We start from the raw sequence: 121,896 nt of genomic DNA on the forward strand, positions 1-121,896 counted from the left end.
AATGAAATTAGAACACTCCCTAACACCATACACAAAAATAAACTCAAAATGGATTAAAGACCTAAATGTAAGTGCAGACACTATTAAACTCCTAGAGGAAAACATAGGCAGAACACTCTATGACATAAATCACAGCAAGATCCTTTATTACCTACCTCCTAGAGAAATGGAAATAAAAACAAAAATAAACAAATGGGACCTAATGAAACTTAAAAGCTTTTGCACAGCAAAGGAAAACATAAACAAGATGAAAAGACAACCCTCAGAATGGGAGAAAATATTTACAAACGAAACAACTGACAAAGGATTAATCTCCAAAATATACAACAGCTCATGCACCTCAATATCAAAAAAACAAACAACCCAATCCAAAATAGGCAGAAGACCTAAATAGACATTTCTCCAAAGAAGATATATAGATAGCCAACAAACACATGAAAGGATGCTCAACATCACTAATCATTAGAGAAATGCAAATCAAAACTACAATGAGGTATCACCTCACACCGGTCAGAATGTCCATCATCAAAAAAATCTACAAACAATAAATGCTGGAGAGGGTGTGGAGAAAAGGGAACCCTCTTGCACTGTTGGTGGGAATGTAAATTGATACAGCTACTATGGAGAACAGTATGGAGGTTCCTTAACAAACTAAAAATAGAACTACCGTATAACCCAGCAACCCCACTACTGGGCATATACCCTGAAAAAACCATAATTCAAACACAGTCATGTACCACAGTGTTCATTGCAGCACTATTTACAATAGCCAGGACACGAAAGCAACCTAAGTGTCCATTGACATATGAATGGATAAAGAAGATGTGGCACATTTATACAATGGAATATTACTCTGCCATAAAAAAAACGAAATTGAATTATTTGTAGTGAGGTGGATGGACTTAGAGTCTGTCATACAGAGTGAAGTAAGTCAGAAAGAGAAAAACAAATACCGTATGCTAACACATATATATGGAATCTAAAAAGAAAAAAAATGGTTCTGCTGAACCTAGGGGCAGGATGGGAATAAAGACACAGACGTAGAGAATGGACTTAAGGACACAGGGAGGGGGAAGGGGAAGCTCGGATGAAGTGAGAGAGTAACACTGACATATATACACTACCAAATGTAAAATAGATAGCTAGTGGGAAGCAGCTGCAAAGCACAGGGAGATCAGCTCAGTGCTGTGACCACCTAGAGGGGTGGGATAAGGAGGGTGGGAGGGGGACACAAGAGGGAGGGGACATTACGGGGCTATACATATGCATATAGCCGATTCACTTTGTTATACAGCAGAAACTAACACAACATTGTAAAGCAATTATACTCCAATAAAGATGTTAAAGGAAAAAAGAAAAAAAAAGTCAAAGAGGAAAGAGCTTGCTGGAAACTTTCTCCAAAGGAAAATCTTTCAAGAACCACTCTCAGCTGCAGGAAGGGAACGGTCCCACACCAATTTGATCAGCATAATAAATGGGGGCTTTGAGCAGTGCGGATCAACAAAAGAGTATCTGGTGTGACTGAAGGAAGGAAATCTCTGGTTAAATATCTAAAACTGCAAATGGGTAGGAACTGATTAAACGTAACATCAATCTCATGAAATCAGTCCTAAATGAATCTAAAATTCACACATCACAGGTTTCTAAAGTCAATTTAGCGCTTACAAATCTGGTCGACAAATAACTTTCCGATGCCCTGCACCAGGTGCTACAAGCAAGGGGAGAAGTAAAACTGGACCTGAGTTCTCAATTTCTCATCCAGTTGAGAAGGCCAAACTAACAGAATGAAAGGGGCATAATTAAATGCCAAATTGTGCAATACTGATCTTAAGTTGAATATAAATTCAGAAATGAGAGAAATCAGTGTTGGTTGGGGTGGAAGAGTTCCTGGGAGGCAGAGTAGCAAAAGACCCCCAATGAACGAAGACATATTCTTCTACAGGCCTGCCTGCAATTGTCACCATCACTGCTGTGCCTTTGCATTGTGGTTATTATTTTAAAACAGTGTAGGATAGTGGTTAGATACACACTGGCTTTGGAACCCGCCTGCCTGGGTTTCAAACCTGGCTCAATCACTTATTAGCTGTGTGATCTGGAGCAAATTAGCCTTTCTGTGCCTCAGTTTTCTCATTTATAAAATGTAGTTACTAACAGATCCCACCTTATAGAACCGTTCGGAACATTAAATTAGTTAACGTATGTAATTCACTCAATGAGTTTATAATTTGGTGTGCATCAGAATCACCTGGGGAGTTATGTAAACTATGGGGTCTGTAGAAGTTAAAGAAACTAAGCTCCCTAGTGCAGCTAATTACATTTGGGGAGATGGTGGTAGGATATAGTGTAGAGACTTTTTTCTTTTTTTTTTTTTTGCGGTAACGCGGGCCTCTCACTGTTGTGGCCTCTCCCATTGTGGACCACAGGCTCCGGACGCGCAGGCTCAGCTGCCATGGCTCACAGGCCCAGCCGCTCTGCTGAATGTGGGATCTTCCCAGACCAGGGCACGAACCCGCGTCCCCTGCATCGGCAGGCGGACTCCCAACCACTGCACCACCAGGGAAGCCCCAAGACTTTTTTCTTTGAGTGTCTTATTTCCAAGCCACTTGGTCAGCAGACCATTTCACCTTTGTTCTAGGGTGTTTCTCCTCAACCTCCGTGCACAATTTTGCTTTAGAATATTTTTGGTGTGTTAGTTTCAATTTGGAGTATATCTGATTTTTTAAAAAATTCATTTATTCTTGACTTGTTCCCTTTTGTTGAAACTTTGGAGTATAGCTTGGTTATATTTTCATCTTTCAACATTTTCAGTGTGTTATCTTTTTTTAATGTAATGAAGTTATAATCAACAAAATGATAAAGCAATGAGAACACAGAGAATGAATTAAAACAGTAAAAATAATTTTAAAAATCAACTTACTGATGTTTAGAGGAAGCATGCTGTTAAAGAATTAAACCTAAAACTATGGAGAATAATGGTACTACCCAAAGTCAGTATGTATTAAGTTGGGCCTTTTTCTAGTGCAACAGCAAAAGCTCTCTGAAACCAGCTTAAGTACAAAGGTGATTTATTGGCTCATGTACCTGGTAATTAAGTCCAGGGGTAAATCTGGCTTCAAGCACAACTGGATACGGAAACACCAATAAAGTCATAAGCCTTCTCTCCAGACCTTGGCTCTGCTTCTCTGTGTTGTTCTCATTCTCTCCTACTACATACAGGTGTCTTGGTGGGGCAGGGAGAATGCCACCAGCAATTACTGATTCACGTTTTCATGGCTGATAATTCTACAATAAGGTGTCTTTCCTACCAGCTGCAGTTAAAAATTCAATGAATTATGCCATGTGCTTTATTTTGGGTCCCTATTACTCTAGCCAAAAGGATGGGATTCTCTCATAGCCTGGCTCATGTGCTGATCCCCTGACCACTAGAGGGGTGTAATATTGGAAATTAGAAGAAGTATGAATGTAGGGGAAACATTGGGGAACAATGACAAAAAAATGCTGACAGTCTCCTTCTAACATGCAGCGATAAACACGTATCTTTCTTGCCATATATAATTCAAAAAAGTGCTTTAATCTAATATAATTCAACTGTCCCACACTCAACGAAAACACGCCACTCACTTTCCAGTGGGAGACAACCTCAAGACACACATTGGTTCTACATCCTGCTTGCTGTGCCACATTTGCAGGTGATTTGCATTCCTCCCAGTCAGGCCTGGAAAGCAAGATGGGCAGCCAAGAACAATAGCCATATCAATGTCTTTGCAACTTAATGCAATGAAAAATCCATATATTCTTTACTAAGCACAAGTAAAGTCTATTAGTTTCCCTCTCCAGCTTAAACTGAAATTATCAGAAGGTAAATTGCATAAAAGTATCCAACTTGTAAAAGAAATTACTTTCCAACCCTTGGAGAGACACAAGCTAAAACAAAATTTCGTATTACCTATTGCTCTTAGAAAATTAAATATATTTTCTAGTTCCTTAAAAACAACAACAGGGCTTCCCTGGTGGCACAGTGGTTGAGAATCTGCCTGCCAATGCAGGGGACATGGGTTCGAGCCCTGGTCTGGGAAGATCCCACATGCAGCGGAGCGACTAAGCCCGTGCGCCACAGCTACTGAGCCTGCGCATCTGGAGCTTGTGCTCCGCAACATGAGAGGCCGCGATAGTGAGAGGCCCGCGCACCGCGATGAAGAGTGGCCCCCGCTTGCCACAACTAGAGAAAGCCCTCACACAGAAACGAAGACGCAACACAGCAAAAGTAAATAAATTAATTAAAAAAAACAAAAAAACAACAACAACAACAACAACAAAAACTTCAGTTAAACAGGAAATTTAAGAGACCCATGTCACATTTTAGGAATTAACAATGACTGTTAATAAAGACTTCCTAAAGTTTATGTTCAGCTATTACAAGGATGATAACTGTTTTCTGTCTTGAAGGGATTCAGTTGTATAGTACATTGAAATGCCAATTACGTTTGACTACTATTCTATATTGATTTATCCGGACACTATCCGCCCTGTGGGAAACACATAAACTTTCAGCCTTCACACATGGCAACACTGGGAAAATATCAGCAATAACCCCTTGTTGCCAATGCTGGTTACTTTCTTACAGTAAATGACCCTGCACCTGTCTTCCTGGTTTGTGCACTTATGAAAGAATTATTGTTTGATGGAAGTGTTGCTGAAGGGTGTAACAATGACAAATTGGACCTCCACTTATAATGAGAATCTCGGGGCTGTCTGCAAATAAAGGTCTGAGCAGAATATTTTTTGAATAATTGGGAATTACATACATGTATAAATTTGGATATGAAAAATGTAGTCACAGATGGAAGAAGCCCTTGATTCATCAGACAAGTTGCCTTAAGAAAAAATACAATCATAACTAAACATTAAATCTGCTGCTTAAAATATGTTAAGGCTTTTAAGCAAACGAGGCTTTTAAACTCAAGGCAATCACTTGGTTCTTTGCTCACAGTAGTTTGGATGTATTTGTGTGAAAATTGGAGGAGACTCCAAAAAGGCCAACAAACAATTATGAATGATCAGCTCTAGTTTTTGATTCTTTGCGATTCCTCATAAATTATATGAGGCCAAGAAAAGGTTAATTTGACCTAAGTGAGATTAATGTCCACCGCCTTGTAAATTTCCCATTCAGGGCGTTGAGTACCATACTTTCAGCTAAGAATTTTGAAGTTAAATCTTTTTCTTTTTTTAAACTTTGGTCTTAAATGAAAATCTTTGTCTTAGATTGTATTAGCTACAATCTCAGATATTTCATGTTTTATGTAAAATGACTTAGCAATAACAGCAACTTTTAATGTGTGAGCAACTATTTACTGGAGAAGTCAATCAACCATGTTGTTCCCATGAACATGTCTCCAGTTGGAAGAGGTACAGTCTGATACATTTATCTGCCTGTTTCTGTTTACCCTGCACTTATATTGACATGACTGAGTACAGTGTTTTTCAAACTCCAAGTCATGCTGTATTAATGAATAGTGAAATCAAAATACAACCAGCATTTAAGATCTTTTTCTTTATGAACACTTAAAACCATATATAAAGTAGAGAGAATAGTAAAATGAACTCCTATACACCCACCCAGATTTTAAAAATAGCAAGATATTCACACTTGCTTCTTATGTCCTTTTGTTCTAACTTTTATTCCTTGGGGATGTTTCTTCAAGAAAATTCCACACAGCATGTTAATTTACTTCTACATATGCCAGCACGTATCTCTAAGAATATACAAGTATTTTCTTACACAGCAACAGAGCCCATTATTACACTAAAAAAGCAATAATTCTTGTATTGTGCATTATACCTGTGTCTAAAAAAGTCTTCTTATAGCTGGTTTGTTTGAATTAGGATCAATCAGCATTTTAAAAAATGAAATAGAAAATAGATAAGTAAATATCTAATGGCATCACATGTAGCAAGGCTCATTACTGTTTTTTTTTTTTTTTTTTTTTGCGTTACGCGGGCCTCTCACTGCTGTGGCCTCTCCCGTCGCGGAGCACAGGCTCCGGACGCGCAGGCTCAGCGGCCATGGCTCACGGGCCCAGCCGCTCCGCGGCATGTGGGATCTTCCCGGACCGGGGCACGAACCCGCAACCCCTGCATCGGCAGGCGGACTCTCAAGCACTGCGCCACCAGGGAAGCCCTCATTACTGTTTTATAAAATTTTTTGGTATGTGTGTATTTGTGTCACTTATAAAACGTATTTTCTTACCATTGGTCATAGCCACGGAAGCATGAACACCACTGGTTTAGAGATCCTCTCCTTTACTCGATAGGCTCTGGGCAAACTTCTGTGTCCAAAAACACTTTCTGCAGTTTAAGAAGGGATGTATATACAGAAAGGAGAGCTCTGTATCTTTACTTTTACTGTTCCCTCTGACTAGAAGTCCTCTCGCCATGATGTCTACTACTTAACATCTTCCCCAGCCTACGAGGGCTGAAATATCATTCCCACTATGAAACCTTCTTCTGTTCTCCTGCCTGGCTATCATTTGGCTTGTCTCTTCTTCATTCTACTCATCACAGTGCCTAATGTGATGGTTATCTATATACAATATGTGTTTTATCCTCTCCGATAAATTAAGCTCATCAAATGTAGTATGAATAATTTCTTTGCCCTGAGATGTAACTTGCCCCGTGCTTTGCTTACACTAAGCATTTAACAACTGGAAAACTAAGTTAGGAATTTGGGACACTGGCCATAGATTATTAGGCAGTAAAGATGTTGGGGTCAAAAACTGGACCCCAGGGAGAGACTGGAGAAGAACCCAAATTCATGAGGTTTAGACTTGATTATGAAAAGCAACAACAATATTGATAGTAGTAACATTATTTTTCACAGTTTCCTATGCGCCTGTAAGTACGTCACTAATATTCCCAAATAATCCTGGGAGGAAAGGGTAGATATCACCAGTTTTACACATTAAAAAAAAAAAAAGCAGTTAAGTACTTCTGCAAAGTCTGGCTTCTAAACTGTTAAAATTCTGTTCAGAGGCTATTCTATTTACTGGGATGGGGACCCCTAATTTTCTAACCAACAGTTGAACGCATTTCATAGTTCAGAATAACTTGAGGGAGAAACCAAGGATGCTCAACCTGGGCTTCTCTTCCACTTTGTCACATCTTCTGGAGACTAAAGAAATCTGAGGACAACTTGGTCAAGTCTGAACTGAAAAACAGGCAAAACCACTCTTTCTCTCTTACACACACAGCACATACCTTGCATGTGTTAACAGCTAGTCATCCTTCAGAGCTCAACTTAAAGATCCCTTCCCTGGAAACGTTTTTTGATTCCCAGGTGAGGCATACTCGCTCAAGGAAACATGTCTCTTTCCTTCAGAACCCCTGTTTCAGTGTTTAATTCCTTTAGTGTGATTATTTGATTAATATCTGCCTTGTCCCTTAGAATGTAACTTCCATAACAGTAAGGACCATGCCTGCTTTTGCCCATCATATTTTTTTTTACACTTAACTTGCTGCCTGGCAGAACTTAGGGGTTTAATAGTGAATACATTTATGATTGAATAAATGAATGCCTAGACAAATTTCATCAGTATTGCCTCATACTTCAAGAGGAAGCCTGGTACAAGAACAGAGAGAATCTTGGTTGGAGATTAAGGGTTTCAGAGCTAGAAGCAAGTAGAAAAGAATATGCATTCATTCTCACTACTGCCTCTACCAGCCTCATTGATTCTGCAACCACATGGCTTGTCCTCCCTTCTGTGACATTGGTTGGACTGTCTGGATTCTTACCTAAAGTCAATCCCTTCACTTTTGTACTGGATCCCATCCCGTCTTGCATATTCAATGTACTCTTTCTCCGTCTTATGCTGCATTATCAATTTTTCACCCCTTACTGCAGCACTGTCCAGTAGAATTTTCTACGATGATGAAAATGTTCTCTGTGCTGTCCAATACGGTAGCTACTAGCTATATGTGGTTGAATGTGGTTAATTACTAAGGAACTGAATTTTTAAATTTATTTAAATTTAAATCTCCACTTCCCCTTCCTTCATGTACTCTTAAACTTGCTTCGCTCAATCATTTAGCTCAGCATGTCACCAAAATGGCTCTTCTAAGCATCACCAGGGACCCCTGGGTTGAGAAATCCTATGGTCAATGTTGAGTGCTCATTTTACCAGAACAGCAGCATTTTACGTGGTTGATAATTCCCATGGTTGAAAGATTTCTCTCTGTTATTTGTGAACTCACTACTCTCTCTTGGTTCTCCCCCTACCTCTCTGGCTATTCTTTCTCAGTTTCTTGTGCTGGATTTTCATCTTCGCATCCTCTAAATACTGAAGTGTCATAAATCTCAGTCCTTCGACCTCAACTTTTGTCTATCCGTATTTTCCTCCTAGGTGCTTTCGTCCATTTCTCATCCATTTCTATGGCTTCAAATAATAGATACAGACAATAAACTCCCAAGTGTATCTTTAGCTCTGAACTCCAGACTTGTATATCATACAGCCAACCCCCTACTCAAACTTGACATTTGGATGTCTAACAGGCACTTCAAGTTTAATATTCCAGATTACTTTTGATTTCACCTTTTAAATCTGCTTTTCCCTCAGTCTTTCTCTTCTTAATCAGTGCCATCTCTATCTTTCTGATTGCTCAGGTCAAAAATTTTGGAGTCATTTTTGACTTACATCCCATAGCCAATCCATCAGTAAATCCTCTTGGTTCTATTTAAATAGAGTGAGGATCTGCCCCTTTTTCATTCTCTCACCTGCCACCCCCCTTGTCCAAGCCACTACCATCTATACTCTGGATTATTGCAAAAGCCTCCTCACTGGTCTCCCTACTTTTATTTATCCTATTCCCTTAAAATCACCTTTTCAAACAGCAGCCAGTGTAATCCTTTAAAAATGCAAATGGATTCATATCACAACATACTAAACTTTCCAGTGGTTTCCCATCTCATTCTGAATAAAAATCAAAGCCCTTACTACAACACTCTGCATGATGAGGCCCAACGCCCACGGTCTCCGCCACCCCATTTGCTCTTTCTTCTCATCCACACAGTCCTCATTGTTCTCCGAGGGGGTTAAGCATACCATCCTCAATTCTTTTCCCCTTATTTATTTTACATCACAGTTCTTATCTGTCTTCCCAAACTAAACTTTGGAGCCAATCGAATCAAAATCCAGACTTGGTCTCTTTTGTTCTCTGCTGTATCCGCATCTCAAATAGTGCCTGGCACTATTTGAGAACACTATTTATGTGTTCAATAAATCAGTGTTGAATAAGTGAATAAATAAATTATATCCTAGTGCCTAGTAGAATAACCCAGAGTAAATCATTTAACCTTTTTTTGGATCTCATTTTTCTCATCTCTCAAAGGAGAAATGAGCTGGATAACCTCCAAACACGTTTATTCAGTAATTATTGAACGCAACCTACCGTGTGCTTGGCACTGGGTAGGTGCTTCCGCTACAGGAAAAGGTCGCACGGTTCCTGCTTTCAAGGAGCTCCTTGTCGGGCTTCCGGAAAAAACTTCTTTCACCTGGGAATGCTTAGAATACAGCTAGGTGAAGAGGGCGCTGGAGAGTTGTCTGTACTTGAAGCCTGTTCTCGGCTTCCCACATAACTCCGATTGCCCCAACAGACACTGAACCGGCAAAACTTTGCTGAGAAAGCTGCTCTGAATTGTTTGAAAATACATACATAACTTGACTATCAATTAGTGTTTTTACAAACTGAGATGGCATATTACAGTACTGTTTTAAAAGTTATGTTTATGAATCGAAACCTTTGGGTAACTTGGGAACTTGGAACCCAAATTTACATATATAATATGCAAAAAATCTTTTAAGTTGATTTACATGCACAGGGTACCCTTCCAGGTCGTAAGGCTGGGGCCCTCCTATTTTATCCCCAGACTTGGCTCAGGACTTTTTTTTTTTCAGGACTCTTAAGCATACTGTTATCTTGCTGGTGCATTTACTGAAGGAATGGGTCGGGTGGGAGTTGGGGAATATAATGCGTTCACCGCCAGCTTTAAAACTATACGACCTTCATTATAATCCATCCATTTCATAAAGCAAGGCACTGCTCATGGACTTAAAAGTTGTACCTCCGTATACCTTTACACTGTCCCCTGGCCCCAAGCACACAAATCACATCACATTTAACCTTGGAGGCCCCTAGCACAGTGCAAAGGTCCTTAACGTTCTTCCTATCCCACACTTCTGACTATAGTACGTTCCTCTTAGTAGGCGCGGCATCTTCGGCTTGGAGCGGGAACCGCGTAACGTTGGCTACAGCTCCCGCACTCTGCAGAGAAAAGTCTCACACTCCGGGTTCTTCACAGTCGGCTCTTCTCGAGAGTTCCCGGGTGTTCTCGCTAGTTGGCCCCCCGCAAGCCCTTGCGCGAACCTGGGAGGAATCGACCTCTTCCGACTCTACCAACTGAAAATTGAAGGGGTGGAGAGACTGAACATGCTGACGTGAAGGAAAGAGAACGGAAAGGGACGCTCCGTGGAATGATATACCAAGCTACCTTGTAATGCACATATCTCGTGGGGATCATATGTCCTGGGAGAAACAGGTTTTTCAATCTTCCAAGTTATAACAACACGTGCCTCCCCCTACGTCTGGCGCGCCCGGCCTTTGGTCTCTCCCGCGCCGGAAGACCCCGCGGTCACGTGCTCCCCCATCCTTGCCCAGCGTGCAGCCTACGGTGGGGACGGCGGAGCCATGGCGGCCCTGCTGAGACCGGCCCGCTGGTTCCTCCGCGCCGGGGCGGCCGCGCACCTCCCGCTCTCCCTGCGCCTTCTAGCGGGCGGCCCGAGCCGGCCGCACGCCGCCTTCTGTCCGCACGCCGCTCGCGCCGGGCGCGTCGCCGGGTGAGTGTCCGGCCGCTTTCTCAGCCCGCCTGCAGCGCGGCAGTTCCTCGGGGTCGTGGACGTGGGCGAGGGCCGGGTCCCACTTGTGCTCTTTCCACACCCTCCTCGCTGCTCCAGGGCCAGGCGTCCCCGGGCCTCGTATCACGCTCCTCACCGGGGGGTTTAGGGTGACAGGGTTGGTCGCCTTCAGAAGGTTACGGCCGCGGGCGTGGCTTGCTTCCGTCATGGATCCTGCCATCGCCGCCTCGGACTCGGTCATCCTGCCCTCGGGTTACGGACGTCTTAAGAAGCTGAGAGGGGCTTTGAAGGCTGCTGCTGGGGGTCAGGTGTTACTTTTCTATGATTGACCGGCTCGGGTGTTGTCCCACGTGCAAGCGTTATTGGTGCTTAGTAACCAACTACGATTTAGGTTTCGAGAGCTTTCTTTTTGGAGGGAGGATGGGTTGGGAATTGTGGGTGAGCTAGGGGTAGTTTAGAGGTGGAAGTTTAATTATCATCAGTGTGGGCTTTTGCCTCCGTTTTCTTCAGTGGAGTTTACCTCAGTATTTACGAAGATGTGCAGCGGGTTGGGAGTCGGGACAGTAGACTCTGTAAATGTCAGTGAATGGATCAGTGGACACATTCTAGGCACTCTGTGGGAACTGGGGGTGCAAAGGCAGATTAAGTTCTCAGTGGGTGTCAAATGTGTGAATAAATGCTCTCATGGATTGAAGTTTATCAGGGGGTAAGTTTGGTATAGACTTTGCCAAGGAGAGGATAAGGAAGCTTGATGAAGGTGTTAATTTGAGTAGTATTTTTTTTTTTTACATCTTTATTGGAGTATAATTGCTCTACAATGGTGTGTCAGTTTCTGCTTTGTAACAAAGTGAATTAGCCATACACACACACATGTTCCCATATCTCTTCCCTCTTGCGTCTCCCTCCCTCCCACCCTCCCTATCCCACCCCTCTAGGTGGTCACAAAGCACCAAGCTGATCTCCCTATGCTATGCGGCTGCTTCCCACTAGCTATCTATTTTACGTTTGAGTAGTATTCTGATCGCCTGAGAAGGGTAGATGGGCACTGAGGTTTTAGAGTTGAAGAAAAACTGATTTTGAAAGACGAGTGTTTATAAATAGAGGTACTTTGGGAGACAGCGTAAGGACTAAGAGCTGAGGATCTGGAATAGGTCAGGGCTGGACTGCGGGCTTCTCTATTTGCATTATGCCACTCGACAAGTTACGTAACGTTGACAGGCCTCAGTTTCTTTAGTTATAAGGTGGGAGTAGTAATAGTGTTGGTGACGTTGCATGAGGTTATCTATATAAATCTCTTAACATAGGGCCTGGTTCCTCGTAAATGCTGTATTAGTTACTAGAATAGTAACAGTAATAGCTGTGATTGCGTGGATTTTTTGTGGTCCTTGGAAACCTACTTTATGTGTAGAATTACATGGAGGAAATGTTTTATGACTTCTTAGCAACTTAGTTATACATCTTTGGAATGTAGTCTGCTTATGACTTGGAGCCTACCTGAATTTTCTCATTAGGCCTGAACAGTTAACCTTTAGAAGTTGTGCCTCTGCTTTCACAGATCTACACTTCTTGGCTTTCAGAGAGGTTCTTTTGAGAAAGTTGTGCCAATTATTTATATTTTTCTAGTCCTTAACATCCCTGTGAGGCCAGGGGAGGGTCGATGTTACATTTCATCTTCGCTGTTGCGTTTGAGGAAAACAGTAAGGGGAACACAGTCTAGTAGAGAGGGTGTTGGTCTGCTCATCAGACCTGGGTTCCATTTACTTGCTGCATAACCTTACCTAACCTTTTTGATCCTCAGTTCATTGTCTGTGAAGTAGAGGTAACAAGGCCTTTCCCTCTTCTTTTAAAGCTCATTTCTTGTCATTCAGGACTCACCTTAAATGCTATCTCTTCAGGGAGGCCTAACCTCAACACTCAGTGCAAACCCTATTTTAGTTGTATCACGGCATGTCTCACTTGTCTGATATTATTTACCTGCCCGCTGCTTGTTTCCTTAGAACTTAATTTTGTTCACTATTGTGTGCTCAGCTCATAGCAGGCAGTAAAGAAGTGTTTGTTTTCTTGTTCTCCTGGACTCTGAACATTTTCTATACAGTTTCCTACCCACAGCCTGTAAGCATGCTCACATCTTTCCCACCTGAAAAACAAAACCTTTCCTGAAACTGGACTTAACTCCACATGCTCCCCAGTCTCTTCTTCCTGTCTGTACTCCTGTCTCCTTCATTTCTTCACTTCGAATTCGCTCTTTGACCCACTGCAGTCACACCACTGGGAATAGCCATCGTTGTTTTATTTATTAACTTTTTATTATGTATTTTTAAATTTTAGAACTTATGTGCCTTCAGGAACAATTGCAAAATATTTGGGGGGAAAGCAATAAACTAAAAATCACTCTTAATTGTATCACCCACAGAGAGCCATTGAGATGTGTGTGTGTGTGTGTATATATATATATATATATATATATACACACACACAGAGAGAGAGAGAGAGAGGGTGCTTTTAAAATTAGGCATGTGTGAGATGTAAGTTTATTTCATTTAATTTTTTTAAGGGACTTCTTAATAACCAGATCCACTCTTGGTTTTTTTTTTTTTTTTTTTTTTTTTTTTTTTTTTTTGCGGTACGCGGGCCTCTCACTGCTGTGGCCTCTCCCGTTGCAGAGCACAGGCTCCGGACGCACAGGCTCAGCGGCCATGCCTCACGGGCCGCTCCGCAGCATGTGGGATCTTCCCGGACCGGGGCACGAACGTGTGTCCCCTGCATTGGCAGGCGGACTCTCAACCACTGCGCCACCAGGGAAGCCCCTTGGTTTTTTTTATATAAATTTTTTTTATTTTTGGCTGCGTTGGATCATTGTTGTTGTGCGCAGGCTTTCTCTGGTTGCGGCGAGTGGGGGCTACTCTTCGTCACAGTGTGCGGGCTTCTCATTGCAGTGGCTTCTCGTTGCGGAGCACAGGCTCTAGGTGCGCGGGCTTCAGTAGTTGTGGCACGCGGACTCAGTAGCTGTGGCTCGTGAGCTCTAGAGGGCAGGCTCAATAGTTGTGGCACACGGGCTTAGTTGCTCCGCGGCATGTGGGATCTTCCCGGACCAGGGCTCCAACCTGTGCCCCCTGCATTGGCAGGCAGATTCTTAATCACTGCGCCACCAGGGAAGCCCCCAGATCCATTCTTAAGGCCTTGACCTCTGGCATTACTGTCTCCCATTTCCCCCTTAATGAAACCCTTTTATTGGCATTGAAGATGACACCACTCTTTCTTGATTTTATTCTCTTTAGAATTTTTCTCATTTTGTTGCATCCTTTTTCCTCTGTTCATCTCTTAAATGCTGATATCTTTGGGGGGTGGCGGTGGTTGTCCTTAGTCCTTTTGTTTTCTCATTTTTTTTCATTCCCTTTGGGCGACCTCTTCCATTTTTAGGGCATCAGCTGATACCTGCCTATCTGATGATGGCAATATTTTCCCTCCTGGAGGTGCCTGCCTGCTACTAGGCACCTCCACTGGTTGACCTATAGGTACTTCAAACCCAAACATCTCAAACTGGATTCATCACTTTGCTGTACACCAGAAACTAACACAACATTGTAAGTCAACTATACTTCAATTTTATTTTATTTTTTTGTGGTACGCGGGCCTCTCACTGTTGTGGCCTCTCCCGTTGCGGAGCACAGGCTCCGGATGCGCGGGCTTAGTGGCCATGGCTCATGGGCCCAGCCACTCCGCCGCATGTGGGATCTTCCCGGACCGGGGCACGAACCCGTGTCCCCTGCATCGGCAGGCGGACTTTCAACCACTGCGCCACCAGGGAAGCCCTATACTTCAATTTTAAAAATTAAAAAAAAAAAAAGAAAATATCAAACTGGATTCATCTTTCCTCCCAAATCTGTTCCTTGTGCGTCCCCTGTTTTAGTGAATGTTGCTATTTCTGTCAGCTTTATAGAGATTTTTCATTCATATTTCTTTGACACTTCCCTGTTCCCATCCTCCCTCCTATGTATTGATTGCACAAATGATTAAGTTCTGTTAGATCTACTTCATCTGGAATGATTTCCCTCTTCTTCCAACCCCCACTTTATTCTGTAGTTTCCCTGGTAATTTGATCTTGTCATTTTCCTACTTAAGAATTAGATACTGTGGTGGCTTCCATTTGTTCCAGGATAAGGTGCTTCATGATCTGGAGATGCCTCTGGAGCCTCACTTCTTGTGAGTTCATTCCCATGGTGTCCTCTGTGCTAGCCATCTCAAACTCTACTTCAGAGTCCTCCACAGCACGGCTTCTGAAACTGTAATGAGCATAAGAATTCCCTGGGGATCCTCTGAAAATGTGGATTCTGACTTTGTAGGTATAGGTAGGGGACTGAGATTCCGCATTTTTAACAAGCCCTCAGATAATAAAGGTGCTGCTGGTCTGTGAACCAGCAAGGCTTTGATGGAGCACGTTGCACATCTCTTTACCTTTGACTGTGATGTTCATTGTTGGGTTGTGTCTCCTCTTCTCTGTTTAATCTCTGTTGCTGGCTTCTCCCTTTGACCACTCCCTTCTTGTGCTTTCTCTCAGATCCGGAATCACTAAAGCACCCATTAACACTATTGCATGTGTACCCACCAGCACTCCAGACCTGGTTGAAGGTTCCTTGAGGGCAGGGACTTTGTCTTACTCTTTTTGCTTCCCCTGGTGTCTGACTTTGTGGCACATAGTAGATGTCAAATATTTGTTGAGTAAATCAATGAAAATCTTAGACATTGAGGAAGGAATATTTGTGGGATGCAACGGAGTTTGAAGGGGTACTTAACCCATTCATGTAGTGCAGTGGATCTCCACAAATTCACCCTGATCTTGATTTCCAGGAATGTCTGAGAAGGACAGATGAGTATTATTGAGTGAAATTATTAGAATTTATTAATACTTAGGTGCTTCAGAGGAAAGGTAAACTTTGAGCTAAATCAGTTTGGAAGCGGATCTAGATTGATGATTATCTTAAAGGTGAAGAGCACATATTGCCCTATGACAGAATGATGTGACTTCTAAAATTGAAAGGAGAGAAAACTTTCCTTGTTTACCTTTCATTAAAAAAACGTTCTCAGCACATCTTAAAAGTCTGTCTGGGTCCTTTGGAGTTGCGATTCAGCCTCTGCTCCCTGTGGGTTTAAGTTTATCAATTACAGAGGACTATGATAGGCACGTGTACAACATGTTATGTATGTGCTATCCATAGAAAGGAATATAATACTGTGGCATTTCAGAGAGAAGAAGGAAAGAAACATTTGTTTTGTGGTAGGGGATTGTTCAAGTTTAAGAGGCCATGTGGTAATGAGTAGTCAGAATGCTCCAGGGGAAGAAAGAGGAGGAAGAAACTTGGAGGCCATACTTTTATCCTGTGTGTCTATGTGGGGTGGGATGTAGTGGAAGTTGATACTGCAAAAGCCAATCAATTTCTTTTTTTAAAAAAATAATTTATTTTTGGCTGCGTTGGGTCTTTGTTGCTGCACGCGGGCTTTCTCTAGTTGTGGCGAGCAGTGGCTACTCTTGGTTGCAGGTGCGCGGGCTTCTCATTGCGGTGGCTTCTCATTGCGGTGGCTTCTCTTGTTGTGGAGCACAGGCTGTAGGCACGCGGGCTTCAGGAATTGTGGCACACAGGCTTAGTTGCTCTACGGCATGTGGGATCCTCCTGGACCAGGGCTTGACCCCGTGTCCCCTGCATTGGTAGGCGGATTCTTAACCACTACACCACCAGGGAAGTCACCAATCAATTTCTTAAAACTACCAGCGTTGATTAGAAAGTTGGTCAGAAGCCGTTGGAGGCTTTTGAGAAGTACAGGTCTTGACAAAGTTTACAAAGACCCTAGGAGAAATAGGGACTGGGGATAGATAGACCAGTGAGGAACAACATTGATACATACTGCAGATTAGGCTTAATAGGGCCACAACTAGGTGGTGCAGAACTGAAGAAAAGATACTTCCTTTTCTGAAGGAAAGAGAACAGGAGCTTGGCGAGAATGTTAGAATTAGGAAGAATTGATTTGGAGGTTAGGATAAATAATAGTACCTTTGAGGTAGATCTTTACCATTGTCAGACTGTGTTTGTATGAATTTATCACACACGTTTCATCTTCTGTGGGTTGATATTACAAGTTAGGAAACTGAGGTTTAGAAGGGTGAAGTAATTTATCCATGATCTCCAGTTGGGATTCAACTGCAGATGCTGTGATTCTCAGTTCCCAAGTGCTTTGAATATGTTGTGTTTTAGGTGCTAAAGGGATTACTTATGGACATAAAAACATTTTTTAAAAAAGGCAATACATAATACAGTATAAATTGAGGAATTAGAGACTATCACAAGTAAGTAAGCACATGATAAGATCTCAGAATGTAAACTCTGGAGGGCATCTCTAGAATAATCTAGTCTATCCCACTCTTGCTTTATATTGATAGATTCTACAGAGTATCTTGCTCCACATTACATCTAAGGTCCCAGCCTGGGTAACTGACTCTTGTTACTTCCTGTCATAGCTGAGACAAAGGAGACATCCCTTTGGACTGGAGGAGCCTGAGATGGAGGGGACATCTGGATAGGTGGAAAGGAATGGCATTGGTGTTTCAAGTCAGAAGACTGTTACCAACTGTAGAAGGGTTGCAAGTGACTTTTTTACTCTGAAGTTCTGTGACTTACCATAGAGCATAAAGCAGTGTTTGGGGGACAGCTTAGCTGGGCAAGAGTTTTTGGAGAGCTGAGGTCTTGGAAAATTCAGGGAGAATTTTTCAGGGAGAAAGTTCATTGTGACAGCTTTACAAAAGATTTTTTTAAAAGATCAAACAGCATATATTTATTGAGTACCTTCTATAATAAGAACTATTTATTGAGCACTCTTTTGTTAGGAATCTTATTTTTTTATGTGATCTTTACAAGGTAGGTACGTTTTCTCACTTGAGGGAACTAATGCTTAAACCAAATACCTTTCCCAGAGTCACATACCTGTTAAACAGCATAGCTTGGATTTCAGTAGGCCTTTTAAAATAAGTCTTGTACTTTCTGCTAATACATTTTAAAAAGAAGAAATAATTTAGTTAATATTTATTATGCTTAATTTGCTGGGTCCTTTATGTATACTTTTCTCAGTGTTGCCCAGACCTTGGGCATTTGTGTACTGCCTTCACATTTTTTGCCAAATCTAGTACTACCTAAACTATTATTTATGTTTAGCATTTTTCTTTTCATTGGGTTTAGGTTTAAACTGACATTTTATAACTTAATTTTGTTTTAAGCAAGAATTCTAGGAAGATAAAGAGCTAGATGCAATAGTTACTTTAAACTATTTATTGAAGTAAATAAAACTACAGAAATAGAAAGTCTTTGTCTACATGCTATCTAAAACCATTTTCCTGGCAGAAGTGCAATATTTTGGGAAACACTGCATTATCTCAGTCTTTGTGATATTCCTGTGAGGTGAGTACTATTATCTCTGAGATTTTACAGGCTTAGAGAGAGTTGTAACTTGGCCAAAGTTACATATCTTAGAAATGGCAGAGCCTGAAATCAGGACAGTCTGTTTTTTTTTCCCTTGCAATGAGAATGTCTTGAATGGCCTAAATTTTGCATAATGGCTAACTGTTTATCCTTTTTTTTTTTTCATATAATTAGAGACTTTTGGCTTATAATTAGTGATAGTTCCCAGGAAACATGGCAACAGATATAAAAAGAATATGTTAGACATTTCTTATTGGAATCTAGGTTTCTATTGAGTCTGGTGTTAGCAAATTTGGAATACTAGACTTCTCAGTACAAGCTCTTCTGTTCTTAAGCTTCTTTCTTTTCTCCTTATAATATAGACTTTACAGTTAGGGGCCATGTTGGAAATTCTTAATTTTTTTTAACATAAAATATTCCTGTTAAATTTGACTCTAAACAAGAATTTTAAGGACCAAAATTAGGAGTAATTGCCAAAATTTCCCCTCCTTATCCCAATAACCATTTTACATTTTTACATTCAAGCCCACACTCTGAAAGCTGGTGTGTTTCCACTATGCCATGGAGCCTTCTGTTTTTGTCTCTAAGATTGTGCTCATCAAGTGTTACGAAAATGATACATAATACGTTAAGATGTATACAGAGGATTAATTAAGACTCTGTAGGGCTCTTTTACATGAATTTTTCTCTATTACATGGAAGTGAGAATTAACAAATTGTACTGGCAAGACTTGTTGCCTGGAATTTGCAGTTAAATCAGGTGGGAGCCTTGGTGATTCTCATCTCCGCGCCCACCCTCTAAGCTTCAGTCTCTCACTTGGACTGCTGCAACAGCTTCCTAAATGGTATCTCTATTAAATTCTTGCTGCTTTCTAATTTTTGGTCCACCCTGCAGCTAGACTGATCTTTTCTAAACAGAAATAGATCATACCACAACCCCTGCTTACAAAACCTTCAGTAGGGTTATATAACAGTTTTGTACTTGGAATGAAATCTGTATCTAGAATAAAATCCAGACTCCTTACCTTCACAATCCTCCATGATCTAGCCCAGCCTTCCTCTCCAATGTCATACCATCTGTTGCTCACGCACTTGGTGTACTGACTGTTCCACTTGGCCTAGAATACTCATCCTCTGATATCTGTATGGCTGCTGCTTTTAATCCTTAGTTAAAAATTTTGAGTGTCATCATCTTTGTACATTTAATCCAAAGTAGAACCCTACTGTTGTTTCATTGGAGTCCTAGAATTTAACACAACTCGGGTTTTGTTTTTTAACTAATTGATTATCAGGTTTACTTACTAGATAAGTAGAAAGGCTGATCCTAGCACAGTGCTTTATACATAGAAGGTGCTTAATAAATCTTCTTTGAATCAATAAATGAAAGAATTTAGGTGTTGTGATAAAAGTAAAAGAAAACAGTTATAGGATCCTAAAGACGCAGTGGCATGAGACGGTTTTGGGGGAGATTGATCTGGCAGTTGTATGAAGAAAAGCTGAAGCCTGAGAAACTAATATGAGTTTTGTTGGAAAAATCCATGTGTTCTGGATTGAACAAGGAACTCGGAAATAAAGAGGTATCTGAGGGCTCAACAGATGTGCTGTGAAGGATGAGAGGGATTGAGCAATTATCCTAAGATTTTGAGCTTGAGGGAACAATGTAAAGATGGTGTAGTCAGTAGCAGTGAAGAAATTTGAAAGGAATACCAACCACTTTTAGGAGGAGTCATTGTTTTTTGAATTTTTAACATGTTAAAACTTAATTGGAATCAGTACATACATAAAATGTATAAAATAATTATATACTGCAACCAAGTTGGGTTTATTCCAGGTGTGCAAGCCTGGTTCAAGGTTTGAATAGTCAGTTGATGTAATCAACCATATCAACAGACTAAATAAAGAAAACTCAAGTAGAATAGTTAAAATAAGGGATTGGTGAGAACATAAGAGAAATTTGGATACCTATTGCCTACAGAATAGTTCAGCAAAATATGCTGCTGTGAGAGCAGCATTGTGAAAATCAGTCTTGTATTTTATAAGCATGTCATAAAATCCAAATCCTGTCGTTATCAGCCATTGTAGACTTTCCCTTATCTCGTCTCACATTCCCTGCCTAGGTTTAATTTTTACCACTTTCCAGTGTAAACTGCCTGTTGCAGCCAGATAAGTTTCCTTGATGCCCTTCCGCCATGTTGAGCTCATTTCAGAATGAAATTACCCATGTACAGGTACAGGTCCTGTCATTTAACTAGCTTTTACTGTGACTTTGGGCAAGTTATTTCACTTTTCTTATCTGTAAAGTCAAGATTATAGTCCTAATTTTCTATTACCTTGCATGTCTTAAATGCATAATAAACATTAGCTACTGACTATACCTGTTCTATTGCTGTATCTTTAAACTCTGATAGCTCTAAAGTGATGCCAAATTGGCTCATAATAGCAGTGAAAAAGGAAGAAGAGAATAGGGAAGGGAGAGTTTTAAAAATGTATGTGATTAGTTTGGTGTATATTCAGAGTTTAAAAGGAATGAATAACAGTTCAATAAAAAGTTGACTTGAAAGAAATAAACACTGAGACTATCCAAAACATACAAAGAACTCTTAAAACTCAATGAGAAAACTTAATGACCTAGTTGAGAAATTAGCAGATCTGAACAGTTCACCAAAGAAATACTGAAGGCAAGTAAGCATATGAAAAGATGCTCATATCATATGTCATTAGGGAATTGCAAACAGTTAGATATACTACATGCATGTTAGAATGGCTAAAACACCTATGGCATCTGTGGTGAGATGTGGAGCAATAGGAACTCTCATTTATTGCTAGTGGGAATGCAAAATGGTACAGTCATTTTGGAAGATAGTTTGACGGTTTCTTACAAAGATAAATAAACATAAGCTTACCATATGATCCAGCAGTCACACTCCTAGATATTTACCCAAATGAGTTGAAGATTTCTGTCCACACAAAAACCTGCACATACATGTTTACAGTAGCTTTATTCATAATTGCCCAAAATTGGAAGCAACTAGTATGTCCTTCAGTAGGTGAACTGATAAGCAAATTGTGGTACATCCATACAGTGGAATGTTATTCAGCACTAAAAAGAAATGAACTATCAAGCCATGAAAAGACACAGGGGAACCTTAAATGTGTATTGCTAGGTGAAAGAAGCCAATCTGAAAAAGATTACATCCTGTATGATTCAACTATATGACATTCTGGAAAAGGCGAAACAAGACAAGTAAAAAGTGGTTGCTAGGGGTTCAGGAGGAGGGGGAAGGGATGAGTAGGTGGAACACAGGGCATTTTGAGGGCAGTGAAATACTCTGTGGTTCTGTAATGCATGTCATGTATTTGTCAAAGCCCATAGATATGTACACACAGAGCGTGAACATTTTTGCATACTATAGACCTTAGCTAATAAAAATGTATCAATATTGGTCATCATTTGTAACAAATGTACCACACTAATACAGAATGTTAATAGAGGAAATTAGGTGGAGGGGGAAGAGGGTCTAATACATGGGAACTCCGTACTTTCTGGACAGTTTTTCTGTAAACTTAAAAATGCCTTGAAAAAGTAAGGCATTGATTTTTAAAAGTGACAGGCTTAATAGGGGAGCCTATTAGGGAACCCATGGAAGCCTGTTTATAATAATCTAATAATAATCTAGTCCTTGTACCTTTTTGAAATATGGACGCTCAACTATAAAATCATTATTTTTTTCACTCAAGAGTCAAAAAACACTAGCACCCATTATAAAAAACAACAAAACCTGAGAAAAATAACTTTTTAAATGCCAGATTTTGCCAGAGAAAATTCATGGGTAACCTGGAAGTTGGTTGTGAGTGCTGGAGTCTCAGGAGGGAACCTGAGAAATTTAACTCAAAAATGTAAAGGAGCCATTTATGACACTTGGGTGAAATGATAAAATAATTTTCCCTTATGTGTTTACATCATTGGTCATCAGGTTTTGGAGGCAGTGCATTCCAGCTTGTTCAGGCCTGATGGTTAGGTTCCTGCCTTGCATGGACCCACCTTAACCCCTGCACTTGTTCTTTCCTTTCCTTTCTATCACAACATACCTATCGTTCTAGGCTGTGAACACACCCTTTTTCCTTCAGGGTGTGTTCAAGTGAATTTAAAAATAAATTCTGTGTCAAATAAGAAATGTAGAAAGTGCTGCCATGTGAGGAAGCACTGGAGAATCTTTTTTTTTTTTTTTGTGGTACGTGGGCCTCTCACTGTTGTGGCCTCTCCCATTGCGGAGCACTGGCTCCGGACGCGCAGGCTCAGCGGCCACGGCTCACGGGCCCAGCCGATCCGCGGCATGTGGGATCTTCCCGGACCGGGGCACAAACCCGTGTCCCCTGCATCGACAGGTGGACTCTCAACCACTGCGCCACCAGGGAAGCCCTGGAGAATCCTTTTGAAGAGTGAAGAATCCTTTGATTTAAATATGTAACTCTTCCCCTCCCCAGTTTATTTTATAGTAGATTCATATTTTGACTTAACTAATTAAAGCCAAACACACGTGAAGGAGACTTAGCAGCATTAAAGATTTATTTTGTGAGAAAAATTAACTTTAGAATGTTCAGTATGCAGTGCTGGTTTATTAATGTCTGTTTTCTGCCTGGATTTTATTTGTGTTTGTTTGATCTTACATTTTATTTTATTTTTTAATATTTATTTATTTATTTTGGTTGCACAGGGTCTTGGTTGTGGCATGTGGACTCTTAGTTGCGGCATGCATGCGGGATCTAGTTCCCTGACCAGGGATCGAACTCGGGCCCCCTGCATTGGGAGCGCAGAGTTTTACCCACTGGACTACCAGGGAGGTCCCTGATCTTACATTTTGAAACTGCATTTTAAACAGAGGTTTTATTTTTATGCCCCTTCACAGTTTATCAGATTTGGGTTGTGTAAAAAACATTGACAAATACACTTCACTACAATTTTGAAATCTCTTATGTTATTTAGCTTTCATTGTTGAACAATATTATTGCACACTCTCCTGAACCTGACACATTGTTCTAGGTGATTTAAAATAATATTTTGTGTTTGCCTGACTAACAAGGGCATAGGTTAGTAACAGCCAGACAAACAGCCAGAGAAAACTTTTTTGAAAATAAGGGATAAGTATATGTAGGCATGTATCTTCTGTGGTTTATAGGTAAAAATCTAGCATTTAATTAATTCAGTTCATTTAACTAACTTTAATCAATTAGCCATCTACAAGTGCTGATCATTAGGCTTCTTAACTAAACAAGATAAGACATTGTCTTGTTTAGTTACTATTTTGACTTTTTCCATTGTTTTCCAGTCTACTGATTTACATAGGTGGAATCATTTATGGCCAGAGTGGTTGTGATTTGTCCCAGGTCACAGTGGTAGAATTTCTAGTCGAATATCAGTTACTGCCTCTGTGTTTTACATAACCTTGTTGTGAAACTACTGGTGTAGCTTTCTTTAATGTAACATCAGGTACTTAATCATTCAGTTTTGTGACTGGTTTTCCAGGTTAATAACATAGGATAGGAAGTCAACAATTTTATTTTTAAACTCACTAGTATGTAAATATTGATTTTGGTAATTTTGGTAAAAAATGTGCACATGCTAGAAAAATGTGATTGTCATCCTAAACGCATTCTCAAATTAGTAAGTAGAGTGTTTTTACATTATAGTTAGTTACTATATACTTAGTATTATTTAGTTATACTTACTGGCTACTTCTGAAAAGTCTAAGATATTTGGGGTAAAGATGTAAATCTCTGAGAATTAGATAATTTTGTGTGAGATTTGAATGCACAGAAAGAGTTTAAATTCAATTCAAAGATTTATGACAGGGTTTCCTTCACACATAAGGATTATTTCTAAGTTTGATGTTTGTAAATCAGGTAGAGCCTATTTCTACAGCGTAGAATACCTCTGATTTCACGTTTTGGAGCATTTGGTCTGCATGCTAGACCTGTTTTATTAAAATGTTGAATGGTTTAAAGGTTGTTTGCTTTTTGTAAACACACATGTACTAGTCTGACCTTAATTTTTTTTCCTTTTGACTTTCCCCAAATTAATGATGTTTAACAGCAGAAATCTAGTTTTATATTTGTTGGTTGCAGTTGTTAAAATGATTAGAAAAGTATACAGTTAGCATTTTGACATATGAATTGAGAGTTGAAACATCAGTATAAAATGTTTCAGATTTATTTAGAAAGATGGGAAATTCTTTCATTGTTAATGATCCTTTAAAATGTATAATTTTAACTTGGAAATTGGTCTTCTTAATAATTCATAAGCAACACCTGGAAAGCATTTGAAGAATGCTTTAGAATTCTTCAGAATTTTAGATATATTTTAGATCTCTTGTCTCATTTGTAGAGGTGAGAAGAGCTTTGTAGCATAATCTTCATTTTCCTTCACTGACTTGGTTTTGGTTAAGGGAGATTTAAAAACACTTAAAACATACTGTATTATTGTCTTAGTTTGAGTTGATTCCATGTGAAAAGTTATCCAGACATTGTCAAACAGTTATTCAAGAGGTTAATTTGCATGCAATTTATGTGCATGTGACTTCATTTAAAGCAAAGGTCTAAACTTTCTTCCCTACCAATTTATACTTCTCTGTGCATTTTTGTATTGTGCTATGAATTTAGGTATTTAGTAACTAATAAGAAAGCTTTGTATAAATTTTACTCAAAAAGATGACCTATGTGGTTAGTAGTTGACATAGTTTATTTCTAATTGTCTTTCATTTTGTAGAGAGCTACTGAGCCAAGCCAGGCTGTATGCCATTGCTGCTGAAAAAAAGAATTATCTTCAAGAGGAGGCCACTTCTTCTCATAGAAGGAATACCAGTCAGTTTGATTGGGCTCTAATGAGGCTAGATAATTCTGTTCGAAGAACTGGCCGCATCCCTAAGACTCTTCTACAAAAAGTCTTTGATAACACCTGCCACTCAGGTATTTCAAGATTTTCTGTTCAAAAAGTTGAACTTAAGTACTGGTTTGGTGGTAAGCTCATTATAGAGCACATTACTTGATACTTCAAATTTTGTTATTTCTATTCATGATTTTATGTTATGATTGTGATCTGTTTTTCCAACTCATCAGAGCAAAGTTTTGAGTAAAACATTTTGTTTTGCATGTTTATTTCAAAATCAGCAAATAAAAATGGTCTTTTCCCACAGTTTATGAAGGAATCACTTTGAGTGGTAAATTTTCTTGGAAGATATTAGTTTTTCTTATCTTCTATTGTATAGTGTCTGCTTTCCCTAAGATAATCACATATGACAAATTCCCAGAAAGACTGATAATCACTATTTCCCTTTCATTTTCACTTAGCTATTAAAATTTATTTGAGTCACTTATGCAACTTTGATAATCTGATAGAAACTTGCCCTCAACACCCCCCCAAAAAAAACCCTAACCACACATGCTCACACAAAAGCCCACGTGCAAGCCACACACATAATTTTGTATATAGTTTGAGAGCATTCACCAGCTTCCCAAAGCCCATCCATGATTTCAGTCACATTAAGCTGTAGAATCTAATGATGAGGGATACTAAAGAAGTATCAGTAATAATTTGCATTTAAAGACAGTTTTTATGATTTTCTCTCTTTGATTTATTGAGTTGTATGGCTATCACCGCAGTCAATTTTAGAACATTTTTATCACCCCCAAAAGAAACCTCCATACTCCTCAACATCAGTCCCTAGACCTCCATCCCTTCCAGCCCTAGGCAACCACTAGTGTACTTCCTTGTAGATTTGCTTATCCTGGATACTTTGTATAAATGGAATCATGAAATAAGTGGTTTGTTTTTGTTTTAAAGTCAGTTTTCAGAGACATGTGGATAAAGGGAGAAGGAAGTTAATATTTTGTAGAGGATTATAAATCTAAGTTGGATATTCTTGGGTTTTAATTGTACTGCTTTGTACTATTTTCATAAGATACTGAGAAGTTTAGCCTTTCTATTGCAGTGAACACTAGGTTCTTCGTAGTCTTGCAGATTGTATAGATTTATAATCTTAGCTTCCCTAAGAAAACAGATCAGTTTTAAAAACTTGTAGTAAAAAAAAAAAAAAAAAAAACTTGTAGTAACATTGTAAGTGATACTTGTTGATTGGGATAGGATTTTTCTGATGTATGAGTACTCTTTTAATATTATCTTTAGTGAGGCAGGAGATTTTAAAATATTTACAGATTTCAACTTAAGTTTTGATATTTATCTGCATGGTATTGATACTATGTTAAATATTATACGTTAACCTGTTTTCATAGGTAGCCGAGGTGGTAATCAAGCCTTGCTTCTGCTGCGCAGCTGTGGTTCTCTCTTGCCTGAACTAAAGCTCTCAGAGAGAACAGAATTTGCTCATAGGATATGGGACAAACTTCAGAAATTGGGTATGATTGTATGAATATATGATGTGTATAAAGGGTGTAGATACTTTTTCTTTTAGTAAAAAAGAATTTCTTTTCATAAATGCTGTAGTTCAGTTTTATGGAAGGGTTTTACTTGATTCATATTTTTTTGTGATATGACTTATTTGGTGAGTTATAGTGACATCTAGGGGCATTAAGAATAAAATAATTTTTCATAACAAGTATTACTTTTAGGGTAAGTTAAAAAGAACGAAGTAGAAAGACATTTAGTCTGTCAAAGTTATAAGTGCACATACTATTTGACCAAGCATTTCTATTTGTTAGAATTTATTAACATATCAAGCATTTCAGTGTTTTAATATGTTTATACTTAAAAAAATTCCTTTTGATGTACAGTTGATTTACAATATTATATTAACTTGAGGTGTACAACATAGTCTGTTAGAGTTTAGATAGATATACTCACACGTGCAAAAGGATATTCTTCATTGTAGCTTGTTTGCAAAAGTAAAAATTGGAACCAACTCTAATGTCCCTCACTAGAGGTTTGGTTAAATAAATTATGGAGTGTCTGTAAAATGGAATACGGTGCAACCATTAAAAGAATGGAGTTCTTCATATACTAATGTGGGGTTTTCTCCAAAATATAATTAAAAATTAAGATGCAGAACAGAGTGTATAATTTGATACCATTCTGAAGGAAAATGTTTATATGTGTATGTGCATATGATATTAAAATATTTCTGGAAGGATGATAAACACTAGATACAATTTTTACTCTATACTTTTAAAAAAAATTATAGTTGATTATCCTATACCCTTTTATACTTTTTCATTTTGGGGCTATGAATAGTACCTATTCAAAAAGTAAAATAGTTTAAAAGATCATTTGATAAAATTCAGTGTTCATTCCTGATTTAAGAAAATCTTAAAGCAAACTAGAAATATCTATATGTCAGTAAGTCACATAATTTAAAAACACATGTTGAACTGGGAGAAATATTTGTGAGAATGGTTATATTCTAAAATAGAAAAGAGCCCTTACATAGTAGTCATAACATTAATACCTCAATAGAAAGATAGACACGCATTACTTTCTATTATAATTGTTCACAAACATGTCTTCTCTCTATACTGTATATCCTTTGTGAGAGTAGAATTCATAACATCTTTGTTTTTCTCTTTGCCAGTAGAATAATGCTTTGAACTTATTACACTTGTTAACTAGTTGTTGAATTAATATTGTTAGAAACCTGGTAGATTGCTACCGTGACTCTTGTTCACAGACTTTTTTTAAGCTGTAAGAGATTTTTTAGCTTAGGCAATATGTCCAAAGTTACAGAATGAGCTGTGACAGATCCGAGACTGGAACTGCGTTTTCCAGACTAAAGGGGATTCTTTAGTCCCCTTTAGTCTGGAAATGATAGGCTCTCATTTCAATGTTGCCATATGCTAAATTTTTTTTTTTTTTTTTGTGATACGCGGGCCTCTCACTGTTGTGGCCTCTCCTGTTGCGGAGCACAGGCTCCGGACGCGCAGGCTCAGCGGCCATGGTTCACAGGCCTGGCCGCTCTGTGGCATGTGGGATTTTCCCGGACCAGGGCATGAACCCGTGTCCCCTGCATCGGCAGGCGGACTCTCAACCACTGTGCCACCAGGGAAACCCTAAATTTTTAAAAATAGAATTACTTCTGGTGTACTTCTTGGCCACATCATGATAATATATGTCTCCTTAAGTTTTTTTATTCAGGTTATTTATCTTTTCTGGAGTGTTCTTTTGTTTCTTACTCTTTAAGTCAATCCATTTTTCAAGCTATAATTTAAATCCCTGCTTTCTAGAGTTTTACCTCCAATCCCAATTAGTGTCTCATCAGTTTCCTGCATTAGAATTGTGAATTTGTCTTTTTTTTTTTCTTTGGCTGCATTGGGTCTTCGTTGCTGCATGCGGGCTTTCTCTAGTTGCAGTGAGTGGCAGCTACTCTGTGTTGTGGTGTGTGGACTTCTCATTGTGGGTTTTCTTGTTGCGGAGCACGGGCTCTAGGCATGTGGGTTACAGTAGTTGTGGCACGCGGTCTCAGCAGTTGTGGCACACGAGCTTAGTTGCTCCACGGCATGTGGGATCTTCCTGGACCAGGGATCGAACCTGTGTCCCCTGTACTGGCAAGTGGACTCTTAACCACTGCGCCACCAGGGAAGTCCCTGAATTTGTCTTTTTAATAGATATTCTTCTCTTGGAGGCTGATGATCTTATCTTATTCATATTTAGATCTTTGTCATGAACCTTCCAGTGTTTTGCACATGTTGGGTACTAAGGTAGTAATAGTTGAAATTGTAGAAAATGTTCAAGCAAATTTAACTTGACTTCAAAAAAATTCAAATTCTACTTCATTAAATAGTAAATCTATTAGTATTAACATGGTTCGAATGCAAAAGGTTCAATAAAGTGTATAGTGAAAGGCTTTGACCTATGTTCCCCAGACACCCAGTTCCACTCTTGGGGCCAGTCAGTCAAATCTAACTTAAAAAAAACTCTCTAAGAAAATAATCACATTTTGGAAAAAGATAGATGTAAATTTTTTAGAAAACTATTTCTTACAAAGGCTGTTAATCTATTTGGGATTGCAAAAAACCTTGATCACTAGAACTCTGGTTTAGAGACAAAGGTAGGGAGGGATAAAAACTACTCTGAACAAAAAAGTGCAAACATGTTTTTAAGTATTGGTATTAAGGACAGGTCCACATTTAATATATTTATATAATCTTAATGAAGGGAACTGTATAATGACATCTTAAAGTTTTCAGATGACACCGTATTTTTCTTGAACAGTAAAATGTCAAGCTAATTAACATAACTACACATAAAAAGCCCTGTGAGATGACAGAAAAGTGGCAGGTGACTTTTACTGTGGGCAAGCACAAGGTAATACATGGAAGAGCGAATAATTATCCAAAATACACCAATGGATGAGCACTAATCTAGCAAGAAACCTGGCTTTTATCTAAAATAGTAATATTTTAGGATATTCTTTCAGGTTTGAACAAAATTAAGTATAAGATAAATGTAAGTGGATGACAATTTACAAAATTATTACATAACGAGATTGAACAAGAACATAATATTAAAACATTAAAAGTAATGGACAGCAGAGCCAGAGTCATGAGATAGTATTAGAGGTATAAGGGTATATGGTAAGATACATAAGGAAATGCTATTATATAGCTTTTGATTATTAAAGTAAGATATTTTAGGATTATGTCCCTAAACTTTGAGTTTTTAATTTAAATTTTAAAGATTTTAATTCACTCTATGAAAGATATACTATGTATTTTTTAAAAATTATTCTTCAAGAAATGACCCATGAAATTAACTAGACATAATAGTAAATATGGGGATAAAATTTTTACTGAAGTTCACAGAAACGTTTTTGTCATCTGTAGAACAATGTCAATGTGGCAGAAATAAAGAAATAAAACCCACTTGAGTTATGTTAACATTGATCTTGACTAAAATCTGTATGAAAATCCAGAGTAGATGTTACTTATCTGGATTTTCAGCAGTTTCCTCAGCTTTTCCAGCACACTAGAGTAAATACCTTTATAAAATTATAGACTATAACTTCCTCAGCCTTAGAGCTGTAGCCAGCCATTGTTAGAGTTCAGCTTGAGTTGATGGTTTTTTGAAAGTTCTCAGACACTACATGGTAACCCTGTTGCATAATTATATTACAGATGTGGACTTGCATATGGTTTCCTATAAGGCCCTGTATAAAGTATTACAATGGTTAAGAGATTGGGCTCTCAAGGCAGACTACCTACATTCAAATTTATGGTCACATACTAGCCTTGTGGCCTTGGGTAAATGGAAGAGTCAGTTTTCCTAATCTGTAAGATGGGGATGATAACAGTACCTTCCTGAAAGCTGTTGTGAAGAATAATTCAACCTCTGTATGCAGAGCACTTAGTACAGTGCCTGAAACATAGTAAATACACTACATGTCTAAGGTTAAAAACAAGTTTTCATTTAATAGAACTGCACTCTACTGCTTTGAATGTCAAACTGACACCACAGGCCTGTGTAGCCACAGGCAGTTGAATAAAGATATAAAATTTAATTCCTGACAATTTAGTAAAACATGTTAGCACTGTATTGATATGGTAACCCTGATGTCATGTTGTGCGTTGGTATAGTAAGGCTGAGTGGTAACCTTAATTGATATGGCCTTAGGCAAGATAAACATAGAAAGAGGGCTTCCCTGGTGGCGCAGTGGTTGAGAGTCCGCCTGCCGATGCGGGGCACACGGGTTCATGCCCTGGTCCGGGGGGATCCCACATGCCATGGAGTGGCTGGGCCCGTGAGCCATGGCCGCTGAGCCTGCGTGTCCGGAGCCTGTGCTCCACAACGGGAGAGGCCACAGCAGTGAGAGGCCCGCGTACCGCAAAACAAAAACAAAAACAAAAAAACATAGAAAACAAAAGGCATTGGAATACAGGTAATTAACAATAGCAGACTAGAAATGGTGTTCAGCAACTAGAAATGGAGTGGAAATGGAGCCTTCAAACACTGAGTAGCCTGGTTAGTAAATAAGCAAAATTGTTAGCACAGTCCTACCTGTATATAACAACTGCAGTCACAATTCATCCATCTCAGGGTATCTGTAATGTGGCAAGGACTGCTTTATAAGGAAAAATCTTTCAGCCACTTTAAATGTAGGGGTCTTACTATTATAAAACTCTTAGAGGAAAACATAGGCAGAACACTCTATGACATAAATCACAGCAAGATCCTTTTTGACCCACCTCCTAGAGAAATGGAAATAAAAACAAAAATAAACAAATGGGACCTAATGAAACTTAAAAGCTTTTTGCACAGCAAAGGAAACCATAAACAAGATGAAAAGACAACCCTCAGAATGGGAGAAAATATTTGCAAATGAAGCAACTGACAAAGGATTAATCTCCAAAATTTATAAGCAGCTCATGCAGCTCAATATCAAAAAAATAACCCAATCCAAAAATGGGCAGAAGACCTAAATAGACATTTCTCCAAAGAAGATATACAAATTGCCAACAAACTCATGAAAAGATGCTCAACATCACTAATCATTAGAGAAATGCAAATCAAAACTACATTGAGGTATCACCCCACACCAGAATGGCCATCATCAAAAAATCTACAAACAATAAATGCTGGAGAGGGTGTGGAGAAAAGGGAACCCTCTTGCACTGTTGGTGGGAATGTAAACTGATACAGCCACTATGGAGAACAGTATGGAGGTTCCTTAAACAACTAAAAATAGAACTACCATGTGACCCAGCAATCCCACTACTGAGCATACACCCTGAGAAAACCATAATTCAAAAAGAGTCATGTACCACAGTGTTCATTGCAGCTCTATTTACAATAGCCAGGACATGGAAGCAACCTAAGTGTCCATTGACAGATGAATGGATAAAGATGTGGCACATATGTACAATGGAATATTACTCAGCCATAAAAAGAAATGAAATTGAGTTATTTGTAGTGAGGTGGATGGACCTAGAGACTGTCATACACAGTGAAGTAAGTCAGAAAGAGAAAAAGAAATACCATATGCTAACACATATATATGGAATCTAAAAAAATAAAAAATGGTTCTGAAGAACCTAGGGGCAGGACGGGAATAAAGACACAGATGTAGAGAATGGACTTGACACGGGGAGGGGGAAGGGTAAGCTGGGAAGAAGTGAGACAGTGGCATGGACATATATATACTACCAAATGTAAAATAGCTAGTGGGAAGCAGCCGCATAGCACAGTGAGATGAGCTTGGTGCTTTGTGACCACCTAGAGGGGTGGGATAGGGAGGGTGGGAGGGAGACTCAAGAGGGTGGCGATATGGGGATATATGTATATGTATAGCTGATTCACTTTGTTATAAAGCAGAAACTAACACAGCATTGTAAAGCAATTATACTCCAATAAATATGTTAAAAAAAATACAGGGGGTCTTGTCAGCATTTTCTAACAGGAAGGGAATACTATGCTTCATAAGTAAGAGAACTTTTAATCCTTGAATAGGCAGTTACTTGTAACTGTCCATTAATTCAGTAATTACTCTCTTGTATGCTTAGTTTCCTCTGTTCTGGCAGAATTTCTATATAGGTGGGTCTAAATATGGGGTATAATGCTGAAGTGATCATTTTACCCTCCTTGTTTGTTACGTTTAAGTGCACATATTTCAGTTGTGTTAAAGGGTATGACTTTAAGTGATCTTCTAAAAATTTCATTTAAATTTCATTTGTAGGTACTGTGTATGATGTAAGTCACTATAATGCTTTGCTTAAAGTCTACCTTCAAAATGAGTATAAATTTTCACCAACTGACTTCTTGGAAAAAATGGAGAAAGCAAACATTCAACCAAATCGAGTAAGTAGTTGCTATTATAAATGTTTATTGGTCATATCCACTTTTATTTTTACCCAGAAAAAAAAATTTTTTAGGCAGTATTAACTGGTCCATTTCATTGACAGGTGACATACCAAAGGTTGATTGCTGCTTATTGTAATATGGGAGATATTGAAGGTGCCAGGTATGTAGTTCTATAAATGTATGTTTAAGCCAACAAATTTGTAAGTCTTGTAAACCTAGAATATTTTCATTCTTTTTTTTCTAAGTTTCTACTTAGTAAGAAAATTATTTCAGAAGTATTTTAACCTAGCAAATTTGGTCATATGACTTAGATAAAATATAAAATTTTGTAAAAGGGGAAATGTAATTGAAAATTGCTGTTTTAATTAAAAATTTCATTTACTGGAGCAGAAGTTTAAAATTGTTGAGGTACAAAGCTGGCTTTACTTTTTTTTTAATTGCTGTTTCCAAAAGTAAATGTTCTTAACCATTTATACTGTATTCATTTATAAAACTGATAATATTCTCTTTTTTCAGTGATTTGTATAAAATTAGTTATGACATTTCTCTGCTCATGTAAAATTTATTAATACTTTTGGATGGAGGGTTTAGGAAATAAGGAATAAATTGAAATGTACAATCTCATTTTTAATGAAATGAATCACTAAACTTTATGCTTTTTAAAGGTTAATTAGTACAGAAGAAACAATCAGATTTTTAAAACTTACCTACTGTTTTTAACAAGAGTACTTCAAGACTATTGATAGAACTTCAGGGAGTGGAATTTTGTGTGCACATGTTGTAAAAGGTGTTTTTCATGTGTATTTCTAAGAAGTATTTTTATTTCTCTTTTGTTGCAGCAAGATTCTTGGATTTATGAAAACTAAGGATCTTCCAGTCACAGAGGCAGTATTCAGTGCTCTTGTTACAGGGCATGCAAGAGCTGGGTAATGTTCCACCTAAGGTTTTATTCTCAAGTGAGATTTAAATTACAGAAAATTATTGTGGAAAATTCTTAAACTATGTTTATCTACCTCTCAAAAAAAATCTTGAGTGTGTGTGGTAGAACATGCACATCTTAAAATAAATTATTCTTAAATTTATCTGTTTCATCAAACTTTTATTTGAAGATTTCAGTTTTAAAAATTGGACTTGATCCAAAGTAACTGACTTTGTAAAGTTTATTAACTACTCTGCTAGTGACCTGGAAAATATTTTTATTTTTGAAGAATAATTTACTAAATGTTATTCTTTCCTAAAAAGGTAAATTTAAGTGACAACATACCAAGTGAAAGAGGGCACGTTATTTAATGTCTATGTAATTATTATTTAATTTGGTTTCTCTTTTGGAAAAGTCACCTATAAAAATTTGAGATGTTTATGATCTTTATTATTTCAGAAATCTGTTACCAGTTTAATATGTATTTATTCTTTTCTGATGTTATGATTCTAAATGGTACTTGAGAATTTTAGTAAGCGTAAGTAATACATTCTAGATTAAATGATATGACATTTGGCAGTATTATGGTAATCTATTTTATTTTCTTTGAATTAACTTACAGAGATATGGAGAATGCAGAAAATATTCTCACAGTGATGAAAGAGGCTGGAATTGAGCCTGGTCCAGACACATACCTAGCACTGTTGAATGCATATGCTGAGAAGGGTGACATTGACCATGTTAAACAGGTGTGACTTATATAAATAAACATACTTTAAAATAATTTGTATAAACTGTGCTACATTTTGCAGGATGCAGAAAAGTGTAGTTTATATGTTTTTAAAGATATCTCTTGTAGACAGTCTTGAAGGAGAATTCTTACTGTAGTTCAGTACTTTGGTGTTGATGTAACAGTTATTGTTGGAATAGAATGTTTCTCTGTTTCATAAAAGAAGTCTTAAACCTTTAGATGGTATGTGTTTCTAATTTTTTTAAATCTTGGTATTTTATTTAGCTCTAATAAAAAAAAAAACTTGTGTCTAACTTGTTCTTCTAATTTCTGGAACTGTCTATAGACCCTGGAGAAAGTGGAGAAGTCTGATCTTTACCTTATGGATCGTGATATATTGCAAATTATCTTTAGCTTCAGTAAAGCTGGGTATCCTCAATATGTCTCAGAAATTTTGGAAAAAATTACATATGAAAGAAGATATATTCCAGGTAGTTTTACAATTTTTATATTCATGATTTTTCTAAAAATAAGAATTACTATTTTTACATGATGGAAAGGGCATTCTTTAACAGTAGGGTATTGTGGTAGATGAACATAGGATTCTTTTAAAGTCAGCTTAATAAACTGAAAAACTTGAGTGAATGAATACGTGGGAATGTTTTGATTTGGAAGTATTTCACTATTATTTAGGCAGATAAATCCTTTTGGTATTTGTAGTTCATAAGTTTGTCTTTCATATTGGTAGCAGTGTAGAAATATTGTTCAAATCAGTAACAAAAGATGTCTTTGTTTTCTTTCCAGATACAATGAACCTCATTTTGCTTTTAGTCACAGAAAAATTGGAAGATACAGCATTGCAGATTTTATTAGCATGTCCTATATCAAGGGAAGACAGTCTGAGTGACTTTGGCAGTTTCTTTTTACGACACTGTGTGACTATGAATACGGTATTTACATAGTCCATTTTTTCTTTGTAGACAATGTAATTGGCAGTGAAACAATATTCTTTAAAATAAGAGAACATATTATGAGATTAGACCAACTATAAATATTAAGAGAACTTTGTTTTTGTGTTGGAAGATTATTGGATAGAAAGAGGGTGAGAAGTTCAAATTTTTTATCTCAAAAGTGGTAGAATATTTCAGAAGGTCAAATGGTAGGATATTTGCAGATTCAGCTGATGTGGTGCCTTTCTTTTCTAGCCTGCAGAGAAGCTTAAAGACTACTGTAAGAAGTTAAAGGAAGCCCAGATGCACACATCTCCTTTCCAGTTCACACTCCACTGTGCTTTACTAGCCAAAAATATGGGTACTATATTCTCGTAATTAAAACCCACATAAGTAAGTTTTGCTGGGGTAGCTTTGTAATATAATATTTTATGGTGTCTCTTTCAGATTTGGCAAAAGCTCTAATGAAGGCTCTGAAGGAAGAAGGTTTTCCTATCAGAACTCATTATTTCTGGCCATTACTGGTTGGACATCAGAAGGAGAAAAATGTTCAAGGTTAGGTTTTACCTTTTACAGATTTAATAGTGGTTTAGATATCCAGTATAACAGTTTCTACACACATCTGATTATTTGGGAAAACATGCTTATTAGATCTTATGAGAAAATAGAATTAAGTCGTAGTAAAGTATTAGGTAAACGTTTAAAAAACAAACATAATGGATTTCTTTCATCTTAATTTCTTTTTTTTTTTTTTTTTTTTTTTTGCGGTACGTGGGCCTCTCACTGTGTGGCCTCTCCTGTTGCGGAGCACCGGCTCCGGACGCGCAGGCTCAGTGGCCATAGCTCACAGGCCCAGCCGCTCCGTGGCATGAGGGATCTTCCTGGACCAGGGCACGAACCCGTGTCCCCTGCGTCGGCAGGTGGACTCCCAACCACTGCGCCACCAGGGAAGCCCTTAATTTCATTTCTTAATTCATCTCTGATCTTGATATTCAGAGTTGTGATTGTGGTTTTAAATAATTCATTGTTTTTAAGTTTTTCAAAAAACTCTTTAGTTCTTGATTTTACATACATACAGTGTTTGAAATTAGTTTAGCCTTATTAAAGATAAAATATATACAATCAGACCATTTTCTTTGTGGACCAGTCTTATTTCTTCTTAACTGAGCTGAGTTAAAATAATAGGAAAGGCAGGAAAACTTTTATTGCAAAATGAATGCTCATGACCTGACAGCCAACTGATTGAAGGACAGAAATGTTCAATCTTTCAGGTTCTTAAGTACGTTTAAGCATTTAGCATACTTTTACCTGTACACATGGGATGTCTATAGGATATGAATAAGAATTGAACAAATATTAAATTTTAGAGTACAGTATCTAATTCTTTGGTTTGCATTATTGGTAATTCAGAAAGAGTAGTCTCATAAAAAGATGCTTTTAACAGAAGTACTTCCCCCTTGGGGAAACAAAAAATGGTCTTTTTCATTTTATCTCGCCGTATAATGTGCTTTAGAATGAGATGCAGAGTTGTTAGTATGACATTGGGTGACAAACAAAATGCACAAACAACAAAAAAAAGTGCTTTTAGCAGACTTTCATATTGCAATTTTATTTAAATATATAGCTGTCTTCTGGTTTAAAGGAAATAGTGAAACAAGTATTCCCTAATTGTTTCTGGCTGTAAAAGTCTCTAAATCCTTTTTAGAAAAATTTTTGTGAAAACAATATGCTGGTTGATTAACTCTTTGCATATCCTCCAGTTCTGAAAACTCTAAGAGTTAACCTTTAACCCTAGTATTTTTGAACCACAGAAAGTTTGCATCATTCCATGAAAATCTTTGGCCATGTTAGTATTGTCCACAATTCACAGATATGAAAAGACTTTTGGTACTCCTGTTGAAATGTTTGTTTATTCATCAGGTAAATTTCATTTTCTCAGCCTATCATGGTATCTAGACTTGAATTGGTTACTACATTTTTACTACTTAGTAAACGTGAAATAATTCAGGTAATTCTTTCCATAGTTGTAGCTCAAACTAGTAGAAAAGTGGACTTTATCTTGAAGCCATTTTTTTCTTAGAATCGTAGAATCAAAGGTGCCTTGTTGAAAGCTCACATTATATTAATGAAGGAACTGAGAGCCCAGAGAGATTCAGTGGCTGATCTTAGGTTCCACATCTAGTTGTCAGAAGTGCTGGGATTAGAACTAGGATTTCTGTCCTCCTGTTGTAAATACTTATTTTTAATACCATAACACCTCCATATTAGACACTTGTAAATATGCCGTACTTGTTTTATAAAAATTCTTAGCTCTTGGTTAAAAATTAGGTATCGATTTTGGCATTAAGGACATATTTAAAAAGTGGTACCAAGTTTTTTAATCAGTGAAGGTTTTAACTGGAAAAACAGGAAAGCTGGAAAGTTAACTTGAGAGTACAAGAGACTGTCAGCTGTTTTACAGTTTTTAAAAAGTACTTTCTCCTTTGCAGGAAGTCCTGAAATAGAGTAAAGTATGTATTCTACAGTCTTTTCTTCATGTAACAGGGAAATGGCTGTATATATTCTATATAGTTTCTTTAGTGTAAGATAAGAAAGTAAGATTCTTTTTAGTGCAGTCAATTTGTTTTTTGTCTGGGGAAAGTCATTATAAACTGGTAGAAATAAATAATTAACAGAAGAAAATAATGACTACAGAGATGGAGGATGTAGAGGAGTGTTTCATAAGGAATAAATAAAACCCTTCAGGAAATCAAAGAAAGGTATGTAGAGGTCAGATCAGACTGAACCAAGTGTTCAACAATAGGATGATCAAACTTTTATTGAATTCTAGAATTTTCCTGGCTGCAAATTTGGCCAGCCCTTAAAAAAGATTCTTATAATGACTTCCTCATGGCTTATCTTGCTAGTATTTTTCTCTGTTGTGCAAATGGAAAAGTCCTCTCTTAGAATTTTAGCAAATTGGCGCAAGTGAGAGGAAATAATGCAGAGTGATTGAGGGATTATCTACATCCCTTGGTATATTTAGGAAACATGAAAATAAGAATATAAAACAGGTAAAATATAAAAGGAAGGGCTGGTATGAAAACCTAAATGCCAGTTGAGTGAATGGTTGAGTAGATGATACTTTTTAAAAAGTAAGAAATTGCCTCCTCGTAAAGTGAGCGCTCTGGGTAGAGTCTAAAATTATGTGGAGTAAAGAGTCCTAGTTGGTGGAATTTGTTCAGGAAAACCATATATCTTTCCCAATAGTTTGAACTACTTTAATTCTTATAAAACTTTTTGAATGGAGACTTTCCTTTAGATTCATAAACTTTCTTGTGCCTACATTTGAAATATTTTTACTAGATTGTTTAAATTTTCTAAGTTCACAGAGGTTTGGGATCCTCATTTATCTAAGTTAACATATGATTATTTTAATCTTTTATTTTAAAAACAAATATGAATTGTATTTTTGAGGAGGATATTTGTAGGTATGTCAGATCAATCACCTTTCTTTCTCCTTATTGAGAAGTGTTTCCCCCTTCCTGTCCAACTATAGTTACTGAAGGGAATATCCTTGTGTGCTTCCTCAGAGTGCTTGAGGGAGTGATTGATCTTGGCTGAGCAATGGTGTGAACCCAGGTTTTCTTAAACCTGCTTTAGTTTCAGTTGGAAAGATACATGAGTTACAAATGCTACCAACCGAGGTCATCTAAACGAGCAGAATGCACTCCTCTCCCTGAAAAACATTATTGGAAAAATGAATTAAGAGAATAAAATATATTTGAGGCATAGATGATGAGGGGAAGTGTTTGTATAGGAATAGGAATCTTCTATCTGTAGTCAATTTGTTGGCCTGTTTTCAAACATTAGAAAATGAAATAGAGTTACCTTATGCTAAATTTTAGAAATTATTAGAGTATTTTAAGACAGCTAAAAAAATTAAATCACTGTTACTATTAACATTTGTTTAGTATTTTTAGGGTTTCACACTTTTTTTTTTTTTAGTTTTAATGACCATCCTGAGAAGTAAATAGGCAGCTGTATTATCATTCCTGTATGCAAAATGACTTGATCCCACATCCTTCTGATTGGAGGGAAAAGTGTAGGTTTTTGCAGTTTTGTAGTGTTACAAGCACCTGCCAGCAATTAGGAGACAAGGTTTCTTTTTCAAGACACGTCTCTGATCTTGAAGAAATCGCTTACTTTAACATTTTTGTTAAAATACAGATTATTGGACTTCTAAAGGCATTTCCAGCTTTATTTAAATAGAGAAGTGTACACCCCCCTTCTCCCTGCCCACCCAGTAGGCTGAAATGAAAGTCTTGTTAGTATGAACCTGATATATTGATCTAAACTGAGATGTAATACTGCGGTTCTTTTTGTTCAGTATGTTCTGTTTTTTTTCTGTTGTCCTCCATCTTCCTGTAGGCCTAGACCACAGAATTTCTTCCATACCTGTGGGTAATATTTACAATTTTTGTTACTTTGCTTCTATCCATTCAATAGGCATGAACTCTTATAGGTCAGAAAATTGTTCTATTTATTGAGTGCCTTGACTCGTATTGCCTTGCTTAATCCATGGATGGTGGGTAGAAGGATCAAGCCAAAAGGTACATGTTAAAGTGTCTAGAAGGCACGGTTCTGGCATATTGCCATTTCTAGTATGTAAGCTAAGAAAATGGCTCAGAAAAGTGGAGTTACTTGCTCAGATTTACACTGCCATTAAGTGGAAGAACCAGGGTTGAAAGGTAGGTCTCTTTAAATTGCAAAACCTGTTTTTGTTTTGTCACTTCTCTGTAGTGTCTTATCAGACAGTGCAGTCATTACTGGCCAGAAGGGACATTGAGGACATTAGCACAAGACTATTACAAGTAATTGAAAAGCAGCTAAAAAGAAAAGAAAAGCAGCTATGTCCTCCTGTCAGGTGCTTAGTAATCTTTGCATATGAAGAAGAGCACAGGGCTTCCCTGGTGGCACAGTGGTTGAGAGTCCACCTGCCGATGCAGGGGACACGGGTTCCTCTCCCGGTCTGGGAGGATCCCACATGCTGCGGAGCCTGCGCGTCCGGAGCCTGTGCTCCGCAACAGGAGAGGCCACAACAGTGAGAGGCCCGTGTACTGCAAAACAAAACAAAACAAAAAAAAACAGCACTTTTGTCTTGGAAAGATTTCCTCTAATCGCTTCTCTCTGCAGTATTTAGTCATGTCAAGTTTTATTTTGTAGATCCGTATTGCTCTGTGATAGCAATGCTGTTTTATGATCTCTGTTCAATTGGGATACTGGAAATTACTAAGCATCTTGCTTGTTTTCATTTTTCTTATAATTTCTAGGGTATTTCCTTAGCACTTTCTCCTGAATTAATAGGGAGAGATGAAGGAAGGAGCAATAAAAATTTTTCATTTATCATCTTACTATCCAGTTCTGTTGTTCTTTCTCTTTCAGATAAACAAAATGCTGAGTACTTTTCCTGCATTATAATTCAGAAAGTAAATGAACTGAACTTTTTGATTTTTTGTTAATTTATTCCAAGTTCCTCATCTTTGTGCTTCTAAATTTGATTTTACAGGTATAGTTGAAGTCCTCAAAGAAATGCATGAAATAGGAGTAACTCCTGATCAGGAGACATACATAAATTACGTGTTTCCATGCTTTGATAGTGTAAAGTCAGTTCGTGCTATTTTGCAGGTGAGTGCAAGTGTGGTTTTAATTTCATAATTGAAGAACATTTTTCCTCCCTAATGTTTTGTGGTAATCAAAGAAAAAAAAGTCACTGAGCTGAGACTAAAATGGTTATGTTGGTATATAATTTTCTGAAGCTTTGTAAAAATATTGGTTAGCGTAACAGCTGTAGTTTTTTTTTTTTTAATATTTATTTATTTATTTTGGCTGCACCAGGTCTTAGTTGTGGCATGTGGGATCTTTAGTTGTGACATTCAGGCTTCTTAGTTGTGGCATGTGAACTCTTAGTTGCAGCCTGCGTACGGGATCTAGTTCCCCTACCAGGGATCGAACCTGGGCCCCCTGCATTGGGAGTATGGAATCTTACCCACTGGACCACCAGGGAAGTCTAGCATCTGTAGTTACTGAAGTCTTATAAAGGAAAAGTAGTATTTTTCTTCTGTGTTGAAAAGACAGTATGTCAATATCAGACAAAATTTAAATGAAACAGTTTCACCCTTTAATCCCACTCTACAGTGCAACTGCACCTTTCATTTTTGAATATTACTTTTCACTCCTATATGAATTTTCATAATAAACTCTTAGTATATTTACTATTGTTTTTTTTTTTTTTTTTTTGTAAGTAATCTTTTGTTTGACCCCAGAGCATTGTTTTCCTGCCAGATAATTCCTGTGCCCACCAGAATAAGTAAGGCATTTATAAAGAGGCATATGAAAAATTGACCCAGTGCACTGGGGCAGCAATGGTTACACTTTCCATTTTCAGAATAAAGTGCTATGCAATTAGGAACAACATGGCGGAGAACCACACATTTTAGTAAGAAATGTTTTGTTCAGAAGACCTGTTTCCGGGCTTCCCTGGTGGCGCAGTGGTTGAGACTCCGCCTGCCGATGCAGGGGACACGGGTTCGTGCCCCGGTCTGGCAGGATCCCACATGCCGCGGAGCGGCTGGGCCCGTGAGCCATGGCCGCTGAGCCTGCGCGTCCGGAGCCTGTGCTCCGCTACGGGAGAGGCCACAGTGGTGAGAGGCCCGCGTACTGCAAAAAAAAAAAAACCAGAAATAAACAAAAAAACAGAAGACCTGTTTCCTAGGTGGTCACATAATGCCTTTATTTTTCTAATATTGTGTTAGAGTGTTCTTTTCTTTCCTTGAAATAATTTCATAATTACAGTCCTCTTCAAGGGAGAGTTTATGTCTTGAGTGTCTTTACCTTTCTTCCCTGAGTATTTAACAGTGTATTTTGACACTGTGCTATACATATTTTACTGTTAAAAAATATATTTAAAAAAGTAATTTTCCCACATGTTATTTTTCCCCAAAACCTACTTTTTTCACGGCACCTTTACATTATAGTATGTAATTCCACAAATGATTGTTTGTGTTTGTATGATGTTTTATTGTGTGGATATACTGTAATTTATCTTTATTCGTTTCTTATTGATTAGTTAATTTTCAATATTGTGCTGTTATTGTAAAGTGGTTCAGTAAACATGTTTGGCTGAATTTCAGCCCATATACTTAAATTATTAAATATGATGTTGAGATAAATCATTAGCCATTTGAAGTTAAATAAAACTAAATTTGATCTTTACCTCATTATATGTCTTAAAATATCATTTTAGATCAGTGCATTCAATTTTTATTTTGTTGTTAATTAGAGAATTGTTCTAATGTCTTCAATAGTAAACTCTTCCTAGAAGGAAGACACTCTAAGGGTAACAGATTATATGAATTTGAAGATAAGCATTTAATTTGGGATGTTGGGACTGTATCTCATAGCTTTTGCTGAAGTTTGGTTATTCAGTTTATTTGCATTATTTTAGAAAACGATCTTTTTTAAATGAAGGATTATCAGAATATGGTCATATAAAGAAATGGGAAAACAGGAAGTTTGAATGACATATCAAAATATTTTTAGCTGAGGTGTATTATCATTGAAATATGCTTTATCCCTAGGAAAATGGATGTCTACATGAAGATAGTATATTTTCTCAAGCTGAATTGAGAACTGAAGCAGTAAATGGAAACTTAGACTATATTTTATCATTTTGTAAGTATGCAGCATTAGAAGAAAGCTTGACAGGTGTTAATTTCAGTTACTTTTGAGGGCGTACAGGGTGGTTCATGCCCTCACTGCCTGCCTCAGGTAGTTCAAAGTATTTTCCTCAAAAGCAAGGAAGTTTTTATATGTTTTATTTAAGTTAGCCTTATAAGATAGTTTATGAGTTTAACTTGTAGGTAATTTGGAAGTAACTTTAAAGTTAATAGGACCTTGGAGATAACATGGTGTTAGGTTGGACTGGGGACCCAGAGGACTTGGGTCCATATTTATAATTTAGCTGCAGATTATAGGACCTGAAACAAATACCCGTATTGTTCTTTTCTTTCAATTTTATGAAATGGGATAGTATTGCCTATCTGTCTACCTTGTGGGAGTTGTGAGAACCATATGAGATCTTGTTTTTGAAAGTGTTTTCTAAACTAATGCTTATTATGGCCCTAAGTTACACGAAGCCATCTCCCAGTCCTCATTATTAAAAACACAGTAAATGTTTCCAAACACTTATAAATGATAGGGTGCTTTACAACGTTCATCACATGTTAATAAACTTCCTCCATTGGTAGATGAAGAAAGGCAGAGAGATGTTAAATGATTTGCCCAAAGTTAGTGATTGAGCCTGAACCAAGATCATCTAATCTTATGAACTTATTTTTCAACTATACTATGTTTTAATTTAATAAATTAGACATTTTTTAATTTTAATTTTTAACATATCTATGGCATTATCTTGACAGTGTTTCATATCTTGTGAAAGAGATATCATTTAAAAATAAATATACAAACATCAATTTCTAGCACACTGAAATGTTAAAAGTTAAGATTTTATTAACGTATATTCAAATTGTGTAAGTGGAAGCTTTGTTAAAACCAGATTACTGGTGTATATTATCTGTGTTTGAGTTATTTAAAATAGTTTATTGTATTATTATAAAGGGAAAGGCGAAGTGTTCAGTATGAAAGCGTTGACTGTTAGAGGTGTAGTTATTTGAGTGTAAGGTTGAGTATTAATGCTGGCTGCTATCCGAGAGTATTGATTTTGCCTTCTACTCTGTATAATATATAGATTTTCCATACTGACAAGATGAAAACAGAAGCATTAGCTGAGGGATCTAGGTGCATAAAGTGGATACATGAGAGCTGCCTTTTCCCTTTATCATACCATCCACTCCACTTCATTGTCAATCTCTTGAAATTTTTCACACTTGTTTGTTGCTAAGGAAACTAGATGCTTTTTGTCAGCAGCCTTCCAGCTTGCTGAGACGTTTCTGGTCACCTTTTTAATGAATTAAAACTTGATAACATTCTGTAAAATACTAATTTGAATAGTTTAGAAATAAGTTTCCAAGAGGTTGTTTATTAAATGTGAAAAAGAAAAATGCCATGAACTTAAAGACTAAAGAAGATTTCAGCTTCCTCACCCTTTGAATTACAGATCTGTGAAGAGCAGTTAGTTCTATAATTGCTGGTATTCCCTGTAGGCTGCTTATAGATAGGCACTTTTGGTTACTACAAGGAATGGCAGGTAGTAGAGAAAAGTAAATGGCTTGTCTTTTTTTTTTAATTGAGGTATAACTGATATACAATATTATATTAGTTTCAGGTGTACAACATAATGATTCAATATTTGTGTATATTGCAAAGTGGTCACGACAGTAAGTCTGGTTAACATTCGTCCACATACGTGGTTACAAAAATTTTTTTTTCTTGTGATGAGGATTTCAAAGATCTACTCTCTCAACAACTTTCACATATGAAATATAGTATTATTAACTGTAGTCACCATGCTGTACATTCCATACCCCTGACTTATTAAATGGCTTATTTTGATCAAGTTTGTGGAGTAGTAAGAAACATTTTCCCACTTGATTTTATAGGCATGAAAATTAATTTGATCAAGCAAAATTAAAGGTTACCGAAAAGCATGTGGTGTATCCACTTTAAAATTCCTGAGTGACTAAATACAGCTCATTTCAGAGACGATTTTTAGGGTTTTAAATGCCACATGAAACCACTGAGAAACTTACGCTTCCTGTTCAAGGGATCTAACAGTCAGTCTAAAGTATTTCTCCTTGTGTGTGCGGGTTAAATTTTTATTCATATTTAGGGAGATGAGCAAATCTTAAAACTTACTGTGATTTTTCCCATGAGTTTTTTTTAAGTTAACCAGCTATCTTAATCTTTACCTAAACTGTATTTATTAATTCTATCTTCAGAATTTGCCTCCACTGTGAGATCCTATCTAATTCCATCCCTCTTGAGTCATTCAGTAGCTGCTTTGTATATATACAGAAAAGATTAAAACAATTACTTATAATATGGCACTATTTTAATATAGTGACAGGGAAAAATAAATTCAGGATATGCCTGCTGTGATTCTGTCCCAAGATAATTATGGCAAGGGTTATGTGGAGAACCAGGTCTTATGCATTAAGGCCTGATTCTTATACTAAGGCAAATCAGGCTTAGAATGTCAGCATTGAAACGCTGTATAAATACCAAAATGAATAGTAGAGCAAACAAATCATCAGAAAAGTGAAAGATCAGTATAAATCAGTTACATAACAGAGGTAAAGAGGTTATTATGACTTTAGGTTGTCACTCTTGCGTGAATGCAGGTCATAGATCATGTGGAAAATAGAATGAGGAAGTGTGAGTGGTTCAACAGAATCCAGCAACACTCTCAGAAAAGAACTTTCCCCCTCATCTTCTGTCTTTAAAGGGTAGTTACAGTCTCTCCCTTCATAGTGCCATGTTGTCCAGTAACATACAGCCTTGGTATGTGTACCAGACTGACTTTGAGTATGCTGGTAGATTAGTTAATTGCCATTTATAGAAAAGAATATTTATAAATTCATTAGTTGTATAGATTTATGTAAATGAAGTAAAGTGTTTTAAAAGGATAGCTTATATTGCCAGTATATATTTCTGCAATTTCTAATTAACTCTGTATGCAAACTTTAACATTTTAAAAATAATATTTCCCAGATGAAAATTGAAAGGTGTTGGTATAAATGTGCTTTCAAATAAATTGATAATTTAAGTTTTTGGTTTTGGTCTGGGGTTTTATGATGATTATTTTCTTTTGCAGTGGAATCAAATACATTGCCTTTCTCATTTGCTTCATTGAGAGGCAGCCTAATTCTAGGCTTTAGGAGGTAAGATGATCACCTTATATAATCTTTGCCTGAATATAGACTGATTTCTCCTTTTTGACCTACTGTGTGAGGAAAGAAACAGATATTCTTATCTTCCAATACACTAGTTACCTGAAATAACCTTATCTATTTTATTCTTCCTACTAAGTAGTTGTGAGTTTAGGCTGCCTTTTTTTATCATCTATTCCAAGAAATTCATACTGATTTGGTAGAGGTCTTGCTTCAAAAAAAGAAAGCACTCTTTGAATATGGCGAGTTGGAGTTATAGACAAATTTGCATGTATATTTGATTTATACTTTGAGCATTTAATTACAAGAGGAATTTTATTCAGTGTAATACTACTCTCCTCCTCGGTGTGCTCAGGGAATGTTAATGACCTTTTTTCCCAATTTTGTTGTTTTGAAAATATTCAAACATAAAGACAAGTTGAGTGGTAAAGGAAATACTCACATACCCTTTATGTAGATTCACCAATTGTTGATATTTTGCCATATTGACTTGCTTTCTCTCTCGTACACTTTTTCTATAATATATACATATGGACATATACATATACATATATACACTTTTTCTCCTTTTTTGCTGAGCTCCTTGAAGTTGTAGACATCATGATACTGGATCCTTCAATATATCTCTCTTAAGAATAAGGCCATCATCTATGTAATCACAATACCAGTATCACTCCTAAAAATTAACAATACTATAATATCAGCTAATATACATTGTGTTAAGATTGTCCCAGCTGTTCTAAAATTCTTTTACAGCTGTTTTACTTTTTGAGGATTCAGTTAAGTTCATGCATGGTATTTGATTGCTATCTCTTTATTCTCTTAAAAACAATTCCTTACTTTTTTGGTGGTAGTGGGGAAAGAGTCGAGGCTTCTTTCTCTATAGAATGTCCCTCTCATATTTTGTGTTTACCTAATTTTTCCCTCACGATCAGACTCAGATTGAACATTTTTAGCAAGTATATTTCATAGGTGATTGGCAGTTCTTAAGGAATATAATGTCAGGTGTCTAACTTTGGTGCCATCAGCTAATTTTGATCATTTGCTTACATTGGTGGCCCCCACTTCTCTTCCTTGCAAAGGAACCTCATCTCCTTTGTAATTAGTAAGGCGTCTTTGGGGTGATACTTTGAGATAGTGTGTCTACCCTGTTTCCTAGCACCTTTCACTCAGTGGTGATAGTAGCCATTGGTCCTTGTTGAATCAGGTGTTAGCAGAGGTGGTTGCAAAAGGATAAGTTTCTAATATTGTTATTCTTTCTTTGTTTATAATGTTAATGAGTTCTGATATTGATCCCAGTAATTTTTAGACTGTTTGTTGATGGAAGCACTAGGTTTTCTGTTGACATCTCTGGAACCTCCATTGCAGGCAAGAAGAGATAGAACAAGTAGAAGGGATTCTTGTTGCCATTCTTTATTTAGCCAGTGCAGTTCCACTCCTCTCATACACCTACATAGATGTAAATAATTGCTGTTTTCCTGAAGTTAAGGAAAAAAAAAAACCAAGGTCTGTGCCTATAAAGTTTGAAAAATACAGAACACATAATCAAGTAGATAAAAATGCTAGTAGAGCCAGATTTTAAAACAAGAACCCATAATGCATTATGAAGTGAAATATAGTGACTTTTCATATAATTATCCTTGACAAAAGACTTGAAAAAAAGTTTTTCATATAAACTTCCAGATGATGGTTATTTCCTTCTTTACCTTTATTATTTTTCTTAGTTTGAAAGCCAGTTGTTATATTTCACAAATCCTACACTTTTTTTTTTTTTTGCGGTACGCCGGCCTCTCACTGCAGCGGCCTCTTCCGCTGTGGAGCACAGGCTCCGGACGCGCAGGCCCAGTGGCCATGGCACACGGGCCCAGCCGCTCCGTGGCATGTGGGATCTTCCCAGACTGGGGCACGAACCTGCGTCCCCTGCATCGGCAGGCGGGCTTTCAACCACTGCGCCACCAGGGAAGTCCTAGAGCAGCTTTTAGTCTAGGATTATTCTCACTAAAGTAGTCAAGCCCTACTATTAAGGTAGTATCCTCCTGATACTGATAATTCTATCTGCTAGCCCATGTATTTTGAGATTATTAGGAATGTGAACTATTCCAATTCCATGTGTGGGTTCTGGGAATTGTCTTTTTTTGAGCTTCTGGAAAGTTCTCAGGTAGTTTCCTGGACTTCAGATTGTTTCTTCACTCGAACGTGCTTATCAGTACTTAGCTGAAGCCTGAGGACAACCCTCTGCAGTTCTTCAGGGCTCTGTATTTGTCAAGGTCTCTCTGCTCTGATAGTCTGCCCTATAAAAACAAGTTTTAATTAGTCCCTTCCAGAGAAATATTTTAAATCTGTAGGTTCTAAAACTATATTATGTTGATGAATTTCTTATTGTAGATACTGAAAAGTTTCAGGTTGTGGTAATTTGGCATTAATCATAAGAATGTGCAAAATTTGAAGTATTTGACCAGAGGTAATTTCTTTCTTTTCCTCCCACCCCCAAAACAATTAAAAATTCAAAACATAGTCATTATAGTCCATTATCTTGGCATTAATGTAGCCTTCTATTCTTTTATTTGATGCTGAGCCAAATAGTATATATATTTTCAAATCCCTTTGTCAGTACATTCAGTACAGCTTTTGAAACAGTCACCTATCACATGCTTCTCAGGGTCCTGTTGTACTCTTCTGGCAACTTTAGAATTGGCTGAGTGACTGAAAGCTGTTCTGAAAACCAAACTGATTGGTATTGCCAGTAGACTCCTGCAGCTCCTATAAGGATTAGCCCATAAGAGATTCACTTAAAGTTACCAGAAAAAATTATTCATAGTTATCAGAAATAAGTTATAAAACATTAAATGAGATAGCATAGTCACTTTAGCTAATTCTAAGGGAAACTTGGATGTGCATTTCGGTATTGGAATGCAATTTTTGTAAGAGTTATCTGCCTTTAGTATTACCTGCCTAATAGTGGTAGATCCATGGTCCAAGAGGCAGTAGTTCCTCCCATGTGTTCTGTAACCTATTTGGGCCCAGATTAATTTTTTATGCTATCCCACAATATTTTTGAAAGACCAGCACTATTTTCTTCATACATTCTGAGAGTGGTGTTTAAGTGGCAAGCTAGTATTTCTGTAAATTGATAAGCTCAGGAGATGGTCATTGAATACCAATTAAGTGTCATGCCTTCCCGAAGTTTCCCAGTGTATAAACCAAACTGGTAGCCTATAGGGGTGAAGTCACCTATATAAAATGTTTAAAATTCAGTATTGCTATTAGTTAGGATGAGATTATTCAAGGTTATTAGGGAATTTTTACTTTAAAATTTTTTTTAAAAAAATAAAGCTATTTTAAAGTATTTGAAAAGGCATTTACTCTGGTAAAGTTAGTGAATTCTTCTGTCAAATCCAGGGCAAGAATATGTTTAGTATGAATAAGATTTTCTTTCCTCTTAACAATAGTTCCAGCTGAACAAAGTTCAAATGAGAAGGAAGGCAGTGTACATTTTGTATATTAGTGAAAACTCCACCCCAGAAATATTGAGTCACTTCAAAGAGACAAAGTGTCGCTGAAGATAGTTCAAAATTTGGTTGGCAAATACCAAAAAGAGAAATGTTTGAGAATTGGCTTGGAGGCACTTAAGTCTTTGTAGTCCATAGATAAAGAGTTCTGTGTGATATAAGGAGAGATTTTTCTGACCCAATGGCAAGAGTTTGAACTTGACAAGTGGGAATCTGTACCACTGGAGCAGAACTGCCTTTCACATGTTGAAAAAAATGAAGTTTCTGACACTAGCCCTGTCACAGTCAACCAAGTTAAGTGCCAGGTGTTAAGTTCCTCTTTTCAGTCAGCCAGTGAGGCTCCCACTCATGACATTTTTACAAGGAGAAGGGAAGTACTTCATGAAGTACAGTTTGTGAGTACTCAGGAAGTATTAGCTCTTAGCATGTGTTAAGGGCTGGGACTGTGAGGTAATAGGTAATTCAGGAATGAATAGGAATCTTCTTGCCCCCAACTTGTTAACTAGGTACCAGAAAATAGGAAAGCAACTGCAAACTATCTTGATAATTATGAATATATAGAGGAGAAGATACTATCTGAATGGATAAAGAAGATGTGGTGTGTACACATGCGCGCGCGCACACACACACACACACACACACACACACAATGGAATACTATTCAGCCATAAAAAGAATGAAACAATGCCATTTGCTGCAACATGGAGAGACCTAGAGATTATCATGCTAAGTGAAGTAAGTCAGAAAGACAAATGTCATATATCACTTTTATGTGGAATCTAAAATATGATACGAGTGAACTTATTTACAAAACAGAAACACTCACAGCCACAGAACACAAACTTATGGTTACCAAAGGTGAAATGGGTGGAGGAATAAATTAGGAGTTTAGGATTAGCAGATGCAAACTACTATATATAAAAGAGGTAAACAATAGGTCCTACTGTATAGCACAGGGAACTATATTCAATATCCTGTAATAAACCATAATGAAAAAGAATATATATATATATATATATATATATATATATATATATGTATATATAACTGAATCACTGTCTCTTTCTGCCAAGGTTAGGGGAGGAATGGGTCAGGGCAAGATGTGTAGAGAAGGTGCTGACCTGAGGTTAAAGGATGAATAAGCATTTGCCCAGGGGAAGGAAGGGCATTCCAGGCAAAGGCATTGAAGCTGAGAGAACAGTGCATTTGGGAACCTGATGATAGATTGACATAATGGTTGCCCATGAAATAACGGCAAGAAATAAAGCCAAAGTCATAGCCTGGGGCTGTTCACAATTGCTCTCATTCTAAGTTATGAAGTTTAGACCTTGAGTCATGGCTTTCAGCCACTGAAAGATTGACATAATAAGACTGACTGGATATTTGAAGCGGGGAAAAAAGGGTACTGGTAAGGGTAGGTGGGGGAATAGGACAACAGCAAGAGATAATCAACAATTCGTGGGATCCTTTTAGGTGCCTGTGGAACTTCTGGTGAAGATAATTCTAAACTTAGCCTTTCTGAGTCTGTTTCTTCTTCTGTGAAACAGGGAATTTAAATGCCTGCTTGCAGGATTGTCTTAAAAATTAAAAAATAAAATGCACTTGGAACCTAGTACAGAGGATTGTTTTTAAGGAGCACCTAGGGAAGGAGAATTTCTGAAACAGATTGAGTAGCATCACTGGAAGACTGGCAGGGAATGATCAACAACACAAATCTCAAAACTTAGTCAAAGGGGACCAGAAGGTGTTAGTTGAATTTTGAATTGAGATTAGTGGTAATAGTAAGAGTACTTTCAGTGGAGGTTTGGGGCCAGAAGCCAGATTGCACGGATTGAGTGTGTGATGAAGAAGTGTTAACTATCCTTCACACAGCTTAGTTGAAAAGATTCTGTGTGGGGTTTTTTAGTTTTTTCTGGACCTGTGCCATCTGTCATGAAGCTTCACATTCAAGGTAGTGCTTTTAGTCATTTTCAGTTATTTTAGATATATGTACAATTTTGAGAGTTTGCCTCTATGCCTTCCCTAGGTACTTCATGCCAGGTTTGATGGCAATTTACTATCTTAGGGATATTTTTTGTTCTCCATTAAGTTGATGTTTGATGAAAGATACGATTAAAGTAGCTTTTCTTAAAAAGAAAGTCCAGTTTATTAATGCTGAGAGTTAGAATAGAGATGTAAAATTTAGACCAGAGATGGTATGTGTTTATTTTTCATTATGGAGCTTTCAATCATTCACGAAAGTAGAACTCCAAAGTAGCCACTGCCCAGCTTCAACAGTTAAGATTTGGGCAGTCTTGTTTCATTTATTCCTTCCCCACCCCCACCTCCCTTTTTTCCCCTAGACTGTTTAAAATTATGGACGTCTTGTCATTCTGTCTCATATATACCTCAGAACTTACTTTAAATAAAACAACCACTGTAATGTTATCACACCTGACAAAACTAACAGTAATTGAGAAAACGAATTCACTGAAGTCCCAAAGGGGTCCATGGTACAGGACAGATGACAAACCACTGCAAATCTTGCCACTTAATATTGTGCACTTTTGGGCATTGGCTTCTCAAGTCCTTGCAAGCTGATTTCCCTACTCCCCTTATTCCCACCTTCCTCCCCAGCACCACCACCCCCTACCCCAATTCCTTAGGTGTGGTAAGCATCTATCTACAGGTTCAGATTTCTTGGAATTAAAGCGGATTCTAGCCTAACCAAAAAAGATGACTGATTTTTTTATCAATATAGATTTTTAGTGTATCTTATTCTTCACTGCACAGCATTTTATCTTCTTTTTTTTAACTAATTAATTTATTTTGGCTGCGCCAGGTCTTAGTTGCAGCATGCAGGATCTTCTTTGCGGCATGAGGGATCTTTAGTTGTGGCGTGCGGACTTCTTAGTTGCGGCATGTGGGCTTCTTAGTAGTGGCATGTGGGCTACTTAGTAGTGGCATGCATGTGGTATCTAGTTCCCTGACCAGGGATCGAACCCGGGCCCCCTGCATTGGGAGCATGGAGTCTTACCTGCTGGACCTCCAGGGAAGTCCATATCTTCATATTTTGAGTGCTCACTCTTCTTTCACTTACTATTTGGCCCAAAAAAAAAAAAAATTTTTTTTTAAAACATACGGAAGTGTCAGGTAGTCGGAGGAGGCTGCTCTGTAATCAGTGGATGGATGAGTTGAAAAACTTTCTTGTAACAGTTGAGAGATTGTCTTCCAGTTCAGCCTAGAGATACAATTTTTAGGTCAGTTTATCATGTCTTCTGCTAACTGATTACTCAAAGAGTTTTTTCCAAAACTGGAAGAAACACTATTAAATGCAGGACTTCGTAAACATTTTTTCCCCCCACTTACGAATAAGATTTCATCTTTCTCAAAACTTTTCCTTAATGTGCTTTAGTAGGAGGGATGGTTTTTATCATAAGGCAGAGGATTCTAGAGGGGCATGGAACATGTTTTTATTTTTTGTTTTGAAGTACTTATGGAGTCATGGAAGTTGCAAAGATAGGACACAAAGGGCCTGTATACTCTCCATCCATTTTCCCCCAATAGTTACATCTCATTTTATCACACGTATAGATTTGTGTAACCATTACTGCAGTGAAGATACAGAACTATGCCATCACTACAAATTACCCCCTGCCCCCAGTACCTCTTTATCTCCCATCCACCATCCCTAACCTATGGCAGCCACTAATTTGTTCTCAGTTTTTATAATTTTAGTTTGCAAAGGTTATATAACTGGACTCGTACAGTATATCATATTTTGAGATTGGCCTTTTTTCACTCAGTGTAATGTCCCTGAAATCCATCCAAGTAGTCATGTGTGTCAGTAGTTCATTCTGAATGTTTTTAAAGTTGAAATAAGTGCCTTATTAACTCACTATACCAAAACAGTCCACCCTAAACTACCCAACCTCAAGTTTAAAGAGGGCTATGGATTTTTAAAAAGGCCTGTAAGTTTTGTGGGTATTTTACAATGTTAAGTATAATATACATAATTATAATAAATATATAAATCATATTTGCATTGTAAAATTATCATTAAAATGTAACTAGTCTCTTTAAATAGATTCTGTGTTTGACTTAAATATACAAAGCTTATAGACATTAAGTTTACAAAGCTTAAATAGTATAAGACTAGGGTTCATTGGTTACCCAGTTTTGTAAATGATTTTTCATTTAAACAGTCAGAATTTGGGTGAGCCGTTCTTTTTGCTTTCCTGAAATAATTTCACATTTATAGAAAATTACAAGAGTAGTACAGAGAACTTTTATATATCCCATTTATTTAACTTTTAGCATTTTTGACATTATCATTATACATTCTTTCCATCTATTTATAAATGCATGTATATATAAATTTTAATTTTTCGGAACTATTTGGGCTTAGGTTGCATATGTCATGACCCTTTATTCTTAAATATGTCAGTATATAATTCTACAGAACAAGGATGTTCCCTTAACACAACTATATCACAGTTGACAAATTCAGGAAATTTAACGTTGATGGAATATTTTTATCTAATATAGCTCATATTACCAGTTTTATCAATTATTTTCTCTTTCTTGCTCTTTTTTTTTTCTGTCCTCCAGAACAGAACAGAATCCAGTTCAGGGATGGATGTTAGTTGTCTTTTCTCTTTAATTTTCTCTGATCTAGAACAGTTCTTCAGGCTTTGTCGTTTATGACATTAGTAGTTTTGGAGAATACAGGCTGGTTATTTTCTAGAATGTTCCTCATGGTTCCCCATGATTAGTTTCATGTTACATCCCTGATTGGAATACCGCAGGAGTGATGTTCTGTCCTTCTCAGGGAATTAAATCTAAAATGTGTCCGTCAGGGCTTCCCTGGTGCAGTGGTTGAGAGTCCGCCTGCCGATGCAGGGGACACGGGTTCGTGCCCCAGTCCGGGAAGATCCCACATGCCGCGGAGCGACTGGGCCCGTGAGCCATGGCCGCTGAGCCTGCGCGTCCGGAGCCTTTGCTCCGCAACGGGAGAGGCCACAAGAGTGAGAGGCCCACGTACCGCAAAAAAAAAAAAAAACAAAAAACAAAATTAAAAATAAAATGTGTCCATCAGCATTTCAATAGTGGTATTAATTTTGATCACTCAGTGAAGATATTGGTTCGATTTCTCCATTATGTGGTTACTGTCTTTACCATTACAAGTAATAAGCAGTCTTCGGTAGGCACTTTGAGACCATGCAAATATCCTGCTCCATCAAACTGGGACCCCAAGATTTACTGATTCTTGTTCTTGAATCAGAGCAAGAGCAAGAATCAGTAAATCTTATTTTGAGGGTTCAAAGTAAATGAGAGTCAATCTTTCTAATTACCTTGGCTTGAAAATTCACCTTGATTTTGGAAACACTTATTTACTTAAATTTTTTAGGGCTTTGATCTGTATGCATTGCATATAATAATTGCTAGTGTCTTTTAACTTAAAAATGTTTCTTAAACTTTTGGGTTTATTTTTAATCCTTTGCTGCCCCCTGCAGGTCTATGAATATAAATCTTTGGAGCAAGGTAAGTATTCCTAATATTACAAATCATAACATGGTATATAAAAAGCAAAAGTTATAATAGCTTCATATATTTGTCATGTATCATTATAAATTAAGTGAATTTAGAATCTTCAAGTTGGTCGTTTTAGTTTTAAAACTGCTTTCCTGGAGCATGAAATTTATTATTGAAGTGATCCTTTACTTTGTCCTAAATTCTTCATAAGGTTTTCAACTTTTCCAAAAAACAACTGTTAACGTTATTGCAGTAACCATACAGATTTAATAATTATTTTAAAAAATATATGCATGTGTGTATATGTTTGTGTATCTATATGTATATCTATATATGAATGATATACAAATAAATTTTAAACTGTTATCTTTTTAAGAAGTTAACTGCTTTTATGCAGGAAGTACAATGATCCTTATGCTGAATTACAAGAATATTTGTAGCTTAATAAAATCAGAACGCACATTATTGATTGGAATTCCCAATTTAAATAATTTTTAAAATCTTATTTTCATTCAGTTCTGTTTTCAGTATTACTTAAACTGCCATTCAAGCTATATAGTCAGTTATATGGTTGAGATATTTATATTTAGAACTAATTTTTTGACTAGAAAGATTTTTCATTGGTTTATTAAATGAGTCTTTGTTCAAAATGTGGTGTTAAATTTGGCTGTCATGTCTGATATATGGCTACAGCTTCTGGTAGAATTTATTGTCTACCTTCTACGCATGTCTGTGTTGATGAAAAAACAGTTTGTAGGTAAGGATTGTTTTGCTTTGCTTTTGAACAGTTTCTACCTTAACCTTTGAATTGCTATTAACAGCAGCATGATTTTATGGTGGAGTGAAGTGGGGTATGGTCAGTTTTGCCTTATTTTCCATATTAGAAAATAAATAGTTGAAGAAGCTGCTGTAGTTTGAGTTGTTAATACTTATGGTATGTGCTGGGCACTATTTAAAGAACAAATAAGTTCAATCGTAGTATACACATGAGGTAATTCAGAATTCCTAACTCATATCACTTCAGAAAACTATGTTCCTTTCTTATTATCTTCTGGCTGTGGATATATAATCAAGTACTGTGATCAAAAGTTAGATGTCAGTACTGTATGTAGGTTTTGTAATCGTTTTCATCATAAAATATATATTTGAATTTTTTAAATTGAAATTTTGTTGGCAGAATTAATGTTGATGAGTAAGTCTTTAGTTTTTGTGTATTCGGTTGATAAGAATCAATGAGAACAAACATGTTAGAACTTTCAACCCCCTTTTGTTTTAATGCCATTAAATGACTGGGAAAATGTTGAAAAACTTAAAAAAAAAGTTATTTAGTGGTTCAGGGAGTTTTACTTTCTTATTTCTGTAAAACTACACTTAAAAGGAGGAAACTGGACCAATTTCAACAAGACCAAAAACAATACAATGATAAATAACATTGGTTGATAATTTCTATAAGATATTTCCTGTTATAACAGTTTATTTAAAACAGTATATAAAAGATCAGTTTAGAGGCTTTCTTAGTGACATTTCATGAAACATTGCAGTTTTCCTTCAACATGGATTTGTTTTCTTTTTGTTTTTAAAAGACAAGCCTATTATTTAAAAACGAAACAATCTCTTTGGCAGGTGGGGATGGTGTTGAATTACTATGATACAGAATAACACCTTACTGGGGAGAGGCTTTATTATTTCAAGAATTCAATTTCAGATTGTATTTGTTCTTGTTTGCTTCTCTTGCTGCAATGCACGCATTTCCTGTCTTACCAGATAACAGAACTGTTGTACAAGGATGGACGTTATTGCCAGGAGCCTCCAGGACCAACGGGTAGCGTTTCAATTTCGATGATTGTAACTTATCCACAAATCCATTCTTCTGTGTAATGATGGACTAGAAGGATTACAGCAGTAAACATTTTCTTTTTGAAAGTGAAATTTTAAAACATTTGGTTATAAATCTTTATATTGATAACCACAACATTTTGAGATCTATGAGGTGTTTGGTTTTATCATAATTGTTTTTTTAAAGCGAGGGTTGGGAGGGCTTTTTTTTTAGATATTGAGGAAATGCTTCTTATAGAATCAATCAAAATAGGCTTAAAAATTAGTAATCCTTAGTGTTTATGTGATTTTAATGTTTTGCCAGTATAATCAAACATATAAAATAGTAAAGCGGTCTTGTAGATTTTTCCACTTAAATATAATTTATTACCTAAAATATATTATTTGACATTTAATGATTTTTGTTTTCACATAATAAAGCCTAGAATATATGGGTTTCTGTAAGAAGGTACCCTTCTTGAAAGTTCGTATTTTTCTATCCTAGGTATTAACACATGGCCCTATACATTTTATGCTTGAATGCATAGGAAAATTACTGTTGTTACAAAGCATCTTTGTTAATCTCAGTTTTTCATTGGCTAATAGGCAGCTCTCCACAGGATTACTGTATCTGCTTATTAAAATTATTTAACTTTCTATACTCAACATTTAACAGTCCTCTCTAATTTTATGTTTCCCTACTAAGTATTGCCCACCAAAAAATTAGTGTAGAAATGTGTACAAGGCATTTATTTATTCTCACTATTTGTGATTTGGACAGGAAAGGGGTAAGGCCTTGGGCAGGACAACTTCTGTCACAGAGTGGTGGAAAAAAATAGATTGAAGTAAGATTCAGTACTGAAAAGCTGTCACTCGGTCTGAAAATAATTAATATTCCTTTCACTCACCAGTTAGATATGTGCTCCCAAACCACATAATCTCTATGCCTCAGTGATCATTGTTGCCATTTCAGAGCCTCTCATCAGGGTGACATCTCACACCAAAATGATTTCTTATAAATTAATCTTGATAACATGACAGTCTCAGTAATTTTAGTGGAATGCTTTCTCTTGTTTTTTTCCACAGAAGCTGTTGGCTATTTTCTTTATAACTTGATTGACAGCATGAGTGACTCAGAGGTACAGGCCAAGGAGGAGCGTTTGAGACAATACTTCCATCAGCTGATGGAGATGGTACCATTTCATTTTTTGCTATATAATGCCTGTCCTGCCTGACATGTATCTATTAGATTTGAAATTGCTGCTTTTAAGTACAACCAGACCACTTCTCAATGACATAGATGAGTTGGAGACTTAAATTATGTCTGAGATAATTTCTGTTAGACAAATCTCAGTTTGGTTGTCTAAAACTCAGTTGTTTTTTCTCCTCCCTTCCCTTTGCACAGAATGTAAAAATTCCTGAAAATATCTACAGAGGCATTCGTAATCTGCTGGATAGCTACCATGTTCCTGAATTGATTAAGGTGTGTGTGAAACAGTAATCAACTTTTTAAAATGCTTAATTTATATATAAAAGCATGTTAAAATTTTATTTAAATATGTTGCTTTTGGCCAAAAGTTTATTTAAATGACAACCTTTAAAACAAGGCTTTTCATTGATTGTTGGTAAATGCTGTTTATATATTGAAGAACGTGTTTAAAGTATTTATTACAGTGGTTATAAAGCATGAACAATTTCTGCAAAATTTTGGAAGATGGAAAAATAACAGTGAAATGAAACGAAATTTCCAAAATTTGCTTTTGACATTTGCTAATATATTTTACACATGTTTTCTGATTCTAATTTAAATCCCAATTTTAGGATGTTAATATGTTGGTTGAAAGAGAGAAGACAGACTCTCGAAAAGTAAGTAGGCTTTTTGAGTAGATTCTACATGCTATAGTAACCACATTTAATGAGAGTTCTAGACTGTGTCCTTATAAAACCAGTGGTTCCTAACATTTTTGTCATCAGTGTACCTCTAAGAAGTTGGTAAAAGCTATTTCAGAAAAATCAGCATATCTCAAAAAAATCGGCATATCTGAGAAATTTGCATATAATCTCAGGAGCTTTATAAACCCCTGGAGTCCATCCCCAGATCCCCAGATTAATACCCATGATAGCATTTATGACATTTAGGAAAGGTCAGTTTAAAGGGAAGAGTGACAAAGGGTGCATTTTCTTTGTAGGAAATTTCTTTCCTTCTTTTTTCTTTCCATTTCTGTAGACTGCACAGCCTACATCATCTGATTTGGAGTCTAAACTTGAAAAACTAAAAGCTGAAAATCAACCTGTAGGAGATGTCCTGAAGCAACTCATATTAATGCTGTGTTCAGAAGAGGTAACTTTTAACTATTTCAAATACGCTATTAAGGTAAAAAGAAATTCTTTATAGATAAAAGTAAGCAAAGCCAAATATAATATTTATGATTTTTACAATTATTATACATCATGTCTGTGAAGAATGCAATTAAATGAAAGGTTAGCTAATTTCAGCTACACCTTGAATGGCATGTTTTCTGGTTACTGTAGTTTGTTTACAATAACCTGCAAAGTGAATGATAGTAACAGCCCTGATAGGTTTATCATACATGCCAAATGTCCTTTCAAGCCATGGCTCCGGTCTCTTATATCTAGATTGTCAAGCAACTGATACATGCAGTCGTCATTTGCAAGTCAAATATTACTGAGTTGTTAATGCAGGGATTGAAATTCCATTTTCCTGCTGGAAAAAAGTCTTTCTGAGATAAAGGGTCTCTTGCCTTTTTTCAGCAGGCGTCCAGCTGTACTTTGTGTTCATTTTAGTGTGCGTCTGCAATTTGTGGTATATCACTAGACTTTTTCGGTTTTTAGTTCAGTATCATTTGGTCTTATGCCTGTGTTTCTAGGGTAACAGAAATAACAGCTGACTTTAAGGTTATAACATGGTACTATTAAATTCTAAAATATTTCCTTACATTACTTGGATATTGAACTAGACTGTGAGGAACATTGCAGTGATAGACATTTCTGTGCCTGGAAATTGGATGGTGAGTAAGGGCTCACTTGGTACATATTTAATCTGGAAGTCTTTTTTTTTATAATACAATACCCAAACCTTAAAACATCAAATTTGGCATAGTGGCCGGTTTTGCAGTGTAGATAACAAGTCTTTTAACCCCCACATATATATATCTTTTCCTGCTTTTTAAAAGGCAAATAAAAATACCAGGGAGCAAGGTGAAGTTAATAACATGAATCCATTTCTTTTCAGGGAGCAAGGTGAAGTTAATAACATGAATCTATTTATTTTAAAAGTACTATTAACTTTTTTTACACTCTGAACATTGAAACTAGAAATTTTATTTTATTTTTATATTAATTTCTTATTTTTCACTTCCATCCTTTATTTTAGAACATGCATAAAGCTCTTGAATTGAAAGCAAAATATGAATCAGATATGGTTATCGGTGGCTATGCCTCTTTAATAAATTTGTGCTGTCGACATGATAATGCAGAAGAGGCATTGAACCTGAAACGAGAATTGTGAGTACCCTGGCACTGAAACAAATCATCAGCATGTATGCTGATATACAGTCCTTGATGGATCATGTAGATTGAATACTACTCTCATATAATGTGAATTTAAAAAATTCTCTTTTGTGTTTTTGAAATTTCATACTGTAAGACTCTTTGATTAATTATGGCTTGTTTTCAGCAAGGAGTTTTTGTTTAAGTATGATAAGACGTTCTATTCCTTAAAGCCAGTTTTTTTCCTCTTGATTATACAACTGCATATGACAACAGTGGTGATGGTAACTATTTTATAAAGCTTGTTAAATATTCCACTTTCTGTACTGTAGGGTAAACAAAATTCTGTCCATTTCTAAGGTATCTTTGGTTTCCCATCCTGATACATTTACCAAATAAAAATATGTCTTTCAGGGGTATTTATTTCAGTATTCATGACAAAGTTAGAATCACCTTAAGTGCCATGAAGCAAAAGAGTTCCTTATTAGAGTCATTTGCAGATGGAAAGATGCAATATATATGTAGTGTTAGATTTTTACTTCGTCACTTTGAATATAATTACATGTGGATTTGTATATGGCTTCAAAAATAAACCTTAACTAAATTGTAGAGGCCAATGTTAATAACAGTTCAGATTCTGATGAGTTTTTGAAAAGTGATCAAGTAGATATTGCAGTCCTTTTAACAGTTAAACAACTTCTAACATAATATAAATATGGCTTTAATTTTTAGTGACCGTTTAGATTCTTCTGCTGTCCTTGATACCAGCAAGTATGTAAGACTTGTAAAAGTATTGGGAAAACATGGCAAGCTCCAAGGTAAGCGTCAGCACATAAAGGAAACATGTGATGCAAGTATCTTGCCACTGGAATAACATGTGAATTGATATTAATGGTATATCATGTCTTGCAAAGTGCTTGAACACTTTGCAAAATTTGCATGTGAATCCAGCCAGAGCTGCATGGACAGTGTAGGCCATTAGTTTTAATGGATTGGCAAGCTTGTCATTTACATTTGCACAGCTCAGTGCTTTTTGCATTTCTGCAGCTAGTTTTTATTAGCATTGCTGTTTGGATTGAGTTTGAAGATCATGACTTATGGCACAATTTGCCTATATGCCTGCACTAATGGCTTTGTTTTCGCTTAAGAACATTAGAAGGCTGAACATAAAACCTATAAATATAACCTTAATTCAAGAATATGAATTTTGCAGGAGTCTTTGTCTTCACTTTTAATAACATTAACAAAATGTGTACTTCAATAAGGTTTTACATAGAAGTTTGCGGGGAGAGCCTAGCCGATTATATTGTTGATTTATATACTCTAATTTTCTCGTAGTTGAGATAATGCTAAACGTAATATAATTACACTTGATAATGTATTCTTACTGTTTGCTTGTTTCTTTCTCATTGGGCTTTATTTTGAAACTCTTTTTTTAACCTCCCTCTCTTCCTTTTATTCCTAGAGAAGATTTAAAAAAAAATCTTTATAGTGAAAAATATGGAGAAAATATTTGATTTGAACATTGAATTTTTTCCTAGGAAGCCTTTCTAACACAAAATTCTTTATGAAGATTAGACTGCTTTTTAAAAATCATTTTCTGTAAAGCGGTCAAAACGTTTTTTCTGTGCAATAATTAAGAACAACATTATAAAAATGAACTTATTCCATATCCTAAAATGTTTGTTTCTGCCTTCCTAATGAAGCTTAATGAATCTAATGTATTAACATGCAGTCTTTTGGAAAGCTTTCATTGGCTCTGCTTGGCTAATTAGTATCGACATAGCAAACAGGCCCTATCGGTATCAGACCATTAGTCTGGCTGTATGTACAGTGTAAACACATCTTTTATTATCTGGCCTCCTGACAAGCCATCTGCCGAAGAAACAATGGTGTGATTTAGCAGATGTTAGCTCTGAACGATAAAAGCATCCATTTAGGAGGATCTTACAGCTATAGGGCAGACAGTACAGGGTTATGTGGTGCAGAGTGGGCACACAGTCTCTATCTATAATTTGTAGTCAAAGTTGCAGGGAAATGATAAAACCATGCTATTGTGGATTTATAATTGTAGTCTCGTTTAGAAATGCAAGTAGTAATTAACTTGAAATCGGCATTATACACTAGAATTTACATTCCTGCTGGGCTTGAAATGCTGTTTTAATAGCAGTTTGTTTTCCCTACATGAAATTACCTAAGGGTCTTTTGTGCTACTTCATTGTAGATGCTATTAACATTCTAAAGGAGATGAAAGAGAAGGATGTTCTTATCAAAGATGCAACAGTCTTGTCCTTTTTCCACATCCTAAATGGCGCAGCTTTAAGAGGTGAAACTGAAACAGTAAAACAGTTGCATGAAGCCATCGTGACTCTAGGGTTAGCGAAACCGTCTACTACCTTAAGTTCCCCATTGGTCACCCTATATCTGGAAAAGTAAGTTAATTGAATTTTCAATTTTAAATGTTGGCATTGAAAGAATGAATCTAATCATTTGGGGATTATACTTTATAAATTCTCTGTAGTGCTGTGGAAGCCTTGGAGGTTATTCACCACAGAATAAGAGGACTTCTGTGGAGTAGGTGACCTATAAAATCACCAGCTGCCCTGTGGTCCTATGGATTACTTCTCAATGGAATGATCTATGGTGATTTTTTTTTTGTGGGGCATGTGATGATACTACATGAAGCCAAATCTAGTTTTTCCCAGTTTTGAGCCTTATAAGTGTTAATTATTAATAAATATAAGAAAGAAGGATTCTCTGGGGCTTTTGATTATGCTTCATGACTGTTATTCATGTAATGATGTGGCAGCGTCTCTTCATTGCTCCTTTCCTCCATGTAGTATTTTAATTGTATGTACCAATACAGTAGTTATTCTGGCTTCGATAAATACTGTAAGAAGATGTCTCTGTGTCTTGTGGGAAGAAGATGAATTTTGTTAATAGGGTGAGATTTACTGAATTTGAAAATTTTTACATTTGGAATGTTTATGTTGGTGCCCAATTTAAGGTATTTTTTCTAGTGCAAATCATAAAGTCAACCTACTCTCTTGTAATGAGTGAAACATTTTAGTAAGATGATAAAGTATCCTTTATTCTTTTCCCTTTGTGTTTGTTTTTCTTTTCCATTTTAAAAAAATTCTCAGATCTTACCTCTTTATCATCTCTTCCATGGCTTAATGCAATTTTTAATCTGCTTATTTTGTGATTGTGATTTTCTAATTTTAGTTTGGATGTTGCCGTATCAGTGTCAGGAGAAAAGTAAAAGATAAATCTTAACGGTTCTCATATTCTTCCCATATTTCTGGTAGTTTTTCTTTATTTATTAGGGGGTATAATTAATTGAATATAATGAATGATTTAGTATTGAATTTAAAATGTGGAATAAAAACATCTCTTTTAACTAACTGTTAGGAAATATGTGTACACACATATATATATATGCACACACATACATGCACAGAAATGTTTTATGAAATAATTTCTTTGCCATCAATCAAAAAGTAGTTTATCAGCTTATATGATTTGGCTAAATCTTAACCTCCACAATCTCAGCATTACATCTTTTTAAAGAAATAGTGATTCAAACAATTATTGTTATTGAGTTCTCATGTTCACAGCCTACTTTATATAGAAATCCTATAATTAATATGCTTCCTCCTAGAATTTTTTTGATTGTTTAAAAGACCCGTCTCTGCAAATTGCACGTGGAGCTCTGCATAGGGATTTGAAAGAAATGGGCCCAGTGCCCAGAAGAATTAGGCCCTCCTCCACCACTGGGCAAAAATAAAATAATTAACAATGAAAATGAGGCCATGGTAGAAAAAGTATCTTACAAATAGAAATACTTTGAAGACAGAGGAGATACAAAAGTTTTCCAGAAGAGGTCTGCAGATGGGGCTCATGAACCAAGGAGAACTTCCCCCAGGGGAAAATGGAAATAGCATGGGATTCAGATGTTAATGTGGAGCATACTCTGCTTCCGATTTTCCTGTACAGTCAGAGATTTGTGTGTCTCAGTAAAATCTGACTGTCCCTGTTAATTGGGCTAGAGAAATCTAAATTAGTTTCTTTTATGATTTTTTTTTTTTTTTTACTACTTTCAGATACAAAGAGAAATTACCTTCTATTTTTATTTGCCTGAATTTGTTTTTGTTTTTTGCTATCTTTGCTTTGCAGAGGCAGTTTCCATGACAAGATCTTCAGTTTCATCTGTCATGATAAAAAGGTTTTGTTGACTCTTTTAGAGTCAGGAGAATAATTAAAAGGAGATAAAGGAAATTTCATTCATGTTTAGCAGAAAACAGTAGTAGCACTCCTGGTGGGGGCTAAGTTGGAGGAAAACATTGACTTTGCAACTTATTTTCAATTGTGTTTTCCCAACTGATGGAAGATAGCTAATTAATTCAGAATCATGACAAGTGCAGTACTAGGATTAACTATGCTAGCCTGCCCAAAAGTCTACATGTATTTGATTTGATTAAATATGTTTAATCTTCAATAATATCAGGTAATTGGCCTCAGCAGGTATGAACTCATCTGGAGAATGAGGCTTTTATTCAAACTTGAGGTAGAATTATGAGAATCATTTCAGAACACTTTACAAAATCTTCATCCTTTCAAAGGCAAGCATCTTTTTGGAAAGTCATTGCAAAGACTCTGAAGAAGGCTGTCACTTACAAATTGTAATTCTAGAACAAATTTGCGAGGTTGAGTTCCTTAGAAAGATGATCTTTAAGATTCAATAGATATTAATTTTGGACTGACTTTTCCAGCATTGGATAAAACACAGGAGAAATTTAATATTGTATCAGTTTGTTACTTGGATATTGTTTTAAAAGTTTTACAGTTATGAAAAATAATACATTTTGTTTTTATTCATTTGCCAAAGGAAATCCAAAATAACAGGTTTGCAAAATTTTGAAGAACTTGTTAAACTAATCTGATTTGTATTATCAAAATAATACTTGCACTGAAAAGAAGTATGCTGATTTGAACAAAATTTTCATGTGTTTCGTTTACACTGGGACTGTTCTGTAAGACACATGTCTACATGTAGTCCACATGAATGTTAAACATTTTCCTTTGTAACTACTTAAAAAATTTTTTTTAATTGAAATCATGCCTGATCCAGAAAGATGACCTGGATCCTCCATATTAAGGAAGAAAGAAATGCTTTAAAATAGGTTAAAAGAGCTTTTGATTAGTCTTTATGCTATGATAAAGGAAATAAAATTAATGAAATCTGGGCCATTAGTTTTTAAAGCATAAAAATTTGTATGATGCAGTTTCAGATTCACTTGTATAGCTGATCCATTTTGGTTTCATTTCATATGAAAAATATCTGAAGCTGTTTAACTGGATTATTTAGTGCAAATGATCAAAGAAGCTTTAATTTCTGCTTTCCATTTAGGATTTTTCTGTGCTGATTTGTGCTATAATCTGTATATACCCACATGCATTTCATTTAAGTGAATCATGGACTTTGTCCATATAATCCTCCCAGAACTCTTGCTAAATTAATCTTGAGTTCTTCATAAAGGTCACAATTTCTGTAAGATGAACCTATACCAATACGTTTTAAAACTTACTGTAACACTTCAATATGTTGCAGAAGTGGGAAATACACTTTTTATAATGCTGGTTATTCTGTCATATATACTCCCCTTCAATTTTGGCATCTTCATTTGTACTGGATACTTTTATTATTTGTGGGAATGCTCGCCTTCTAGAGTAAAACTCTTTATGTGTTGAAAGGAAATTAAGGAGGTTTGGCTCTTTTACTCCATTATTGCAATTAAGAATTTAGCATCATCAGTGCCAAAGGACAAAAGTGGTTCATTTGCCCTAGGGGGACAGGACAGTGATAAGATGATTTTTCGTCAAGGATCATTGGGTCGTAATTAAGTTACATTCATGGCTATTGCTTTTTGAAGGATGATTGGTAAATGACAGGCTTCATGTGCTTAGTACGGACAGTGTTCAGTAGGGTTTTTTCTCCCTCTGTCAGAAAATCCTGTTGAGCCTGATAATGTAAATGTGGCATTTTATTCTGAACAAAAGAGCAGGGAAATGAGCTATCTTGTCTAATCATTCAGTTGTTTAACACCGACTTCCAGTTTAGACTCAATTGGCTGGAAAGCACTTGACATGTGAAGTTAGTGCTGTTCCGAACGCATGTTTGAGTAAATTTGAAAGTAAGTGACAGCTAAATTGTACCTAGGGAAATTACAAAGCCTTCAACACAGTTAATTTTTTTGGGAGGATTAGTTGTAATTGCAACACTAGTCTCCTTGAAGATTCCGCATTTATAGATGATGAACAGAAAAAGAAACATTTAGCTCTTTCAAGGGCTGGTTCTCTTCACAGAATAATTTTTGTGAAGTCGATGGTTTCTCCTGAATTGATTTCTTTCCACACTGAACATCTGCTTAAGATTTATAGAATAGTCAGTTTTTAGAGTGTTACGGTGTTTTTTGTTTCCCCCTCCCTTGTTTTGAACTTTTTTCTCCCCTAAAGCCCCTCTTTTCTCCACTGATTTCAGATTTTGAGAGCTTTTCAGTCAGTAAGCTCTTTAGGTAAATCGCCACTTCACTAACACTTTATGCATAATGTTGAAGCACTTTATTCCAATTAAAAAATTAATACTTGTCATTTAAAATTTTGATTAAATTGGAAGTTATTTGCTATAGGTAAGGAGACTAAGTTTAGGCTACCAATAGGTAGATAGTTGTCACTGGTTGTTCTTGTTCAAGATTGTATGAAACACATTTGTGATTTTTACAGTTATATATAAAGGAATTTGAGTTAGGAGGACTTTGTTTTCTGGTACCTTTAAGTAGATAGTTTTATGATCAGCCTCATATAAATGTTATGTCCAGGGTTTGCTTTTCTGTCAATGACATAAAGCATACTTTCATTTCATAATAAGGACTAACACAAGAGGTAACATCAGATTTGCCATGTTCTTATTGTACTCAGTCTATTATATATATGTGTGTTCTTAAAATTTAGAATTATAGAATCTTCCTTTCCACTGTTCTGTTTTTATTTCATAGGCTCCCAGAATTTTAATAAAGGCTATGTGAGTTAATTTACATCAATCAAAAATATTTTTAAATGATTGATTACTTTTTATTAGCATGTATAGTTTTATTTATGAAAATCACTTTATGTATATCATTGAAATACTTTGGGAGGGTGTCTAGTTGTTGAAAATATCACAGTGGATTTTTCTTAGAGATAATAGTATGTTATACAGTTGATTTTCACTTAGTATTATTTGAGGTTTTTGAAAGCAGTGGCTAAATTTTTATCAGGATTGGACTTTTAAAAATTTGTGACCCGTTTGTATATAAAGCTTTAGGAATTATGCGTGTATACTGAAATAAGCACGGAGTAAGTTTTGAATCCAGAATTAATGTTTTCAACAAGATTTCTTCAAAAGATTATTATTTTAGAGTAGAGTTTTAAATCAGTTCTAGTGTTTTAAAGTGTACAAAGGAAATCACAGAATCATTTTAGGTCACAGAACCTAGAATTACACTGATTGATAAAGTCTTCCCCCACATTTTGGGTATAAGGCAGTTTCCGCCTTTTTCCATTTGATATTTTACTGCACTTACTGATTTCATCCAGCCTAATAAAAGTGGTATTTTCATGTGATGATTTTTTCTGCTGGTGTGAAACATTTGAGATGATGAACCTAACAAGCTCAAGTTCATAGAACCTTGCGTTAGAGTATTAGAACTGGGAGGGAACCCAAAGGTCCTTGAGTTCAACTGTTGTGATAATCTGCTTTCATCACTTCTAGAAATGTGTCACACTGCTGTAGCCAAACTGCATGTAGTACTTATCAATTGGGATTGAAATTCAAAAGTCCTATGCGTATACAACTATTTTCACAGTAATGTGAATTTTATATACTTTCTCATATTTTTCATTTCCCTCACCCAAAGTTTTCAAGCTTTAATAGGAAAGATTAATGATGACATCAAATCATACGAGGAGTGGACATTTTTATCTCTTTAAAGTGACGTGATCCAACCAAACACAAGTCAGAATGTAGATAATAAGGACTGAAAAGAAACGACTAGACCTTAGTTCATTTCTATCATCAGTAAGCGCACTTTGTACGAAATGTTTCACTATAGATTTCTAATTCATTTTGTTGGCAACCTGGGGTCAGTGACATTGTTACTTAAAATTACTAACAAATATATATGAATTATTTCCATTTTGCTATACTTGTCTTTTCTGTTGTTGTTCTGGGCATGTATAATCTTCAGAAGCATATATTTGGAGACCAAAGACTATTAACATGTCTCTTTGATTGACAGAACAATTATTCACTCATTTATTGATAGCTTTGACCTAATGTAGGGAAAATACAATTGAGACAATATTATCCTAGTTTGGAAATTGATCTGAAAAAGCAAATTATACTGCTTTTTAAAAATCAGTGTGTGTTAGTTTTTCTCTTAAATATTTTGGTAGTTTTCCATTAAATGGAATTGTAAAAAGGTAATAACTTGTATCTGAAGCAAGGGAAAATACTGATTATATAAAGCTTTATATCATATGTGGTAGCATTTCTCTTGTATGACAGTAATCTAGCCTGCAACATCTACTTGCAGTTTTGAAATTAACCTGTAATTTAGTCTTCACCCCAAATGACAAAAATTCAAATGACTCTGTGGGGTGCCGGAAGATGCACTGTAAACAGGGCTTAGTAAGGGGATACGGTGGAGTTCCGTCAGGATAGGCTCATTTTCACTGTGGCAGTATTGTAGTGGAATTAATGCTTCTTCATGATAGTTTACTTTTTAGTACAGTTTAAAACCTTAATCTAGATAAAATGGTAATTCAGTCTAGGGCAACATAACATTTGTATAATGAACCAAAATGTTAGGGCTTCAATGGAAAATTTTAAAAGGCTTTCTTCCTTTTGAAAACTGTTGCACATGTGAGAGAAATGTGTTTTCTCCACAAAGATTGTCACTGTTATTGCTACTTGTACTTTGGTCCATGTCTCTAACCATGCTTCTTTTTTTAATACATTTCATACTTTCTTTTCAAAAATCTTTAATTTCTTATTCCATATTACACCACCTTATTAGGTTAAACAAACAACATTGCTTTTAATAGAGCATAATGTATAATTAGATGTACTCAACTGAAAGGGGGGAGAGTCCAGGGACCTGATGACAGTGCCTTTCTCTGTTTACCTGGTGGCCTTAGGCTAATCAGTCAATCTCCAGATGCCTTAATTTCCTCATCTATTTAAAAATAAAGGAAGATGGCAAGTAGAATTGGATCACATAATCTCTACAGCTTTTTCAAGGTCTTAATAATTTCTCATAGTGTCATTTTCCAAGAGAAATAGTAGGTTTTGAGGACACACAAGAATGTGTTTCCACACTCTTATTTAATAAACTGACTTAATGAAAATATCTTTTTATTTTAATTAATTAACCACATAAGAGAAGCTTCGATTTTATAATTGGAAATAATTTTTAAAAGCTTACCCTCTTATGAAAAGCTTTTAAAGAGTTCTAGAATTCACCAACCCTAAGAATATCCTAGGTTTAGCAACAGTAAGTTTCTATATGTATGAATCCTAAAGTTACTTCTTCCTGGGATTTCCTTGTGGCACAGTGGTTAGGAATCCGCCTGCTAATGCAGGGGACATGGGTTTGAGCCCTGGTCCAGGAAGGTCCCACATACTGCGGAGCAACTAAGCCCGTGCGCCACAACTACTGAAGCCCGAGTGCCTAGAGCCCGTGCTCTGCAACAAGAGAAGCCACAGCAATGAGAAGCCCACGCACTACAACGAAGAGTAGCTCCTGCTCACCACAACTAGAGAAAGCCCACGCGCAACGACAAAGACCCAACGCAGCCAAAAGTAAATTAAAAAGAAAAAAAGTTATTTCCTCCTTATCTGGAGAGGCAGCAGTATGAAACATATGATGAGAAAGGTGAAAGTGCTTGAAAAGTTCTTGATGACTGTTATGGACATTTAATAAATTTTCCCAAATCTGGAATTATTGAGGACCATAAACACAAAGTAGTTGGAAAAAATATTTGACAGTAGTCCTTGTTTTTAGAATAATGCATTCTTATAGCAATTTATATATAATCTGAGAGAATGCCTTCATCTTTTGGACTTTTTAATAAGTACCATTTAGCAAGCAAAATAATAAAAGTTGAAGCAGGGAAAACAGGGAACCACTAATGATGTCTGTACTCTGAACATTGACTTTTATGTAAGGATTGTTTCTTGTATTTTTTTTTTTCCAATTTGGCTTTGTGGTATTCTACCTTAAATAAAACTCACTCGTGTACCTTTTGACTGGTCATTGTATAGCTCTCAAATTAATTAGATATATTTTATTCATTGTTAATATTTTGATGTTTCCAAGGGATGACTTACCTACTGCTCTTGAAGTCACGATTGACTGCTATAAAAAGTATAAAATACTACCAAGGATTCATGATGTCCTATGTAAACTGATAGAGAAAGGCGAGACTGATCTAATTCAGAAAGGTTAGTCACCTTCTAATTCGTTAGTGTTGTTAGTTTTCTTTTTTCCCCTCTTGCTTATTTAATCTTAATGTGTTGCTATGAAGAGAGAATTGAACAAGAAGGCAAGCACATCCAGAGAAACTTTGTTACACTTCTGAGTTGAAAAATATCAGGTAGATTTTTAACATTATAAATGTACTTGATTTTAGTAACTTCATTTTGAAAAGTCACCCCTCTTGTTTTTTTTGTGTGTGTGTGTGGTACGCGGGCCTCTCACTGTTGTGGCCTCTCCCGTTGCGGAGCACTGGCTCCGGACACGCAGGCTCAGCGGCCATGGCTCACAGGCCTAGCCACTCCGTGGCATGTGGGATCTTCCCGGACCGGGGCACGAACCCATGTCCCCTGCATCGGCAGGTGGACTCTCAACCACTGTGCCACCAGGGAAGCCCCCCTCTGTTATTTTTTGGTCCGCTTCTTGATGATCTGCCTTTGTGAGATTTTCAGCCTTATCCTCACCAGTTCTCTTTTAAGCTAGTCACAGGTACTTAATGTCATAAATGTATGCTGTTACATAATGAATGTGACATAAAATTGGTTGATTTAGCTATAACCTTTAAGTTATTCTAAATATTTGTTTTAAAGTTTTCTTGTATTTGTTCAGAACTCTTCAAGTGATATAGTTAGTCTATATTTTGTCTTCTAATATATTTTCTTCTTTCCTCTCTAGCAATGGACTTTGTGAGCCAAGAACAAGGTGAAATGACTATGCTGTATGATCTCTTCTTTGCCTTCCTACAAACAGGAAATTACAAAGAGGCCAAGAAGATCATTGAGGTATGATTTTAACTCCACTGTTCTAATTGTACAGCTATTTAGACTCTTAATTAGAATATGTTTACAAATTTTAACCTTTAATTACACATGTTCTGATTCATGTTAATATAATTCAGTCTCAGTAATGTGGGGTGAGAGGGAGAGACTCGGCCAGCTTCTTTATTGTATATAATTGCAGTTCAGAAAAGGCAGCCTGGTTGTATATTGAATTTGTTTCTTCACTTTGTTGAATTCACTGTTATATATCAAAATGATATTTGCATATTAAATCTTGGATTGTGGAACAATTAAATTAAACTGGCATTCCTGTGTGTAAAATTGCTAATCCTCTTTGCCAAGGAATTCTTTGTTCTTAAAAGCAGTGGAATTTAATTTGCTGCAGACCATGCTCAGATTTATTCGTAATGCTTGTCTATAAGTTAATCAGCCAAACAAGTGCTGTCTGCAGGTGTTTGGCATTTAATTTAAAATTTCTTCTTTTTTTTCACTATGGTAAGCAGCTTATGGGAAATGGTAGGTGACAAACCTGGGCTATTTAGGATTAGTATATTTTACCTAGGCTTGATTGAAATTTTGCTTACTGAAATTGATAAGTCAAAGGGCAACGATAAAGTCTGTCCAAATTGTGATTAATTTCACTATTAAACAATTCTGTATCTCCTAAAAAAATCATTTCAGAGAAGATGGACCCATTGCCTTAAGAAATATTACTTTTAATGTGAGTAAAATAAACTTGTGAATACATCAGTAATCATTTTTCTCTCAGATATACTTTACTGTTACTCCATGTCTTTTCCCAGAAGTGCCCATGGTGGATGAGACATAAAGGTGGTGTTTGGCCTCCTTGTTTTTATGTTGATGACTGCTTATAATGGATTTGAAAATAGAGGCACACATCCCAGAAAATTATTAGTTTCTCTTGACATTTTTCAAAGAAAAGTCTAGTATGAAAAAGGACTGTGAAATTAATTCAGAACTTTCTTATATTTCTATCTGTCTTTAACTCAATCTGTCCTCCTGTCGGAGGGAAGTGTGGAGTATGCTGTCTTGGACAGGTGCTTCTATAGCTCGAGTAGTTCATTTGTATTTTCTAGAAAATGTTATAAATTCTCTCATTGAAAGTGCACAGTGTATGTATCTGAAAATGAGAGAAGCTGTCTGCCTGTTGAGTTCTGTACTCTGTATGCATGTTATCAGTATTAGTAAGGCATTGATCAGAGCAGAAATAAAGCTCAGGTATTCAGATAATAGTGATTAGAGGTTCTACAGCAGGAAATCATGTGCCTCTCTTTGTGTAATAAGCAAGACATAATAGGAAGCACAAAAGGCATGAGTGGGTTCTCCTTCTGACATCTACTTGCTAGTGTGATAATAAATAAGTTACTAAACCTTTCTAAGCTTCCTCATCTCTAAAAGGGAATATAGTATCTTTCTTTAAGATTCAATCACATAATGTATGTAAAGCAGCTTGCATGTTTCCTGGATTATGGTAGTAATCAATATTATTAATTCTCTTTGCCCCTTAAAGGTAGAGATTGTGTTTTCTTCATCCCACATAATTCACAGTATGATGCTTAGCATAAGGTGCATGTTTGTCACATGAATAGGCGAGAGGAGGCTGCATCTTAACTACTTTAAAGCTTTGCCAATGTACAACATCGTTGAGTGTAATCATTTAGGAATGGCTGTCTACTGATGACACAGTTTTTATAGTGAATGTGTACAGAATTGCTTAAAGGATACAGAATAGCTTTACAGAATCCCTCTGCAGTACTCTAGGGTAGGACAGCAGGGTGTGCAATATATGGAAATATACTGAAGCACGTTTTTAGGGGTTTTTTTGTTTTTTTTAATGGTTAGTTGGAATTGAATTAAAGTGGGAACTTGATTTTTTTACTATTAAAATTCAAGACCTGGAGTTCTCTCTTGTGGTTTTCTAAGGATGATTGGAAATATTAAAAGTAATGAAAATTAATAAACTAGGACTGTATCACCATATGAAAGAATATTATAAATACTGAGGAACATTTTTATTATTCCCCAAAACACAATAGTGTCTTATCAATGGGTAGATTCACTAGAGTTGAATTTCCAAAGCAAAATATACAATAAAGCTTCTTTGTATTTGAAACACTGTGGGAGATAAGATAAACCAAGTCATACAAATGGTCTCATTAAGTAAAGAAAGAGACAAGATTCAGTGTATAATATGACCTGTGCTTTTAAAATGAGTTGGTATACATACATATATATAATACGTTTTAACATAGTTTTATATTTTAATTCTACCCATGGATTATTGCAGGAGGGTGGAATTATAGCTGGCATTTTGCTATATACTTTTCTGTATTTTCTGAGTTTTCAGTAATGAGCATATGTATTCTTATTGTATATATACTCAGAAAGAGTGTTATTTTCTAGTAAAAGAGAGAGAAAAGTAAATAAGACTTACATCCACCCTCAAGGAGCTAATGTGAGATTAATATGTGAAGATAATGTCTATATAAGACTGAGAAGTGTTGACTGCTGTAAGAAAAATACAAATAGTTCTGAGAGTTCAAGAGAGAAAGTTACTCCCAGTGTAGGAAATTAGGTAAGACTTTATTGAGAAAATGGGGTTTAGGGTGTGGCTTGATGGATGTGGTAAGTACTGTTAACGTTTGGGAGTTTGATAGTGTTGGGCAATGTATTTAAGGTATTAGAGGTAGAACAAAGAAGTAGAAAAGGGAAGTCTCTACGTAGTTCCTTTTTTTTCTCCAGCTTCATTGAGATACAAGTGACATTTAACATTGTATAAGTTTAAGGTGTACAACCTGTTGGTTTGATGTACTTATATATTGCAAAATGATTATCACTGTAGTGTTAGTTAACACCTCCATTACCTCATGTAATTACCATTTCTTTTTTGTGGTGAGAACATTTAAGATCTACTCTTAGCATCTTTCAAGTATATGAGAGTGTGTGTGTGTGTGTGTGTGTACGTGCACGCTGTATTGTTAAGTATAACTGCCATGTTGTACGTTAGATCCCCAGTACCTGTTCATCTTAGAACTGGAAGTTTGTACCATTTGACCAACATCTCCCCATTTCTCCCCACCCCAAGACGCTGGCAACCACCATTCTATGCACTGTTTTTAGGAGTTCAGCTTTTTTAGATTTCACATGTAAGGGATATCATACAGTCTTTCCATATCTCTGTCTGACTTATTTTCCTTAGCATAATGCTTTCATGGTCCATCTTCATTGTTGCAAATGGCAGAATTTCTTTCTCACGGCTGAATAGTGTGTGTGGTGTGTGTGTGCGCGTGTGTGTATGACTTGCAAATATTTTCTCTCATTTCATAGGTTGCCTTTTAATTTTGTTGATTGTTTCTCTTGCTGTACAGAAGCTTTTTAGTTTGATGTAGTCCCACTTATTTATTTTTGCTTTTTTCACTTATGCTTTTGTGTCTTATCCAAAAAATTGTTGCCAAGACCAGTATCAGGGAGCTTTTCCCCTGTGTTTTGTTCTGGGAGATTTATGATTTCAGGCTTTATGTTAAAGTCTTTAATCCATTGCAAGTTAATTTTTGTAAGTGGTGAAAGATAGGGGTTTAATTTTATTCTACTGCATGTGATTATCTAGTTTTCCCAATACCATTTATTAAAGAGACTATCCTTTTCCTGTTGAGTGTTCTTGGCTCCCTTGTCAAATATTAGTTGACTATATATGTGAAGGTTTATTTCTGATTCTGTTCCATTGGTCTTTGCTTCTGTTTTTATTCCAGTACCATTCTGTTTGATTATTATAGCTTTGTAGTATAGTTTTAGGAAGAGTGATGCATCCAGCTTTGTTCTTTTTCAGGGCTGCTTTGGCTATTTGTGATCTTTTGTGGTTCCATACAAATTTTAGGATTGTTTTTTCTATTTCTGTGAAAAATGCCATTCAGAATTTTGATAGGGATTTCACTGACTCTATAGATAGCTTTGGATAGTATAGACATTTTAACAATATTAATTCTTCTGATCCATGAACACGGGGTACTTTTTCATTTATTTATGTCTTCAGTTTCTTTCATCAAAGTCTTATAGTTTTCAGTGTACAGATCTTTCACAACCTTGGTTAAATTTATTCCTAGGTTGTTTTTTTTTTAATCATTTTGCTCATCTTGTGAATGGTATTTTATTTTTTTCAGATATTCTGCTAGTGGATAGAAATGAAACTGATTTCTATATGTTGATTTTGTATCCTGCAACTTTACTGACTCCGTTGATTAGTTCTAATAGTTTTTTGGTGGCGTCTTTAGGATTTTCTGCATATAATATCTTGTCATCTGCAAACAAAGTTTTATTTCTTTCTGATTTCTTAAATAGTTCTTTCATCCCGGGGTATAGGATTTATAGGAAGTATTTTGTAAGGGTAGATTGTTCCCAGAGACCCTTCAATATCAGAATAAGCAGGCTTGAGTTCATGCAGAAGACAGTGAACGCTCAGCAGTGTTAGAAAGAAATTTATACTAGCAGAAGAATGTGTGATGGATGAAAGGGGGTTGGGGACAGTGAGATTAATAGTATCTGAATTAGGATAGTGGTTGTAGGGGTTTTGTTGTTGTTGTTTGCGGTACGCAGCCCTCTCACTGTTGTGGCCTCTCCTGTTGCGGAGCACAGGCTCCAGACGCGCAGGCTCAGCGGCCATGGCTCACGGGCCTAGCCGCTCCGCGGCATGTGGGATCTTCCCGGATCAGGGCACGAGCCTGCGTCCCCTGCATTGGCAGGTGGACTCTCAACCACTGCGCCACCAGGGAAGCCCTGTTGTAGGGATTTTTAAGACACTTTACTCAGTCATCTCAAATGATATCTAATAATTGAAGGATAGTGACCTTAGCAGAAGGTATGGTGAATTAACAGAGGCATAATATCATCTAAGCTCTGACTTGAGAGAAACTAAGCTCTAACTTAGATCTGATACAGCATCTCCCATCATGAACCCTTATAAGTTGGCATTGGCAGATTTCATCACCTAAAACTTACTGGATGAAGTCCTTTAACTAAGGTGGTTGATAATATTCGAATGGCTTCCCAGTTTGACCAATTTCCCCTCCTTCCGTCCCTCCCTCCTGCCCTTCAATAAATAATTATGACTCACATCTTACAGTCTTGTTCTAAAGATAGACCTTAAAAAGATGAATCCATAAAATGCAATAATTGCTGTAACAGAAAGTGCTGTAGAAAGCATCTGTTTCAGACTAGATCTTTCTGAGGAAGTGATGTTTGGGATGAGAACTAAAGGATGAACTGGGAGCCAGCCACATAAAGAATGGGAGCAAAAGCATTTCACTTAGAGGGCACTGTCTGTGCAAAGGCCTGAGAAATTTTGTTATGTTTTTATAGATGGTACCTCTTTTATGGTTCATAGTAGCAAAGATTTGGACTAAAACTCAGGCCTCCTGAGTTCTAGTCGCATGCTTTTTTGCTAGAAATTATGAAAAAATAGAGTGGTATTTCTTTGTTTTAAAAAAAAAAAATGACTTCATTCTTTCGGCCAAGTGTCTTTTAAGGTACTTCATTCACCTCCCAGGAAGGAAGTGTTGCAGGTCATTTAAATAAATTAACAGTTTAGATCATTCATTTTGTGTATTAAGACTGGAGGTTAAGTCCAGGGAGAGATGATAAAAACAAGTACAAAAAGTTAAATAATGACATGAAATGTTAAGTAACCATATTAAAGGTTTCTATAAAGCAGTATATTATTTAATTTTATTCTTAACCCTTTGAGCAGTTCAGTAATCACTTACTGATTGCCTGCCATGTGCCAGGCACTAAGTTCTCAGGATACAAACACAAAGATGAGTAAGAGTCTGCTTTAAACTTATTTAGCATTTCTTTTTCTAACCTCATCCCTTGAGGTTCAAACCTAGATTACAAGTTAACCAATATTGGTAACATTTTTATACTTCTCAAATGATTTTCATGTACATCTTCACGTGAGCCTCACATAACAACTAATTAGGGCAATGAAACTTCATTCAGTTCAGGGTGTGAGTGTGGAGCTTATTTAGTTAGTAGTAGTCATGGAATTTGAAATCACGTCCTGATTTCACATTTTCTGTTGGTTCCCTTACACCATTTCTACCTCCATGATCTCTCTCTCTTAAAAATTGAGATAGGATATAACATTTCATAAGTTTAAGGTGTAGGACGTGCTTATTTGATATATTTATGTATTTCAATACAACCTCCATGATCTCTCGACCCTTAATATCTGAACCACCAAAACAACTTATCGTTTCTCCAAACTTACTCTTTCTTGACTTTTCCCTCTCGTCTTATCTGCTATTACCCTTCCATCACACTTCAGCCAGAGTAAATTTGCTGTCTTCTCAGGGGGCAAAACTCTTCTTTTTATGTCTTTGCCTTTAGGACCAAAAGTTTGGATTACAGCAATCTCCCAACCTTTGTTCCTCTTCCCTTTGTTCTTTAATAGATCAAATTCAGGGTTTTATCCTAATTTGCCTTCCTTAATAAGCCAGAATGGATCTTATATATAAAGAAGGGATTTTAGAGATAGTTTCCCCCTCCAGCCCTAGAATTTCAAGAGATGTCAGTTCTCATGCAAATTCATACCCCTCTTCCATGAGTTAGTTTACTTAGTATTTTCTGTAACACCTGGATCATATTTAGTTAATGATAGTTAAACTGTTAGTTTGACTTGCTCAGACATATTTTCCTCCTTACTAGACCATGGTCCTTAAGTCTGTCTCTGGAGATTTTACAGAAAAGGACAATTATTGAAAGGTTTAATAATTTCCATGATACCCCTTTTTCTCCTTGCTCTCCTGGCTATGGGGATAAGTAATTGCGTTCTTGCTGTTTTTGTTTGTCCCATATACCTCATGCACTTGATTTTCCTCCTACTACTCCAGCTAAAGGACATGAAGCCAGAGTAGTTGTTTGTTTTCTATTTTCCATTTCTAGCAGTAATGGTAAGAAAACTCAGAGCAGGTAAAAATCACTATTTTAGTTAAATTTAAAATGATTGCCTTTGAGATAGAGTTTGAAGTAGAAGAATCTTCATCTGTTTTCACTTTAAAGGTAATAATTACTTGACACCTATTTTCACTAGTGTACATTGAAGCCTATTATGATAACAGATTTACATCAAGGTAATATAATGAAATTAATGAAAATTATTTTTTTATTTTGGATTACTTTTTTTCTTATACAAGTGAACCTAGTACTGAATTGGAACTGCACACAGAGTGTTTTGAAGCACAGTAACCCAGGTGGAAACAAACATGCTGTATTTTGGTTTGGGGAAGTTGTTTGTTTGTATTTTTGCTTGCATTGGGTCTTCGTTGCTGCGTGCGGGCTTTCTCTAGCTGTGGCAAGTGGTGGCTACTCTTCATTGCAGGCTTCTCATTGAGGTGGCTTCTCTTGTTGCAGAGCACGGGCTCTAGGCGCATGGGCTCAGGAGTTGCGGCGCACGGGCTCTAGGGCACACGGGCTTCAGTAGTTGTGGTGCATGGGCTTAGTTGCTCCGTGGCATGTGGCATCTTCCCGGATCAGGCATCAAACACATGTCCCCTCCATTGGCAGGTGGATTCTTAACCACTGCGCCATCAGGGAAGTCCCTTTTTTTTTTTTTTTAATTACAGTAATTACTTTATCCTCACTGTCTATTAAATAGATTGTATGTAACAAAAACAGGAAAAATTAAGAGTTGAGTTCATTGTTTTAATTAAGCAGTAACTGGTTTTGGATAAGTTACATTTAGCATCCCAATTAAAATTCTATTCTTCTGCATGTTTTATTACGTTTTTCATTTTTACTTTAAATTTGCAATGTTTAAAATTCAATAAGATGTTAAGAGATAAGCCAGAAATGTAGACTATTACAGAAGCCTAGGAGATTTAGTTAATCTGACCTAGATGTTGTTTTGATGATTGAGATTTATTTTTGAAAACAGTTCTCAATTTCAAAATGAAGCACACAACTGCCGTATAAGTCAGTTGTCCTGCCAGTGACAGGCAGATTAATCAGCCACAAAAAGGAAGAGTTTGCCATAAAAGTTGTGCTAGTCAGATCATTGGCATTTGGATGAGACATAATATTGAAAGTTATAAGTGAATGTAGCTCTTGCATTTTGCCATGTTCTAAAGAGGATTATCTAGTATTTTTTCAAGGGCTTTTTGTATACATTTGATGTTGGCTTCATTTTCAATGTAATGCATGTGAAACAAAACAGATAATGTGAGAAAATACTTGAGTAGAAATTGTGTACAAATGTAAATATTAATGGTGTTTGAGAATATAGATCAACAGTTAATTATTCAACATTTATTTCATGTATCGCAAAATGTGGGTACTTGCACAGTTAGAATGAGAACACTTATACAACTTCTTCTGTACCAATTTTTCTGTCATTCTACCAAAGCTCTGAGATGTTAGTTCTTGTGTCAGTTTTTAATTTAACATTGTACAATACTATTTTTTAAAGTTTATTTAATTTATTTTTGACTGCATTGGGTCTTCGTTGCTGTGCACAAGCTTTCTCTAGTTGCAGCGAGTGGGGGCTATTCTTCGTTGTGGTGCGCGGGCTTCTCATTGCGGTGGCTTCTCTTGTTGCGGAGCACGGGCTCTAGGTGCATGGGCTTCAGTAGTTATAGCACGCGGGCTCAGTAGTTGTGGTGTGCAGGCTCTAGAGCGCAGCCTCAGTAGTTGTGGTGCACGGGCCTAGTTGCTCCGCGGCATGTGGGATCTTCCCGGACCAGGGCTCAAACCTATGTCCCGTGCATTAGCAGGTGGATTCTTAACCACTGCACCACCAGGGAAGTCCCTACAATACTATTTTTAAGAAATAAAAAGTAATGAGGGGGCTTCCCTGGTGGCACAGTGGTTGAGAGTCCGCCTGCCAATGCAGGAGACACGGATTCGTGCTCCAGTCCAGGAAGATCCCACATGCCGCGGAGCGGCTGGGCCCGTGAGCCATGGCCGCTGAGCCTGCGCGTCCAGAGCCCGTGCTCCGCAACGGGAGAGGCCACAACAGTGAGAGGCCCGCGTTCCACACACACACAAAAAAAGTAATGAGGACTTATAAATAAGAGATCAGATGTGAGGGTTGCCTGGTGTCGTCCACAAAACTGAGTGGAGAAAGCAGTAAATGTACGTCCTCTGGACTGGAGCAACCAGGGTAATGAGTATGTTGTTTTCTTATCATAATGCTGGGAAATGTAGTCTTTAATAGGGAAGCCCTATTACAGATGATGAAAATACTGGAAGTAGAGTGACAGATCCTTGGAATTATATTTGAAGTGGTTTGTCTTTTATTTCAGTATCCAGAATTGTAAAGTAATTGTTTTGAAGCCAGAGTTATTGACTAAACCTTAGTAATTCCTAATTGAGGCTATAACACACGTCGCAATTACTGAAATAAACTAAGACTATGAACTAATTTTAAGTACTTAGCTTGTTTTTAGTACTTAGCTCTTTAAACGTTTAGTTTTAGATACTAGGCAAATGTGTGGTAATCAATACTTTTATCACTGATTTTTACAAAGCATGTTTCTTTAAAAGCCATTGGTTTTATCATTATGACAATTGTTAATAAGTCAACATAACATATTAATAGTTTTTGCTTCCTGAATCTATTGGGATCTCTGAAGGTGTGTGTGTGTGTGTGTTTAATTTGACATATTTTGGAGTTTTTTAGTCCATCATTTCAAGGTTTCTTTTTGAGCTACAGAAAGCTTAGCCATTTTTAATAATTAAAGATTTATGGAATGAAAATTGACCTACAAAGTAATGTTTTGAAATAACCTGAATCTTCTAGACACTGGTTAAGTATAGTTTGTTCTAATCCTAAAGGTCTTTGATAACTGTGGGATTAAGTTATAGGTTTCTTTTAGTATATACATTTGTCAGGGAGGAAGCAGGGTCATTAGAAGGAAAACTATTTGTCTTTGAGGGAAAATTAACATTTAGCTAAAGCCTTACCTGTGTGCTGTATGATTATTTTATTTTACAGACTCCAGGCATTAGAGCTCGGCCTACAAGACTTCAGTGGTTTTGTGATAGATGTATTGCAAGTAACCAGGTTTGTGTTTAATTTCTGGTCTCACTCACCTAAAACTGTGAGTAGAAAGCAAGTGTCCTACATGGCCTGTGAGCGTTTGGGGAGTTCAGGTGATGCAGCATTGCTTATCTTGGTTGTTTTCCAAATAAGCAATAGCTTAATTCTGGTTTCTGAGGTCCAGTGGAATCCCTAAAAATTTTAACTTGGGCTCTGAAGATTTTAGCTTGCTTTATTCTACTTGTTGGTTTGAGCCAGCTAATGTTTCTTTGGCAATTTAAATCTGCTTCAGTCATTAGTGACCAGAGGAGTCACTTGATGGGAGCCCATTGGAGTTTCTACTTTACCTCTACTCCAGCACAGATATCTGTTCACATCCTGCCAAGAAAAAGCCACAGGGAAAGAGGAGTTTAAAGTTTGGGTAGAGGAATATTCCTATGAACAAATACAGATATACTCACTGAGTCCTCCACCCTAAATACCTTTGAATTCTACAGAATGCTCCTTTGTGGAGGTTCCCTCAACTAGATAATTATTCATGTATGTTATTGACTCCAAAGTGTCCTTTAGCCCTTTAACTTAACATTTTAAAAAAATTATGATAAAATACATATAACATCAAGTTTATCATTTTAGCTATTTTTAAGTGTACAGTTTAGTGGCATTAAGTACATTTACGAAGTTGTGCTCAGTCCTTTAACTTTTGAAGTGAAGTTAATCTGCCCTTTGGGTAAAGTTAATTTGAAGGATTATTCAACTGTGATTTGTCAACTATAAAATGTCCTTTACACAATCTAGATCCATCTGTTAATCTTATTTTTAAGGTTGAAACTCTAGAAAAATTAGTGGAGCTGACACAGAAGCTATTTGAGTGTGATAGAGACCAGCTATACTACAGTCTGCTAAAACTATACAGTAAGTAAGCTGACTATTCCTCGTGTTTTCATTTTGAGACATTTATTCTATGGAAGGCAGTGGCCAGAAAGGAATATCAGGCTGTGAGGAAGCTCCAGGGGTTGTCAAATGTGGAGTCTTAAACAGAGGCTCACGTAGAGGCCAGATTGAATTTTCTCACAAAATGTTATATTGTATCACTAGATACCCTACAATCTTCATAATTTCTGACATTCTTGCTGCAATAATGAGAAGGTGAGAAAAATCTTCATCAGAGCCACAGAATTTAATAGGAGTTTTTGAGAGACTATTCTTTGTTTTCTTTTAATTTAATTTCTTTAGTAGATTTATTAGTCACTTCTATGAATAGGTAATCATTGACATGTTCATGTATATAGATCTTTTTCCAGAAAAATGCATATTGATACAAACTCATTGCTGAACAATTACTTTTTAAAATGTGATTGTATTATAATATAGTTTTGACTCAGTTCTATATTAAAAATGTTTTTCTACATTTTTTCACCTACAAATGGCTACATTGAAGAGATATACTAGAATTTACTTAGCCAGTCTCCTACTGCTAGACAAGTGAATAGATTTCAGTTTTCCATATTATAAAATAACACTACATTAGTCATCTTTGCATCTAATATTTGTTAACACCCTTAATTGTTTCCGTAGGCTGAATTTGTGTTTTTATTAAGGGTTAAAAGTGATGAACTTTTCTGAAACGTTTGACCTCTATTGTCAAACAGTACTCTAGGACTGTGCAGTCTCTTAGGGTATTTGGGTAGAGAGGAACAATACTTAGAATAGTCAGTGACCTTTCTTCCTTCCTTTCCTTCCTTCTTTTTCTTCATAGATATTTGATCTAGATTTCTTCTTCTCTTTTTCTTTTGGGAAGTTTTCCTTCACCAAACACAGACAGCAATGAATAAGGTGATTTTATTTGTCTTTTTGAACTTGTGTTTATTGTCATTGGAAGCTTTGTCTTACATCTTGATGGTGTATGTAAAATAAGACTTGCTGTAAAATTTACATTTCATTTGTTGGTTGCATTGACATACCACAACGTAGTTCTTAAAACTTTGGCTTGAATATGATCAGATTCTGGCACACAATGCTCAGGTTGTTGTTGAATGTGTAGAATTTAAAAACTTAGGTTTTAGGTATTTAGTCCTTAATTAGTGGATTATAACCTGTATTTGAGTGCTGATTCTCCCTCCTTCCCCTGCTTTTTCTTACTTTTGAAGAACTGTTTCTTGCTTAAATTCTAATTTTTTTTTTTTTAAATTCTAATTTTATGCAAACTAAAAAAAAAAATACTAAACTTATATGTCCAGATGAATCTAAGCCTTTAAAATCATTCCCATAAGAAGACTATATAAACTTTCGTTCAGAAAAACTCTGAAGCCCTTACTGTGCTAGCCGTTGAGGTAGGCACTGCAGATAGAAAGGTAGTGCTCAGAAGAGTTAGACCTGAACCAACACTGAGAATACCTTGGGGTGAAAGAACAGCTGTAAGGATGCATGAGGTACAGAGGTAGTCCAGGGAAGGATGAGAGGCAGCCAGCCTTACGGACTTCCTTCTCCTCTGCAGATGACCTTTTGCTGTTGCTTTTTTAAAAAGAAAGAAAAGAAAAAACAGCTTTGAAGTTCATCTTAAAATTTCCTTTAGGGATAAGCAGGAACTCTTATAAACTCTGAGGTTTATTACCCTTTTCTTTTCTTTAATCCCCTCTGTCTGTTCTGATGGACACCCCGCTTCCAGCTCTGTATTTGAGCCAATAGTCTGAGGCTCTCTCCTCTCCTTAGCTGAGGAGCCTCTGAGGCTGAGGTAACATGAAGGTGGCCTCTCCTGGAACTGGAAGCTGGAGGAATCATTATAGGGAAGTATACTTTTTAACCCAGTTTGTTTACTTCCCAACTTCTATACTGCTATAAATCAATAATGTGGTTGTGATAACCCTGATCCTTCCCTTTCTGAAGAAAAAGTAAGGTTTCTCCTCCTGAGACCTGGCCCCCTCTGTGTTGCCCTCTGACTTGGACCACTACTTAAATATGTTAAATAAAGCACTGTGGACTCAATTTATTTGAAAAGGAACATATAGTATGGAATGACATATGAAATGTGGCCCTGTAACACATGAAAAAAAATCCATGTTTTAGATTGTGGATTTCTGAGAAAACGATTTGTTTCACCTATTGGAATTTTTTATGAGCTCATTCTTTTTCATGATGTAATTTTCACCCTTGAAAGGAGTTCATTTAATTATTTGGGTTTATTTGTTAAAGAGCAGTTTTGCTTGTTTATTTTAAAACAGTACCTTTCACACAGGTATACACACTTATTTTGTTGTGAATTACAACATACTACAGAAACATGTACAAGACAAAGATACATTGCTCCATGGTTTATGACAGCAGCATCCATATGACTATAATCTAGATTAAGGAATAGCAAATGTAACTCTTTTCATCCCTTTAAATACTAGCTGACCTAAACCTGTTTTCATTTTCTACTTGTTCGTATATGATGTTCATAGGTGGTCTGTTACAAGAATCAGCTGTAATTCAAACTTCAGTTCTATCCTTTCTAATGCATTTTGACCTTTCATTGTGATAGTCTTGTAAAATTAGTTCCTAAACATTACATGAATGAAACAACTCCCTCACCTGCATATGTACTATTATTTCTAAATGACAATACTATAAGGAATATTTTATTTCTAAATGACAGTATTTTCACCTTCTTAACCATTTTCTTATATTTGAAACACTTCAGTTTCTTTACATATACAAAGTAAAGATAGTTTATTCTTTGTATACATACAGTACTGTAGCCAAAACTAAAGCTGTCTTACATTCATAATTTTGTAATAAAAATTCTTTGAATCTGTTTTTAAAACCCCAACATCTAAAACCTGAGCCTTTATCCTAAGAAGTTATTTACATGCTATTTTCTTCAAGTACTTATGACCACTGACATTTCTTTTCACACTGTGTGGTCTTTTTCCCCCCCTCCAGTATTACACAAATACAACATGAATATATTCTAAATTACTGAAGATTCAAGCAGTGCAGTAGTGTACAGAGCAAAATTTGGAAATGTCATTGTGCGTCCACACCTTAGAGTGCACTTGTAAGTGTCCATCCTTCCAATTAATTCTCTCTACATTTCTATCCATGTATTTTTTTTACATATACACCTATTATTTTGATTGTTTAATGCTCTACATGTTTCATGCTCTGTGTTCTGTGGCTTTTTAAAAATTATTATGAAATAAATTCACAGGAAAAGATACACTTTTTCTCCTCTTTTTTCTTTTAATTAATTTATTTATTAATGGCTGTGTTGGGTCTTTGCTGCGCGTGGGCTTTTCTCTAGTTGTGGCGAGCGGGGGCTACTCTTCGTTGCAGTGTGTGGGCTTCTCATTGCGGTGGCTCCTCTTGTTGTGGAGCACGGACTCTAGGCGCACGGGCTCTCTAGAGTGCAGGCTCAGTAGTTGTGGCACACGGGCTTAGTTGCTCGGTGGCACGTGGGATCTTCCTGGACCAGGTCTTGAACCCATGTCACCTGCATTGGCAGGCGGATTCTCAACCACTGCGCTACTGAGAAGCCCTGCCTTTTCTCCCTTTAATTACCAGCTTCAAGTGCTGGTGTCCCTGGAACCTCCTAAGTTGATAATTAAAATTTTTTTAATGAGTTTATTAATTTTCTTTTGTATATTTGTGTTTCAGTTTGTCGCAGCCATTATTCTTTTGGGTGCTCAAGTTGTCCCATCTTTGGCCACTGGGAACCCCGTTGCATCAGCTCCTGTGTCATTTGACACACCCCATTAGTATGTTGGTTTTTTTTTCCTGAAATACCTTTTTTTTTTTTTTTTTTTTTTTTTTTTTTTTTTTTTTTTGCGGTAGGCGGGCCTCTCACTGTTGTGGCCTCTCCCGTTGTGGAGCACAGGCTCCTGACACACAGGCTCAGCGGCCATGGCTCACAGGCCCAGCTGCTCCGCGGCATGTGAGATCTTCCCGGACCAGGGCACGAACCCGTGTCCCCTGCATCGGCAGGCGGACTCTCAGCCACTGCGCCACCAGGGAAGCCCGAAATACCTTTTTTAAAAAAAATTTTTTTAAACATCTTTATTGGAGTATAATTGCTTTACTTTGTTGTGTTAGCTATATAACAAAGTGAATCAGCTATACGTATACATATATCCCCATATCCCCTCCCTCTTGCGTCTCCCTCCCACCCTCCCTATCACAACCCTTCTAGGTGGTCACAGAGCACAGAGCTGATCTCCCTGTGCAATGCAGCTGCTTCCCACTAGCTATCTGTTTTACATCTGGTAGTGTATATATGTCACTGCCACTCTCTCACTTTGTCCCAGCTTACCCTTCCCTCTCCCCATCTCCTCAAGTCCATTCTCTATGTCTGCATCTTTATTCCTGTCCTGCCCCTAGGTTCTTCAGAACCTTCTTTTTTTTTTCCTAGATTCCATATATATCTGTTAGCATGCAGTATTTGTTTTTCTCTTTCTGATTTACTTCACTCTGTATGACCGACTCTAGGTCCATCCACCTCACTATAAATAACTCCATTTTGTTTCTTTTTATGGCTAATATTCCATTGTATATATGTGCCCCATCTTCTTTATCCATTCATCTGTCGATGGACACTTAGGTTCCTTCCATATCCTGGCTATTGTAAATAGTGCTGCAATGAACTTTGTGGTGCATGACTCTTTTTGAATTATGGTTTTCTCAGGGTATATGCCGAGTAGTGGGATTGCTGGGTCATAACCCCATTAGTCTTTGATAGGTCCTTATTTTCAGGCCAAACAAGACCATCCAGGCGTACGTGGCATAATTCCTGTCCCAAACCTGGAGTCCTTATTTTAGAGGGGAATGATATTTAGAGACCATTATCAGGTGATTGACACATGGGGAATTTAGAAATTGCCCCATCCTATCAGTAATATGTAAAAATTTATCAGCTTTGTAATTAAAATCCTGATCTCTAGAAATCTTCATCTCTTAGTTTAAATACCATAGAAACCCCATGTGAAGTACCAGCTGTTGTTACACACTGGTCAAATAGCCATAAATGAAGCCCCATAACTATGTCTGTGCCTGTAAAATTCACTGATAGTGTCAAAAATCTTTGGTTTTATAGCTTAAGAGTTCTCAAATCATTTAGTAGTCAGTGCTCTTATTCTTTAAAGAGGACACGGTGAGTTCCAGGAAAGTGATGGAATTATTGAGGGAGTGTCCATTCCCTGGTCACAGCCCAGGTTTGTGGCTGTTTGATTCTTCAAATAACAAGTATGATTGTTGTCTTGGTTGAAGGAATTTTAAGCCCCAGAGGGATACTATGAAAGAAAGGCATGGCCCTTCTGTGCCTTCGTGAGAGCACGGCTGCAGATTTTGGCACTGACTAGTTTGATTGCCTCAAATTTTTGTTATGTATTCTGTGATCGAGGTACATTTCCAAGATTTTTTTTTTCCAAAAAAAAAAGTGTCTATATCTCAGTTGTTTTATGCTGTATGCACTTAGTTCTCACCTGTATTTTGAAAAAATTTTCTTGTTACAAGCTGCTAGTCCATTTGAATAGGTGCATCTCTGTTATATCTTGTTCTCCCAAAGTAGAAGCTTTTCATATAGTTTGTGCTTTTTTAAAAAGAATTACCTTCCCAGAGTTCTTTCAGTCTGAAGGCAGAGTTGTACCTCATCCACCTCTTCACATAACATAATAGTTATGTTAGCTTAAAAATTAATCTCTTTATAAAACACCTTAGCAGGGCTGTTCCCAGCACTTGGAAATCTTCCCTGTGTCCCCCACAGTCCATAGTACTCTTTGGCACAGAACAAAAGTGGTTCCCCTTTCCCCTTCTACAGAATTAAAGATTTGGGGGCTTGGGTTTTTGTTTTTTATTTAATCAAATAAATTAAAGTGTATTTGATAACCTTTATGTATAAAGTTTTATACATTAACATACTTGAAAAATTACTCTTGCATTTTACATTACATGAGAACATTTTAATGAAGGAAAAGCATAATTATCTTATGAGAGTCTTGCTTTGAAAATTGATTGTAAATTTAATAAGGGTTTTATATTAGGCTGATTTTTATTGTCAAAGTATGTATAAAATCACTCTGAACTTTAGGTTAATTTCTACTGTTTGGGCCACCTTTCAGCATATTCCTTATGAAAGTTTGGGCTGCAATCTTTGTATGACCCCTGGGAAATTCTCTGCCTCTGCTTGTTATCTTTTTCTTTATTGCAGGTTTCTGATGGAGTGTGAATGTGTTTTGTTTTTGTTCTTTGAGTTTTTTACTTCCAGGAGTCAGTTATCAAAAAGCTTAGCTTTTCAGTTTTAGGGTGGGAGGGAAATCTAGGAAAATTCCATGTGTTTTAGTATTTTGGTATTTTTGAGAAACAAATTTACTCATGTTTTCTGGAACATTTGTGTCCTGAAACACACCCTCTTCCTGGAGCTGACCATACACCATTAAGATATTCATATTAGCAAATTTTTTTTAAAAGGCCACATTTAAAACAATACTTCTTTGTGCCTAATAGGTATATTGAATTTAGTGTCATAAGACGTTTTTCATATTTTGCTCTAGTTTTTCACAAGCAGAAATGGCTTGATCTTTTCTTTTTTCAAAACCCGTTAGAATGTTTAAAAATAAGTTCTTGATTCTTAAGTCTTTGCTATTTGTGAAGACTAGGTTACCACATAGAAGGAACTAGATATTTCATTATGAAGGAAGCTGCCTATTTCTTTCCAGTAAACTTCCTGTGATCTTACTTAGTCTGAGGGCATTATCAGAAATCTATTACACACTGACATAGAAATTCTTCAAGTTGACAGAAGAGACAGAATTCTCCCTACTTAACTAAGGGAAAAAGGTTTGTTGATTTGTCACTTTTGACAAAAATCATACATTTGCACACTTTCAATCATTTTAGACCTTCAGCTCTGTACTGTACTGTATATGTGTATCCCATCGTCTTTCCAAAGTCTACTGGTCATAGTTGAATTGTTACCTGTTTCTGATTTTGATTTTAACAGTGGGCAATTTCTCAGTTACTTTAAAAAGGTAAACTTTGTATCAACATGATTTTCAAAGTTCTTAATAAAGTGTGGATTTTTTTTTCTATTTTTTAATAGCTAAGTAATTTCTATGGTTTAAAATTCAAAAGATACAAAAAGGTATACAGAAAGAAGTCTTCTTACCTTTGGTCCACAATCACCCTGGTCCTTTCCCTGGAGGCAATGTTTGGAATACTTCCTTCAACATCAAATAAAAATAGTTCTGAATATTGTCATGAATTCTATTGAGTACGTTCATTAATTTCTGCTTATTTTTACAGAAGTGAATGGTGACTGGCAAAGAGCTGATGCTGTCTGGAATAAAATGCAAGAAGAAAATATTATTCCTCGTGGAAGGACATTAAGGTTATTAGCGGAAATCCTTAGGAACAGTAACCAAGAGGTTCCATTTGACGTACCTGAGGTAATTTGTTTTTAACTGTAAGCATAACAGATTTTGTTGTTTGTCTATAACTTTAGGTTATAGATTAGCCCAGCTTTACACTGAAAAGGTCACTGTTGTGTTTACCACTTTTTGTTTAATTGAATAATTTTATTTTTAAGTTGTGGTATGAGGATGAAAAACATTCCCTGACTTCATCACCCTCACCTGTAGAAGTTAGTCTCCAGAAAGAGCTATTGAATGCCTGCCACAGGAAGAAAGACAAAGGTAAACGTGTACACTGGGGTCTTCTTTCTGATAGCAACATGGGATCTAAGCCCAACAAATCATTAGTGATCTCGGGTAGAGATGGAACTTAAATTGTATATATTAATTATTTTCTTTCATTTTTTAAGTTAACAAAGACATTTTGGGACAATTGGGAAAATTTAAATATCGACTGAGTAGTGGGTCATTAAGGAATCACTCATTTTATTAGATACGATAACAGCATTATGATTTACAGGAAAATGTCCTCAAATTTTGAGATCTATAATGAAGTATTGAGAAATGGGAAAAAAATCAAGATTTCTGTAATTTATTTTAAAGTACTTAAGCCATAAAAAAATGGTTAAACAAATCTGGCAAAATGTTAATTATTAGGTGTAGGTGATGGGTACGTGGAGGGGGTTATTATACTATTCTTTATATTTTTCTGTACATTTGAAATTTTTCATAATAAAAACTAAAATAGTGCATTTTTCAAAAATTACACTTTGAAAATAGCATTATCATTAATTTTTTGGCAAGTGTATTTGTTACATATTTTTACGTGAAAGCAAAAAATGATTAGGGCATTAACCATCATACTAGTGTGTGTTAAGCAGTATCTCGAGGTGGAAGGCAGGACATGAGCCCTGTTTCTTGCGTTTCTTCCCTTTCTTCAGCAGTAAACTTACCTGAAGGTATGCCTACCTCTATTGTGACTACTTTAAAATTTCTTTGACCATCTTGAGCCCTCTGATACAAGCTTGCCTATCACATTCTAGATGTTTTCATTTAGACTTCGTTGTACTCTCCCCAGATCATATATTACTTTTGTTTCCTTCATTTTTGTTAATTTTGCTACTGTTACCTTTAACTCCTCCAGTTTTTGTGTACATTTTCAAGTATGCTTTATGATAATTTAACCATTATGCAGCAGATTTTCTTTTCATTTTAGTATTGACAGTTTTGAGCTCCCTTCAGTAGAACGTTATCAATTTAGAAATTTATAGAACCTCTTAATTTCTTTTTTTAATATTGTATTTTTAATTTAATTTTATTTATTTATGTCTGTGTTGGGTCTTCTCTGGTGTGCACTGGCTTTTCTCTAGTTGTGGCAAGTGGGGGCTACTCTTCGTTGTGGCGCGCAGGCTTCTCGTTGCGGTGGCTTCTCTTGTTGCAGAGCACGGGCTCTAGGTGTGTGAGCTTCAGTAGTTGTGGCACGTGGACTCAGTCGTTGTGGCTCGCCAGCTCTAGAGCGCAGGCTCAGTAGTTGTGGCACACGGGCTTAGTTGCTCTGTGGCATATGGGATCTTCCTGGACCAGGGATCGAACCCATGTCCCCTGCATTGGCAGGCAGATTCTTAACCACTGCTCCACCAGGGAAGTCCATACCCTTTAATTTCTTAACTAGAAATTTTGTGACACTGACATAAAGTGTTTGAAGGAGGAATTAAGCTAAGCTCTTAAGCTTTCTTAATACTGCAGAGTAACTTTATTCTTTCTGAGTCATTTTCCTTTGTTGCATATTCAGTCTATATATCCTTGAGTCTTTCACCATGTATCTCTTAAACCTAAATATAAAGTTCATTATTATCAATACTATTTAAATATTCTAATGGAATTTTGATTTGATTGAAATGAATGTAAAGTTAGTGTATACTTCCTGTTTAAAGATTCCAAAGCTCCATATATTGCCTTTTTTAATTGTTGTTTTTATTTAAGTAAAAACATTTTAACTAGCTAACTAAATGTAATGCAGTGTATATTATAAATGTAAAGATATACCCCTATTCTAGTTTTTTTTTAATTTTTTTAAAAAATAAATTTATTTATTTTTTTTGGCTGTGTTGGGTCTTCATTGCTGCGCGCTGGCTTTATTTGCGGCGAGGGGGGGCTACCCTTCGTCGCGGTGCACAGGCTTCTCATTGCAGTGGCTTCTCTTGTTTCAGAGCATGGGCTCTAGGCACGCGGGCTTCAGTAGTTGTGGCTCGTGGGCTCTAGAGCACAGGCTCAGTAGTGGTGCACAGGCTTAGTTGCTCTGTGGCATGTGGGATCTTCCTGGAACAGGGCTCGAACCCATGTCCCCTGCCTTGGCAGGCGGATTGTTAACCACTGTGCCACCAGGGAAGTCCCCTCTTCTAGTTTCAATATACAATTTACATTTATCTAGTTGGTTTCATTCTGTTAATTCTGCAGAGGTTTGAGTTACTTTTGTGTATATCTCAGAATTGAATGCGTGGCAAAATATGAATACTTTGAAAATTGAATTCAAGACTACAGTTTTAGAAAACCACTAGTAAGCTTTTCTAGGTTATTTTGTTACCTTAAATATTCAAATTGTACTTACTGTGTATTTTCATTCAGCAAAGTAGTGAACTATTATATACGCTTGTTGGGATATAGCCAATAGTTGCAGTACATCATAACTTCTGACCTCTATTAAAAGGAAAATATATGCATTATGTACTGAATGATAGATCCTGTCTTTTCTTAGTGAATATACAAATATTAAGATCATAACCTTTTTCTCTTGTTTTCTCTGAATTTAACTTGAAAGTTAACTAAGTTTTTGATATTGTCACTTCAGTTTAATTGAAGGGCTAATTCAAACTCCCCTAACTTGTAATGTAAACACAAGCATAATGTCTGCTTGTTTAGAAACCTCCAAAGTAGCTCAGAATGTTCTTCTGAGCGTTAATATCGTGTTCATTCCTATTTGTGTGTTCTATATTTCTTTACATGGAGCTTTATATCCATAAAAGTTCTTATGTGATAGTTCAGTTATGCCCCATCTTTATTGTGATGTGTTTATACACACCAGAGTGTGGATTGTAGTTTCAGTTGGATGTTTATAGCCAGGCAATTTTATTTCAGAAAAGTAAGTGACTGAAAAGTGTAGTTACTTCTCTTTTGGTAACATCTTTTCATTCACTGACAGTTATTGTGAACAAGTGAAATAAAACTGTTAATCAGTCAAACAAATGTTGCTTAGTTTACTTGTTAGATATCTGTATATTTGAAAATTGTATGTTTTTGTATAAGTCCTGTCGTAGCCAAATAATTTGATCTCCTAATTTTAGCATTACAGGCTATACTCACTGTAATGCTGTTGTGTTGGAGTCTTAACCGCAGGAACCACCCACTTACGGATTCAGGAGCGCTTTAAAGTGAATCTTTTGCTCCCCTCAATCTAAATTATACCCCTGGTTTGTTTGGACTTTAACACACATTTTGCAATTTATTTTGAAGCTGGAAACTGGGATCATCTTTTGATAAACAAATTCAGAAGAGCTCTTTTTCGTTTTTATTGGCATGAAAATAATTTATTGACTTTAGAGAGCTAGTATGAAAAATAATTTTAAAACGAAGCCCTTTCTGGTACCATCCATTTGGATTAAGTAGTAGTTTTCATAACTGTCACTTTGTTTTTTAAAGATTAGAAGAGTGATAACATCTGCTTGCTTGGTCAGTGTGTGTCTCTGTAGAGTGGTATAGTGAGTGAGTATTAAAAGAAGCAGAAATATGGGGGTTTCGGGCTTTGTTTTAGGGCTTTTCCCCCTCCTTTTTTGCCATTTCAGAATAATGTCATCTCATTTTTTGTTGTTTTTTTCCTTCATAGATGCATTTAATATTTTCCTGAAAGCAAAAAAGCAAAACGTTGTGTTCAATAGTGAAACTTATGCCAGTCTTATAAATTTACTGTTGATGAAGGATAATCCTACACAAGCAGTGCAAGTGAAAGATTTGTAAGTATTAGTTCATCTATTAAACCTCACACTTAAATATCAACTATCATTAGGATTTTTCTGATGTATTGTAGTAGCAGTTGCTTAATTGTCTTCAACTAGTCACAAAAATTATATGAAATGTTTTTCTAATTTTATGGGGGTTTTTAACCTACAAAAAAATATAACTTTTATTAGCCCTGCACACTGCAGTATATTTTATTTTACCTTATGTAACCTCACAACTCATGTATTCTATTCATATATAGGAAAGTAGTTTTTTAAATCATATTCTGTTTCTTGTTCAGCAACTCGAACTGTGTACCTTTTATGGTGGAAGCAGCCTGATACATGAAGACATCAAGGGCTTTGAACTTAGGCAAGGGTTTGAATCTTACTTGAAAGCTCGTGGGAAAATTTCCTCCTATCTCTGAGCCTCAGTTTTTCTTCTGTATAATGAGTAGATGATAATAAATCTTACATTAATGATTTCGTCTAGTTATTGAAGGAGATAGAGTGAAGTAGAGAAAATATATGGTACTCAACACATTTTAAATACCTTTTCTCTTTCCCCTTCTTGTTTTGTAATCTGTTTAGTGGTATTGGTGTTAGTGACGGTAGTGGTTTTGTCTCTGGCTAGTTCCCTAGAGTAAAATACTTTGTTAATCAGAACGAGAATACAGTTTTCTTCCCTGGTGTTGTGTCAGTTAACTGACTCTGTTGTCTTATCCCCAAGGAGTTACCTTCAAAGTTAAGTAATTAATCAGAAAGGGCCTAGAAAGGAGAAGATCAAGGTCACCTGCTCTGGAAGGTACACCTGTCCTGTTGATGAGTCAATAGCTTTATTTTCAATGGCAAAGGTCAACCTTTTCCTAGTATATTCTAAGTTTTGAAATAATCTCTCCTGGCTAACTTTTGGCCTTCAAAATTTTTAAGTCGCAGCACTTTTGGAATATTAGAATCCTGAATAGAAAATGGATGTTTGCCATTCTTGGAATTCACTGGAAAACCTGGCGTTAATATTAGTGTTATGTTAAAGTTATGCACCATAGGGCCGTGTTTACTGTTTATGTTTCAGTACATTTTGAAAAATACGTTGTGTATGACTGTACTTGTCTGTGGAAATATACCTGTATCTATTGACATATACACACACACACGGTGTATATAATTCATATATATACACATAAGTACTATATATGTATGGATACACACATATACCATATATATCTATGATCTTGAATCACTTCTATGTCTTGATATAGGACGGTCACACTGAGACTTTTAAGTTCAGGTTTTTAATGCATTGTGTCTCATTTGTGTTTTTACTCAGTTGCTAATTAAATTATCCCTCTCTGGAATACTCAGTACATCCTCAATTAGTGACTTGGAAAATGTGACATTGAACAGCATCCTGTCATCTATAACCATTGAAGTCATCCAGGAGGTGCAGGTTTTTTCCTACAGTTACTTTTCTTGGAAAATTATTATCTAAACACTGTCCACAATTATCAAAGGTGTTTTGAAACAACAGTGATTTGGGAGGAAAGGGTGGCAGAAAAAAGAGAGGAACATTTTGTGTTGAGAATTGGGTATGATTAACTGAGGAGATGGAAGCAAATCTTTTTCAAGTCTTTTAGTCCTGAGGTTGGTCACAGAGACCTCTGAAATACTTCCCAAAAGTACAAATTATAATTCTTTCATTTTAATTGGGCTTGTTCTAGAATGGTGAGCCTCACATTCTGGTAGCATAAACAGATAACCCACCACCCACCTCAAAGGTTCTGACTCACCTGATCTGGCGTGGGGCCCAGGAATCTGCATTTTACTAAACACCCCAGGTGAGTCAAGGATCACGTCTTAAACATTTTGATCGCATACCATTATCAGTGAGCTGTACTACTGTAAGTATGTGATATGTAAGTATATTATAGAGCATACTCCAAAAATAGCAGTTTTTTGGAGAATAAGATTTAAAAATAGAAACTTAAACATTTTCTTGTCTCACCTTAGAGCATTCACACAGTGTGCATACCTCTTGCTGGAGACCCCTGATCTAGAGTAGTTTTTCAGATTGCATTTATAACCTGTTAGTGGATCATGGACTCTCTTTAGTGGGGCAGAATCAACATCTTTTTTAGTTAAATAGAATAGAAAATATCAAAGCATTCCATGTAGTAGAGATATTTTGTGAACATTTGCTTTCAGTTATATGTGCATCTGTATATCAGTGCACTGGTATGTACCGTAAAACCTCATTTCTTACTATGTCTGACTGAGAAGCTTGATCAAACAAGTGTGAAAGCTGTTGACCTAGAAGATGGTTATAAGCACAGCCCTTCTATTTACACTTATGTCCACAACCTGTAAAATGTAGGTTTATCTTCTTTTCTTCCCTCCCTCTCTAGATGTTCATGAAACCTTTCTGTACTCCTGAGGTTACTTTTATCTTCCCCTGTGTTATCTTCCAGGAGTATTTTGTAGCTGCCTTCCCCATGTAGTTGTGTGGGCCCAAAGAGATTCCTAGATGCCAAGCTTTAGAATGCCCAGAGGCACTTAATCTGGGGATCTGTACACATCCTTTTCTTTGAACCAATAAAACGTTATATCTGACTATGAAGAATCGTATCTTGGGTTAGATCTACATTGGGTACTTTTGAAAATAACTCTGGACTGGGAATTCAGAAGCGGAAGTTAGAGTTCCAATTCTCTGTTACTGGAGGAATGTCGTATAACTTCTCTGGATTTGTTTCCTGGTTCCAGCGTTGCCAGTGTTCCACTAGGTCATCTCTTCCCCTTCTGGCTCTGCATCAGTGATCAGAATGAAAAATAATTGTTGCTTTTTTTTTTAGAGGCATCTTTATTGTAATATGGTGTGACCAAATGAGCTACTGTAGCAAGTGGTGGTACCCCCAGTATTATTCTGGCACTACTACTCTATTATTACTCTATAAATATACTCTATAAATAGCAGTCTGTTACAGTTACCTACATGATGCCACCTGTTCAATCTTAAGAGCAGTTGTTTTCTCTGTGAACTAATGCAGTCTTTGTTTTTGCTGTACCTTTGCTGTCTCTAATGTATTGCGGATTCACATGACTACTAGTGAGATTTCTGCAGTTTAAGAAGGTTACTTAACCTTCCCAACAAGTAATGGAACCTCAAAAGTAACAGATGCCTTTAAAATTTTTGAAAGAAAAAAAGAATGACTTTCTTTCATTTTTAGTTAGAATTACAACATTTCCTTGTGTTTCAAAATAAAAATTTAGGTATAGTGAATCTTTCAAGGGAGGGGAACTGCTTATTCATAGAGCAGTAATGGTTATGAATTGTTATTTTAAATCTCTGTTAACACTGAACTCTATTCTTAGGAAATTTGAGAATCCTGTGGTGATTAGCTCTGCTTTATCTTTCAAGAATAGCACTTCATTTTCTCTTGTTCCTACTAGCTTCTTATTTTATTCTGTCTAAAAATAATGCTAAATTAATAACTGATGGTTTTTACTGGATTGGCCGGTTTTTGTTTTCCAAAGTAAGATAAATTCTAATCACTGCCTAATGTCCTATGTGCGTGTTATATAAGTACAATCCATAGACCAGTCATAGCTCTGAAATCTCTAATATGAAACTTTCCATGTGATACTATCTTCTTTGGTTAAGACAGTAATTTTTGCAGTTGATTGTAAGTTAAAAGATTGATACCCCTTCACTCTGCAATTTTTTTTCCTTTATTTTAGCAGTTCTAAAAATGAAAAGAAAATCTGTGCTGTCCAGTCCAGTAGCCACTAGCCATAAGTGTCCACTTAAATTTAAATTATTAAAATTAAATATAATTAAGGTTTCCACTCCTCCATCACAGTAGCCAAGTAGCCACATGTAGCTGGTGGCTACCGTATTGGACAGCATGGGTAAAGAATATTCTCATTATCACAAGGAAGTTTGATTTGACATCTCTGTACTAGATTTTTTTCCAAAAGGAAAGATCAAAATTATGATTCAGAAGTAAACTTCTCTTATTTTATTGTATGAATGAGTAGACTGCAGAATCACCAGTACCTTCTGTAGTTTTTCTCCCTTTGCCAGTTTGGAATATATTTTGGTTGTGATTGGTCAGTTTCTACATGTGTAATATATGTTCAGCATGTAATAGAGCTGGGGAGAGTTTTCTTCCTATTTATCCTCACTTTCAAATGTATATTGAATACACACCTTCTTGAGATAGCAAGAGATTATTAAAAGAAAAATGTTCTGTGTTTTGAGATTTTCAAAAGGTTTGACAATCAAGTGTGATGTCAGAAGTTTTGCTACCTTATGGTTTTAATGAATTTTAGGTAATATTTTCAAGTAAATATGGTATAATACATGTAATAATGTTGGCATAAGAAATGAGCTTAATTTTAATAGTGTCTGCTTGTTTATTTAATCATGCTAAAGATTGAGGAAGTAAATCCTTTATTTTCTGCAGTTTATAGTCTCATGTATGAGTTTTTGACTTAAGAGCTTTGACAGATGGGATAAAGGAAAAAAGTCAAACTGAGCAGTGGGTGCTTTGGTGGGATTAAGAGGATCGTTGGGGGGATAAAAAAATCCTTCCCCCAGGAACAGTAGGGGGGGAACCTCAGAGGCCGAAAGTGACTGAGAGGATGGGCACATCATGGTGTCTTTGGAGGATTTTCTTGGGATTGACGAGAGTAATTTAGCAGTGACCCTGCTTTTCTCGCAATCTGCTCAGCTTAGATGTTCATGTCGGTAGGCCGAGGTTGTTGGCAGCAAGATCATCACTGATCTTGATAAGGCAAATGGCAGCAATTGCTTTTGCTCCTTTTGACCTGTGGAGATTTCCTAATCGGGAGATAAAGCCTAGGGGCATTAAGGATGCTGAAATTTCATCACAGGAGATATGCAAACCATGTAGCAAACAAATCATCTCTGGCTAGGGTTCTTCTTCTTTCTTTCGTTTTTTTTTTTTTTAATTATGTAGGTTTTAGTCATAAGAAAAGCAAGTTTTTGCTCTTGAGTTTTAAAAAGTTGAGGGGGGTGTTGGGCTTCCCTGGTAGTGCAATGGTTGAGAGTCCGCCTGCCGATGCAGGGGACACGGGTTCGTGCCCCGGTCCGGGAAGATCCCACATGCCGCAGAGCGGCTGGGCCCGTGAACCATGGCCGCTGAGCCTGTGCGTCCGGAGCCTGTGGTCCGCTACGGGAGAGGCCACAACAGTGAGAGGCCCGCGTACCGGGAAGAAAAAAAAAAAAGTTGGGGGGTTTCAAATTTAAGGCTGGGACAAGATTGTGTGAAATTTTACATTTTAATGTAGCAGTGGTTTTAGTTCTGCAGTATGTTCACTTTTAAAAATTGTATGTATCTAGGTGACAGAAATTTGAAAATTAATCAGCCAAATGATATGGTGCTAGTAATATGCTTTAGTTTATATTTAAAATATAAAGTGCTGAAAATAAATGCTCATTTTTGTTGCCGAAAGAATAGTTTTACATTTTATAATTATGGTGAGTGTAGAAAAAAGGAAAAAGTATCCAGCTTAGGATACAGCAGAACAATGCAGGGCATGCAGTTATTTTAGTCATCTAATATGTCAGCATTCAAGAATCTGAACCGATTGTTTAAAAAAAATCTTGTACTTTGTTTCTTTTGTTGCTCATTTCCAACTTTGTCATCTGTCAGAATGCAAAAAAAAATTATCCTTCTATAACCATTGACAGGATAACACAAAAGCTGTCTCCAGGTCGATATTTTGCAGCAATATTTTTAACATATGAACAGTAGTTTTTATAATTTCACCTTGGTGCTCAACCATTTATTATCGTATCAGAAGCATGTCAGTAATTCCTTTCTAAATGTCTGCTTCTTTTAGCGCTGAGACCCACATCAAGGGCTTCACACTGAACGATGCTGCCAACAGCCGCCTCATCATAACGCAAGTTAGGCGGGATTATTTGAAAGGTATGTCACAATGCTTGACCTTTACGTCACATTAATGCCTCTGCAGATTTTTCTTGTAACGCCCTTCGAATACTTGGATAAAGGAGTCCATTTAGCAAATTACCTGCTTATCAAGAGCCTTTTGTGGTAGCTGAGAGACGTAAATTACTGTACATGCATTTATAATACAGCTTGAATATGAATGTACTTGTCATTTGACCACTTAGTCCAGTTTCCATTCCATTTAACACAAGATGGGTTTTCTTAAGATGAATCACAGCTCTTCAGACATGCAAAATTTGTGTTGCAGAAGGAGAGAAAGTACAGGCTTTCAAGTGCGTTAAAATTCACAGCACAAGTCATTTGGCTTTGGAAATTAACATACTTTAGAGCATCTGAAACAATTCCCAGCAGTTGTTTCTTGCATATTGTGTTGGTTGTATGTGAGTTAGCAAATGAGTTAAACTGAGTGTTAAATGTGTGGGATTGTGCACCAAGTGATTATAATATTGATTTTTAAAACTTAATCTAATACTTTTTTAATAGTTCATAATACCAACAGCAGTAAGATACAGTGTTTGTTTGGAGTTTCGAGTTTCGAGCTTTTGAATTAAGAGGATAACACCAGAAAAATGTGGAGATGACTTTGGGGAGGGTTGGGATGAGGCCATTTGTTTGGTAGAGGCTGTTTATGGGCTTGCAGAGGAATGGATTTGGATCGGATAGTCTTATGAATGAGCTCCCAAGGGGAAAAATGATGAATCTCTTAAATTTAGATAAGCATCTTTTCACATTTAATTTTACATTTGAATTTTAGTTGATACAGTAACACCGTGGTTTTGCCGATACAACAAAAGACACTTAGGAACTCTTTAAGGAAGGTTGAAACAGCTCTTTAACCGTTAAATATATTGCCTAGTTTTTTCCTCACTCTGTATATACTCCTCACTTGCATGCTTATAAAATAATTTCACATCCCTGAAAGTTGCTGTCTAATTGTGCAGCTTTAATGTTGCCTCTAATGCCTAGAGGTATTGGTCTTTGGATGTCTTCCTAACTGGTTAGGACTGAGTATGTAAGTGATCATTTCTGCCTATGCAGAATTGCTGCCTCAGTATTCTACAGGCAGGACCAGCCTGTTAGACAGCTTCAGTCATAATTGAGTGTTGTAGGGCTTGCTATTAAAACTTTAAAAGCTTTCATTTTCTTTGCAATAGAAGAGGCTTTTTGGCAAGTAGATATTTAGAAACAATTTTTTTCTACTTTTCGAAATTTTATTTTTTGGCCACGACACGCAGCATGTGGGATCTTAGTTCCCTGACCAGGGATTGAACCCGCGCCCCCTGCAGTGGAAGTGCAGAGTCTTAACCACTGGACCTCCAAGGAAGTCCCTGATAAACAATTTTAAAACATTGAAAAATTAAACTTGCTCCCATATAAATAAGTTCACTTTTATAAATGACATTTTGTAGACATGGAGATCAGAATAAAACACTTTTTTAATTTCAAGGAGTTAATTTTTGAGCTGAATCTTATCAGTGTTTAACTTGACTGCTATCCCACTTGTATGTTAGGTACCCTGTGAAGACAACAAGAAACTATGATATAATTTCACATCTGTTTTCAGCTGTTCACCTGGAGGTTGGTTGAGAGTAGAAGCTATGAACCCACCTCCCAATGCCTCACCACGGACTAACCTACTGTGGTCATTGTCAAGGACGGGAATGCTGTTGGCACTATCCACATCTCCTTATTTTGTTCCATGGCTGACTAGAGCTCCCAATTAAAAAAAAAAAATTCAGGTTGCTTTTTCTCAATTCCAGCTAAAGCAGGAAGAAAAATAAAGCCAGTTCAAATGCTGTTCTGGAATATTAATAGCTGATACATCACACCGTTGCAATATAATCAATATTACTAGTAAATTAGGTGACAGTATGATAAGGACTTGGGGAGGGGTGTGGATGGATACTGCTTTTGGTGTCCCGTAAATCATGAACTGTCCAGAAGTCCAGCCCTGTATGGGAATATGATTTCGGTTCCAAGGTCCCATGCTCCCTTTGGATAGACATAAAGTGATCTCTTCTCCTCTATCCTCCACTGTTTCACACACACATGCACCCATAGATGCAGGCTCTGGGGTGGTTAGATTCTTGGGTTGGTGTCTTAACAGTATGACCTTGGGGAAATTATTTAAATTATCTGTGCCTCAGTTTCCCACATATAAATTTGTTACTTACCTCAGAGGGTAGTTGTGAGTGTGACTGCTTAATACTGTGTCTTGCATGTAGTAAGTGCTCAACAAATGTAGTAAAAGCTCAGTAAATGCGCGTTACTATCATCACCATTGTTATCTTATTTTTGTTGCTATTTGATCCACTGGTGTGGGAAGATCCTTCTGGCTGACAATATTCTTGGCTAATAAAAATATTCCATATTATCTGTGTATGACCACCAGTTAAATTTTTATCAAGTTTATTTTCTATAGATAATACTATTAAAGTAGTATAAATAACATTTTTTGTTTCCTGTATGTTCGTGTGTATTTATAAAATTTTATTGAATATGCCTTCTAAGCTGCCTATTTTCCCTTTTCCCCATTTGAGAATCACTGGTTTAGAATGTAGATTTGGAGTAATAATAAATTGTTTATTCAGTAATAAATACTTAAATTCATGATGTCTTTTACTGTATCACTTTTAATAGAGTGTTTATTACCCTTTCCCCATTCTTCTGTTAAAGATAGACTGTTATTTGGAAAGCTGCTTTGAGGGTCTTAGTTTTGTATAGGTTACACTGCTTTAATTTCTATAGAGCCATGAAGTTTTCTTTGGTAGCAGTGATTGTTGTGCTAAGTATTGCAATTTCCCTGCAGTCCATCATTTTATTTAATATAATGATTTTGCTACCCTGGCACTTAAATCAGTAAATCAGAAGGATATTCCATATTTATCCATAATCACATACTTGTAAGTATGATACTTTAAAAAAAAAAAAAAAGAAAGAAACTCCTGAAGGGTTTCTCCCTGGGAATCTGGTGAGCTTTATTTTCTCCGAAAAATCAGTGTAAGAAAATATCTGCAAGATATGTAACCGTGTAAAATAAATTTGTTAGTGTGTAAGTTGAGTGTTCCAGTTTGGCTGCTCTTGTATGATCAGTCCTTTTTGGATTAGAAAGAGACATTGTTTTCAAGAAAGAATCTTTGCGATATTAGAAGATTTTGATAATGATGAATCTTTTGAGTGTAGTAAAATCTGGGAAAGTATGAATGTGGGTAGAGGTTACATATTTTTGGAAGGCCTTTAATTTTTAGAATTTTTCCTTATTTATATTTCTCTGAACTTGTCAACTTCTTTGAAATTAGTCACTAAATGTTATCCCTGAATGGAATCCACATTCTGTCAGTAACATCTGCATTTTCTCTGTGACATAAAGAAGAAATTTCTCTGGTCTCTGATATCTTACAGTCAAATAAATCTTTATTTTTTTTTTAGGTTTCTCATAAAGTATTAATATTTTCTGTAATATAATAAATTATTCATAGCTTTTTGTGTATAGTCATTTTGTGCTCATATTTAAAAGCTAGTTTTCAAAACACATTAAAGTCAGTACGGTTCATATAAAAAAAGCTCTGTCACCTGCTCTTCTATTGTAGATGCTCTAACAACACTAAAAACAGCCTTGGATCTGGAGCAGATACCTTCTAGGATAGCAGTGACCCGCCTTATTCAGGCATGTGCCTTGAAGGGTGATACAGAAAGCATACAAGACATTCAGAAGTTGGTAAATGGACTCGAAGATTCAATTGGACTTTCCCGTATGGTTTTCATCAATAACATTGCTTTGGCACAAATAAAGAAGTAAGTATTTTCGAGCTTTCTTTTTCTCCATTGGATACTGGAAGGAACGTTATCTCAAATCCCACCTTTTATAAAACTAGGGTATTAGAAGCCGTATCAACTACAGAGGAAGTATCGATGCCAGTTGCTGATTATTCTATAGCTATCAGGGAATAATTATATGTTAACAAAATATGTTTTAGCTTTAAATTAAATCTTAAATCAACATTTATCAAAATTTTCAAATTCATAAAACTTGCTTCACGGTTGGTAACTTTTCTCATTCATACATTCCAGGCCCTTATTGAAACACTTGGTTGCAAAAGTGAAAAATAAGTTCATTTGAATGTTAGCAACACTTGAAGGTGACACTCTAGCAGTACATAGTGAAACAGAAGGCCTAGCAAGCTTGTTAAAAATACACATTTCCATCTTCCCCACCGTCCTACCCTTCCACCCGTGTCAACACACATCCACACAAAGGGAGGTATTTAGAGATGATTCTCATACCACCATTTCTAGATTCCTTGTTGAAGATCACTACTGTAGAAGTAAATAAGAACTTGATTTTTATTAACCTCACTAGCAAAGTTAAAGATTCATGGGGGTAATAATGGAATTGACATTTTTCATGCTTTTAGAAAAAATGTTCTTTAGCAGTTAATCCTACATACATTTAATGGGTTGTGATACAAAAATGTCATGTTGGTTTTTACAGGGGTTTTTGTTCCTCTCTTTGGGCAGAGAAGAGGTTTTGTTTTGTTTTTCACCCTTTTAAAACTATTTCCCCAAATAGAACTTTAAACTTTTCCTTTAATAAGAAAATGTGATTATTTTAAGTTAGAAGATCCAGATAATTATCCAAGTCTTTGTTGCTGCACACGGGCTTTCTCTAGTGTGGCGAGCAGGGGCTACTTAGTTGCGGTGCGCAGGCTTCTCATTGCGGTGGCTTCTCTTGTTGCAGAGCATGGGCTCTAGGCGCACGGGCTTCAGTAGTTGTGGCACGCGGGCTTCAGTAGTTGTGGCTCACAGGCTGTAGAGCACAGGCTTAGTAGTTGTGGCGAACGGGCTTAGTTGCTCAGCGGCATGTGGGATCTTCCCGGCCCAGGGCTCGAACCCATGTCCCCTGCATTGGCAGGCAGATTCTTAACCACTGCGCCACCAGGAAGCCCCTGGATGAAATTTTAAATGTTACCATATAAACAGAGTTTTATATGAGGCCGAGAATATGTTTTTATTCACTATTAAATAATTCTCTAACTAAAACCCATAAGAAAACTTTATTATAATGGTGTACTCATTTTTAGAGAATTCTTGTTTTAGGTCATAATTCCAACATAAAATTGATTATTTGGATTTCGAGTGCCATATCATAACTGTAAAGTATCAATTAAAGAGCATCTTAACCAAAAAGATAGTCATAAAGATAATTTTTTATCATAACTTGCTACATAAGGCCATGTAATTAATTTTTTAAAATAAAAAGTGTGAAGATACTTTTTTCTGAGAATTTTAGTATAAATTGAATATTTTTCAAATGTTATGTATTACCTGACAAAAACTAATTGTAGTGACTGTGGGTTGAGAGACATGAAAATATACCTTTTAAAGACATCATCAGCATTTTTAAGAATCCTAAGATGTAATACATTATCTTTACTTCATGCACTAGTGACCAGTTGCAGATTATAATGCCAGAGTTATATAGCATTTAAACAAGTTTTCATTTTACATTCCAAACAGCTGCAGAATCAAGTCTTTGAGATACAATAATTTTTTAAGTTATTGTCTTTAATTCTTCTCTATATAGTTGTTTGATCTTGTCTCTAGAGCAGTTTTTAAAAATAAGCAGCTACTTCAGTTACTGTAGCATAAAGCACCCAGTGATTGCTTGTGCCACCTAAATGTGATTGGGTTCAGCTTGCATAGTGTTTTTTATCTGGTTAATTGTAAATATATTTCCTTTTTTTCGTAAAATGCTTGCATGTGTGAATCCCAAAGTACTCATACTGAAACTGCCTGCAATACTAATACTAAAAGCAAATATTTCCTTATAATTTATTTTACTTTCTTTTACAGCAGTAACATAGATGGTGCAATAGAAAACATTGAAAATATGCTTACTTCAGGGAACCAAACCATGGAACTTCAGTACTTTGGCTTGGCATACTTATTCCGAAAAGTCATAGAGGAACGGTTGGAACCAGCACTTGAAAAGAGTAAGTTAGCTGTTCTAGCCAAAGAACACAGAAGCACTTTTCCTCTCTAGTGAGTCTGCACTGACTTTCTTTGGTGGATGAGTTAGTTATACCACTGTTTAAATGAAAGATTTTTCTTACCTGTCATTTTTTTCAGTAAGCATCATGGCAGAGAGATTGGCCAATCAGTTTGCAATTTACAAACCTGTCACCGATCTTTTCCTTCAGCTTGTGGATTCAGGCAAGGTGGATGATGCCAGAGCTCTCCTACAGGTAATGACCCACCATACATGGAGCAGTGGGGCTTGTGGCTTGTGAGAAGTCAGTTAAGAAATTACTAGACTTAGGTGTGTGGTAGAATACCGGAAATGAAGTGTGGTGCTGCCTGCACATTTAAATTTGAACGTGAATCAAGGTTACATGACAGGGACTGGATTGTAAGTTACAGGTTGCTGGTTTTAAAGATGCCAAATCAGACTAGAAATGTCTTTAGATTTAAGTGGGGGTGGGGGAAGACATGTTTTGCCAAAATGATTTAAAGACAAATGTTTCTGTGCAGATAGGTAATGCAAAACAATTCCTTTGATTTCCTAGTTTAATTTCTCTAACGCTGCTCTATAAATACTGTGCATCACCATGGCAACACAGTTTGCAGACAAAAAGTAGGAAATGTTTGCTTTTCAATTACAGCTCCTCTTGAATACTCAAACATTCTCAGTGCCTTATTCAAGATTTATTAAGAATTTGCTTTCTATTCACTTGTGTGTCACAGACACATTAAATGACAAATGCAGGTCTCTGTGGCCCGCACTCTCTGTTAAATTAGCAATCTTCAGGGAAGGAGACAACTGCATTCATGCCATTTTAACAGCACTAAATGTAAAGCCGCGCACCAACGGTGGGTGTCGTAGCTGCCACTGGTAATGTACACAAACAGGCACCGCCGGGGGAGCTCCTTCCCAGCAGGTGGCAGTCAAACAGTCACCGTGATCCCGCCAACGGCTGTGTTTGTATAGACTCCCTGTGTCAAATTGAGGCCTGGGACCAATTTCCGGTAGTAAATAGTATTATATTCACTTAACGTTTTTGCAAGCTGCAGCACCTCTTAAGTCGTAGATAGGGAAGGTAAAACTACTCATTTGCTGGAACTCAGCTTTTGATCCTTAAAGTTCATCTAGTTTGACAGTAGAATCCAAGTCATTTTTAAAAGGAATTCCTGAGAAATTTCTCTGTGTTAACATTTTTGTAAAAAGTGTAAATTGGCACTGCCTCTAAGGCTTTTTTACTTCTGTTCCTGGAGAGAGAGAAATGCTAGTTAGTTGAGAATTTTCTTGATTGGTTTGGCATGTTTACCTTTTCTTTTCCTTAAAAAAAATTTTTGTTTTAAACAGAAAAGGCAATTTATGATGGGGATTTCAGGAATCTTTTCATTGTTTTGTTGCCTTTAGTATTACAAGTTTTATCTTGAAAAGAATAAATTCTAATGCTTTATGTTTGTGTGTACATACCTAAGTGTACCCACTCAGGGTATATGCATGTCTAGCTGGACGTGTGATAGTATTCATTCAGCTTTAACACATCATTGTGATAGCTCTTTAGGAAGTCACACTTGGTATTTCATTTACCAGCTTGTTGATCAAGGCTCTTCCTAGTGAGCAGTCCAGAGTGGGAGACAGTGGGGATGTGGCAGCTGCCTTCAGAGCTGCATGTACCCACAGTGGCCTGTCTAGGGCTCTTGGCAACAGCCGAGCATTGCTGCAACAGCTGTCTTTTCATTTTTATCCCTTCAGTAGACTGAGGTTTCAGATGATAAACCCTTTACCCATTCTTTACCTGCTTGTCAAACAGTAAAAGATTATTCTTGCTGTAGTGAAGAATACTTTATTCACAGATGTCGAAAGCATCAGTTTATAGTGTAAATGTTCTGTGTGTCCCCAAAAGTTCTTTTTATACTAGTCATTTTAGTATTGACAGTGTTTTAAAGCTTTGAAAGAGCAATGTGCTTTTAGAAACTTAAGAGAATGACATCTGTGATGAGTGTAAACTAAAATAATGTCTTGCCATATTTGATTTTACTATAGCATCTAAGATGGGATAGACACTTGATTTATCTGGTCTGTCATATAAACTTTTTTTTTTTTTTTGAGTTTAACTTTTGTCTCTTTCTCAAGCACTGGCTGTCTATCGCAATGAAAGCCTTTTATAAAATAGAGAGATTGAAATCAGTCCTTTTGTATGCGTAAGTGTAGGTAATTATACTTTAAAGAGAACTTGCTTTGTACATTTTAATTTTTATAAAGAAACGAGCAGTTATCTCCCTGACACCTTATTAAATGTATAATTAACCTTATGATCCCTAGCTCACTTGTGAATGCTTGGCAGTATAATTGGAGGGGAATAGTGTTTCTTTTTTCCCTCTTTCTTTGCAGTCCTAAACCTCATTCTGTGGTTGTGGAAGCGTTGGTTGAATTTTTCCCTTTGCTTTTTAAACAGACCTTATACTTGCAGCGCCAAGGACAACATGCATGAAAGCCTGGCCTAGCTTGCACTTGTTTTCTTTTTTCTTGCCTTAAAAAACATTGGTCGACTGTTAGACCTTCCTGTTGGTAATGATACATTACTGTATTATTGTGAACTTTCTTAACTGGAAATATTCACCTTGGTCTGCTTGTTTATCAAAAACCTTCACTTACCAAATAATGTTTCAATTTTTAGAGATGTGGTGCAATTGCTGAACAAACCCCAATTTTCTTGGTGTACTGTATTAGGAATTCTCGGAGATCGGGAAAGGTACGGTGCTATTGTACTTGCTGACAAATCAATAATGCTATGAGCTAGTCTTGTTCAGAGGTATTGAGTATCATGTAAGAGCTTGTCAGTTCAGGACGTTTTCTTAAAATACTATAGAGATTGAACACTTGCTGGCCTGTGCTTGTTTACTTCTTTAGATGTTGATGCAGAGTCAGTTCTGGCTCCTTGGTTGTATTGGAAATGCAGAACAAGTTCATACAGTGAATTCTCTATCCTTGTAGTTATGCATTGAGCCCCAAGAAAGGGCCCTTAGAAATGTAAGAAACAAATCCCGTTGCTTGGGTCACTGGGTAAGTTTCACAGTGCAGAAGCACTGCTGAGGGAAACACCTACTGCAGAGTATCTCCTGTCAGGTGGCTCAGGTAGAAACCATGAGGTAGATGAACCCGTTAGCTTTAAAACTGGTATGTGCCACGGATTCATGTTCTCAGTTTGTACAGTTACCTTATTTACACTTAAAGGTATGTGTGTATGTGTGAAACAGAACCAAGTCTTATTTTTGATGTTTAAAAAAAAAAGAATAAAAGCATATTTCAAAATTTTTTTTTGTTAGATTTGATTTTTCATGGTGAGTGGGCACCAGAAACCCTGTTCTTAGTTTATTTGGGCATATTATGAAGTTTTAAACTGATCACCAATTGTAATGTTTCTTTTATGTGAAACATTTAGGTTGTTTACAACTCTGGGAGGTCTAGTTTTCCTTAATTTTCACATACTTCCCCCATACATACACACACTTTAAAAAATAATTTACCTAATTGCACTTTTTATCTCTGACTCATGTATTTATTTACAACAAACATCATTTAGAAAATATTTAGTTGTCCTTTGTTTTCCTTTCAAAGAGACTGTATAAAATGGTGTAGTATTTGCAGATAACCTACCACACATCACCTGTATACTTTAAATAATCTCTAGATTACTTATAATACCCAATACAATGTGAATGCTATGTAAATATTTGCTGGTACACAGCAAATTCAATGTTTACTTTTTTGGACTTTCTGGATTTTTTTTTTTTTTTTTTTTTTTTTTTTTTTGGTCCGTGGTTGGTTGAATCTACAGATTCAGAACCCACTGGATACAGGGGGCCGAGTGTACTAAGATATACAAAAGGGAAAATAGTCCATTAAATTGAATAGGCAGTTCTGTTGCTAGGTTTTTTTGGTATAATGTCCATATATCAGTGTTTTATTTCACTGTTCTTTTGAGTCATGGTAATGTTACCTATATTTAATTTTCTAGGCACCAACTGTGAAGTCTTTGTTAGAACTGATTCCTGAATTAACTGAAAAGGAAGAAGCATACACTTCCATCATGAAAAGCTACGGTAATAAGTTTAATCTGACTTCATTATTTAAGTGATTTAAATATTTGTAGTATAGTCAACTAAGTCTTCAGCTCAAAGGCAGTAATCCTAAATATCAGATAATTGCTTATGGTACAAAATTTATTTAGCCTTAGGATATGTTTTAAAATTGTACTTAAGAAAAATACGAAATTATTCATGTAGTGTTAACATAAAGTATCTCTGAGCATCTTTTGAGGGGCCCTGATTTGTTGAGTAAGATCCCAGGTTCCTGGAAGGACTTGGAAGTCCACTTTGCTGTACACATTGGGAACCATTCCAGTCTCTCTAAGATGTTATGGAAAAACCTGAATGAACTTTTTGGCCAACCTAATACAATGTAAAATGGGTACATATTTGAGACTGCCACTTGACTTGCCTGTTTACTCCTTCAGTGGTCTACCTACTCCTTTGAAATGACAATCACCTTAACTAAAAAGTGAGCCCCAAGGTTTTACCTGCAGTCACAACTGAAATTCTAGTCTTTTAAGCAGTTTCCTCCCTGATCGCCAGGCAATCACACATGAAAGGGAACCAGTCTAAAGTTTCCTCAGTAATCAAGATAAATGTTAGCATTTGTAAATTATGATCACCTGTCCATCTGACACCCACTGATTTGCTCACTTTTTAATGGGTAAGTAAAGAGTTGCTTTGTTGATTTTATTGTTGGCAGGACACCAGACTGAGCAATCAGAATTCTCCATTTTTCTACCCTTATGAGTGGAACATGATATATTTCAAAATAGTGCTATAATCATAAAGTTTCATTTGAGGAATTGGCAGATATTAAGTAATAACTAAGATGAAGTAGTGTAAAACAGCATAAAATTACTATTGTGTAATCCCACTTGGGAATTGGGAGGGAGAAGAGCAGGGAGATCAGGAAGTTTTAGTAAAAGGGAAGATATTAAAATTTTTGCAAATCAGCCACAAGTAGAAAGCCAGCTAAAGTTAGCTCCTAGGCTACTTCATCATCCAATTAAGTGAAATATTAGTGTAACTTGTATAGATGTATGTAGATTTTTTCATGTATATTAATAATGTATATAAAATTTTTTTTGGTCATTGTAGCTAACTGTATTCCTCATTTGCTTATTTTAGGATAGGAGAATATATTGAAAGTCTTTTTTTTTTAACATCTTTATTGGAGTATAACTGCTTTACAATGGTGTGTTAGTTTCTGCTTTATAACAAAGTGAATCAGTTATACATATACATACGTTCCCATATCTCTTCCCTCTTGCGTCTCCTTCCCTCCCACCCTCCCTAATTGAAAGTCTTTAGCTGCTGATCTTGATGTTGATGTAGATATAGACTTCCACATAATTTATTTTACACACTCCTCACCACAGAAGTCCCTGGATTAGCTTAATTTCAAAGTGTGATTTTAAGCAGAAGAAGATTGAATGGTGTGTGCTTACTTTATGATTGAAGACTTCAGTTTGTGGTCACTTTAACTAGCATGGGTCTTTAAAATAACTATTTGTCATTTTCCTTCTCTTTCATAGCGGGTGATGCTGAATGAGAGGTGTGGGGAAGGAAGGGCAGAGCTTGTAGATTATGAATGCTGAAGGTAGTTAAGTATTCCTTTGCTTTGGGATAAAGGGATCCAGGAGTCCCTGAATGGCTAAGTGTTTTGGGAAAAGAAGAAGATAGGTTGGCTTTATCTGTGATTAATATCTTTTTCTCTAGTCTTGGACAGTGATGTCGCATCTGCTAAAGCACTATATGAAAATTTGACTGCGAAGGATGTAAAATTGAATGATCTGTTTCTAAAGCGTTATGCAGTTTTGCTGAAGAATGCTGGAGAGTCTGTCCCTTTCACTGAACCCCCTGTGAGTATTTCTTAATTAAGAGGGGAAAAAAATACCTCTAAAGATTTGTGTGTGCTTCATAATAATGTGTAAAAAATAAGTTGAGTACTTAATTACATGAGGATTAGGTCTCTGTGAAGGATCCTCCAGAGAGGGCTTTGGGAACTGAACAGTCATGCCATGAGTTTGGCTGCAGGAGAACATAGCCCTCTGGGGCTGAGGTTTAAAATACAAGGTCAGTCTGAGACCTTCAACTGTAGGTATGAATTTATCAAATGTCCTTGGGGCAGTTCCCTCTTCATTTCAACTTGAAATAGGGTTTAATGGCCTGTATTTCAATAGCTAAGCATATTATGTCACTGTTAATTACTTGTTCATTTCCATTTTAAGTAAGTTGGGTTTTCTCTCTTTATCTAGGATTTTTTTAAATTGAAATATAATTGACAACATTATATTAGTTACAGCTATACAACATAATAACTCAATATTTGTATATATAGCAGAATGATCACCACAATAAGCCCAGTTAACATCTGCCACCATACATAGTCAGAAAAGAAAAATTTTTTTCTTGTGATGAGAACTTTCAAGATCTGCTCTCCCAGCTGTTTTCAAATATGCAATCCAGTATTAACCATAGTCACTGTGCTGTACATTGTATCCCCTTGAGTTACCCATTGTATAACTGGAAATTTGTGCTATTTGAACCTCTTTACCAATCTTCCTCCTCCTCAAACCTGCCTCCACCAGCCTCAGGCAGCCACTGATCTGTTCTCTGTATCCATGAGCTCGGTTCTGTTTGTTTGTGTTTTTCAGATTCCAGATATAAGTGAAATCATACAGTGTTTATTTTTTTCTGTCTGACATATTTCACTTAGCATAATACCGTCAAGGTCCATCCATGTTGCAGATGACAAGATTTCATTCTTTTTACGGCTGGATAATATTCGTGTGTGTGTGTGTGTGTGTGTGTGTGACATTTTCTTTATCCTTCATCCATTGATGGACACTTAGATTGTTTCCATGTCTTGGCTATTGTAAATGCTGCAGTGAACCTGAGGGAGCATATATCTTTTTTGAATTAGTGTTTTCATTTTCTTTGGATGAATACCCAAAAGTGGAATTGCTAGATCATATGTTAGTTTTATTTTTAATTTTTCGAGGAACCTCCATACTGTTCTCTGTAGTGGCTGCACCATTTACATTCCTACCAACAGTGCACAAAGGCTCCTTTTTCTCCAAATCTTCGCTAACATTTGTTATTCCTAGTCTTTTTGATAATAGATATTCTAACAGGTATGAAGTGATATCTCACTGTTTTTTTTAATTGTATTTCCCTGATTATCAGTGATGTTGAGCAACTTTTCGTGTACCAGTTGGCCATCTGTAGTTCTTCTTTGGCCACATGTCTGTTCAGTTCCCCTGTTGCTATTGAGTTATATAAATTCTTTGTGTATTTTGACTATTAATCCCATATCAACTATATATGTTTACAAATATTTTCTCCCATTCAGTAGGTTGCCTAGGAAATTTTGTTTTATTTACTTTGCTTTGTTTAATAAGAGAAATCATTAGTGCAGAATTCCTTTTTATTGTTTCATTGAACTGAAAGTCACCTAAAACATGTTTATTTCAAACCCCTCGACCTTCCATACCCAGGTGTAAATACCTGCATGCACTTGCCCATGCATACACACAGCAGAGGCTCCTGGTGCCTTAATTCTCAGTTGGGGGCCCTTGAACTGGTGATTTCATGAAATAGAGAAGAGTGCTGAAGCTTGAGGAGACTGCAGCTGCTGTGGGCCCAGCAGTCTTTGCTACCAGTTTGCAGTACTTTATGTTTTTAAGTTTTGTACCATCACCTCTTGCTGGTAACTTTTTTTTTTTTTTTTTTTTGCGGTACGCGGGCGTCTCACTGCTGTGGCCTCTCCCGTAGCAGAGCACAGGCTCCGGACACGCAGGCCATGGCCCACGGGCCCAGCCGCTCTGTGGCATGTGGGATCCTCCCGGACTGGGGCACAAACCCGTGTCCCCTGCATCGGCAGGCGGACTCTCAACCACTGCAACACCAGGGAAGCCCCGCTGGTAACTTTTATCTGTAACTTTCCTCCCTTTTTTTTTCCTCTACAGGAAAGCTTTGAATTTTATGCAAAGCAGCTAAAAGAGTCAAAGGAAAACCCTTTGTGAAGCAAGCCGGCACTACTTTGTTTTGTGTGTATTTGTGATTCTTTGTCTAAAATGTTACTTTTTAAATGTATTTGAGAGGACAAAATAAACAAATGAAAAGTTACTTTGTTTATGTACTTTTATTTATTTGTAATATATGATAATATTCAACATCTTATTGACAATAACTGTGTATACTAAGTTGCTAGACTTCTTTGGGTTTTGCCTACAGTGTAAATCAATGGCATTTTCCTTGAGGCTCCTGGTGTAAGAAGCCATAGTTTTTCAGGGTTCTTCTCCCATTTGACTTTTCAGATTCCCGGCTCTATTTCATTTATTATTTTCATAAAAAGATTGTTCCTTTAGTTAAGACTTGCTTGTCAATATTGTTTATCTGAAAAATTTTGGAGCTGGACAAAATGATGCTTATTGGGCTTTCTAATGCTTAATATTCTATGAAGTAACAATTCTTTATTAGTGTAAAGCCCTGCATACTTTTCCAGTTTTGTAAAATGTTGGCGCCAGAAGGCATCTCAGGAGTCATCAAATCCAGCACTCTTCATTTCCCAGTGAGAAGCTAAGACCCAAAGAGACTTGTTTGGTCAGGGTGCTCCCTCCATGCCTTCCCTTCTACCACGTAGGCTCCCACAAACCTCTGTTCACTGAAGTCTCCAAAACTGCATCTGAGTGTGAGTTTGATCATGAAGTAAGAGCAATGCATTTCCTTCGTCTTGGTTTCAGGTCTTCATCAGCACAAGCTACACCCTACACTGGACTTGTTACTTCATACTGCATATCAGTGAATATGTGAGTAAGTATATGAAGGAGTGAAACCTCTGTTTGTATTCAGTTTTATCAAAGTTATCCTCAAATTGGCCTTCATGCCTGTTAATATCTATACTGTAAATAGTTACTATAAAAGAATTTAAGATAGGTAGTCAAGACAGTTTACCATCTTAATATAATGTTAATCTATTTGGGGATTATATTATTTAAAAAGTTGAAAATGCTTTGTTTGAGAGTTATCCCCACTTTGGTGTATCCCTTGTTCATTTGAAATCGGTGATTAGCTACTGTTTTGGTTTCAGTGAGGTTACTTGGTTCCCACCATTTACGTGAAGGGAGACCTTGCCTTGGGGAGTAAGCCAGCCTCACACTGTTTATGCTGCTAACCTGTGTCTTGTGGGATCAACCATTCTGCATCTACAGCCTGCAGATGGCGTGAGAGGGAGGGTAGATGGAGGGAAGCCAAAAAATAAATGTCACCGTGGCATCAACCATGTTTCGTCTCTGTTTTGTAGAGTTAGACCTAAGGAATCGGGCTCGGCCAGTGCCGAGTCCTAGCCTAGAGGACTTAGTAAAGCTTTCCTCTGTGTACTCCTCAGGTACAGGACCTGTACGTGTTGTTTTGACACTACCGATTTGCCATGGGCCTCACTCTATTAGGGATTCCATTGAAGCAGGTTTATATTTTGTAGTTATGCCAACCATAAGATAGTTGAGCTAAATTTTATTGATAGTCATTGAATTAGGTCTCTAAGATGAGGAACGACCTTGGGGCATAATCTGGACCTCCCAGTTATCTTTAGGGAAGCTCAGAGTACAATCTCATTTGCATGAAGTGACTCCAAGCCAGCCTTGTGTATGGACTCTGGTAAAATGTGGGTCTAGTGCAGAGGAAATAGATATAAATCCCTCGATGAGCTTTCTACTGCTTAATAACATTTCTAGCATTCTGAACAGCAGGCTGGACCATTCAATATATTACATACATTAAAGAACTATCAAGTCAAGCATCTGTAGCACTGTATTGGCTTCCTGTTTTGAATGTAAATATTTAACATGTAATCATTGTATATTCTAGGTGAGCTTATGAATGCTTTCTAAATATCTAATAGCAAAATTGAAATAAATAGAAATATAAACACAATTATAGCAGCACTCAGTGTGGTACCTTTTAGATTCACATTATAAGCAAACAGCTAATTTTAAAAAGTAAATGTCATAAACTTTGGGAAAGTATAGTGTTTTATATGTAATTGTATGTTTGTATATTTAAACCTGATATAATTTTAATGTGAAATGCTTTGAATAAATTGTATTCCAGCAACCTGTGGGCTTCTTCATTTTTATCTTATTATGTTTTTATATAACCACTTTAAGCCATTTCAAGGACTTGAGTCTTAAAATTTTTAATTAAAAATTGTGTGGTGGCCTCTGTTGTGGCCGGAATTTCCTTGTTTTAAATGGTGTACAGGTTGTGAGTGGGGAACCAGGGAAGTCACTGCTTATCTGCTTTAAGGACAAACATATTCAGTCTGAGATCTCTGAGGTACAAAGTTGGCAAGAATTAGAGTTGGGTGTGTGGTGAATGATACTTACAACAGAGGGGGTTTTATCTTGCTATAAGTGTCAGACAGAGGGAGCATTTTACAGCTGCACGGATGACTGGGCTCCACTCCACCAGGGCTGTCTTCAGCACACTCCCCGCTTCCTCCTGTTCCTCGCTTGTGAATGCTCACTGAGGCCGCTTCAGTGTCCCCTCTCCCACCAGGAATATTAATTGTTCTCTCTCCAGGGCCCCCCTGAAGCCGCTTGAAAACGCAGCAGGTACCAACCACACAGGTTGTAAACTCACTTGTGAGGATCAGTTCTTTGTCTCCTGTCTGTGTGTCCCCAGCTTAGCACATTCATGAGTTGACAGTGGTCAGTTCTGTGGGTTCTACCGTGTGTCAGGTGCCCCTCTTGCCTGATGTTCACAGTGAGGAAACTTAGGGAAGTTAATTTGCACAGAATCACAGCGATAATATCACATGGCCAGGACTTTGAGAGTCATGTACTTACTCTGAGGTTACAAAAAACCCAATGGAATCCAGCCTAAACTCAGTTAAAAATCCAGTTAATGATCAAATTGGAATCTCTAAACTATAGGAATATTTTTTAAAAACCTTTCACATTAATACAAGTGTTCGCAGTCTCTGGACAACTAGCACTGTATTTTCTACCAGTTAAAATACCCAGTGCCTGGCATAATCCCTGAGTTTTTAAGGTCCAATAAATTATTAAGCAAGCTTTATACTGCAAATTGTGCTTCCCGGTACAATTTATTTCTCCAGTCTGTCTGCAGTGTGTGTGCTGTGCACATTTTTCCTCATGTCTTCGAGCAAACAATATTCATTTAGTATTTGCCTTTTTGAAAAACCAATATTTGTAGAGTTTCTGTAAGTGAAAGCAACATTCCTGAAGTATGGTCGAAATAGTAGCTGTAGGGGGTACAAAATCATGGTAACTTATCGCTTTGCTGTTGGCCATCATGAGCTTGAGTTTCCAACAGAAACATATCCTTTCAGGCTTGTGGACTCTACAAAGCCCACGTTATGCAGCCTTGGTACAAATAAGATAGCTGCATTAGCAAATTCAAAATAGGCACTTTTTTTTTTTTTTGCATGAAATAAACATCATCAGGTCCAGGTAGAGCAAAAAACACTTACCCAACTTAAGATCTACCACCTCTGCACATTCATTTGGACAACGGTTGGCTCTTGGGATCCATGTTTCAAGAGTTCACTAGAGAATAGATCTCACCAACCCTGCCCCCTGTGTGCACTTGCTGAGATTCTCTTAATTATTTACTTCTTTTTGTAGTTTCCTCCCCCAAGAACTTGAGCTCTCCCAGTGCTCTGCAGCCCCACCAGTTAGAACAGCCGGGCACTGGTAGGTGCCCAATAAGCATCACTGATTGAATCAGTGGGCACATCACCTGTCCCCCTTTCCGAGGCATGTTGTTTCTGAGATGTATGGTTTGTGTGCATTGGGGGGTTTCTTCCTCACACAAATTATAGGAGATAGAGGTGCCACTTTTTACCTCAGATCTAGGATATTGGGGTTGAGAGCTGAGAAGTCTTTCAAACCCTGTGTGCCCACATGTTAGCATTTCTGGATTTGCTGCCAGGAGGAAGAGGGCTCTCAAATGTGGGATGAAAGCAGACAACTCAAGCTGAGTACAAGTACAGTGCGAGAGTGGAATCAACAAAAACAAAGCTTCATTTTTAAGATGGGGTCATAGAGCTTTTTAGAGTTTGGGGGAAAAAGGAACACCTCCAATTTTACGAAAAGACAAGACCACCGCACGAACGGTAACTGTGAGGACTATTACATGGAAAGCTGCAAAGTGTTATCCATCCTTTGAATTGGTGTATTAAAATCTTAACCCACCGCTTAAAACATCATTGTTTTAACTGTTAAGCTGCTAACACCACATGCACGGCTGTTCCCGGGCCGCCACCAGAAAATGGGCTGTGCTCCATCTGCCTACCTCCGCCCAGGCTGTCTCAGGCAGACCATGGAATAAAGACAGGATATTGCTCTATCTCCTGGCCACTTTAGAAGAACTAATCATTTTATCAAAAACAAATGACAGATGAGATTTGAATTACCTAGTTTAGACTATTTGCAAATAAGGATGCCTTCTTTCAGGCACGAGCATGGGATGTATTTTCCAAATAAGCACAGATCCACCAGTAAGATGCTTCCTCACTCCTGCATCCTAGCATCCCATTCCCTCGCTCTCTTCCTCGGAGTCTGCTCAGTGCTCCAGATCCATGACTGGACCCAAAGGAGAGTGGCTCAGGGCAGCTGTGCTAAACTCTGCCAAGTGACTAACGTGCATCTCAGTAGAAACCCCTATAGCCCCAGGTCTGTAGTTAACACTTGGATTGGTGTAGCTTTAAATAGCACTGCTGCTAGCTGTTTCATCTGGGATCAAAACAAGAGAGTGGAAGAAAAGAAGAAAACAAATGCAAGATCTACTTCTGTGAGCCTGACCAGGGAGATCAGCTTGACCAAGGGCATGATTGTGTCTTAAATAATCTTTATAGGAACGGAAGCCGTTTAAAAAAATCACCTCAGGAAATATTTGAGTTAATATAGGTAATTATTTTCTGCTTAATTAAAATTTCCCCGTCAGTAGCACAACTTGCAATTGGAGGGCTTAAAATGCCAATTTCAATCCTTTACCTGTTGACCAAGGGCCTGCAAACTACAGCCTCGGGCCAAGTCCAGCATGCTCCCTGTTTTCATAAATAATGTGTCACTGGGACACAGCCACACCACCCATACTTCAGAGTTGTCTGTGGTGCCTTCACACTACGACAGCCACCTTGGGTATTTGCGACAGACTATATGGCCTGCAAAGGAAATATTTACTATCTCACCCTTAATGGGAAAAACTTGCAACCCCTGCCTTTTTTTTAAAATTGAAATATAGTTGATTTACAATATTGTGTTAGTTTTTGGTGTACAGCAAAGTGATTCATTTATATATTTTAAGGTTATTTTCCGTTATAGGTTATTACAAGATATTGCATATAGTTTTCTGTGCTATATAGTAAATCCTTGTTATCTATTTTATGTGTAGTAGTTTGTATCTGCTAATCCCCTATTCCTCATTTATACCCCCTCCCCTTCCCCTTTGGTAACCATAAGTTTTTCTATGTCTGTGAGTCTTTCTGTTTTGTATATAGGTTCATTTGTATTATTTTTTAGATTCCACATGTAAGTGATATCATGTAATGTTTGTCTTTCTCTGTCTGACTGACTTGGCTTAGTATGATATTCTTTAGGTCCATCTGGGCTGCTGCAAATGTTACCAGAGTGGGACCCCCTTCTGAGGCCCGAGAGTGTGCTCTCGTATAACACTAGGAAGTGAATTGTCAGAGGTGACACGAAGTGAATTGTCAGAGGTGACACACGGACTGACAAAGCAAAAGACTTTATTGAGAAGGGCCGCCTGGGTGAAGAACAGCAGGGTAAGGAAACCCAGGAGGACTGCTCTGCCATGTGACTTGCAGTCTCAGGTTTTATGGTAATGGGGTTAGTTTCTGGGTTGTTTCTAGCCAATCATCTTCTTCGTGCCCATATGTGGTCTGACTCAAGGTCCTTCCTGGTGGCATGTGCATCTCTCAGCCAAGATGGATTGCATTGTGAGGGTTTCTAGGAATTTGGCAGGACATATTATGGACTGGCATCTCCTCCCTCCTGTTCGCCTCTCCTGAATTCTCCTGGTTAGCTTTTGGTGGCAGCACCGAGTTCTTTATCAGGACCTCCTGTTGTGAGACAACTCATAGAGCAGTTATTATTGTGCCTGGCCAAGGTGGGTGGTTTCAGTCAACAGTTTCCTAACACAAATGGCAATATTTCATTCTTTTTTATGGCTGAGTAATATTCTGTTGTGTATACATATACACCACATATTCTTAAACCAGTCGTCTGTTGATGGGCACTTGGGTTATTTCCATGTCTTGACTATTGTAAATAGTGCTGCTATGAATGTTGGAGTGGATGTATCTTTTCAAATTAGAGTTTTTATCTTTTCTGGGTATATGCCCAGGAGTGGGATTGCTGGATTAAAATAAGCTCTATTTTTAGTTTTTTGAGAAACCTCCATACTGTTTTCCATAGCGGCTGCACCGATTTACATCCCCACCAAGAGTGCAGGAGGGTTCCCTTTTTAGCACATCCACTTCAGCATCTATTATTTGTAGACTTTTTGATAATAGCCATTCTGACTGGTGTGAGGTGCTGCCTCATTGTAGTTTTTCTATGAATTTTTCTAAAAATTAGCGACGTTGAGCATATTTTCATGTGCCTGTTGACCAAGGGTCTGAAAACTACAGCCTCAGGCCAAATCCAGCATGCTCCTGTTTTCGTAAATAACGTCCATTATTTACGAAATAAATAACTATTCTGCCCATTTTTTTGATTGGGTTTCTTGCTGTTGTCGTTGAGTTGTATGAGCTGATTGTATATTTGGATATTAACACATTGTCAGTTGCATCATTTGCAAATATTCTCTCCCATTCTGTAGGTTGTCTTTTCATTCTATTGATGGTTTCCTTTGTTGTGCAAAAGATTGGGTCCCATTGGTTTATTTTTCTTTTTATTTCTTTTGCCTTGAGAGACTGATCTAAGAAAATACTGCTATGATTTATGTCCAAGGATGTTTTTCCTA

The 121,896-nt window shown here is 36.7% G+C and overlaps 1 protein-coding gene across 1 annotated transcript; it reads left to right on the forward strand.

Annotated features, from left to right (window-relative positions):
- Window positions 1-10,737: 10,737 nt before the first annotated feature.
- Window positions 10,738-114,908, forward strand: LRPPRC (leucine rich pentatricopeptide repeat containing). The gene is made up of 38 exons (XM_065890828.1): window positions 10,738-10,886; window positions 25,134-25,333; window positions 26,657-26,779; window positions 33,043-33,164; window positions 33,269-33,327; window positions 34,007-34,093; window positions 34,709-34,835; window positions 35,163-35,307; window positions 35,621-35,766; window positions 36,022-36,127; window positions 36,214-36,321; window positions 41,315-41,433; window positions 43,386-43,479; window positions 46,580-46,646; window positions 55,660-55,687; window positions 57,443-57,500; window positions 58,580-58,686; window positions 58,899-58,976; window positions 59,315-59,359; window positions 59,721-59,834; window positions 60,888-61,018; window positions 61,736-61,821; window positions 63,228-63,435; window positions 71,422-71,546; window positions 72,253-72,359; window positions 82,363-82,431; window positions 83,232-83,322; window positions 90,685-90,827; window positions 90,968-91,073; window positions 94,672-94,798; window positions 100,646-100,734; window positions 104,367-104,571; window positions 106,630-106,769; window positions 106,906-107,021; window positions 109,464-109,538; window positions 110,805-110,889; window positions 112,600-112,742; window positions 114,852-114,908. Exons 1-38 carry the CDS (start codon window positions 10,738-10,740, stop codon window positions 114,906-114,908), a joined length of 4,185 nt encoding a protein of 1,394 aa, XP_065746900.1.
- Window positions 114,909-121,896: the final 6,988 nt, after the last annotated feature.

This window comes from Phocoena phocoena, chromosome 14 (genome assembly GCF_963924675.1).
Source record: "Phocoena phocoena chromosome 14, mPhoPho1.1, whole genome shotgun sequence".
Classification (NCBI taxonomy): domain Eukaryota; kingdom Metazoa; phylum Chordata; class Mammalia; order Artiodactyla; family Phocoenidae; genus Phocoena; species Phocoena phocoena.

What these genes read in the sequence shown, in the direction of transcription:
- LRPPRC (XM_065890828.1), top strand. Translation starts at nt 10,738, where the DNA reads ATGGCGGCCCTGCTGAGACCGGCCCGCTGGTTCCTCCGCGCCGGGGCG. An exon ending in TAATGCTGTGTTCAGAAGAG is followed by an intron (nt 59,835 to 60,887) that starts GTAACTTTTAAC and finishes CCTTTATTTTAG; the next exon opens with AACATGCATAAAGCTCTTGA. An exon ending in GTCACCCTATATCTGGAAAA is followed by an intron (nt 63,436 to 71,421) that starts GTAAGTTAATTG and finishes GATGTTTCCAAG; the next exon opens with GGATGACTTACCTACTGCTC.